Source organism: Danio aesculapii, chromosome 12 (genome assembly GCF_903798145.1).
Source record: "Danio aesculapii chromosome 12, fDanAes4.1, whole genome shotgun sequence".
Lineage (NCBI taxonomy): Eukaryota > Metazoa > Chordata > Actinopteri > Cypriniformes > Danionidae > Danio > Danio aesculapii.
Window position 1 is genome coordinate 33,588,142 of NC_079446.1, and position 117,171 is coordinate 33,705,312.

Consider the following 117,171-nt stretch of genomic DNA (forward strand, 5'->3'; position numbering starts at 1 on the left):
TATATATATAATAAAATATGTATATTATTATATAAATTAAAAATAAATCATTAAAATATTAAATATATATAGTTATATATTAAGTAATATTGATATTTTAAAAATTTTACACACACACACACACACACACACACACACTCAGGTGCCATATGCCCAGATGCCTTCCAACCACAATTATGACTTTCATTATGAACTTTGACTAAAAATGCCACATTACATAATGCTTTAAAGATCGCTCTCTCTACACACCACACACAGAGAACATTATAATTGACAAACAAAATAGATTTTAAAATTAATATGACATTATAGTGTCTCAAAGAATTGAAATAAAATACCCCAAAAAGTTCTCATATTAAGATTAAACGAGCAATTTCATAACACAACTTTATTAATATTAATTAAATTTCATATCTTCAGGATGTCATTTAGTATGATTTGGTTGCTAGATCTTTGTCTCTTTACCTTAATATCACTTTTCTCATTTTGTAACTTGTTGGACTTGATTAGATACGATCTAAACTGAAGCAACATGTCTGAGCATGATTTTGTTGGGCTACAGTGTTCAATGAAGCACCACTTAGTACTTTATTTAAACTGCTACAGCTGTATGATATCAAAAAGCACATACTAATCTTGTCCAGTTAGATTAACTAAAAATAAATATAAACATCACAAAGCATTTGTTCATTTGTAAATGCCTTGCTTGTCATGCCTTTCAATAGTGTGTGCAGATGCTGCCCTCTAGTGTTACTCCAGAGTAAGCCAAACAAGTCGCACTTGACTAACTTGAAAGTAATTTGCAGCATCTACAGTACAGTTGTTAGATGGTTGATACTAAAATGCTGTTTTATATCTTATGGTGTATAAATATAACCAATATGTTATAGTTTAAACCACAAAATTCACAGGCATGATCAGTGGCTTCATAATGGCCTTCATTATGCTTCCATTTTGGTACAATCATTTAAAGACATTGAAGTGACATGTGACAATGTAAGCAATAATCATTTCCAAATGTGTTACATAATACACTTTCGTAAAATAAATTGTAATCAAAAGTCTGTGAAAAAATTTATAATTAACTATACCCTGGGAGGGGTAAATGTTGTCCCTCTTTGGCTTCAAAAAAGGTATAAGAGAGTATAATAGTATCAACTCGCGCCATCCGGGGGTCTTCATCAAACTCTGGGTCGATGTAGAAGAACACAGGCATGTCCACCTCCTCATGTGGGTTTAACCTCTGTTCCTCAAAACAAAAACACTGAAAGAGAAAAGATGCTGTGTATTAGAATTTAATACTATTTAATGAGCTCAGATGGTAGCACGTGGAAAACATTTGTAATCATTATAGAAATGTCAGTATGGATTTATTTAAATGCACCACATGTACCTGTATCTTATTAAAATATTGTCCAGCCTCAAAAGGTACAACATTGTATGTAGAAATGCCTATCACTGGCTTGTCGGTGGGATTCCGTGCTTTATAAAAAGCAAGAGCCGTCTCTCCTGGTACAACCTGAAAACATGTTCAAACAAAGTAAGCATGATGCTTATGTAAAGCTGAATAGAAGTACATTTTGACACCACACAGTCAATGTTTTACATGATAAATTTATATTATTAAAGTATTTAGTATTGGCAGAAAAATAATGTATACTGTATAGCTTTATTGAAATGTAATATTTGCAGATCTTTGTGTTAATAATAATAATAATAATAATAATAATAACAATAATACATTATTTTATAAGGCGCCTTTAAAACTAAATTCTCAAGGTGCTTTACACAAAAAAGGTACAGATTTAAAAACAGTTTGCAGTAACAGTAAAATTGAAACATTCAAAATAAAACATTCAAATATGTAACCATAAAACAAAACAACAATACACATCTCACAAATAGGCGAGTGTAAAGTAGTGTGTTTTCAAGGATGATTTAAACAATCTAAAAGATTCAGCGTGTCTAATAATATAGGGGAGAGAGTTCCAAAACCTCAGAGCTAGGTTAAGAGAAAGCCCGGTGTCCCATCGAGCACAGACAAGTGGAGGGGACTGTGAAAAGGACATTTCTTAGTTCCTTTTTAAGATCCTTTAATAGGTATCCAGTATACATATTATTAATAAATGCATGTGTTTTTTAACCCATATAAATGTGTATTTAATAAATAATGTTTATAAAATTGTTTACAAAAATAGTGACAGATATAGAATGGCTGAGGAGAGGTGTACTCACTAAGAGTTTGGCTATGATATCAATTTGGCATGTTCAATTTACTTCGATTGGGTGTTTTTGGACTGTTGGAAGAAACCGGAGAACCCGGGGAAAACCCACATGAGCACAGAGAGAATGAGTAAACTCCACACAGAAATGTCAACTGGTTTTTATTGGGACTTAAACCGGAGACATTCTTGCTGTGAGGTAACAGTGCTAACCACTTTTGCCACCGTGTTGCCCGTCTGGAAAGGAGAGGGAGTAGAGGTGGATGGGGGGATTCTTCAAGACGAAGATATTGAGATAAGAAAACTCTGGTTATTTATAGCAAGTTAGGAACCATCTAATTAGAGAATCAATTGTGAGCTGATGTGGAACCAGCTGAGAACAATCATAAGCACTTGAACCTCTCGAAATTAGTTTATAAATAAACTTCACTTTAAGAGATGAACATGAATTTGAGCAAGAAAAGGTTTTGCTATTTGAACACACTATTTTGAGAAATGCACTTGCTGTTTTGCAAATTTAAATTCTGATCTGAGAAATGTACCAAAGCGACAGAGAAAAACTGTAAACAAACTTTTTTCCATATTTCAGATGTAATGGAAATATAACTTAATTGTAATTTATTTACACTGAATCAAGATCCCACACAAATGGATCACAAAAGAATAGCTATAATCTTACATAAATCTCTGACTGCTGTGGACGAAAGTTCCATTGTATGCTGGCGTGCGTGTCTGCGTTGAATGTCACTTTAATGATACGATCCCTGACAGGCTTCATAGTTGCCACTTGCTCAGTGTCGTGTCCTGCTACTGCTGCGCCGCCCAACCCTGTAGCCTGAAGAGAGAACCATATTATTGTAATACTACGATTCCACCACAAAAAAAATGTCCTTGAGATTGCCGGTGTCATACCGACCTGACAGTACAGTCTGTAGAGTGGAACAGCAGCATATGACATGCCAATCATTCCCACTCCAGCAGCTGCGATATATGTAAGGATGGTCTTGTTTTTTTTCTTCCAGTCATCTTCCTGGCTCTGATGTTTCCTCTTATGAGTTTTGGCTCCTCGTGACTGGTTGAGGAATCGCTGTGTGGTCCTCCTGAGAAACTGCTGGCTGCTGGACGTGGCTAGTCTTCTGATGGTGCAACAATCAATGCACAATCGAGTGCTAGAAAGTGCTTGTATATAGTGCTTTGCAGTGCACCCACGGAGGAGCGGTGACAGCATAATCCTAGAGAGCAAGTGAAATCCTCTTCAAAACAGGTGCGTTTCACCTAAAGCCAACAATATAAATTATATTACACAGACTGTGTGATCAGTTCATAACCAGAGTGAAGAAGGTCTAGTAAATGATATATGATAAAAATAAGAAGTTGTAAAATTGCAGAATGTCCAAATAAAGATAAATAAATCTCCAAATAATTTAGAAGACGGGATTTAATGCATTAATTGACAAGATTTTTTTAAAAGAGCAGAACAAATAAGCAATAAACATAGCAGTAGCAATTAACAAAAACTGAAGCTACGGTCACACTGGGCTTTGTGTGTGCGAAATTCTGTCGTGTGGCACTGCGAAAAGGGGCGGGATTAAATAAAATGATTATACATTTAAAAAAGCGAGCGATTACTCCATGTTTTAAATTTCTGCCCAGAGAGGTCATGTTTTGATCCCCGATTGGTCTCACGCAGTCAAGTTATGCGATTTTGCAGGTCAGTTCACCAAGCTTGAACTTTGCACTGCAGCAACTTGCGAAACTTGACGCATGACCCTGCGTTTCCGGTCTGACGCATACGCGTGCGTATGAATGGAAGTCTATAAGAGGAAAGGCCCAGTGTGACCGCAGCTTTAGGCATGGGATGATAACTGTTTAAGGTTTACCATAGTTTGGAAAAGTCAAGGTTTTAAAACACCCAAACTTGTTATACCACTCCTACAGTATATGCAAGTTATTTTTTTATTTACATGATTTTTACGACTATTTTATTTCGTTTTCAATAGTATCTCTGAAAAGGACCCTCAACATCAAAAGCTACTGTTCCAAAATATTTGAGATGTTTCTTAAAATAAAATATAGTGTTTAATGGGGAAAAATGTTGATGTTTTTTTTACCCAGCCATTTAAAAACAACGTATTTTAGAGCAGTAATTACAATACCATGACATTTTTATCCAAGGTTATCATACCGTCAGAATCTTATACCAGTCTATGCATGTAGATAGATAGATAGATAGATAGATAGATAGATAGATAGATAGATAGATAGATAGATAGATAGATAGATAGATAGATAGATAGATAGATAGATAGATAGATAGATAGATAGATAGATAGATGCATGGACTGGTATAAGATTCTGATGATACAATAACATTGGATAAAAACATATATATTAGGGCTGCACAATATTGGAAAAATCCAATTTTGGATTCTGATAATGCAATTGTTACAACCGGCTCAAAATTGTAACATTAAAGAGACAATACAAACCAAAAATAAAAATTAACAAAAGTATTTAAAGCAATCAAAGTCAGGATACTGTAAATGTAAATCAGTAGTGAAAAGCATGTGCATGAAAGTAAACTGAGCTCATGATTCAAAACAAACTAAAATAAAGCCAAAACACCAGGCTGGGCGGTCTGGCTAACAGAGTTCTCTTCTCGTTTTAAATGTTGGACTCTTTATAGGCACCACATAATGGGTCTCAAGTGAGATGACCCACCCATAAATCAGCAATCATGCAGTCTCTGCAAATCACAAATAAGAACCACAACAAACAGATTCCACACGCGACCTAAAGGCAATATTTTACTTTCTTGCAATAAATATTGCTTAATAATTACAGTTTCACATGACAGTTTAAATAGCTCTATTTGATGGTTTTCTGGAGAGTCTAACAGCATTCAGGTACAGAAATTGAATAATCACAATGCAAAAAATGTGCTTGTTTCTTGTCTAAATATCTAAACATTTTTGTAGGTCAAGAACAAATATTATTTTGCCAGTGGGGCAAGTGAAATATTTTTGCCTTGAAATGTAGATATTTGGACAATTTTTCTCTTTTGTTGCATAAATAATATGAATTATTAAAAACAATTAATCTTTGGTACACCTCCAAACATACTTTTTTTCCTACATAAACTCTCTTGAAATGCTCAGTCAAAGGCCTTAAAAACACATGCAAATGACTTTAATTCTATTAACTTAGCAGTGTCAAAAATAAATAAGATGTTTTCTGTTGCTCAGCTATAAATCAGACTAAACATTGCATATCTTGCGATGTGACTATTGCCGATGCGCACATTGCAGTATCAATGTGGAAACGATAAATTGTGCAGCCCTGATATACACACACACTTATATATATATATATATATATATATATATATATATATATATATATATATATATATATATTCATATATATATATATATATATATATATATATATATATATATATATATATATATATATATATATATATATATATATATTCATATATATATATATATATATATATATATATATATATATTCATATATATATATATATATACACACACACACACATGCCTAGATATATATATTTCATGTTATATCTACATATGAATATATAACTGTTAACATAGCTCTGCCTTAGAAATGGTGAATAAAGTTCGATTTTTTAAATAGCTTTTTTTATCTATAATTCAAATGCAGAGGAAATATAAAACACTCAACTGTAAATTTAAGATATTTTTGCAACGCCTTAGTATTACATGGAGTAAAATAAAGAATGAATAAAGAATAATTTTCAGATGTTTCTGAAGGTTCAGAAAAGATTAAACACTGCAGGAATGGCCAATTCAGCTTTGCATTTTGTACTCAAAAAAAACTTTACTTCCTTATTTTCAATCAAATAAATACAGACTTGACGAAAAACTGACCCCAAACTTTTTAATTGTAGTATGTAAAGATAAACTTACAGCATTATAAAGCAAGATGCAAAAATTTACAGCATAATATTACTTTATTTGTTACTACGTTAATCGACAAACATAAAGCTGTATTTAATTATTTAAATAAGCAAATAAATAAACATGAAAGAGTTACAGTACAGCTTTAATCAATGACAAAAAATGAAAATGCTAATAGGCTCATTCATTCTGTTAACAAGTCATCGACATTGCTTAGTATTTTTACGGTGAGCTAGTCAAACTTCAATTAATATGACTTCCCAAACAGATGATGTAGACTTACCTGACTCAAAGTATGCGATTATGTCCATATACTGTCACCCTTCAACAGCATGTTACAAAACATCAACGCTAACCTTTTGGTGCAACAGACTTGTCTTCCCCGGATACAAAAAGCCACTACTGCTACAGTTCCGGCTGGTTCTGCATGAACGGGCCTAGTTTGAGGTACAGTACGTGCTCGTTGATGAGTGAAAATATGATTATCACAAAACATATAATATGCATTTAATATTATTAATCTGTCTTAAGGTCTTACTTGAGTTATTAATTATGACGTTCAAGAAGCGGCTTAATCGATATTTAAATCCAAAACTTTCCTCAATATTCTCACAGCAAAATAGACATGTAGGTTACAGGACTGATTTCAAAAGTTAGATTATACAATTATATATTTATAATAGGTATATAATACGAATGTGCGGGTGTACATGTATTTTTTTTTTTTTTTTTTTTTTTTTTTTTGCGGGTGTACATGTATTTTTTTTTTTTATTAAAGAACAGCAAATATACGATTCAAACATGACATCCAAAATTACAAACGTAACCAACAACACGCGGGTGTACATGTATTTTTTAGGTCTGCGCAGACTCGTGACGTAGTTCCGCCTTGAAGTAATAGGGCCCGCTTAGTTCCTTTTTGTCGGCCATTGTTGTGAAGTTGGGAGAAAATGTTCAGAAAAAAGTGTGTTTATAAAAGATTTCAGAGACAGTTAGTAACTGGCGCTGTGCCAGTGCGTTTGCCTGGAATGATTATGCAGTTAAAGCATCGCGGTCCAGTGTGTGGGAGAGGAGAGAGAGGCCTGCTGAAGTGGTTTCCGTCGAACCCACACCCATGGATGTTACGATGGATCATGATTACTGTAGCATTCCGCAGCATGTGCTAAAATAGAAGAACTTTCTAATGAAGTGGATGAGCTGAAAAAACAGCTACAAGAATTACACGTTCAGTGTGATTTTGGATTGGAACGGTTTGCTGGCTCAGATGAGGACATCAGGATTTACACATGGTAAGTCTAAAGATTGGAAGAATTTTAGGATTAGATGTGATTATATATACAAATTTTTAGATACACGTGCCTGCATTACTAGCACGGAAACATGTAAACAATTTGTAAATGTAGTAACACTTCTGCTTATAGGTTCCCCACCTCCCGTCACCTGATGTCATTCTGGTGGCTAATCGAGCCATCCATTCACAAAATCATTCGTGTGTCCAGGGCTAAATCTGCTGCTAGAAAGCATGAAGACGTCATGGATATACTGCCACCATCAGAGGTAGGTTATGTGCACACAGTAAGCATGACTGTACACACACATACATGCATACACACGCACACACACACACACACACACACACATATATATATATATATATATATATATATATATATATATACACACATACACACACATCTATATGTACACGTTTATATACGCATATAAAGCTGATTTTGACTTCAATATGTTCTTATACAAACTTACCTTTCACGCATGTTTTACCTCTCCAGAGTCAGCTGCTGCAGCCAATTGATAAGTTTTTTCTTTTCCTTGTCTACCTGTCTGTTGGATTAAAGGAGAGAGACCTGGCACACCGTTTCCACATGCATCCTTCCACAGTGAGCAGAATAATTGCGATATTTTATTTTATTTATTTATTTATTTATTTTTTCAGCTTGCTGTATTATTGATAACAGGAAAACAATTATTAATGATCGAGCACCAATATCATAATTAGAATTAACTTTCTAAAGGATATTTGTGATAGCAGTAAAATTGAAAATTTCATTCCATTTCTAAAACTTCAACAGCATGTTGAGTTTGTTTATGACCAGTAAAATCAATTAAAATGTATTATTTTAATTAATTAAGGTAAATATATAAGTATTGTTTCATCTGGTTATGAATTTAAATGACTGAGGTCAATCAGTAAAGGTAAAAATTCAAAACTTTCAGCTAAATATATAAAAATAAAAATAGTATTGATAAAACAATTATCCCCTATCTAGCAGTAATCATAATCAATAATCTATATTAATACAATATATATCAGAGTGGTCTCAAATGTGATTAAGACAAAGCACCTCCTCCTGGTCACTATAGCTAAACACCACTATTTAAGCTCACTTGCGCTTTGGTGGCATTCGAGGAGGATTAAGGTTCCAAAAGGGTTAAAAGATTATATTATTTAAAAAAAAAAGAAAAAGATTTATTTCAACTGTAGCTTATGTGTAATTGCTGCTTGTAGTCATTATGTTCTTAAAGGCACAGTTTCCCCCAAAAAAGAAATTGTACTCACTATTTAATCCTCCTCAAGTGTTTTATACCTTTTATATTCATAAATGCATAAATACTCGTATTGAATTTGTCTAAAATATGAGCTAAATATAAAGTTTTAAAGGGACAGTTTATTAAAAAATTATGATTATTTCTTTCTCAGAACTGTTTACTCACACTTCATTGTTCCTAAACAGTTTGAGTTGAACACAACATAAGATATTTTGATGAAAGCTGAAAACTATTGACATTCATAGTAGAAAAAACAAATACTATAGAAGTGAATGGTTACAGGTTTCCTGCTTTAGTCAAAATATTTTCCCTTGTGTTCAACAGAAAAAAGAAACTCAAATAGTTTAGGAATGTGAGTAAATGATCATGACAATTTTTTTTTTTTTTAAATAAACTATCCCTTTAAAACTTTCTATTTAGCTAAAATTTAGACAAGGTCTTCTTTACGAGTCTTGTATTTATGCATACAAAGCTAACACATGCTTTAAATTCAGTTTTAAATATACTTTTCTTGATCAAAAGTGAGCAAAAATGGCAAAAGTACTCATGTTTAAATCGACTCTTTTAAAAGTTAAAGTACTGACTACACTTTTGTACTCAAGTGTACACTGGTTATTTGATTTTGTTTTTTTTCCATACAATTTTATAGACATTTTATTTCACTGGAAAAGTCTCTAGAGCTGTTAATATATTTATTCTATTAAAAAAATATCCCTTTAAAACTTTCTATTTAGCTCATATTTTTGATATAAGTCTTGCATTTCGGCATACCAAGCTAACGCATGCTTCTTTATTCTCTTATCCCTTTAAATAGATTTGACCCTGACAAGATTCAGCATCCCTACATCAAAATCATGCCGTCAGACTCGCGTCCCCTTGTTCCACATCACGCCGCGGTGTCAAGTTTTGAGCTTTCCTGCCTCCGGAGAGACAGAATCCTCATCAGCTGTGACAGCGCAGAGAGAGGTGAGGCAAACCATGTGACTGCGGGGTATCAGGAGAGATTAGTGAATAGGTAGGAGTGTGTCTGTTACTGTCTGGCTAGATTGCTGTCTCTCGGTCATCGAGACTGACCTGATTTGAACCACTGTTTTTTCCCCACCCAACCTAGTGATATCGTCGACTTCACTGTAGCTCATCAGTCGCTTGCGAACCTGCGATGGCACTGCTTCCACAATCCGTGGAGGCAGAACACTTTGACGGTCTTTCACTCCTCTACTGGTAGGAAATGCCATTTATCTGCTTGTTTTCTGTGACTGTAGATTAAGCAAATGCTAATGCTCACTTGTATCCTTATTTATGTTTCTGCTTGTACAGCTTACATTTCAGCACATGCTAATATTCTGTTTACATATAATACATGCATGTGTACAGTATGTCCATATAAGATTGCTTTCAGTGAGCTGCTCATTAACATCACCGCCATGTATTTTACATTCTTTAAGAACTTGTCGTTTTTGAGTTCATTATCATCGTTGTGTGTCAGGATGTGGAAACTTAGAGCAAGGCAAATAGGATGCACCCTAGAGAGGATGGTTTGGCTGCAGTCACTTGAGTGCATATCCTTACATGGCTTGAGCAAGGTAAGACAGATTAGGTAGAATTAAGTGATCAGTTTAATGCTGGATCTTTTGTAACACAATCTCACACGCTCTATCTGAGGGTGACTCGTTAACAGCACAAATCCTTTCGTGCTTCATAATTGCATGTATAAGCAGAAAAAGGCACGCATGGGTGTTTTGAGATGTAAATAAACATGCCAGATCTGCCTGCTGCAGCAAAGGGGAAGATTATTGTTATCCTCAATCTAGTTCTTATTCTTCTTGTTGTTTTTAATGTGGCAGAGATTAAAGGGCATTGTTTACAGTCTAGGAGAGGACATAACAAAGAACACTAATTGCCGAGATGGGAATCAGGTTAAATACATCGCTAGTTAGAAGTGTAAGCATTTGTCCTTTTCATCCTGTTCGGCTCACGCTGACCGCCACATGAACTCAACCAAACGAAAACAGCACTTTGGTTTTGAGATTAGAAATCCTGAAGGTGAAACACCATCTGTTTCAGGAGCACAGTTATGTATTTGGCTAATGTTTGCTGTTTATGACTTTGGCACGTTTTAACAACTTTAGCATAAGCATTGCGCTGGAAAGAGGAATATTTATGAATAAAATATGGGCTTTTTTTGCAGAAAATGGAAGAACATAGCAAACATTTTCATTTGTTTTGGTTGAAAGAATATTGATTTCTGAGGTTGGTATTGTGCTCTAAAATGTATCTAAACATCTGAAAACGAGACAACTTTTTTACCAACTGTTATTTTGTGCACTAAATGACAACTTTTAGATTTTCAATTTAGAATAACACAGAATAAAGCATTTCTTTTACTCAAACCCATGCTAATTAATTGGAAATCCAGAGAAACTATAATCATTTTCAAATGGTCTCCTAATTGTCTTTAATATTATTAATTTCTCCCTCTTTAAAAATATTTAAAATGTTTTAAATTTGGAAGAATACAGAATAAAGTATACTCAATCCCATGCTTATAAATCGTAAATTAAAAAAACTGATCTTTTTTCAAATGGTCTCTTAATTATGCTTAATATTATTCATTTGTTGCTCTTTAAAATACCTTTGTTATGCTACAATCTGATTGGAAAACATAAACCTACATTTTAACCATTCCTTTTATTACTGATTTTTATTTTCTGATTTATTGATTATATTTATCAATGTAATAGTACGTTATCTTATGTTTAGGGCCTCAGTGACTACCATATGAATAAATGCAATACATTTTCTCATGTTTAGATTCTTAAAATGTTATAACGCACGCTCATTTCAGCTGTATTCTGTGATTTGTTTTGTTTTATTTTTGTGCAGTGTGTTTTTGCAGGGGTCAGACTGTCTTCTGAATAGCAATTGCCTTTTCAATAAATCTTAAGTGAAAAAATATTTGTCAGATTTGAAACCTCTAATTAAAAAATGTAGAATAAATATTAGTGCGAATGAATAAAAGAATGAATAGTTCTAAAGCATTTATTAATCATAATGTTAATTTTAACATTTACTAATATATTACTAACATAAAAAGTTGTATCAGTTAATATTTAATACATCAGAACAATTATTTAAACTAACATTAAAATGATTTTGTTAATACTAGTAAATCCGTTAACTGATGCTAACCAATGGAGCTTTATTGAAAAGAGTTACCACCGTTTTTACACATAGTGATGCACAAAAAAGAAAATGATACTTAATAATATTTGAATGAAAAGACAACATAAATACAATGAAAATATTGAATGATGTTTGTCTCATAAATAGGAACAATTTCATAGTTTTATTAGCATCTCACTTGATGTCCTAGTTTCAAGTAAAGCATCGTATTTGTTTGCTTTGGTCTGTTATGGGGATTAAATACAATGGAGATTAGACTGCATATATGCCCTCTTTATATAAAGGAATTATCATTAGGTGCTTTAGTTGTTTACCTACGGTTTATTTACCTACATTTTGTGATTTTTAATATACAAGCATAGTAACCTACTTTCTGAATAAGCTTTTTCTCTTCTCTATTTTGCATTATGATAAATCATTGATTCAACTACTATTGTTTACCGTAATTTCTTTTACATTTTTAAAGCCAATATTGGATTCACTCACTCTCTTTTCTTTGGCTTAGTCCCTGTTTTATCAGGGGTTGCCACAGGGGAATGAGCCGCCAATTACTCTGCCATATGTTTTGCGGCGAATGCCCTTCCAGCCGCATTGAATTCATACATTCATGTTTCTATATTCTATAAGTGGTTTGACCTACTGAATGATTATAGTAAATACCTTTTACATCAATTTAAAACACCGAGGTGCAATTTTACATGCAAATTTATTATTATTTTTTAGAATTCTTTACTTTATTCCTCCTAAATAAATGTCTTTTTGGTTCTGCAGCACTTACCATTATCCTCTGTTGTAATAAATCTCTCAATATGCATCCATTTTGGAGGAACAAAAAAGATGAGCAATGATTATATTCTTTCCTCTGGGATTTAATAATTCATGCATCAGAGGGTCAACCGCATTATTACTATCCATTCGATAATCTGTGTTTTTAAAAAAACAGTCTGGAACATTCGTTTGAAAATCTTGTTTCCATTTATGATAATATCTTGTACCGATACGTAAAAGAATTTCTTTTCTTTTTTTTCAGGACAATAATGGGACCCCATGGCATCAACCGTGCTGTGGAAAGACTAGAGTTTACAGACTGTAAAAAAGGACTTGGTGAGTTTATAATAATATTTTCTAGAATATCCATTGCTTTGAGGCATTTCGGTGCACAGTTTGTCCTGTCATACCCATTAATCCAAAAAACCTTGTTCTCAATTTGATAGGCGTGAAGATTATTGGGGGCTACAGGGGACAGAGCGGTGAAGAGTTCGGCATTTTCATTAAACGGGTTTTGCCAGGTGGCGTCGCGGCACAGGACGGTATGTTCTTTCTCCCAAAATCTCTAGTGAATATGTCTATTCAGATTCTGGGGTTGATGGATGGTGTCCCTTTCTGTCTTTCAGGGCGTATCAGACCAGGGGACCTCATTTTAGATGTCAACAACATGAATTTACGGGGTGTTACGAATGAAAAGTAATGTATTTTGGATTGTTTACTATGAGCATAAATTACAACATGCCTGAAGTATATTAAAATAACTGAATTGAACTGAGAAATACAGTTGAAGTCAAGAATTATAAGCCCTCCTAAATTTTTAGCACCCCAACCCCCCCCCCCCCCCCCCCCCCCCCCTGTGAATGTTTCCCCTATTTCTGTTTAATGGAAAGAACTTTAAAAAAACATTTTTTAAACATAATAGCTTTAGTAACTAATTTCTCATAATTGATTTCTTTAATCTTTGCCATGATGACAGTACATAATATTTTTTATTATAGATATTTTTCAAGATATGCTTAATGCTTAAAGTGCTGTTTAAAGGCTTAACTAGGTTAATTCGGTTAATTCATCAAATTAGTGTAATTAGGCAAAACATTGTATAACTGTGGTATGTTTTGTAGACAATTGAAAACGATATTGCTTAAAAGAGATAATAATATTGACCTAAAAATGGTTTAAAAAAATTTAATTGCTTTTATTTTAGCCGAAATAAAATTAATAAGACTTTCTCCAGAAGAAAAATAGGAAATACTGTGAAAAGTTCCTTGCTCTGAAATATTTAACTTCAACTGTATATGTGATGTTTTACTAGGGCAGTGGAGGTTCTTCGAATGGCATCTTCTACAAATCACATGTCTTTACTGATAGTACGTGACGACGCTTCCAGGTAAGATGATTAATAAAAATTGTGATATTTTATCCTAATTATGTATGACTTTGGACCCCAAAACCCGACTTAAAGGAATACTCTTCTTTTTTGGAAATTGGCTCATTTTAGTTAGTGATTAAGTCAGTTAAGTTTTACCATTTTTAAATCCATTCAGCAAAGCAGTTTTTAGCTTAGCATAGCATAGATCATTGAATCGGACTAGACCATTAGCATCTTTCTCAAACATGTCAAAAAAGTAGTTTGATAATTTTCCTATTTTAAGCCTGACTCTTCTGTGGTTACATCATAAAACATCACTGATGGGAAATAAAAAGTTGCTATTTTCCAGGTCAGTATAGATAGAAACTCATTATGGCATTATAATCAATAACAATGAAAGCTATGAAATTATGAGCCAATTTCCAAAAAAAAGTGGAATGTTCCTTCAAGTTGCTCAGGTATATTTTAATATAATTAATTTTATTTCAATATAGTTAATTATAATAGATTGTATGGTTTGAAATGATCTTTTTTTAATGCCAAAAATCATTGGGATATCAAATAGAGATCATGTTCCATGTATCAAAACAACATTTTTGTTTAGTAACTAAGCGCTTAATTTGGACAACTTTAAAGGAAAGTTTCTCAATATTTACTTTTTAAAAAATATTAAAATGGTTGTATCGCAAACAAATATTGTTCTACTCTAACAAAGTATACAATCTCAGTTTTAAAACTTTTACACTTATGACTGGTTTTGTGGTCCAGGGTCATGAATGGAGAAAAGAAATAACACTTGCCAAGTACAGAATGTGCTCTGCTGGACATCATATACGTAATCCTGTAAATGGATGAGTACACACGACACACGAGCGTCTTGATTTTTTTTACATCTAAGAATAGTCTTAATGCACTTAAGAACATTATAGTCTTTAGCACTTCATTAAGAATTTTGGCACTTGTTAAATGAGAACTGTGTTTCCCAGCATGGTGCTGGGTTGCGGCTGGAAGGGCCTCCACTGCATGAAACATATGCCAGAGTAGTTAGTGGTTCATTCCACTGTAAAGGATATAACAAGAAAATACTATTTAGATGTTTGCATCTGGTACTGTAGGTTTGGACCTGAAGAATCTTTATAAAACTTTTATAAAACAAAAAAAAAAATTTATTGAATGAAAAGAGAAAAAGAAATTGTGTTTTATCATATTTGTTACTGGATTTACTCATTTTTGATTGATCAAAAACATGACAGTTAATCACACCAAAACTGGATCAATTTTTAAAGAAATGAAACTTTTATAAGATATTAAGTTTGTACTGCTCAATTCCCCTTACTGTAAAACACATTTTACCTGACTTTGCTTTTTGCTTTATTTATAGAGCATATTTAAAAACAACAGATGTTGACCAAAGTGCTTTACAAAACAACTAGCATACAATACTTGTGTGCGTGTGTGGGTGTGTGTGTTTGTGTGTGTGTGTGTATATGTATATATATACACACACACACACACACACACACACACACACACACACACACACACGCACACACACACACACACACACACACACACACACACACACACACACACATTTGAAGTCAGAATTATTAGACACTGTTTATTTTTTCCCCAATTTCTATTTAATGGAGAGAAGATTTTTTTCAACAATCTTTGCCATGATGACAGTAAAAAATATTTTACTAGATATTTTTAAAAACACTTCTATACAGCTTAAAGTGACATTTAAAGGCTTAACTAGGTTAATTAGGTTAAATAGGCAGGTTACGGGTAATTAGGCAAGTTAATGCAAGTAATGGTTTGTTCTGTAGACAATCGAAAAAAAAATTAGCTTAAAGGGCTAATAATTGTGTCCTGAAAATGGTGTTTAAAAAATTAAAAACTGCTTTTATTCCAGCCGAAATGAAAAAAAATAAGACTTTCTCCAGAAGAAAAAATATTATCAGACATGCTGTGAAAATTTCCTTGTCCTGTCAAACATAATATGGGAAATATACAAAAAAGGAAAAAAAAATCAAAGGGGGACTAATAATTCTGACTTTAACTATATGTGTATGTATATGTGTGTGTGTGTGTGTATATATATACAGACAAGACATGTAAAACAAATTAAAATGAATTATTTACAATTAAAACAAGAGGTGATTTTTTTTTTTTTTATTGTATTTTTTTTAAAATGAGACTTAAAAGCACCAAAGGAAGAGCATGACCTGATATGTAAAGGAAGACCAATCCACAGACGAGGGGCTGTGACAGAAAAAGCCCAATCTCCTTTTGAAATTGATTGACTGTCCTGCTTTTAATGATTCCAGAAGGCTTTTTTATGAAATTAATTCTCTTGAGGACATTTTTGACGAAGTGACACCTGGGAAAATTGTAGAATTTTTATCCTGTATTGACACTAAAAATCTTTTTTAATTAATGTATTCATTTGTTTGTTGTTTTTAATTGTATATTTATTATTGAAATGTTCTTACCGTGAAAATAGCCTTGGTTGTAGGCAATAAATAAAAATCCATTACATTATAAGCAGCATATATTAAAACACATTACATTATAATTAACGTAAACAAATAAATTAAAATTTGTAAGAATTTTAATTTAGATTTATAGCTGCTCAAAAACTGTATGACCTACATATTTCAAACAAACACCAGAGCCTAATAAATATTACTCTACTATTAATTAATTTTACTTACATATACATTCACTTTCAAATGAAAAAGCTGATCAATGTTTCATGATGCAGTGGTTTTTCAAAAGATGTACAAATTATGTTTATCAAAAAACAATAACAAAACAACAACAACCAAAGAATGTGAGATATCATAAAAAGACTATATTTTATAAAACAAATTTGACATCAATATATTTTCCAAAATTCCAGAACATGAAAGATGAATTTAGCTGCTTGCTTTGTTTTTTCAATTGTTCTTTTCTTAATGTCTTTGTTTTCTTTATCTGTTTTAGTTGAAGTCATTTTAAGAGAATTGAGCTATAGCCAATGCTCAATGCTAAATCATTTTTGGAGGTCACATGCTGAGATTGTTTTGTTTGGTCACTGTCTGCTTAGCCACAGGTCTCGGATTTGGGCAGTTGTCAAGTTCTTTCTGTCTGTCTCTGTTTAAATAGAGCTGGCATTTTGCTAGTCTCAGTGACTTCCTGATGAGCACTTTTGTACTCCGGCTGAACAGCTGTTGACGTATTTGGGCCGCATGTCTGTCATACGCGCCCTGAGCTGAACCAGCTGAGGTCAGGATTTAAGCTGTAACGGTGTAAAAGGATTACACTCGTAATTAATGGGCAATCAATCACCTCAAACTGCGTCGGGATTCTGAGAATATGATGTCAAAAATGTCCACTGCTTAGATCACATTTCTAATTTGGAAAGGCTCCAGCTCTTAACTTTGATTCCAATTTATCGCTGATTACTTCAGTAATCTAATTAAGGGCTTCTAAGCTTCTTTGAGGACTAATGAGGAAGTTGCATTTAATGGGAGTCGCCAGGTTAACTAACTAGGGACTGTCTTGGAAATTTAGTAAATCATGTAAATCAAGCATGATTTAGCGGAGAAAATTTCTCCAGTTTTGAATATTTGGAAAATGACGGTTTCAGGAAAGATGAATTTAAATAAGACTGATTTCGTGTGTGTCTGTGTTTGTTTATTAGGAGGGAATTTACTGAATTAATGGAGAAGTATGGCTCCAGCAGTAGTACCAGTTCTGGATCAGACACCTCTGTTTCCACAGGTATTTTCCATTACATGTGTCACTACACTGCATTTTAGGAGTGAATGACTTTTGTCTGGTTTTGAGAGCTTGCAGGAACTGATCAAAATGTTGAAATGGATAGAAATGTCAGTATATCACTTTATTTTGATGGTTCCTTTAACGCATTTTGTTGAATTTAAGTTACTTTGCATCTACATGCCATCTGATTCTCATTAGATTATAAGTACATTGTTAGGTTGGGGTTAGGGTTGGGGTTAGTGTAAGTTGACATGTACTTGCAAAGTTTCTTATAGTCAGTTAAATGTCTGTTGAAGGAGCAGTATCAACAGATATTAAGCAGACAGTCTACTAATACTCAAATGGGAATTAATTGGCATATAGTTTCAATGCAACTTTTAGTCAACAAAATGTACTATAGGGACCATTAAAATAAAGTCTTACCGAAATGTCCTATGGAGAATGCATCATTGTATTCTGGAGACAATAGGTTTATCAAAATTTGCAAAACAAAAAGTAGTTTAATGAATAGTTTGAGATCAGCAGTTTTTTTATTTATTCATTGGGAAAACAAGACAAAAAATCATTTACCAAGTATTTAGCAAGTATGCAATAAATCGATCGAAGTTGATGTTGAAGACCAATAAAAGCATGTCTTAAACCTTTTTTTTGCTGTTGTTTTAAAATTACACACACCTTATCATCACACAAAGAATTAAAACGCAAATATCTTGTCTTTAGGAAAGATGACAGACACGGCGTCCTCCTCCTCATCATCCAGATCAACCAGTCCTCTGCTTCTGAGTCCTAAAGAACCAAGCCCAGCGTACACCACTGCCTGCATCAACTCGCCATCTCCACAAGTCTGCACGTAAGAACTACAATTACACACTGGAGATTTGTGGGCTAAATGAGGTCAGAAACCTTCTTAATACACTAGTGGCCACTAAGTGAACTGCAGTCAGCAACTTATTGCATGTGCAAGCACTTTTGCACATACTGTAAATGTCACATCCTTTTGAAATTCCTAGCAAATTTACCTTGAGGCATTTGCTTAAAAATCTACAGGCTTTCAAAGGCAACTTAGGAAGCTGGGAAGGGTCTCAATTTTTTTGTTCAATTACAGGGCACACACATATTGACATACAGAAGTATCCCCTTTAAAAAAAATTTACTGTTGAAACATATGAAAGAATCCATCAGCTTTCTCACACTATTGCAGTTAACAGTGGCCTGATTGAGGAGCTTGAGCCTGAAAACACCTGGCTTAGCCTGAGTAAGAGCGAAATCCCACTAAAAGATTAATTATGATTATTGGGAAAAATTTAATCACTCAAATCTAATTGTTTCTGCTGTTCATCTAAGCACTTATGTTTGGCTCTCTTTCCACAGAGACTGCATGATTCAACTGATATGTGTTGCCAAAGGGACGGGGTTAGGCCTGGTCATCAGGGGCGGAGCTAACCGTGCAGAGGGGCCAATGGTGTTCGTGCAAGAAATAATTCAAGGAGGCGACTGCCAAAAAGTATTTGTACATTATTATTATTATTATTATTATTATTATTATTATTATTATTACTACTATTATTATTATTTATATTATTGTTATTATTATTATTACTGTTTTTATAATCGTTGTTGTTGTTGTTGTTGTTGTTGTTGTTGTTGTTATTGTTATTATTATTATTATTATTTATATATTATTGATGTCATTATTACTATTATTATTATTATTATTCATAAATTATTGTTGTTATTATTATATATTATTGTTGTTATTATTGCTTTTTATTATTCTTATTTGTTGTTGTTGTTGTTGTTGTTGTTGTAGTTGTTGTCATGTTTTGAGTTTAGGAAGAAAACTGGTTAATGACAAAAAGCTACGTGGATTTTTTTTTGTTGCTGTTTGGAATTCATTTCCCTATAGTAGTGAATGTGAAGAGTGAATGAAATGAAGAATGTTAAAGTGTAGTAAATTAATGTAAAGTGAAGTTAGATAACTATGAATAGTTTACCTAAAAGTGTAAATTAGCTGTTAATTTAGCCAATTTCAAGCCATTTCAGCTTAGAGTGGCCTTTTTTATTCAGTGGGACTGAAAGGAGAATTTTAAAAGAGATTTTTAGATAAAATTGTGCTCCTTGGCTGTTCGTTAAGCCAACGACTAAACAAAATTCAGGCTAAATAAAATGAATACTCATGGGTGATACAAGTTTTATTAAGTGAAACATTGCAACTTTGCATAAAACAAAATTATTTACAACATTATTACCTTTAATTAACCAGTTTGTGTTTTCACAAGCAAATTTAACTAAAATTTTAAGGTTGTTTCATTTTATTTTCATTGGACTAGCTTTTTTGTTCAGTTGTTTTCATTAGCAGATCCATGTGACAGTAAAAAAATGTGAAATATTATTCAGTGTTATCTGTTTTACATTTTATTTCAAATAAATGCTACTATTTTAAGCTTTCTGTTCTTAAAGAGAAGAATTCATAGGTTTACACAAAAAATTTGTAGCACATTAATTAACACTGCTAATAATAAGAATTGTTTGACCACCAATTAGAATAGTTTTTTGGAAGGATCCTGTAACACTGAAGAATAGAGTTTTATTAGTCATTACTCTATTCTAATTATTAATAAATAATAAATTAATAAATCATTTAAAATAAGGTATTAACATTTATTAGGAAAGAGCTTATGAAACTTCTGTCAAAAACAAAACTTTTGAACACCAGTAAAAGATTAAGAGGACTAGACTGAATTTCAATGAAGTAAAAATAAAATGTTTTTCCCTGTGTGACTCTAGGACGGGAGGCTAAAGACGGGGGACCAGCTCATATCCATCAACAAGGAGTCACTTGTTGGAGTAACACATGAAGAAGCCAAAAGCATACTCACTCGAACCAAACTCAGGTTAAGATATTTTCATATGAACACACCCTTTCCACAATGACAACGTAATTCAAATATGCTTGAAATATTATAACAGTTTGTTTCCATCCAAAACAAATGCATCTGAATAATGAGTCTACGATAATGTTTACAAGTATAACTGTAAATGTGACTTGACCCCACAGACCAGACCCTACAGTAGAAATAGCATTTATCAGACGGAGATCTTCATCAGGCTCCAGCAGTGGACCACACAGCCCTATCTCCCTTCAACCCTCCTGCAGTACAAATCCTCCAGCTCCCCAAACCAAGCCCTCTGGACTGAGTGGAGCAGCTTTACCTGGAGGCCTCGTTCCCAAAATAGCCAACACTCCCAATTCTGGAAGTGAGACGTTGCCTTCTGTTGAACTTACTAAGGTACAGATAAGACTGAGTGTGCTTCTCAGTTCTCAATTTGTGCATTCTCGCTTCCTATCCGCTGTGTAAAAAACATATGCTGGAATACTTGGCGGTTCATTCTGCTGTGGCAAACCCTGATGAATCAGGGACTAAGTTGAAGGAAAATTAATGCAAAATGCTCACAAGGAACAGCTCTTGTGCATTCAGCTGAGTCATGTATTTTGACTTTTATGCCGCAAGATTAATGTAATCACCGCTCACTATGAACACTCTTAGAATTTGCTTAAACTTTTTCTAACTTCATTAATGATTATTTTAGGTTCAAGTGGTATTAATAAGGAAGTGGATGCAAGCAGGGTACGGCTGCTTGTAAATCATACAGCGCCATCTGCTGCTCAGAATCTATTATAGAGAGAATATCGGTGCATTTTGAAAATCTCATAATCAATTTCTCACCAGTTTTTGCCCACAGCTCTATCATTCAGTCTGTCATGATGATTTCAAAGACTGTGAGGGATAGAAATTCACTTCCATGTCAGTCTTCTTGCTGTCGAAACCGACAAAAATATATTATCTCACAAATTTATCAGGGTGAAGAACTTTGGAAAATAGTGACTGTTAAGATTAGATAAGGCATAGTACCTAATTTTCAGTTTGTCTATGTAAAATATTTCTGAATATTAGCCTGTAAGATAAGTGCTGATTATAACTTTAAATCATGTTTACATTTTTAAAGCATGTTTTTTGAACATTGACATACTGTAGAACTACAGTTGGGCAAACTAATTGTAAACATGTTCAATTTAAATAGATTACAAGATTTTCACTAACAGGATCAGTAAAATAAAATGAGATTCGGTCCCATCAGTGTTTGCTTGAATTCGACAACTTTCGACAAACAATTTTAAGTCTCTGAACATTTTTAACCCATTTGCTTAGTTAATTTAGGCATCTAGTCTCTCGGGATGTTTGGAGTCTCCCCTAACTGTAAAATGTGCTACATGTTTGTAGCATAGCATTTTGTGTTCTAATCATCTGGCATTGACAAACATCAAAGCATTTACTCACATTTTTCTTGACGACAGTGAAAAGACCACCGACATTCAGTCATAGACATCTATCTGACTACTTCTATCTGTCTCAACCTTGTTTCGGACTCATCATAGCAGGAGACTGAATAAGGTCTACTAGCAATGCTTCAGAGACGTTGATTAATGTTTCCCTTAATTTGTGTCATTCCTACAGGTACGAGCAGCTACAGGAAAGCCTGTTCTTGCCCCCGTGACCTCACCTGAGAGTGCCTGCACCACAGTGGCCAACTCTGGTACTGCAACCCTGTATTTATTTCCTGTAGACTTGAACTCCAATGAGATTCAATTGACCCTTTGCTAAGCCACACCCGAAAACCACCACACACCAATCATGGCTTAGCCACCTTAGCTACGCGCAGGCGGTCTGTCAAGCTTTCGAGCGAGGGAAACAAGCCAAAGCGTTGTGCATATGGATTGTGCAAATCTGATACCCGGTATCCTAAAAGTTTGGAGAGGGTGGTGGAACTTTTTCCCTTTTCAAAACTTAAAACCCAAGGGGAGAAATGCCAGCATGGATCAAGCTGTGTGAGGGGCGCTAAAAGAGCAGGGTTAAGTTGGTTTTGTTTTCGATATTCCTGACACATTCAGTGATAGACAGCAATAACTCACACACCTCTTACCCTAAACAGATCTAAACTGTTTCCTGCAAGAATACAAAGTAGGTTATGTTTCCCCACTGTCTTTTTCTTTTTTTCGCTCGATATTATGAGCACTGCTCTGTTTAAGCCCTCGCCATAGTAGTCAAACTAATAGCAGTCATATTTCCATCTGTTTTAAGCTACGAATATTTGAAATTACATATCAACAGAACAAAACCGAGATGTGATCACAATCTGAGCACTTGCGATAAATATACTTCACCCACAGATGTATTTCAGTAATATATAACCCTCATGCCCATGTCAGAGCTACAATTCACTGATGTTTTCGTCTGTATTTTGGAGTTTTAGGTGACTGCATTATAGCGGGTTAGTGTCTGCTTTAATATTTGCTGGTAGGAAATTCTATTTGTTCACTTCTGCTATTTATATTTTGATTTGCATTTCAACTTATTTAATTTTTTCACTGCATATCAGAATAGAAACTGTATAAAAAGCACACAAAACAACTGACAGTTATAGATACTGTACTTTATGGGTCAATGATGCTAATATTCAACACAAAATCCATCATTTCTGGATATTCTTTCTGTGAATGAATTGTTTAGAAGCACTGTCCATGTGCGGTTCCTCATCAGTTAGTAGCACTATATTTCATTGCACAACAATAGTCTATCAGTTTTTTTGGCTAAAAAGAGAAATCATGGTTTAATTTGTTATTATTAGATTATTTTAAAATTTTACCTATCCAGCTGTGCATAAACTAAGCTGTTAAATACCCCTGTAATGCATACTACAGTCCTTTTTTGTCTAGCTTTCTCGGATATCTCACCTGTTCAACAAAAATGACTAATTATATCCCTGGCATTGTCTGACACCGGCGTGTACATATTGTAATATACGTGCCAGGCACAAAAGCTTGACAGGCGTAGCAACAGTAACTAAGGAGGGCGGGGCTTAGTGAAGGGTCAGTTCTATTTGTGGTGTTCGAGTCTTAATGTACTTTACCACAGACAATTATCCAAAAGGACAAATATTCTGGTATAAACAACAATAACAAACAAAAACTGCAGAATTTATAATGGAATTGTGTTAAACTATTAATTTCAAAAATGAAAACATCTAAAATTGGTAACACTTTCACTAAGGTTGTATTAGTTAATGTTAGTTAATGCATTAGTTAAAATAGATTAACAATGACAATACATTAATTACTAAAACAAATGCATATGATAATTTGCCTTCCTACAGTGTCATCTCAAACAATTATTTAATCTTTTACTAAGAGGTTGATGCCAGTTGACACATTCAATGAACTCTGTTAAACTAGAATTACTAAAAACTGAAACCAAAAATAAAAATACTAAATCGAAATATTCACAAAATAAATACTAAAGATAATTAAAAACATGAAAGAAACAAGCTAAAACTAAAATGAAATGTGCAGCAAATTTAAAAATAGTATCTAAATAAAAAACTAATTTTAAAAAGCAAAACTACAATAACCTTGGTTACATTTGATTACAAAAATATTACAAATCTTTTACAATTGGTTATATGCACACACACTTTTAATTTTCAGCCAGCCAGCCCCAGGGCTTCTGGTGAATTGTCTTTCCATTATAAAATCACCACGTTTAAGGTTTGATTTCTTTAAAAATCTGTGAAGTTCACTTCCTGATTGATATACGATATAAAGTGGGACTCATACCGGACAAGAAGCACTGCATTAAATTCCATTTTCCCCTGCCATGTCTTTAAAATATGACAATTTATTTTACCCCTGTATTTTCAATGGAGTTTCTGTGCTCGCCTTCTGGTACTGACGGCGTTAGCGGTTACACAGGCTTTCATCTCGTTTCACGCTTAACTAAATGAATGCTTAACTCTATTTACGTGAATGTATTTTAATGACATTACAACATCGATGCCATAAAAGGAACCTTATGAAATTGAAAATAGTCACAATAAGCTTTCACCAGAATATAGCCCAATACCATTTGTAAAACGTTTACATGATACATATAATAGACTTTTTTCCACTTTACTCCTTCTAGAATTGTTTTCCCAATATTAACATGACACTAATGCGTCATTTTCCCAATATTAAAGACACTAAAGCGTTGCAGTCTTAAATAGTCTTGTTCTTCCTAATGTTTCAGTTTTTGTAATGAACCCAGAACATTCCTTTAAACTAACCTTACAGCACTGGTCTCTGCAGCCTTTCGCATTCTGATGCATTGTAAATCTGAAACTCACAGATAAGAACCATTCAGGCACAACTGGGATTAGACTACCTGTTCTGCAGACATTTAGACAGCCGTGTGCTGATGAGACGTGGCGTTTGTAACCCAAGATAATCCAGCTGGCATGAATCTAAAAATGGATATTACCATCAAAATGACACATAACTCCAGGTGAAATCCAGGATACTGAACTCGATTCGGGACAAGGTTTCATTTCATCGACAAGCACCTTTGATAAAGCAGATTTAACCACCAGCTGTACTGAATGATGGACATGGAATATGAAATGAAAAACATTACAGTTTCCCAATGTTTTGTTATGTTTAGACTAAACTCTGACCTCAGGACTTTATTTGTTGTTTTGCATAAAGAACTGCATGTGCATATTCACAGAGCTAGATATTGAAAACAAATCACTTCACATAAAATCCTCGTTGAGATTTATTGCTAAATCTGTCAAGGCAATGGATATTATTCTAAATATTGGCTTTGAAATTCCAAGAAATCATTGTCAGGAAATAAATCCCCTTCCCAAACGGATAAACAAATATGCGGATAATGAAGGAGTGAACGATAAATGATGAGATGGTGAGCTCATAGTGAGAGTACATACCTGTGAGCTCAGTTACACTGTGCTGTTATTCAGCGTAAGAGGATTTGACAGGGTTGGCACTATTTTGAGCAAAGCATTGTGCTTTCAGTTCACTGTTCATCTAGATGGGGAGGGTTTATCGAGGAAAAACACGGCCTGCACAAACAATATTAATTCCTGCTTGTACACAAAAGCATTTATCTAAGCCATCACGAAGGATCAAATATAATGGAGTAATATTTGAATGAGTTAAAACTGCTGTCCTGAATTGGTCCTGGTGTTTTACGAACACTTAAGTAACTCTTTGCTCAATAATGTAAAAATGTTTTGATGTTTTTGTATCTGCATGTTGCGTTTTGTAGCTGAATTTGAGTGATCAATAATACAGTAAAAACAATAAAATGTTTTTTTACAGTCTTTTTTAAAGTATATTTTAAGGGAGACATTAAAAATGTTTAATATATTTTAAATAAATAAAATATATTAATATATATATTTATTTTAAAATAGTACAAACAAAAAATAAATAAAATAAATAAATAATATAAATAAAATAAATATAATATTTTTATAGAATGAATATTTTTAATTTTTATTTTATTATTGTGTATAATATTTTGTTTATTTACAAATGATTAATTATAACCGTGTCCTTCCAATGTGCGACAACCAAAAAGAGTACAACTGCACAAGATTTTCACAAAACATTTGTTATATAATGCAGAGACATGCGTGCATATTTAAGTGTGGCTTAAATACCCAAATACTCTTTTCTTTCATGCCACTACTGCTACAAATCTACTCAACAAATGATACCCTCATGGACTTATGTAACCGTCTTAAAAAATGTGATGTGCTTTACCAAAAGCACAAACAGCTGTTTTTGCAAAAGAGATTTTTTGGAGATTATGTGCGTGCAGTTTAACTCATTTTCTGTCTCTTTGCACAGATGCATCCGCTGCCTGTAACCCCAGCAGACCCTCCAAACCTCTGTGTTCCGTCCAAAGCTTCGAACTCAAGCCCGAAAAAATCGACCAGGTCTCTAAAATCTCATCCTATCAATTTGAGAACATTAGCTACGCTGTAAAACATATTCTGTTAAAATACGGTAAAAAACTGTCAGCTGTAATTGCTAGAATCTTACAGTTAAAATTAAAAACACATTATTTAATCAACATTAGATACAACATAACTGATGATGAAAAAAATATCCTTACAGAACCACAATAATGTAAAAAAAATAAATAAAAAATTTTAGTGTCATTAAAGGAATTCTGGTAAAGTACATTTTACTGTTATTCACCATATATAGTAAGGAACATTTTTACAATGAACATTTCTATCCAAAGTTGTAAATTTACTTAATAAATTTTTTTTTTATAAATGTCATATAAAGCATTTGCTAATAAAACTGTTTCATCTCAAAGTTTTCAAAACCTTAACTCGATATATGAGTAATATCAGAGAGCAGCAGTATATAGATGCTATGACAAGTCTTGTAGTTTAGACATTATATTTTTTATAAATACAAATACTCCGCTGTCTGGAGGACACTCAGAATTGCGCAGAAATGTTGTCGTGGAAAATATTGAAGATGTAATAATATTTCTGGGGGCCCCCAAAATGCGTGGGTCCTTAGAATCTTCCTACCCTTCATTGCCCTTCATTACCCTTCCTACCCTTCATTACCCTTCATGACAACTGTAAGGGGGGTGATTTTTTTTTTTTATAACTCATCCGTTTCGTTTATATTAAGTTATATTAAGTCTGCATAATTAAGGGCGCGGCCACATGAGTGACAGCACAAGCACAAGTGGTCAGAACACAAACGAGTTGCAGGTAATAAAGTATTAATCCTTTCTCCCAAAGAAAAGCCCATCTAAGCAAAATGCTAGCAGGCAGCTGTAGCTTCGCTCACGCTTCGCTCACTTTTTTGGTAACCCTCGGTAGGCACGATGACCTGCAAACAAAATGGCGACGATTGGCCACGCCTACTTGAAGCTTCATTTGCGCTCTTCAAAAACCTATGGGTGACATCACAGATGCTACGTCCTTATCGTTTAGTCCATGATTAAAAATGGTGAAAGAAACAACCTGCTCAGCAGCAGTTTTAACATGAAGTGACACGACATCTGATGTTTTCATTGTCATGTGTCACTCGGTAGTGGCATGTGTAGTGACCTGTGTCACTCAGTGTCGCGCTGCATGTCACTGCAGTGACATCGACACCCGGCGAAGCTTAATGACACTAATCAACACGTGCAAAACCATATTTAATCATGCATCGCATTTATTTTAGGTATTCGTAGTTATACTTCCGTTATTTATTGCTACTATACGTAATATTTAGTCATTTGACAGTACATGTCAGTGGATATCAAACTTATTGTGGCATGCTTATCTGTTGTGCCATATATTTTTGCATCACGGTGGTTCCTTTGTTGACTACAATATGGACTTCTATATGTTTGGTAATTCATTAATTTATTTTATTATTTAATTAAATTATTTTCATTTTAAGGTATTTTAAATACTATGCTTTATAAACTTAATGTAAAATGCATGTTGTAAATACATAACATAAATGCAGATAATAGGTGTCATTTGCCTAATAATTTTTAAATATTAAAGCAAAGAGAAACTTATAACATTAATGTGCTTATAACGTGCTTATACTGACACCTACTGGCACATTTGACAAGATTACTGACATTAGTGGCATGTGTCACTGACATTAGTAGCATTTAGGTCTACTGATATTAGTGGCATGTGTCACTGACATTAGTAGCATTTAGGTCTACTGATATTAGTGGCATGTGTCACTGACATTAGTGGCATTTAGGCCTACTGACATTAGTGGCATGTGTCACTGACATTAGTGGCATTTAGGCCTACTGACATTAGTGGCATGTGTCACTGACATTAGTGGCATTTAGGCCTACTGACATTAGTGGCATGTGTCATTCACTGACATTAGTAGCATTTAAGCCCATAGTGTGAAACACACTAAGAATTGCACTGCCTTTTTCCGAACAAAATGGACTGTTGAAAAGAAAGTGTCTAGTGCATATGGAGAGGAGAAAGCATATCACCAACAAGGTGGTTTGTCAAGCCCATTCTCCTGCATGAAGCACACTATTGTAAGAATTGCACAAAATTTTCCAGAAAAAAAACGGTGTTGAAAAGAAAGTGTCTGGTGCATATGAAGAGGAAAAGAGAGTTTCACCTACAGGTGGTTCTCAAGCCCTCTCACCGATGTAGATCACATTCAGAATTGCACAATATTTTTCCTAGAAGATAAAATGTTTATCAGTTGTGGGCATAAGCTTTTCATGCATATTTGTTTTTCATGCAGATCTTGGGTTATGGTTTTCCATCCATTTTCCATCCATATTTCCTCCAAAAACCATCTTCCCTCAGGCAATCCATCTCATGAACACTTGATGATAATAATTGTGGAACCAACATCACTACTTGCTATACACTTTTATACACATATACACTTATTTAACAACACACTTTACATGCCAATTTGCACATAATAGCTGCACATATAACGTTGTATATAGTAATATACCTGTACATACACTTGTCAATTTGTATATTTGCATTCACTACTTACTTCTATTTTTTTAAATGTATTTATTATCTGTTTTTTTGTCCTGTCTCTCTAATCCTGTTGCACTGTAGAAGCTCTGTCACGAAAACAAATTCCTCGTATGTGTGAACATACCTGGCAATAAAGCTCTTTCTGATTCTAATTCTTGTATCTGTCCAACTACAGAAGTACAGAAACATCTAGCGTTTATGGCAAGGTCATACACTGGTTGTCCTTCTAGTAGGCCTTAACGATTGGTTACCCAACAGTCTCAGTACTGGATTGATCCTTTATGGTTTTACTATTGTGTTCAGGGGGATTTATTCCCTGTTGGACAATGTGTGCAGTTAGCATGCTCTCCTGTATCCACTCCTACTGTGGTGTGATGGTAAAATCAATAGAGACTGTGCTACAGCTTCAGTGGGTTCATTTATGCTGGTCTACAGCACAGTCTGTAGATCTGTTGTGCTGGACAAACAATGTAGAGAATAGACATTTTAATAACACTAACTCCAGCAGCTTATTTCACAGTAAAATGTACTATATTTCTCAATAAATATAAAATGTTTTATGTGTAATATTTTATTACTGAAATGATTTATTCAAATATAATTAAATTGAAATGACATGAAATATATTATTGTATTTATTAATTATAGTTTGTGCACAGACATTGAAGTGTGAGTGTGTGCAAACATGTCCTAAAAGGGTTGTTGTTCTGTTTACAGACTTTGGAGGTGCTTGGATTGAAGCCGGCTGATTCTCAGGTCCTGACGCTGAGAGAAAGACTGCGTTTGAATGCAGGAGGGACAGTGGCTTATGGAGGTGAGAAACTTTTCTGTTAGTTTTCATTATGTTGTATTTTATGTTTCATATTCAGGGCATTATTATGGGTTTATACTTTTGATAAAACAAATTCATCTGATAAAGCATTGTTATTCATTCACTATGACTGAATGTCTTTTCCTATCATTGTTTTTTCTGGTAGATTTTGAAACAGTGACAAAGGAACTTTTTAAACAACCGTCTAAGTCGGATTCAGAACAGGAAGTAGTGAGATTGACATCAGATGATCTCATTGAGTCTCCATCAAACCCTACGGTAATCAAAAATGGGTTTTGCATCCAAACAACTATACTAAAAGCAGAGACAAATGATAGAAGTAATAGTGAGTATTAGTGATATATAATAGCTTCTTTAAAAGAATCCTTTTAAATTTTAGCATTTTTAATATAAACCTAATTGCTGTAATGGCAAAACTGAACATTTTTTAAAGGAATTGTAATATTTTAGTTGGTAAAGAAACATAAAAGAAAAGACATGTTAAAGAAACATTTCTTCTCGTTTTAATATTCAAATAAATATGTTTTGCTTAAATGAAAATTAAGTTAATAGAAAGTACATTGAAAGTACAGAAATGTTAAATATTTTAAAATTGAAAGAATTGTGTGATATTTTATGGAAAACTATGAACAATATAATATATCATTTGTATTTGGCAGATGTAAGTTACATAGACTCATTCTGAAAACATAGCCCTATATACGTTTCTGGAGATCGCGAATTATGTAGCCAAAAATACCAGTTAGCTCGGCATGTATGTGGGTGGACTTGAGAATCAGAAAGGACCCAACCACAACGACGGGGTTCGAGTCCAGTGAAGAACGATCCCAGAATGGGGGTAAGATAAAAACAAAAGCCAAAAAATAAAATAAACAAGTAAATAACAGGGTGAGAATATGGTAAAATCTGAAAATGTGGTAAAAACCAGGCAAGGGCTTTTCTTTTTCTGGATTGCTTTTTAAGGGTTTAGGGAAGTGGGTGGATGGGTCAAGCAGTGCTTTTGAAAACATTATTGGTTGGGTTTTGGGAAGGAGGAGGGTGGGAGAAGGAGGTCAGTTGATTTGGTCGGTCAATCATTCAGTCAGTTTAACAGTCAGTCAATAGGGGCCTCTGGTGGATTTACACGAGAACAGCAGGCGCGAATGAAATTTGCGAGAGAATCGCGAGAGAAATTTGAGAACTCAAAAAGCATACACAGCATCCTCTGGTGCATTTGCGAAAACAAAAACTGCAAAAGAAACTTGGCTCCTGGGACGTATTTGGCGCTCTCCAGAAATGTATATGGAGGTACGTTTTCTGAATGAGCCAGGGTGTTTTAGCATAAATTATATTTTATTTATATCATATGGATGTGCAATACAAAATTACATTGAATTACATAAATTGTATAGAAAATAGCTATTTTTAAATAAAATTATATTTCACAGTACTGCTCTTTTTAGTGTTTTTTTATTGAAATAAATTCAACCTTTTTGAGCAGAAGCACTTCTTTTATAAACTTTAATTATTTATTTTATTACAAATTATATAATACATATAATGTTTTATTTGTAAATATTTCATGCACTATACACTGTTTAACTATGTAATATTTTGTCTTATTTAAGCCGTCATTATCAGACTCTGATGATCTAGATGAGATGGAGAGGCTAAGGAAAGAGCACATCGATGCCTTGAGGGAGCTCAAGGGACTGCAGGTACATGTACCACCATCACACCCCTTTTAAACACACTGTCACATGCTGGAATGTGTGACATTCATTCATGTGTTATTGAGCGAGGCTCTCATTAATCCTATTTGTGCGAATGAGTGAGCTAACGCTAATGCTGACTCATGCGAAGATCTCTTTTCTGACAGGATAAGCTGGCAGAATCCGAGAGCCTTAATCATAAGATGCTGCAGGAACTGACAAAAGTTAAACAGGTACGCAACTCATTCTTAGCAGCCCATTTTAACTTGTGTGTGCAGCACAGCTCAGCAAAAACAAGTAGAGTTGCTGGTAGAATTTCAATGCATCTGTAACATGAGCAATTCCAAGCGAATGTCAGATACTTAAAAATGTCTTTGGTAATGTTTTCAAACAATTATATTTGATTTACCAAAGTCACACAAGTGCCAATTTCACATCAGTTACATTCACAACAAAGCTTTATCCTAATAGATGCTAAAATATCAAATGAAATCAATCATGTTTGTTCTATAGAGAGCCAACTCTTATCTTGTGCGGTTTAATTCACAGAATTTCTACAAAGTATGTTGTATACTGTAAACACGCAAAGTTTTATGGTCACGTCCATAACGCATGTTTATTTTCCTCATTTACAATATGTTTAGAGACTGAAATTTTTCTAATCCCAAACATATGTGATTTAGTGGTGTAGTTTTATTGGAAAATGTTAACAGATGTTTCAATATAATGTTAACACATACTTTCTATGTGACTTTATGCTTTGAGTTTTTACTGCAAATGTGACATCCATAACGCTGGAATGGCTCAAATGCTTTAGTAAAACATAAAATAGATTGGCTCACCTACTCTTTGAAAAAAACATTTGGCCACGTTTTAAGCATGTTCTGTTTAAAGATACAGTAAAAAAATTTATTATAAATAACAACCTAAAATAAATGCCTTGAGATAAATTTTAACTATTTATTACTAATTTGTTACTAATTACTAATTATCACGTTAAACAAGAAAATAATCACAAAGAATTACATAAAGTAGCTTTATGGTATACTGTAAAAAACAGAATTACACACAAACATAGGATACAATCAATAAACAAGTCAATACAAGTACTGTAGATAATTTGTGAAACATGTCTTTTTTTAAATATACAGTGTGAACTGTATAATATATACACTCTCAGAAATATAGGCTTAGAAGCTGTCACAGGGGTAGTTCCTTGCTAAAATGGAAGTAGTTGCCAATAGATGTCCTAATGAGAAAATGACAGATTTATTAGTTTGATTCATTCAAATGGCAGATTCATTCAGGAGTAAATAAACCATTAAATATTTTGTTTGCATGATTTGTTTCATACACATTCCTTTAGCAAAAAAAAAAAAAAAAAACAGCTGATTGAAACTAATTTAATTCAACTGTTTAATTAAATGAAGGTGTTAAATTGACAGGCTATACACAATATGGAAGATATTAAGAGATCATTTGAAAATTCTGTTTCTCTGTATTTATTAGGTATGGGTTTTATTAAAGGTCAATACATTTTACTAAAAGTAATATTTAGTTAATTATATTGGACTGATAACATTTCTTTAATTTCAAATACTATATTGTCATTTTGGAGCTTTTTTCAGCAAATTACAATTGGTCAGAAAAACCAATGTTTTCTTTCATTGTGAACTAAAAATAAGGGTTCTTCCATCAAATGTTCATTTCTTAAAGCTTCCGAAAAAAAAAAAAAAAGTATCGCTTGTCTAAAAATTAAATACACATGTCTGAAAACATGACACCGCAATATACAGTTATGTGCTTGAATAAAATAATTTTTTAACCTATGTTGTCATTTAGAGCATGAAATGACAGCTGATCAAAAACATTTTTACCATGTTTTTAGACATTCATTCATTCATTTTCCTTCAGCTTAGTCCCTTTATTCATCAGGGATCTCCACAGCGGAATGAACCACCAACTTATCCAGCATATGTTTTACACAGTGGATGCCCTTCCAGCTGCAACTCAGCACTGGGAAACACCCATACACTGGGAAACCCACACGAACACGGGGAGAACATGCAAACACCACACAGAAACACCAACTAACCCAGCCGGGGCTTGAACCAGCGACCTTCTTGCTGTGAGGCGACAGTGCTAACCACTGAGCCACCATGCTGACCGTTTTCAGACATGTTTATATTAATTTTCACAATACCAATGTTTTAACTTTAAAAGAGCTGAGCATAAACATTTTACTCATATAGTAAATCCAGAGAGTTTTCAATAGGTCTTTCAATTGTTTTCCGAGCTGTATTTCAGAAATGAAAAGGCAAATTCATACATATAGTATGTTTAAAAGCGACAAACACAACAAATTTACCAACACTTTTAACTAAAATAACAATGAAAACTTTATATATAAAAACAAACTAAATTCAAAATATCAATAAAACTACAATTGTCATATAATATTTAGAAACAGAAATCACAAATACAAAAATGTTGACAATTTAAACAGTTTAAAGTTACAGTTTTGGCTTGGATTTTGCATTTATTGCATGCCCCAAGCTTTCAGACATTTATTTTTTTCCATTTATTAATTTGGTAACACTTTAATTTAATGTGTCGTAGTTACACATGTTCCATGCATTTCCTATAGTAATTATTACGAATTGTACTATAATTACAGTACCTAACCTTAAACCTAACCCAATTTCTAGCTCCAACAATATATTGTGAAGTACATGTAATTATTTAATATTACTCAGTAGTTAAATGAATAATTACAATGCAACTACTTCACCTTAAAATAAAGCAAAACCTTTAATTCACTCATTTATTTGTGCAATATTTTTTGACATTTCACATTTTAATCAATTCTGCTGTCACAGTAAAGTGTTATAAATGCCACAAGGGGGAGCTCTGAGCACATGTGCCTTTACAGATGAGCTTCAGGTGCTCTTCAGAGTTATACGCTAAAGCCGCATCCTTGTCTCTGCAAAACTCAAACAGGCAAAAAAAGAGAGAAGAGATTCTATGAGCAATATCCAAAAATCTATTTTGGGTGCATTGTGCGCACTTCAAGAAGCTTGAAACACCCACATCAGGACATCGTGTGGGAGATGAAGTATGTGGGACATTGAGGGATGGCGATCCCTGTTTGGAAATAGATCTTTATGAGTTATAAAGGAAAAATCTCCCACAAGCCCTTTGGGTTCTGTGTCAGAGGCTCTGAAGTGCCGGTTACGTAAACTCAAGTCCAAAGAGTTTCAGAATTCTGTGTGAGATTAATTGAATTTAATGTTTTTATAGGCTACTACTAAAGCATCCTGATTATTATCCTGCATAACAATTTAGCAGTGGCCGCTTACTTTTGATTATATTTAAGGTGGTTCACTTGAACAAACCACTAATATGAAGTATTAAACATGAATGATACTAAAGTGTGATTTTATTTTATTTTATTTTTTTATTTATTTCCCCATCAACCCCTACTCCTCCCCTTCTTATCTAAATTAATCCAGGACAGGGCGATATTGCGGCTCAGTGGTTAGCACTGTTGCCTCACAGCAAGAAGGTTGCTGGTTCAAGTCCCAGCTGGGCCTGTTGCCGTTTCTGTGTGGTGTTTACATGTTCTCCCCATGGGTACATTTCCCCTGGGTATTACGGTTTGTTTCCACAGTCCAAAGACTTGCACTATACGTGAATTGAATAAACCAAATTGGCAAAGAACATGAGTATTTTAGTACTATAGGCATTCACTGCACAAACATATGGTAGTACAGTTGGTCCATTCCGCCATAGCAACCCCTATAAACAAGGAACGGGTTGAACGAATGAATTCAGAGGAGCACTAGAGACCTACCTAAGCTCAAACTCTGCTCTCTCCCGATGAAACGGAAGGGAGCCCCGGGCTCAAGGAACTCCTGGGCTCAGGGCTCTCTCCAGGGACAGCATGCCAAACACGCTTGTTTTCAATCATTAGCTAAGTGTGAACTCTTGAATTCATATTTTAGAGACAGGATATTATATAAATGTTTTAGTAGATAGTTTTTTCCATGCTTACAAAAAACCCAGAGGGCACCTTCATGTCAAAACGATATCACATTGACATTATGAATGGCATTGAAAAACACCTAAATAACGACACAAAAAGTATTAGATTATTAAAAAAGTTGTATTAATCTGAAAGGTTTTATTACAAATGTACTCTAGATTTTGTTTCCCTAAAATCCATGTAAACTATGATGCCAAAATGATTTCAAATTGACATCTAACATTGGTATAAAATACTCCTGCTAGACTCCTGCATTTAATTTAGTTTATAAACGTTTTTAACCACAATATTTGATGTTCATTAGATTTTTTGACTTCAAGGTAGTCAATTGACATCAAATCAATTAGCATTTTTTTAAAAATATATATATATATATATATATATATATAATTGTTTTTTCAGGGGTTTTTACCTTTATTGGATAGGACAATTGAGAGTATTGACAGGAAAGCATGGGGAGCAGAGAGAGGGGAAGGATCTGCATAGGACCACGAGGCGGAATCGAACTAGGGTCACCGTGAATACCGGAGTGCATGTGTCGACGCACTAACCACTGCACCACTGGCGCTGATTGCGTTTGACGTTTTGATGCCAATGTTAGATGTCAATTTGGTGTTATTTCGATCTCCAGGTAGTCAGTTGGCATCAAATCAATTAGCATTTTTTGATGTTTTTTTTACGCCAATGTTAGATGACATCTAAAATTGATGTAAAAAAAAAAAACATCAAAAATGATAATTGATTTCATGCCAGTTAACTACTTTTACATCAAAACAATATAAAATTGACAAGGTAGTCAATTGACATCAAATCAATTAGTATTTTTGACGTTTTTTTATGCCAATGTCAATTTGATGTTGTTTTGACATCAAGGTAGTCAATTGACATCAAATCAACTTGCATTTTTGATGTCATTTTGTCAGTGCACACTGGAAAGCAAACACAAAAATGAACACCTTAGAATTCAGCCAACAGCTAAACACCTTTACATCATGACAGTAAGTTTTGTGTATTTTCTTCGAGATTGAGAACTACTTTTTAAATGTACAGTATAAGCTGTTCAGTGAACTATTACTGCCCTCGTATCGACTCAACTGCCAGCGGTATTATTCCTCTCACAAAACCGTTCAATTGCAATTCCGCTTGCGTTTGACCTTAAGAGATGATCTAAATAAAGAGGAAGATGCAGTTTTGCTTCATCAAAGCAATGCAGTGAATGTTTGGTCAGCTGTCTGAGGCCCTGTGGTGCTTCAATTGGCATCAGGGTCAATGCAAGTTCTGTCTCCTCTTCCCAGAGTGCTTTTCTCCAGCCTCCCGAAGCACTACAGAGCGCTCAGTTCGCATCCAGTTCATCACATCGGAGCGCTAATAGATGTGCTGCACTGCCTGTGGTGTGAAACCAAGGCTTTTTTTTCCCTTTACAGCTCCGTTCTCTGTTGCTGAATCCTTTCTGCTCTTTCACCCTCGCCCACACTTTACCTTCTATATCTGCCATTAGAGCAACAGGTAGGCAGATGGGCTTTTCAGTGTGGAAGCAGTGGGTTTTTAAGCCTCCTCTGTTGTGAGAAATGTGCAGGCTTCCTCCCCATCCACGCAGCACACGCACTTCGTCTACATTACAGAGAAACGTGTGCAGGGGAAGCCATGACCTGTGCAAGGTGTGACTTGTCCATGTGGCTCTTCATTTGAGTCTTATCTATGCATCGTGCTCTGGTGTGATGGATACAATGGAGAGTTTGTTTTGGTGTTTGACCAAGCTGTGCACTGCAAAAAAACAAAAACAAAAAAAGACAACAAAAAGAAAGTATACATAAAGTATTTTTAAAAAGGCATTTTAAAACATGCACACAAATCAGATGTATATTTATTTTAATATATATATATATATATATATATATATATATATATATATATATATATATATATATATATATATATATATATTTATTTTAATATATATATATATATATATATATATATATATATATATATATATATATATATATATATATATATATATATGTATATATGTATATATATATATATATATATGTGTATATATATATATATATATATATATATATATATATATATATATATATATATATATATATATGTATATATGTATATATATGAATTAATTTATTTATTTTATTGTGCCTTTTGTTTGCTATACATTATGTATTTATATTTTGTGCATACATTTTTATTCTATTTTTATAGATTAAAAATTATTAAAATAATTAAAAGTAAACTACATATACACACATTTGTGACATTTATTTTTTTATCATTTTTGTATATTTGTAATCAATTTATTTATTTGTTATATTTATTTGTTTTTTGTATTTTTTTATAATTTCTATATATTTTTAATGTTTGCGCATTTGTATTTATTTATTTTTTATATTTTTTATTTTTATTTCTAATATTTAATTATTTATGTATAATATTTATTTAGAATTTGTATGTATTTTAATGTTTGTTTATTTATTATAATATTTATGTATTTATAATGTTTATATATTTGTAATTAATTTATTTATTTGTAATTATTTAACTGATTTATTTATTTGTAATATTTATTTATTTGTAATATTAATTTGTCATATTTAATTATTTTATTTGTAATACATGTATGTATGTATTTATTTATAATTTTTATACATTTGTAATATTTATCTATTTATTTATTTATTTATTTTAAACATTTATTTATTTCTAATATTTTTATTTGTTTGTTGTATTTTATTTATTTATTTATTATGCAATTCAGCATGGAAACATTGAATCGATCACTAAATATTTATTATTAATTTTAAACTTTCTAAGCACCACAGATAAATTTTTTATGTTATGTTTAACTTTTATGTATTAGATCCAATGCACTGGAATATGGATTATTCCAATGCATTCGAATTATTAATGCAAGTTATGTGATATGAAATAACACATAATTTTCACCATTGCAGTAATCAATTTTCTATTAAAATACCTTAATTATAACATCTTACAAAACATAAACTTACCAACAACCGTGTATATGTATATACAGTAGTCTGCTGTATAAATGAAAGTATTCTGCACTAGTACAAATACATTTCTTGAGACTTAAAGTATTCATTTTATCTTCCATTGTTCCCTGAGTTCTTGAATTATTTCTCAGTATTTCTGGAACAGAGTTATATACGCCTTTGAATCTCCCATTCTTTTAAAATTACAAGAACTGTAACCAATGCACGATCCATGTAATAAACTGCACATATTCCCTTATTATATGTGGACATTAAATGGATGTACAGTAAGTGTTAATTTATATGCCTCTCTGGTCAATGGAAGAGCCACCACGTCTATTTAATAAGTAAAATTCTTCTTTCAGTGGGCAGTTAGCTCTACTGTTTTCAATAGTCATTTCCGCTGTTTATAACAAATGACAGCTATTAAAATTCACCATGTGCAAAACGTGATTTCAATTCTGACTCTTAATACATTAGAAGTTTGTAAACTACACATCCATTTTAATCTCAATTTGTTTTATCGTGAAGCATTCGTTTTTCGATCCTCACAGTGGGATTTTTCACACTTTTCATGTCACCTGTCCATTAAAAGCAGTATCATTTCCCACAGCTTCATAATTGCAATGGCCTGGTTACCTTTCCTTTGTATCATGCCTGTTGAGTGATGCCATGCTGACTTTGTATCCGATGCTGCTGTGGTTTTTATTGATGTCAAAACTTTTTTCAATACCTGTATTATGTAACAGCCGGTTTTACTGGTTTTTGCTTACAGATACCTGCCCTGTATCTTCTCTCCACAGCTGATTTATGGATGTGAAACTTGTTTGCATTAATGTTTTCATCAGCCTTTTTAAACATTAAGAGAAACTTAAAGGGACAGTTCACCCAAAAATGACCCAGCCAAGGCTCGAACCAATGACGCATCGCTATATTGTAATTTAAGGGTGTAAAAATAAAGGTTTCAAATTGTAATATTCTGTAATGTCCATAGAAACTCCTTAAAAATAGAGGTTCTTTATTGACATTTGGCATTGACTTTTTTTGTGATAAAATTTTTTATTGAACAGTTGGAAATAATATAGCTTACATTGTTATAGACAAGGATGGCAATCAACTGCATTTTCTATTAATACCCCACCGCACCCAACCCTGGCGAAAATAATAAACATTTAAACAACAAAAGGAAACAAATCAGAGCCAAAAACAAGAAGAGAGAGGAAATAATAATAATTATTACAATACAAGCAAATAAATAAATTTACTTCTGCATTTAACTTCTTACAAGAACACTTTTAACAAAGGCAGACATTGAACTTTTACGCAAAGGTTAAATAAAATGCAAAGAAAAAATGACAATAGCATATCTTTTATCTTAGTTATTGCACATATCCATGAAGTAGTTTTTGTAAAAGCACCATGCATCCTTGCAACAGACAGTTCCATATTTGCAATGTCCAAAAACATACATCCAGTGTTTCTGGTCCAGGGAGTGTGGAGGCTGCCAACGTAAAGATAACATTTTTTTAGCTGCTGCTAGAGCAAAAAATAATATTTTATTCTGAAATAAAGAAAAGTCAAAGGAGGAATGATAATTTTTTTTAAAAGGCTTAGGACAGCATGGTTTGTCTGATTCCAAATATCCTTTAATGTCAGTGACACATTTTCCCAAAATTTATTTACCTCAGGACAGTCCTAAAACATGTGTTTGTATGTACCTATGACAACCTCTGAGCAGAAATTACAATTAGGAGATGATTTCATTAGTTGACGTTTCCTAGGAGTGCAGTAAATTCTATGAATCGTTTTCTAATCAATTAGCTGATGATTAGGGTTTTTTGAGGTGATAAAAAAATAAATATACAGCTAAAGTCAGAATTATGAGCCCCCCTTTGAATTTTTTTTTTTCAAAATATTTCCCAAATAATGTTTAACAGAGCAAGGAAGTTTTATATGTCTGATAATATTTTTTCTCCTGGAGAAAGTCTTATTTGTTTTATTTTGGCTACAATAAAAGCAGTTAAAACATAAAAAAAAAAAAAAACATTTTAAGGTCAAAATTATTAGCCCCTTTGTTATATTTTTTTCGATAGTCTACAGAACAAACCATTTTTACACAATAACCTGCCTAATTACCCTAACCTGCCTAGTTAACCTAATTAACCTAGTTAAGCCTTTAAATGTCACTTTAAACTGTATAGAAGTGCCTTGTACAGAAATATCTAGTCAAATATTATTTACTGTCATCATGGCAAAGATAAAATAAATCAGTTATTAGAAATGAGTCATTAAAACTATTATGTTTAGAAATGTGTCAAAAATTTCTCCGTTAAACAGAAATTGGGGAAAAAATAAACAAGGGGCTAATAATTCTGACTTCTGATATATATATTTCACTTAAGAGGCAGCGAACAGAACTTATTCATCACTATAAAAGTACGACATTTAGAAGTTTTTGCATCAAAACTCTTCATATATGATAATGTATTTTGTGTTATGCTCTTTTTAATTTTAGATGTGAATTTTTAACATTGTCAAGGGTTTACAGATGAAGAAAAAGACATTCTTGACTAATTTCAGCAGATTTTACAGTACTGTTTATTAATGTGTATTGCCCCTGTAAACAAATAAATTCAATTAAAAACTTAATGAACAGAAATATATTTGAATAATCTAAAGAAACTTTATTTCACTATAAAGACTAAAATGCTCCACGGATGTTAAAGGTTTTTCAAACTTTATTTTTAAGGCTGTAAAAGAAGCAGTGCTGTGCTTTATCATGCTGTGAGTCTGGAGGCGATTGGAGGAAGGAGGGGGGAATGTGACTGTACAGGCATTTCTGTTCAAGTGCAAAGACTTTGCAATGTTGGGGGGAGAGAAGAGCCCCTGAGCATTGTAGCGTCCTACTGTACATGCACTCTCAGCACTGCCGCTCTAAGTGTAGCTCCGCTCTTTGCAGGACGCAAAATCTGCAGTGGAGGAGAGTCGATCCCTGCGGACCCGGATCCATCTGGCAGAGGCTGCACAGAAACAGGCCCGGGGAATGGAGATGGACTACGAAGAGGTCATCCACCTCCTGGAGGCTGAGATAGCTGAGATGAAGTCTCTAAAAGCTGAACAACCTGGTCAGGAAAAGGTACTCCACTTTCAGAGTTTTACAACGGCATTATGCTGTCAATGTCAATCCGCATCCCCCTGCTCAATCCCCTCCGGGTTTTTCCTCTCTCCTGTTCTACCAAAAGTAGGTCACTGTTTGCTTTGTATTATTCAGTGACTGGGCTGATGTGCTGCGAAGGCTTTAACATGATCTTGCAGGGTGACGTGGGCTGAGGAGGTTATTTTTGAAATCTCTGGCTAGCAACCCTGCATGTCTCTAGGATAAACTTGTATTTTCACACCAAATTGTTTTTCTTTAATACACACAGAAAAAAAATTAATTGGATTTTTAAGGTAAGTGGTTGCTAACAATTTATATGGGCTGTATTTAAACAAAACTAATTATGTTGAAAATTACTCAATTTAATTTGTTTAAATCCAGCACATATAAATAGTTTGCAACCACTTACCTTAAAAAATGTGGTAAGTCCAATAAATAATTATTTTCAGTGGATATCTTCAAGCAATAACCGAAATCAAACTGCACTGACAATGCCGTTTCCAAAGTTTTAATTTTCCTTACAGTATTATTCATTCATTTTCTTTTCGGCTTAGTCCCTTTATTAATCTGGGGTCGCCACCGTGGAATGAACCGCCAACCTATCCAGCATAAGTTTTACGCAGCGGATGCCCTTCCAGCTATAACGCATCTCTGGGAATCATTCACACACATACACTACGGACAATTTAGCCTACCTAGCCTACTGAAATTTTTTTCCTTTGCTGAATCATTGTTTAATATGACCACTTTATCATCCACACAGGAGGATCTACAAGATCTGAAAAAAAGGATATCTGTTCTCGAATGCCAGTTACGGAAGAGTGAAGTAGCAAAGAAGGGTTTTCAAGTCTCCACGGGTAAACTTCTGCAGTTTGTAGAGGTGATTTATCTTCATTTTTCACTATTTAACCTAGTTCATGTTAAATTATCACATACTAAAATAAGGTTCCACCTGGAAATTGTGATCATTCTGGATAAATTATGTTCTCTAATATTATGATTTGTCAAACAGCATTCTCACTCTTGCACAAATTTATTTGCATTTTTAGCAGACCAGAAAAGCTAAGCCAAAGTGTGTCTGGAATGCTCTTCTTATTTTCACTAGTTCAGGCTTTTACAAAGTGAGAAAATCTAGTAACACAAGCATGGCGTATCTAATTTACTGTATCATTCCATGCATTCTTACATATTTTAAGCTAATAATAAATATGGTTTATGTAGAATGTGTTGTGCTGTAACTCTTAGTTAGACATCTGTGAAAAAAATTAAATAACATGATGCATCTGTTTTTCTGTAATTCAGTTAGCAATATATTGAATTTCGTAAATCATACATTTTTAAAGGTTTAAAGGAAATCAAGGAGTAATATCACTTAGTGTTAAACAGTTTACCTTTTTTTGAATCCATACAGCCAATCTCTGTTAGATCATAGCATAGATCATTGAATCAGATTAGACCATTAGCATCTCAGTCAAACATGACCAAAGATTTTCGATAATTTTCCAATTTAAAGCTGGACTAGTTGTGCTGATCACATTAGAAAATTATCTAGCTGGAAATTATTTTAAGGCCCGTAATATCATTGCACCTGCTACAGCCATGGTAGTGCAGCAAAGTTGCTTTATTATTGTACCGGAATGAGAGTATAGTTCCTAAACAAACTTCATTTTCTGTCAGTCTCAGTATACAATATAACTACAGAAGAGTAGCTAAGTAGAGGAATCTTATAAAGTGTAAAACAGTTAAATAGAATATATTATTACTATTATTGAAAAATAAAAAGTACAGTTTTAAATGTTCATTATAAAATACTACTGCTAATAATTAAATATTTTACATTCATAATAATAATAAACTAATATCATATTGTTGTTGTAGTAATAATAATAATAATAATAATAATAATAATTATTATTATTATTATATTAGTATTACTATTGAAAAATATTAAGTGCAGTTTTTAATGTTCATTACTAATATAATCATGCTAGAATTAAATATTTTATTTAATTTTATTTAATTATTTCATAATGATAATAAATTAATAATATGTTGTTATTATTATTATTATTATTATAGTATTACTATTATTGAAAGAAATATAAGTGCACTTTTAAATGTTCATTACTAATATAATCATAATGCTAATAATTAAATATTTTACATTAATAATTATAATAAACTAAAATATAATAATAATAATATTAATAATAAAAATAAAAATAATTAATATAATAATAATAATTATTATTAATAATAATAATAAGTATTATTTTTATTGTGGTTTTTGTATATTTAAAATATTTCCTAAGCTAGTAGCAATAGCAACAGCGATAATAAAAATATTTATTATTATAATTATTTTATTTTTTAATATATTTTTATTGGAAAAAACTAGCCTGTTAGACTGAAGAGTAAATGATAGAAACACTAAACAAACAAATAAAAATAATATACACCAAAGTGTTCAAGACAATACATGTATAATGTAGTAATTTTAGGGTTAAATGATCCAAACCAAAAATAAAGATCTTTAAAATACATGTAAAAGCTGTTCTAATCACCCACTTTTTTTACAACTCCATAGGCTGTCCAAGGCTTCTTGTCTGAAAACCCAAGCGCTCCAAGAGTCCATAGGTAAGAGAATTACTTTACCACTTTTACCAGTTTTTCCATAAAGCCCAACTAATGATTGGTGTAAATCCTAATCTAAAATAAACTTTGTACCACAGCAGTACTGCACTTTGCTAGCAACAGGTGTGTAAAAAAGAGACCTTTGCCCAGTCATTAGGGTTTGCCTTTGATATTCTAGGAGGCTGTGTATTCAAGGTGTGTAAATGGTAACTTTTGTCTCGACCGAGTCTTCTTTTCTATTATAAGAGCGACAAAAGGCAAGGATAGTTAATGACTGGATTTCTGTACAACACCTTCCTGTGGCAGTGATGTTGATTAGGCCCAATCAAACATGGCCTCCTGCTGCCCGTCGCCTCTTGCTCTGCTAGAAAGCATGTCTGGAGGGCCCTTTTTCCCACTAATGATCATCCCCACCGGCTGTAGAGGCCACTGTTCCTTTGTCTATCAGGGCTAGAAAATATTACACATGTCCTCATAAATCACAGTAAAGGCTGTCGGCAATTTGCAGCTCAGTGTGTATACAGATTTTCTATTCCAGAGATGTTAAATGAGCTGAATGAGGGATAGTTATTAACCTGGTTAATATTAACAATGACTGTTTACCTTTTTTGTGTTGTTATTTTACTGTTCAATATTATTATTATCATTATTATTATTATTATTATTATTATTATTAATAATAATAATAATTATAATAATTATAATAATTCAATGCAAGTCAAAATCAAGTCAAAGTTTATTTATAAAGCACCTTCTTAGGAATACCAGGTGTTCACTAAAGTGCTGTAGCGGTAAAGCCATGGTCACACTGGACTTTTTTCCCATAGACTTCCATTCATATGCAATCGAATGCAGCAGATCAGAAACGTACGCTTGTGCGACAAGTTTTGATATTCATTGCATTGGAAAGTTCAAGCCTGGTGAATTCTGATCTGCGATATTGCATCATGTAATTGCGTAAGACCAATCGAAGATCAAAACATGACCTCTCTAGACAGAAATTTAAAATATTGACCAATCGCTCGCTTTTTTTTTATGTCTAATCCTCATGTTCAATTTCGCCCCTTCTCGCAATTTCTCATGCTCAAACTCTAGTGTGACCGCGGCTTTAGAGTAATAATCGAAATGGTAAAAAAAATAATAAAACATTCTGAAATAAAATGCAGTATAAACAAAAATGTAAAATCTGTAAATTAATTTTGATTGCCAGTAAGACTGTACATGTACAGGAGCACTGTAAATCAATAATTACAATTGTAATGTAAGCATTTATTTACAGTGTGCTTGTATATTTGCAACCAAAATTGCCAGTAAGTTACTGTAAATTGTACAGTAAATTGAAATTGTTAATTTACAATGCGTTTGTAAATTGAGTCTTATTGGCAACCTTAATTAACGATAAATTTATGGCCAATAAGTTATAGTAAGTAATACAGTTTTTACACTGTATTATATTTCATAATACATTTTATTTAACATTTTTTGTATTATGGTATGATAAAATTATATTCCCAAAATCCCCTTAAACAGATGCAACTCAAATGTGACTTAAATGTGAGTCAACAATTTAATAATTTCAATAAATGAAAGCAATTAGCAATTGCTAATGTAGTCTATCAACCAACTGGAAAAGTTCAGCAAGTTACTGTAAATTTTACAGTAAATTTTTTACATTGTATAAAGGAATAAAAGCAGTGAGTGAAATTAAATGAGAGAAAATAATAGATTTCACATTGTGTTAAACGCTAGACTATAAATATAAGTTTTTAAGATGTTTAGACTGAAAAACAGAAAGTGTTTGGGCCTTTCTAACATATAGAGGCAAACTCTTCTGAAGTCTAGTGCCCGCCAAATGCATGATCATCCCTGATCTTCAGCTTTACATGAGGGACAAATAATAGGGACTGGTCAGAGGAAAAAAAAACCTCTTGATGGAGCATACTGATTTGCTTTTTATGCAGCTTTGCAGCTTTTAAAAGTTTTGGGTCAGTGATGTTTATTTGTTTGTTTTTAATAGATAAATCACCAGGGACATACAGTACTACATTGAAGTTGCAATAAATTACAAAACTTTATATTTCAAATGAATTCTGTTTGTTTAAAGCTTCTAGTTACCAAAGAAACATCTTTTATGAATTTCTTTCTTCTGCTTAACACAAGAAGATATTCTGAAGAATGTTTGGGAAAAGCAGCCATTGACATCCATCATAGGAGCAAAAAATACAATGGAAGTCGATGGCATTTTTTTCCAACACTCTTCGGTATTGACCTTATTCTTAAATGCGGAAGTGCGCTCATTTTTGCGATTGTTTTAGAACTTCCGATTCAGCTGTCTATGGGAGAAATGACTAGGAATAATAAACGGCAGAAAACAGTCACACTACTTGCGCTACAAACAAGTGTTTGCATGACAATACAGACAAAGTAGAATAATATAATATTAAAATATCAGGTTGCAACATCGAGCAGCAAAACGAGCTGTTTTTAACGTCTAAAAATGAATGGAAGTGAATGAGACTGGAAGTCTCGAGCCAAAATGATTCAAATGGCTGCGCCCACTCGTACGCGGAGAATAAGGTGAATAGCTTAAAAAAAGAAACTCAAATTGGTTTGGAGCGGTGGATGAATAAATAACGGCAAAATGTTAATTTTTGGTGGAAATATCTCTTTAATATTAAACAATCTGTTTAAATCTACTATATAACTGAAATAACTACATTAGTTGTTTTAAATCAGATTGTAGCAAATGTAAATTACGTTTCCGACACATACAACAATTCAATCAGTCTGAACTTGTTTCTTTTTTATACTAATGACCTGAAAGTGTGGTAGTTTCATAATATGTTTTCATAACACTGGTCCATCCATGTCAGTAGGTCTGAATCCCCTTCCCCAAAAATTCTTCTTATTAGGAGTCATGCTGCGCTCTTCTTTTATGCCACTCTGCCCAGCATGCATTGTTCATTTCAGGTCGAAGGGAGTGCACTTTTTTACAGCTTTTGTAACAAGTTTGCTGAGAATCATACAAGACTGACACCGTTTATGACCCGAGATTGTAAAAATCAAATAAATATATTTGTATGTTCATTAAATAAAAGCTTTAGATGGATAAATATTTTGAAAATGCTCAAACAACATCTTTAAGGTAAAACATTGCAGGTGAATAGGGCAAATAAAGGAAAAAATGTATTATTTATGCTTATCCAGTTGATTTTTCAGTAGCTTATTGTTCACTTTTGAGTTCAATTTTTGGGGGGTATTTAGGGAATATCATTTCATCATGCCATAATACAAAAAATATAGTGAACAACAAGAAAAATATAATAATTTTTCCTAATTTTGCTGAATAAAATGTTGTATGTTGTCAGAAAAATTATATATGACTGTATCACTGTGAATAAATGAAAAAAAAAAAATATATATATATATATATATATATATATATATATATATATATATATATATATATATATATATATATATATATATATATATATATATATATATATATATATATATATATATATATTCCCACGTGCCTGTCAGCATGCCTCAGTCTCCGCCCTTGGCTGTCTCAGACAAAAGAAAGACATAAAGGAAGCAGATCTCACGTAACGTTTGTGAGAAATACTACAGTAAGAACTTTACCAATGAGTATTTGATGGATTTGTTGTGGAGTTGCATTGATGAGTCACACAATGTCGTTACAAAGTTCACGCACACACACAGATACAAACACACACACAGCGCGGACACACACATGCAGACAGTGCGCATGTTTAGCTTTGCACTCTTTTTGCATGCAAATGTGACAGGATGCAGGTTAATATCCACTGCTGTATGGATATCTGTTATGTTAATGTACAAAATAAACCATCCTTTTTTATAATTGCTCTGACACGCGGCTCTGGTGATGAAGTAAATCTGAAATAAATCGCAGTAATTTCATACAAACATGCACTGTTTAAAACATTTTAAACTTGTAAAACTCACTCTTAAACACATTTGATGATGATTGATGATCCTAGCAAACTGAACAGACCTTTTATTCACGGTTGCTTTGCTTACGTCTGGTCTTGTTAATATGATTATACGCATTACTACGGAGACATGTTAATACGCAGCTGTCAATCAATTCGGTGGGCAGGGAAACTGCACTCCTACGTCAAGTTGCATTCGGTCTCAAAACCACTCCAATTGGTCCACCGTTTTTATGTTGTAAAATTAAAAAAAAAAAAGGACTGGGTGTGTTTATATCACCAGAATATGACGGCCTATACGTTAAACCTACACATATCTGTCCAAAAGTAGATTTTTCACCATAGGTGCCCTTTAACATTTGCCTGCCGTAATTTGATGACATTTTAGTTAACTTAAGCTCTTCATAATGATTAAAACTTTATAGTCCCTTAATAGTAAATATATATACACCAAACATCTTCTAGAATAGAATGATAATACATTTAAATTCAAACAAATTATTGCAAACTAAACAAATACAAACTGTCAGCCTTCTCTCTTGCTTTGTTGCAAGTCGTAGTCTTTGATTATTATGTTTGAACTCAAAAATCAAATGCTGTTCACGCGCTGTGAACATAGCCAAAGTCCCCTAAGGCAAGTAATTTCACCTGGTGGCCATCTTCTGAAGGTCATCAAATTCTCCAAAACTGCTTTCCAAGCTTCCGATTGAATTTCATATTAGGAATCGCCAATAAAATTAAACAACAACCGTCTCTTTGGTTTCTTTTCTGAATGTCAGAATCTCACAAAATCTGCAGAAACACACGTCGAGTCCGAGCCTCTCCTCTGGAGTATCGTCAGTCTATAGCAATTGATGATTGGCTCCTGTACTAGAGGGCGGGCTTTATTTGCCATATAGCGATCACTGATTGGCTTCTGTACTAGAAGGCAGGCTTTATTCTAGAGCTCTGAATCTACACTGGTCTCATGGTTCGGTTATGATTATCATGCCATCGATTCAATTCGATATCTCTATGCAGTGCATATAGCTGTTGTTAAAGTTCTCTCCTGGATCAGAGCGAGTTTTTGTGCTACCAAAATACAGCTCTGCATGCAATAAACTCATGCTCAGTCAGCTGAAGTAAAGGTCTCATTGCTGTCAATCAAATTATTTAAGCTCTAGCCACTAATAAAACAATAGACTTATTAGTTTAAAATTTTAGATGACGGCTAAGTAATTATACATGGTTAATTATAGTCATGGCAATGAACGGTTTGGCACGTTAGTGGAAAAGCGGCTTTTCCTTGTCTCAATTGCAGTAAAATAGGGGCTTCTGCTGTTCAGTGTCAGTGAAAGACTGTCCAGAAAACACACACGCAGTGAAATTGTGCACAGTTTCTGTGTTTTTAAGTAGTTTGGGCGTTGTAAATACTCGCGCTCGCCTCTGTCGTTATAGTAAGCTACGGCGACATAGCGCATTTGAAAAGAATGACGTCACCATATAATAACCAGTTAGGATTATTACTGAACCAATACCGGATTGCCCGCGTCTGCATCGCGGTGCACCGAAGAAACAATTAATTTTGACACCCCTACTTTATTTGCCATATAGACTCCTTTACTAGAAGGCGGGCTTTATTTGCCATATAGTGGTCCCTTGTTGGCTCCTGTTCTAGAAGGCGGGCTTTATTCTCCATATTGACTGTTACACTTTTCCCCATTCAAACGGTGTTGCCAGATGAATGGCGTGCCCCCCATAGCCCCACCCCACCCCATCGGCCTTCACTTATTACCTGCTTTTGATCACCTCTACAGAACCAAATTAACCCAACCAGATTTCTGGGTGGTTGTTTTTGCATTTCGGTGGGTTTTAATAGTTTTTGGGAATAAGTCAGCAACATCTGGCAACACAGCATTCAAAACAATTCGAGTGACTAGTCTTGTGTATTCTATAGTCTTTGACATAGCTCTATCTCATTTTAGAGCTCTTTCTTTCATCGTAGTTGCCACGGTAGCACACAACATAATCAATGGACCTATGCTCGATCTTCAGGGTCTTATGACAGTAACGTGCACAAGCAGTTATCTAGATTATTTAAACTGAAGTCAGATTCGTTAGATCAAATGATCTTTAACTGTTATGGAACCAATTTAAGCGTGGACGTTTAGTGCGGCTCATTGAAGTCAGGTTTTTGACTTTAATCCCTGCTTTTCTAAACGACTTTTAGGAAACAGGCCCCAGGTGTTTAATTAGGGTTAAAACTAAACTGTGCAGAGCTGTGGTTTTCCAGGAACTGGATTTGACACCTTTAATTTAGTAACACCCTTAAAAATATGTATTGTTATTGAATTGTACAGACACAAATTGTGACAAAGTGAACATGTAAAATTGCATTATGCTTCTAAAAACACTTTATGAAAAGGCAAAAATCTGAAGTCTGACAAGTGCAGGATAAACATGTTTTGCCTGGAGAGTCTTTTGTTAATAAAGGTCTTTGTGTTTCAGTTCTCACTATGATGTGAAGTCGGGCACATTGTCTCGCGGTGTGAAGAAAACACCCTGCACAGCTTCTTCTCTCGCCGTAGAAGCTAAAGAACTGACTCACACTATCAGAAGCATTTTAGAGCTGGACTGTAAGTATACATGCATCTTTTCTGCTTTTTTTTATATATATATAAGAAAGCATCATTGCACCAATCATCAATTTTATGTGATCTTCATGCTGTTTCTCAACCATTGAAAAAGTGTGTCTGAACTCATCTGTTCTGGATTATCCAGTACTGTATGTTCCTTCATCATTGAAAGTGGAATGCATATCATGACACATTTTATAATTTAAATATAACTGTGATATACTCGACAGAGGCTGAGAGGGCTAAAAATCTTGCTTCAGTTTAAGAAAATAGATGCAAATAGAGAAATACTAACAAACTGAGAAACATATCCATCAGTTTGACAACACACGCAAATTCTCACAGCACATGCAAATACAGAAACGTGCTGCAAATAGCACCGATCACAAAAAAAATTGTCTTCCCTGGGTGCTTCCTATTTAGAGTTTAGAGTCCCGTTTATTAACGTTTAAGCTCTCTCTGTACTCTTGTTTACCTCTTGGCCACCGTACACTAGTTTAATCAGAGGCAGGTGTAGTGGTTTTGAGAAATGTTAGAGAGCATACAACTGAATTCATCTTTATTTCTATAGCTGTTTTACATTGTTCCATAGCAGCTTAACGTAGATGAAGAAAAGAGAATATAGGGTTATAACAGTATTTGAGATTGTGGAACATTCCAGCGTATCAGGTAGACAGGGGAGTAGTGGTAGTTTTAGTTTCTTTAAAACTGATTTAGTTCAGTTTAATATAAATGTCATTGGTGAAGTTCAGGTTAGTTCCATTCAGTTTAATAAAAATGTCACTGCTGAAGGCTGATCCACTGAAGTACCATCCAAGAAAGCCAGAGATGATGAAAGCAAGAACATTGTTTGGCTAGAATGACCACTCAGGCAATCTGTTTCAAGAATATTATCCATAGCATTGCTGTATTATACATGTTAATAAATTAATATTAGGATATTATGTTATCCATTATATGTAAATCATTATATTTCCAGTAATTTTGTTTCTATAATAAATGTAACATTTTATATAGTTTTATACATTTCTGTTTTATTTATATAATGTACATTCTATTATATTGTTTAATATTTATATTATATTGTTATATATTATTTTATTTTTATTTTATTTATTTATTTATTTTTATTTTATTTAATTTATATGAGGGCGACGCAGTGGGGCAGTAGGTAGAAGGTCGCTGGTGTAAAGTTTGTATGTTCTCCCTGCGTTTGCGTGGGTTTCCTCTGGGTGCTCCGGTTTCCCCCACAGTCCAAAGACATGTGGTACAGGTGAATTGGGTGAGCTAAACTGTCCGTAGTGGATGAGTGTGAACGAGTGTGTTTGGATGTTTCCCAGAGATGGGTTGCAGCTGGAAGGGCATCCGCTGTGTAAAACTTGTGATGAATAAGTTGGCGGTTCATTCCGCTGTGGCGACCCCAGATTAATAAAGGGACTAAGCCAAAAAGAAAATGAATGAATGAATAATTTATATGAAATATTTACAAAAAAACACTTAGGATAGTATAATAAATTATAATAAATCAGAAATAAATTTAACAAATAATATTTCAATGTTAAAATATTTGAATGTTGCATATGTTTCTATTTTATTTTATTATTTTATATTTATATTACATTTTTATAATTTTTTTATTTTTGCTGATATTTGACTTAATATTTACAAAATAAAATGGACATATTCAAATATAATAAATGTTAATAATAAATTAGAATAAATCTTGAATAAATGTATTATGTTTTACTGTAATTGTTCATTATTGAAAGGGGTAAAATAAGCTTTTTTAAAATATAAAGTTTAACTAATAATATTTCAATGTTAAAATGTTTGAATGTTGTATATGTTTCTATCTTATTATATTATTTTATAATTATATTGCATTTTTATTATTTTACTGATATTGTAATTATTAAGAAATATTTACAAAATGAAACGCATATCAGATAGTATAATAAATTATAATACATTAAAATAAATCTTAAGTAATTGTATTATATTTTACTGTTATTTTTCATTACTGAAAGGGATAAAATAAGCTTTTTTTAAAATATAAAGTTTAACTAATAATATTTCAATGTTAAAATATTTGATTGTCTTATATATTTCTATTTTATTATATTTATATAGAACATACAATAGATAGTATAATAAATGATAATAATAAATTTGAATAAATCTTAATAACTGTTCTGTTTTTACTGTTATTGTTCATTATAGAAATGGGTAAAATAAGCTTTTTAAAATATTAAGTTGAACTAATGATATTTGTATGTTAAAATATTAGAATTTTGTATATATTTCTATTTTATTACATTTTTTATTTATGTTTATATTAAATAGTTTTTTTTTTTAATTTCTTACTGATATTTTAACCCTTTAACAGGCATCCTAACCACCTGGTTGACCTATTATCCTCATTATTATTATTTTAATTACCTATTACTATTTATCAGAGTTGCCAATATACTATTCAATGCAAGACGTGGGCAAAAAAATGCAGTTCACCTTAAAGGGTTAATTAATATTAAATCCATTCATACATTCATTCATTTTCTTTTCGGCTTAATCCCTTAATTAATCCGGGGTCGCCACAGCGGAATGAACCGCCAACTTATCCAGCAGCGGATGCCCTTCCAGCCGCAACCCATCTCTGGGAAACATCCATAAACACTCACTCACACTCATACACTACTAACAATTTAGCTTACCCAATTCACCTCTACCGCACGTACTTTGAACCTGCGACCTTCTTGCTGTGAGGCAACAGCACTACCTACTGCGCCACTGCATCGCCCCATATGACATACAGTATTTACACAATATAACAAGCATCAGATAGTATGATAAATAATAATAAAGTAGAATAAATCTTAAATAACTGTATTATAATTTACTGTTAATGTTGAAAGGGGTAAAATAAGCATTTTTTATATAAAATGTTTTAAATGTTTATATTAATTTGATAAATGTAATTTTGATATGAATTATAATGTCAAATCTAATTTAATATATTTACATATTTACTTTTAAATAACTTAAACTTTTATAAGTAAACAGACCTATTGCCAGTTTCACTCCTAACATGACTTTCTGACACGATTTACCCTGTAAGCCACATTTAGTCTGCACATTTAGCCACTGCATGAACTCCTGACCCCATTTATCCTTGTAATTTTCTGGAAAATATGTAGCTTCCCTTCCAGCAATGTTTGACCTTACAAAACAGCATCTAATGACCCATAGAGGTCAAAGCATTGGCGGTCTTTTCATGAATCCATTTCATTAAACCAGACACATTATTGTGCCATTATGACCAAGATAATGCTTATTGCTCCAGCCTATAGAACCCATTTCTCCATTTTAGCCTTTAAGTAGATTTCATATTATTATTCTTTGTTCCATTTTTCATATCCTGTCCTGTTCGATTGCTCATGATGTAAACGTTTTCCCTCTTATATATTATAGTAAATGAGGCAAACCACCTTAATCGTGAAATCTAATCCATTTAGATGTGTTTAGTGAAAACAAATTAGGTCAGTCCCATAAAGAAACCCAATACAAGGTGCATTTGCTGTTCATACAAGCCTTTTAGATGAGATTCACCTCAACACTGCTGTCGTTGCCTGGAAACGAAGCTGCTGGTAATCGAACGGCCACTTCTTTGTCGCAATTCTATATCATGTCACAGACTATAAAGAAATATGTGTGTATAGACATATGTTTAGAAATAGGATTAGTACTGAATTTTAATACTTCTAATTTTTTTCCATCACCGTTGAATGGTTTTTCTATGTCAATTTTGTATGATTTGACTAAAAATGATTGAATGAACGAATACTATCTAGTTGGCCTAGTTAAATTGATCCACCTTTTCAAAACATCACTGATAGCAGTTTGTCCAAAGCACAGTTCTGGAACAAACATAACAGGAGATTGTATTTTCTCTGACCCTCGGAAAGCACACAAATCTGAACATTACATACAATGGTAAAAATAGGGTAAAAGGATTTTACACATGGGATTTTTGGTATCTTATTTATCACTCCTTTATTCAAGGGAATGCTGCAAACAGCCAGAAAAAAATATATAAAGGTTACGATTTATTGTAGAATGAATTGTTATAGATAAATTTATTATCTAGGTATATATAGGGCAAATTATGAACCAATTTATCCCTGCAAAAAACCTTCAAAATATACAGTTGAAGTCAAAATTATTAGCCTCCCTGAATTATTAGCCCTCCCCCCATCCCCTGTTTATTTTTTTCCACAATTTCTGTTTAACGGAGAGAAGATAATAGTTTTAATAACTCATCTCTAATAACTTATTTATTTTATCTTTGTCATGATGACAGTAAATAATATTTTACTAGATATTTCTCAAGACACTTCTATACAGCTTAAAGTGACATTTAAAGGCTTTACTAGGTTAATTAGGTTAACTAGGCAGGTTAGGGTAATTAGGCAAGTTATTGTTTAATGATGTTTTTTTCTGTAGACTATTGAGAAAAAAATATAGCTTAAAGGGGCTGATAATGTTGACCTTAAAATGGATTTTAAAAAAAATGAAAACTGCTTTTATTCTAGCCTAAATAAAACAAATAAGACTTTTTGCATAAGAAAAAATATTAATCAAACATACTGTGAAAATTTCCTTGCTCTGTTAAACATCGTTTGGGAAATATTTAAAAAAGAAAAATGGGGTCATCAAATGGGGGCTAATAATTCTGACTTCAACTGTAGATATAAATAAAACTGTGAAGTTTTCTGACATTAAAGCCCAATCCCAGTTTTATTTTTGTACCCCTACTGCTTCAAAATTTACCCCTAAGGAATGGGTCAGCACCACAGCACCTGCACACGTCATCATATTTCATCGCGAACTCATACATCATATGAGATCAGATGATCGCGACTGCTGTAGTTATTCCAGTTGCGCTATTTTTTGGTATTTATCTTCAGTAAATCACTGTTATCATGTTATCGTAACGATATAATGCGGCAATAAGATCATAACTGTACTGTGCATTTACACCGTGTTCATATTCATCTTCGTAAATACAAAAACAGCATTAACATTATACCAGATACTGTACAAAGCTAATTCCCAGCCACTAGACTTTTCTGAAAGGGTGATTGTGTGTCATTGAGTGTCAGATGTAAAAGTGTGTTGTGGGACTGCTTTATAGGAGTTATTATTAGGGATTATAGATAGTGAAGTTTAGCGTTTTTTATTTTAGCATTTTTAAAAAAAGCATGACGGTAAACCACGAATGCAGTTATGAATATATTTAAAAATATGGTTGTTTGTTGTAAAAATTTGTAATAATGACAAAAAAATACAAATTTGTGCATCTTCTGACTTCCATGTGCAACTGTTGTAGCTGGTGTATTCTGGGAAATTTTCGTACCTCTTGGTTTCGAGTGTGGTCCTGAAAAATCTCTGTTTCAAAGGCTATCTAGCCCTTCCCCTTACCCCTTTGCCTTTGAGCTAAAGAGAATTGGGACACCCCTTCACCTTAACATGAACGCGCAAAACGAGGGGGAAGGGCTAAAGCAGAGTTCAGACTGCACGATTTTAGCTCCGATTTTGACTCGGCGACAGATTTTGAGAAAACGCCAACAAATGCCTGAAATCACAGGTAAATCAGTACTCATTCACATGAGTACCAAGTACACAGTATAAACTATCAAAGACATGATCTGAGAGAATCGCCGATGAATCTTCCCGTGTAAAGTGTGTTCTGATTAAAAATAACATCGGTGATCACCTACAGCCAATGAGTATCGTCTTCTACTGTGGTCACCTGCAGGCCAGCAAGAGTTTGGGGGAGAAGTTAAAAGCACTCGTTTTCAGTTTATTTGCACCCAAGAAATGGAGGAAAAACTAGTGTAAATTTGGCAGCAGCATTTGTGTCTGTTTGATGTGTTGATGAGAAAAAAGTTTGAGAGAAATAGCTAATTCTCTTTAAAGCCAGTTGAGCAAAATAAGTACATGTATTATGTAGTTAATATCAAAAGATATACTACGTGACCTCCGGTTGTTTTCTATGTTATTTCTCACATGTGTTTGGACAAAGTTGTCGTCGATTCTTCCTATTGTAAAGTCATACAGTGTGAAACCCCCTGTCACCGACTCCTCCTACAGTGTAAACACAGCACAGATGGAAAGCTACCCCAGATAGTCATGCAGTGTGAAAACATTCATGACACGACTACTTTGAAAATCATGCAGTCTGAACTCGGCATAAGGGGTATTGTAGAATTGGGATTGGGCCTAAGTGTTGCTGAAGTAGAGATTTATGAATCTGTGCAGAAGAAAAAAATAATAATTTTGGGAAAACTGTCTTTAAAAATTTTTTGCAATTGAAATCTGTAAACAGGAGTTGGACATAAGTATCACTTAAAAGTGTATTTTGGATGCCTTCTTTACATTGGACTGAAAAAAATAAAAAGCCAAAAACTATACAGTCTCAAAAATCAGACATGCATGGGGGAAAAAGTGTTTTAGTCTTTAGAGTTTCTCCTTAAAAGACTGGAGTTATTAATAAATATACTCAGTAATGAATTGCTCAGTTCTTTTGTGTCAGAAGAAAGCTCGTTGGTTGTATTTCTGCTTTCAGATTTTTCTTTGTGTTAAAGGAAAGAGACAGTTCAGGGACACGGCGAGTCTCAGACAAAAGAGCATCTCTGGCCTCCTCTTCTGCTCTCAATACATGGTCTCAGCCTAAACACTGAGGTTAATCAATGCTGGACTTGTTTTTCAATGGGTCATCATGGGTTTTCGAATGAACATTCTATGCAGTGAATATTGGAATAGTGAATTTGATTAAATGGCATAATATACCTGAGAATACTTCAGACTACATTTTGAGAATTGAAACGACCAAATGTATATTCAAAAGAAATAACATCATAGTTATATCTGAGTTATATCATCATAGGTATATCTTAATTTTAGTTCAAAATGTATTCTCTTTAAAGAGGTCGTGAAAAATGAAAATTCTATAATCATTTAGGTATTAATAGGATTTGGGAAATTACCTGTTTCTTTTTCTCCAATATATTAAAAGTCTGTGGGTCCAATCTAACTCTGGACATTTTTGTTTTTAAATGTGCATCAAAAAAATAACAGCATGTTTTTATTTAAAACGAAAAATTGAAAAATGCATAAATAATCTCATAAAATGACAAATACAGTGGTCCCTGGTTTTTCCCAGGAATTACGTTCTAAAAATAACCCGCAATAGTTGAAAACAGCAAAGTAGTGCGCTTTATTTTTTACAATTTTTATATTTGTTTTAAGGCTGTTAACCCCTCACTACACACTTTATACACTTTTGTCAGACAGGTATTAACATTTTCACACTTTTCTCTCTTGTTTAAACACTCTCAAAGTTCAAAGTTTCATAGAAAAATGAGTCCAGTATTATAGAATGAAACCAAAGATCAAAACTTCTTATGAGACGCAAACATTCATCGCTGTCAGCAAAAGGTTCATATAGCTTCTTAGCTTTTGTGCGGATAATATTGGCATCTGGCGTAATGTTATTATTCCTGCAGTCACTGATCCACAAGCAGACTCCGTCCTTAAGGAGATCGCACAGCGGATGCGCCATGCACATGACAGTTGGAAGTAACACACACTGGACGCACTCATTTGCATGTTATTTAAAATGAAACTATTCCGATTCAGAAATATGAACTGAGTCATACACTGTAAAAACAAAATTCAAGGATGACTCCTTGGATTTAAATTATTTTAAGGTAAGTGGTTGTAAACAATTTATTTGGGCTGAATTTAAACAAACAAATTAAGTTGGAAATTACTAAATTTAATTTGTTTGTTTAAATTCAACACATATAAGTTGTTTGCAACAATTTTGTAGACATCATTTTTTTCAGCATAGCTGGGCACTGCAGGCAGCTGCCGACTTGTGGCGCCAGTGTGATATAAACCTATGTTTACAATTCTAAAATGCATGGCGCGGTGCATCCATTGTGCGACCCTCTTTACGATGGTCTTGCTGCCGACAGTTACAACTCTTTTTGCATCCTTGTTGAAACTGTTAACGATTGAAGATTTATGTTAATTTGGAAAGCTGAACGCATTCTGTACTGTACAGGAGACAGGAGGAGATTGATTGACAATGGTCTACAGCCAGTCAGGACGCAGAACACAATGTGATGTAAAAAAAAAAAAAAGCATGTCAAATTGCACAAAAAAAAATCTGCGAAACTGTATATAATTATATTGGAATTATTTTGACTCTCTAAAAAAATGTATATTGCATAAATAATTGTTTCTATCTCAAAATGACAAATTTATAATTATATTGTAATTATTTAAACTGTATGAAAAAATGTATATTGCATAAATAATTAGCAAAACTGCACAGTCTATAAAAGAGCTTTGCTCTGCGTAGTTATAGGAACTCGGTTATAGGAACTCGGTTATAGGAAGATTTTTGGTTGGATTCTTTCACTGTTGTTTATGGCTATACTATAATACTAGTCAATACTTGACGAAATTTTGTTTGCTATATAAAATATATCAAGCAATAGGGTATATGCAGAGCTAGTGTTTCTTCCCATACTGATAAACTTCCGCTGAATGGTTAATGTGACTTTTTTTTTTCTGTTTTATACAGTTCCTTTTACAGCATCAATGTTGTTATGTAATTATTCAGTGGTTCAGTGGGTAGCACTGTCACCTCAAAGCAAGAAGGTCTCTGGTTTGAGTCCCAGCTGGGCCAGTTGGCATTTCTGTGTGAAGTTTGCATGTTCTCCCCTTGTTGGCGTGGGATTCCTCTGGGTGACTCGCACTGGGAGAAGAGCAGCGCATGCAAGAAGCGCGCAGGTTCTCTGCGCACACGCGGAGATGCGTCAGTTTGCTTTTTGATTAAACGGCATTGCTTTCATCAGCGTTGGTTCGGGTGCACATAGAGAATAACGTCTTTATTTCGGAATTATCATTCTTATTAAATGCACTTGCATATAAAGTAAATCATATCTCAAAGCATTTACTGGAGCACTGGCGATTATTACTGAGGCACGTGCCCCAGTAAATTGGGTCTAGTGACGCCCCTGGTCAAGCCAACAAATATATGTTGCTTTATGTTATTTTAAAAAGTTAATCAGGTTCCAACTAAATGTTTTAAGTTATACAAAGTTTAACTTCATATTTTAGTCAGTTTGATTGATGTAAGTTGAGAGGACAAGAAAAGATAATTAGATTTAACAAAAACACTTGAGGCGGCAAGAATTTTTTACAGTGTACCGTCTTCTGTGTTTCACATGTATAAAGCTACATTAAGCTACATTTTCTTCTTGCTTAGTTTAGCTGTAAGGTGTATAACAAAACGGACAATTTAAGAACTGTTTGTCAATGTAAAGGCACATTTCAAAGATTCAGATTCAATTAAAATTAAGAGATGGAAAGAAGGGATGGATTAGAGGAAGACAGAAGACTCTTAGGGTCGATGGATCAGTGAAGCTGAGGGAGGGAAGAAAGAGACAAAGTGATAGCTTAAGGAAGAGGGAAACGTGTCCCACACACCTGACAGCATGTGAGCTCTCAGCGATACTCACGTTTTGTCTGAATGCTTTGAGTTGCACATGGAGGGCCACCCTCATCTCACTGATTGAACCCTCAGCCCTGCACACAGACAGACAGCCGGTGCTTTCCACGTGATTGATGTGCTTTCAGCCATGTGCACCGCTCTGTCTCATCAATGAAGACCGAGATTGAGACATGCTTTGGAATAAGCACAGATGATTTATTAAAACTGGCTAAAGTGCATGACGTATTTCATCATTTAAAGGGACAGTTTGCCCCAACTGAAAATTCTGCCATCAACTGAAGTCCTGTTATGATTTCCATATAGAAGTCTGATGTATGGAAGTATCGGCAAGGTACATTCGGATTTTACATGATTAAAATATATTTCATATCTGCAACATATATTTCAAAATGTTATATAATGGTAATATTCCTCCGAGATTTTGGTCCATCTTGACATGATAGCATCACGCAGTTGCTGAAGATTTCTTGGCTGCACATCCATGATGTGAATCTCCTGTTCCATCACATCCCAAGGGTGCTCTATTGGATTGAGATCTGGTGACTGTGGAAGTCATTTAAGTACAGTGAACTCATTGTCATGTTCAAGAAACCAGTCTTAGATGATTCGCGCTTTATGACATGGCACATTATCCTGCTAGAAGTAGCCATAGGAAGATGGATACACTGTGGTCATAAGAGGATGGACAATACTCAGGTAGGCTATGGCATTGACATGATGCTCAATTGGTTTTAATGAGCCCAAAGTGTGCCAAGAAAATATCTCCATGTCAATACACCACCACCACCAGCCTGAACCGTTGGTTCAAGGCAGGATGGATTCATGCTTTCATGTTGTTGATGCCAAATTCTGACCCTACCATCCAAATGACGCAGCAGAAATTGAGGCAACTTATATCTAATCTTCTATTGTTCAGTTTTGGTGAGCCTTTCCTGTTCTTAGCTGACAGGAGTGGCAACTGGTGTGGTCTTCTGCTGCTGTAGCTCATCCGCCTCAAGGTTGGACATGTTGTGCATTCAGAGATGCTCTTCTGCATACCTCGGTTATAGCAAGTGGTTATTTGAGTTACTGTTGCCTTACTATCAGCTGAAACCAGTCTGCCAATTCTCCTCTTAGCACTGGCATCAACAAGGCATTTGTGTCCGACAGATCTGCCGCTCACTGGATATTTTTGTTTTCAGACCATTCTCTGTAAACCCTAGAGATGGTTGTGCGGGAAAATCCCAGTAGATTTTGAAATACTCAGAACAGCCCGTCTGACACCAACAACCATGACATGCTCAAAGTCACTTAAATCACCATTCTGATGCTCTGTTTGAACTGCAGCAGATCATCTTGACCATGTCTACATGCCTAAATGCATTTAGTTGCTGCCATGTGATTGGCTGATTAGAAATTTGCATTACCGAACAGTTGGACAGGTGTATCTAATAAAGTGGCTGATGAGTGTACGGTATATGGCCATATCTGAGCACATATATGCCACAAAACTGTCTTTTTTGCGATACTTAAATATTGATATGACAAATTGATACATTTATACAGTTTGTGAAATCCAGTTATGAGTTTATATGTATTTTGCATGTATTGCCATATATCAGAATTCTATGCAACTTTGCACACTTCGTTTATTGCGTGAAAAATATGGAAAATATCAGCAAATATACAAATTCAACTATGATAGCATTTTAGCAATGCAAATGTCTATAGCGAAACCCTTTCAAAGTTTTTGTGTGTGTAGGCTTGTATTTTACAGTACTGTCAGTGTTTTCAAGCAATTATATTTGATTTACCATGGTCCTTATCCATAACTGAGAGGTTTTAAATCCATAATGAATCTTTTTCTTCATGAATCCAAAATTGTCAAATAAAATAAAATCAACAATTTTTGTTCTATAGAGCAACAACTCTTATCTTTTTGATTAGCATTATTGCTTTTGGCTTGTGCAGTTTAAGTCACAGAATTTCTACAAATTAGGTTGTTTACAGTAAACTCACAAACTTTTTTGGTCACATCCAAAACATATGTTTCTTTTCCTCATTTAAAATATAAAAAGATTGAAACAGATTTTTCTGATCCCATAACTCTGTGGTTAGTTGTTTTGGAAAATATAAACTGATGTTTCAATATAATGTTTACATATAATTTATATGTGAACTTATGTTTTGAGATTTTACTGCAAATATCACATTCATAACGCTGGAATTGCTCATTTTTTTTTCTGTCTGTATTTCTTCTGGGAACATGCATGTCATAATATCCCAAATTAAATTAACCCTTGCTCAAGGGGATGAGGCCCGGTTGAGTTGTGATAAGTTTGTTGTCATTACGTCCATGTTTCATTATATACCGCAAAACATGTAATTTCTTCCAGTGACATGACCAACAATTTGCAAACTTGTGTACTTTTAGCAAAAAAACACACATTGCATTGGGAGTTTAAACTGATCAGACTTTATAACACATGCAGTTGTTTTGATTGATATTGCAAGTGTATCAGAGGCACAAGCAGTGACCTTACCTCTTATGTAAAGCAACTCATTTGCATTTAAAGTGACAGATGTAAAACGTATTTTTGCTTCTGCATCATTTATAATAATAAAAAATAAAAAATTGTAAAAATTAGCTGTCACTTATTTTCAAGCTGAATCTTCACAGACATATTCTAGGGAAACCGGAGGCTTGCATTAGATTATGTAAAAATGTAAGGGCATAATATATTAAAAAAAGTTTAACATTAAAAGAATAGCAGAGTCCATACTACATAGATGTAATCAAAACTTTTTTTTCCAGAGGATTAACAATAAAAACACTGACAGCCTATAAGAATCCATTCTTTACTGAACTTTTGTATTGGTTTAATGATAATATTGATAGTGATAGTGTGTTTATTGTTCTTGGTATGAATTTTTTATTCATCCAATTGTTGTTCCAAACCCGTATTTACTTTATTTTCTTTGCAGAACATAAGGCATTTTGTAATGTTGGAGATTTTACTGAATGGGCAATCTTTAGAAGAACTTGACAGTGTAGTTGACAAATCTTTCATTTTGTGCTTTCAAGAGAGAAAAGCAGCAAATCAGTTTTTGGAGGGTTTTCTCTACACTACCTGACAAAAGTCTTGTCATCGATCCAAGTTGTAAGAGCAACAAATAATCACTTGATTTCTAGTTGATCATTTGGAATAGTGGCAGAAGGTAGATTATTCATCTGTTGAACTGCAACAGATCATCACAAATACTGCAAAAGACCTATTGGAACCAAATTTTTTCACGGAAATCAATCAAGTAAGGTGAAGGAAAAGTCATGGTTTGGGGTTATGTTTAGTATAGGGGCATGCAAGAGATCTGCAGAGTGGATGGAAACATCAACAGCCTGATCTATCAAGACATTTGTGCTGCCCATTACATTACAAATCACTGGAGAGGGCAAATTCTTCAGCAGGATAGGGTTCTTTCTCATACTTCAGACTCCACATCAAAGTTCCTGAAAACAAAGAAGCTCAAGGTGCTCCAAGATTGGCCAGCCCAGTCACCAGGCATGTACATTGAGCATGTCTCGGGTAAGATGATGGAGGAGGCATTGAAGATGAATCCAAAGAATCTTGATGAACTCTGGGGGTCCTGTAAGAATGCTTTTTTTACCATTCTAGATGACTTTATTAATAAGTTATTTAAGTTGTTGCAGAGATGTATGGATGTAGTCGTCTAAGCTCATGGGAGTCATACACAATATTAATTCTTTTTACACTGCAGCAGTCTATACTGTACATTATTTCTGTTAAGTGACAAGACTTTTGTCCAGGCAAAGTCAGACCTTACTGTCCTAATTAAATTATTAAAAACCAAGGCCCGATCATATTTTATTTTGGTAAAATAATAATAATCTTAGAGGTCTTTGCCTTTCATATAAGCCAATTCTTCTGATACCAAATGATCAACTAGAAGTCTAATTATTATTTGTTGTTCCTAAAACCTGGATAGATGACAAGACTTTTGTTAGGCAGTGTATAGTTAATCCCAATTATATCTGATTTAACAAGGTGTAATTTGAGGCAGCTAAAGTTGTCTGTTCAATATTATAGTACCGATCTAGTGAAATCATTCACTCTTGGTTGTTTCAGAAAACAAAGGCTTGATTGAATTAAAGAAGCATGTGATGAGCTCTACTCTGTTACTTTGTCCCAAGGCTTAGGCAGTAATGGTCTGAGATCACTTCAGACACGTCACAAACCTCAACACACACTCACACACTGAATCCCACAAAAATCATAAGCTGCAGAAGTTCAACACTCAATTAAATCGATGGTCATTTTTAATTTGAGATAACCTTGGAATCTTAAGAAAACATTGTGCTGTTTTTATTCTGAGAAACTATTGTGAAATAAGCATTGAAATCGCTTAGTTTTCTCAAGGATGCTGACAGCCAATATTTGGTTATGATAAACCAAATCTCAAGTGCATTTCATTATGATAACCCAGTTATTTCCATTTCTATGGATGTACAGTGCTCTATGCTATGTGTCCATGCAAATTTATTAACAACAATGTCCCTGATATGTTTGTTGTGATAAATTGTTTTACAAAAGACTGAAGATTTTGTTGAATATAATTGTTTATTTAAAATATAAATTCAGTAGCATACACAAATCATCACGCATCTTAACGTGACAAGAAACAGTGCTTAGATGTATAACTCCTATTGAGGTATAATTTGTTCCTTGCATCTTTTCTGAACTGTTTTAAGAACTGTTTTATTCTTACTGCGAAGAACAGTATTCTTATTTCAGTTTTCCCCCCAAATTTAAAGAACCATTTGTTGAATGCATGGGTTCTTAAGATGATATAAGTTCTGGTAAGACTTAAGCTTATGTAACAATGCACACTGTCTACTACTGGCTTAAGATATTAACTCTTTATTAGCACTTAAAGTATGATCTTATTTTACATCCCTGATCCTACCCAATACCTAAACCCAACTACTAGCAAAGCAAGTTTATTTTTTATAGCACATTTCATACACAATGTGTTTTAATTCTTGCTTTGAATGTGCCTAATGTTGGAGCACATCTGATCATTTCTGGAATCTGGTCGCTAAAAGAAGAATCACCCAATTAACTATTAATAAGCAGCTAATTAGTAGTTTATTTAGCTAAAACTCTTGGTTAATGGTTTGTTAATGTTCCATTAATAGCAATAATTGTACATTAAAAGTGTGGCCAAAGTTCTTAACAAAACCATCAATGCCAATAAAAACACATTATTTTTTGACAAACTCCATTTTAAGGTGCATGATTTGCTATTATTAAACCATTAAATAATACTTTTAGCAAAATAAACGATAATTTGCTGCTTAATAATAGATAATATTTGAGTTTAGGTATTTATTCCCTTGAATTCATTTCAATCATGTAACAAATGTAATCATTAAATCACCTGATTGCAACACCCCATAAGCACTGTAGTATATCTAGTATATTTGTTTGTAGAAATCAGAGACTGCATGACTTATTCTTTGGCCTTTCCTGTCAAAAATGTTGCTTTTGCATGAAATCTAGACAACAGAATAATCTCCGTATTTGTTTCCTTTAAAAATAAGATCATGTTTCTGATGAGAAGCTGCTTTTGAAGTCACGTCAGGACTGTGTGTTTGCCAGCAGACTTACTGTGAATAGTGTTTCCTGCGTGTATACTGTATACTGAGGGAGTGTCCAGATCAAATTCAGTCAGGGATTTGTTACCCGGGATGAAGACAGGTATTAATGTAACTGCTCTCATATTCGGCCATCAATAGTGTCTGCTTTCATTTTTAAGTCCAAGAATTTTTTTAAAGCTGTGCATAAAAGTGAGACACTGCAGGCATAAAATAAATAAATGTATGCACCTATCAATTTTGACATTTTGGGTTTAAAAGTATTTTTTAAAAGTATTGAATTACACTTTATCAATGTGCGTGTGTAGATTTCAATTACAATGCATGCACTAAAAAAAGTTGGGTTTCACAAAATTTCTTCATGTTGTCCCAACACAAATCTATTAAGTTAACCTAATTTTTTTCTACAAATTTAAGTGGATTGAACATAAAACAATTAAGTTGTCCACAAAAAACTTAAGAATGATGTTGATTCAGCTCATTTTAAATAAAGAGTTGGAACAAGCTGAAAATGTCTTTTTTGAGCACATTTGTGAAGTAATTTCTATATACTACCTCACAAAAGTCTTGTCGCCGATCCCAGCAACGAATAATAACTTGACTTTGTTGATCATTTGGAAAAGTGCCAGAAAGTAGATTTTTCTGATGAATCATCTGTTGAACTGCATACTATTCATCACAAATACTGCAGAAGACCTATTGGAACCCACATGGACCCAAGATTCTCACAGAAATCAGTCAAGTTTGGTGAAGGAAAATCCTGGTTAGGGGTTACATTCAGTATGGCAGCGTGTGAGAGATCTGCAGAGTGAATGCAACATCAACAGCCTGAGGTATCAAGACATTTGTACTGCCCACTACATTACAAACCACAGGAGAGCTCAAATTCTTCAGCAGGATAGCACTCCTTATCATACTTCAGACTCCACATCAAAGTTCCTGAAAGCAAAGAAGGTCAAGGTGCTCCAAGATTGGCCAGCCCAGTCACCAGACATGAACATTATTGAGCATATCTGAGGTAAGATGAAGGAGAAAGCATTGAAGATGAATCCAAAGAATCTTGATGAACTCTGGGAGTCCTGCAAAAATGCTTCTTTGCCATTTCAGATAACTATTAATAAGTTATTTGAGACATTGCAGAGATGTATAGATCCATTGAGTCATACACAATATTAATTCTTTTTCCACTGCACCATGACTTTATATTCTATACTGTACATTATGTCTGTTAAGTGACAAGACTTTTGTCTAAGCAAAGTCAGACCTTACTGTCCTAATTAAATAATTGAAATTCAAGGCCTGATCATTTTATTTTGGTAAAATAAGCATAATCTAGAGGCCTTTGCCTTTTCATATAAGCCACTTCTTATACCAAATGATCAACTAGAAGTCACGTAATTTTTTGTTGTTCCTAAAACCTGGATAGGTGACAAGACTTTTGTCAGGTAGTGTAGTTTTAATTTTAGTCATATCTATGTTGTGAAGATTTTCACAGATGATATGTTCATGCATAATGTGCTGTTTATTTATTTATTTATTTTTTTACAAATAATTGTGATTTTGTTTGTCTGTTTGCAGTATTTTCTAAATTAAGGAGTGATAAAATAAGCCAAAATTACATCTGTAAACTTTCACTTGATCATCTTAAGAAAAGAAATGAAAATTTTAAACCTGATTTCCTTTCATGCAGATTTATGTGCTAGGGATTTATGCATGTTAGCACATATGTAAGAAAACAATGCCTTATTTGCATATGTATACATTTAATTTTTTTTAAACTAAAAAAACTGCAATTCTTAAAGTAATCAATGAACTGGAAAAGTATGTTGACAACTATTAGTTATTTATTTGCCCTATTTCAACTGCAGTGTTTTGCCTTAAAAGAGAATTTGGGGAAATGTATTTTAAACCAAAATTCCGAATCCAGGGAGGCAGATTTGTTTGATGCTTGTCACACTTTCACTGCATGCGTTCCCTATTTTCTTGTGTAATAGCTTTTCATATTATACAGATATCCTGGGACATTTTGCATATTCATATTTAACCCAATTTTATGCAGTTGCCAGCAAAATCTCACAATCGCTGTCGTTTCGGTATCAAGAGGATCAGCGGAAAATGTTGCAAGGAATGCTATTTTTTATTTTGATTTCCAGTCTCTTGTTTGTTGTTCTCATATAGCTGTACATATCTGATCTTCTGTCATTTTTATTCTTTCTCAGGTTTACCTTTTGGCTGGGATGAGGCATACACTTCAGATGGAGTGAAATACTACATAAAGTAAGACTTCAAACAGATTTACAAAGACTTTACCCTTTTTTTTTAAGAAAAGTAAAAATGTAAAAGTAAAGTGTGCATGTTTTTAAAAGCACAATGAGAAGTTTTCATACTCACACACTAATAACTGAGATCTAAGGGGAATTTAAAAAAATCTATTCTATTTTTTAATTATATATTTAGAAGAACAAATATTCTATGTAAACAGAACATCCGTCTAGCTAAATCAGTTTTTATCTTCTTTTGAGCTACATTTTACTAGAATCAACTGACAGATATTAAAGGTGCAGTAGGTGATCTGCCTAAATGCTAACTGGTTAGCATAATATGTTTGAAACACAACCCCTTTCTGCTGTCCAAAGCCACGCCTCCTGAAATCATGAAAGATGACAGAGACCCACTACATCATGTCATTCGCCAGTTAGAAAACTTCATAGAATAAAACTACAATTCCGAACAGAAAACTGTATTATATTTAGCACGTTTTCATTTGTGTAGTAGGCAAAACTTGTCACAATGTGCATTATTTCATGCATGCAAGGATCACTGTTTTCACTCTCTCACACACTTTGTCCTAAAGCCACTACTGTATGCTTAGTGGTTGGCCGGCGGCGTGCAGGAATTACACCTATTACTAAGCCATACTTACATGCTATTTCAGAGCGAATATTCAGAGTAGCGGTGAACAATATAGGGAGCGCGTCACAGACTGTCACTGTTAAAAAAATGAACTAATGGGAATATAAAACCAACTTCACCTCAGTAAAGCAGGCTAGGCGGAATAGCGCTATTTAGTGATGTTTTGTTGTTAAACTAAATACAAATCTACATTATCGATGCTGTAAAAGGGCCCTTATGAAAATGAAAATAGTATTCAAGCTTTTGGCTGAAGATTTTTTTTTACTTCTGTGCATATATCCGATTTGTAACAACACAATCTACATAAGCTTTGCGTGACTTTTGCTACTTTTAAAACTGAACATTACCTGTCTAAAAGAAATACCTCAGCCATGGTGTCGTCCTTCCTCCAGTGTGCAAAAGTAACTCCAATATTAATTCAGGATTTTAAAAAGTGTTGATTCCGCATTTGTTTTTACCACTGTCATTCTCACCATAATAATTACGTTATTGTGAAAACTCTAAAAATATATATATTTAAGGGTTAACCAGGTGTCTGCGGGGTCTTAAAAAGTCTTAAATTTACGGAAATATTGTGTTGTAGGTCTTAAATCTTTTTTTTAAACAGGTCTTAATTTTCCTTTTTTTTTTTCCCTTGTATTGCTACCCAATCTGGCCAACACCCATACAGTCACCAGCCATTTATCTCAATAAAACTTTAAACTTTTTATTTAAAAAGGAAATTTTTACCTCTGTTACAATAATGGTTTAATTATGTTACTTAAAATAACATTCGTTTAAAAGTGCTCTATGTCATGTATTTACTGCCAAGGACACCGACCTGGACAGATTGTTAATTCTAAACGTTTTAAACAATTGTTCATTTTTTCAATTATTTTAAAGAATGTTTATGTTGAGAAAATAAAGTGCATGAATACAAGTAGAGCTTGCTTGTTTTTACACAATATTTAAATATTTTGCTAAAAAGTTTTGCCATTTGAAAAATTCCTTAGCGTTTAACCTTTTATGAGTCTAAAATTTCATTTATAATGGTCTTAAAAATGTCTCAAAGTCTTAAATTTAACTTGATGAAACTTGCAGAAACCCTGGGTTAAGCATTCTAGTTTTAATACAATCTTCTAAGAAATAATGTATTATATGTGCTCATAAAAATAAGCAATTTGATCTACCAACAGATCAATCTTTTTAATAAATATATTTGTTTACTAAAATGACAATATGCTATGTTTAAAACTAAGAAAAGAAACAATAGTTTTAAGCATTTCATTTTAACGTGTCACAATATTTATAAGGAACTTATTCCATTCTTACCCCTTTTTTTTTTTGCTTCAACTAAATCTTAGAGTTTTATCTTGTTTCAAGAACAGTTTTTCTGTTTAATTCGCACATTAAACTAAACCAAGCTTCTACAATCAACAAAAACCAATTCACTCTATGGCAGATATTGCTGTAGTGTAAATATAGTGCTTCAAAACCAGTTGAGGCTTTGTATTGTTCCTGACATGTACTGTATGTAACCCCTTCATCTCTATAGAGAGCACACAAATCTTTCTGTCCCATGAGCTTGCTCTTTGATTTGCATAACTTTCAAAACAGCTCAGTTTAAATCACAGACATCCATCACTCTTTTGCGAGTTCGTGAAGTGGCACGCAACACCACACCCAGGAGACCAGCATTCTCTATTACACCCACATTTCAACACCACAAATGGCCCGTGCATGCTTATAGATGTACTTTATTCACTGTACAACCATTTGAGCTCAGGAAGGTTGTGCTTTAAACAAATGTGCTCTGTTATTCCACAAGAATGCGTTTATTTGAAGAATATCATTTTAAAATTGTTGCAAAAAACAATTAATGCTGATCTTTTAAGCTTATTCATTAAAGAATCCTGGGAAAACATCATAAAATGTTAATATTTTATATGTATTTACACAATTTTTTAGACTATTTTTTTATCTGCCTAATATAACCAAACATCAGCGATCGAATAAGTATTGGAAAATCTTCTCTCATTTACCCGTTTCATTGTGTGTGCACTACCACGCTCTGCAGACCCACAGATACGCTCCTTTTTTGGCATTTAAAAAATTTGTCTGGCCAGGGTTTCTACTGTAAATCTCCCAAAAAGTCTGGAATTTGGCTTTTGCTTCTTTAAGCTGTGGTTAATTATATGCAGTTTTGCAATACCTTTATATTTAAACCTACTTTTGCTTGGCTTCGCAGCTGACAGTGCACACGCAGTCATGAGAGTGAGTGAAACATTCAATAATTAATTATTGAATCTAAACGACTCAGAAAACTTTACTATATACGCGGAGAGCATGAAAATGACTGGTCTAAACTGACTACAAAATAGCCTATATGTACACCATTAGTATAGGTTAATCAGTGCATTTGCCTTATTTAAATAATCTACACATTTTATCTTGTAATTATTATCATTTTTAGAGATATTGTTTGTCTTTATTCCTTTTTCTCTCATTTATTTCTAATTTGCTGTATATTTTATTGATATTATTTTGTTATTAGACTATATTACATAGGCTATTTTATATACAGTTGAAGTCAGAATTATAAGCCCCTTTGAATTATTAGCCCCCCTGTTTATTTTTTTACCCAATTTCTGTTTAACAGAGATTTTTTTCAACACATTTTTTAAACATAATAGTTTTAATAACTCCTCCCTAATGACTGATTTATTTTATCTTTGCCTTGATGACAGTAAATAATATTTGACTAGATATTTTTCAAGACACTTCTATACAGCTTAAAGTGACATTTAAAGGCTAAACTAATTAGGTTAACTAGGCAGGTTAGGGTAATTAGGCAAGTTATTGTATAATGATGGTTTGTTCTGTAGACTATTGAAAAAAAATAGCTTAAAGGGGCTAATGATTTTGACATTAAAACGGTTTTAAAAAAAATTAAACACTGCTTTTATTCTAGCCAAAATAAAACAAATAAGATTTTCTCAAAATATTATCAGACATGCTGTGAAAATTTCCTTTCTCTGTTAAACATCATTTGGGAAATATTTAAAAAAGAAAAAAAAATTCAAAGGGGGGCTAATAATTCTGATTTCAACTGTGCATATCTAAAATGCTTTGGCATTCAGGTTTGTTTTGAACTTGAAAGAGAGAGAAGCAGAGTTTACCTGTGAGTGGGTGCTCATGGCTCCTCAATAGTATAAAAGCGAAATAATGGATTTCTTTGACATTTCAACAGTCTTTTTTATTTTAACCCATTACAAAGAAACGGTGTATAACATTGTCATAATAAATACAATTATTATTATTATTATTAATTAATTTATTTATTTTTGTCTTTTCTTCATTTTCTTTTCGGCTTAGTCCCTTTATTAAGCTGCGGTCGCCACGGTGGAATGAACCGCCTATTTATTGTTGTAATATAATTTAAATTAAACAACGTCAAATAATAGAAGTTGTTATCATTAATATTTTTATAGAAATTTTACATAATTTTCATGATTTTCATGAAGTCAGCATTTCAGATTGGTTTCTGAAGATAAGATTGAACTATGATGCTGAAAGTTCAGCTTTGAATCAAATGACTAAATTAGATGTTAAAATAGAAAGTGTTATTTTGTAATAATATATATCTATTTTACAACATAATGGTTTGTACTGTATCAAAGCAATGCGATCCTGGTGACCATAAGGGGCTTTCAGAAACCTACAAGATTATAAGCACTGGTCTAATTTGTGTTGTATGTGGTAAAGAAAATTATATTGATAAAGGGACATTGAATTTTTCTAAAACATAAATGGACTTTGTGCTTTACTTTGCTAATAAATCAATGGACCATGGTCTGCTTTTTAACTTATACTATGGTTATTATGGTACTATAGCCCTGTAGTATAAGATTGAAGTAGTAGTAAAGGATAATATTATTTTATTGATCATTTTGACTGAACATATCATTATTTTGTGTATTCAATCTTTTCATACATGTTATTTTGGGAAGGAGTCATTCATATCAAAGTCATATAAAATAATATGAACTTGCATAAAGTACCCAAAGAAGTTACATTTCAAAGTGTTATTTTAATTAGCATATATAATATTTCACAGTATTACTGTTTTGGTTTGTTTTTGCATAAAATGAGGGTGCTTTTAATGAGCATAAGAGTCTTTATTTCAATAATATACACTATCAAGAACTATTAATTTATTATAATTATTAATTTTCTGTTTTCTCCTCCAGCCATGTGACTCAAACAACATCATGGACGCACCCAGTGACAAGATCTTTGGGTTTGTCAGATCCAGGAACTAGCGATCATCCAACCTTGGACTCTCCAGAATTCACCGCCTAAACTGAATCCCCAAAACAACAACAACAACCCAAACAAAGCAGCAAAGAAAACCCAAACTGCATGTGCATCGTAGAAAAAGCCTCCACATTCATTGTCAATGGTTTTCAACATTCAATACAGGAGATATTGAAATAGGCATCAATATAAATCCATTCCAAGGACTCTCAAAAAGCTCGTTGATGGCTTGAGAATTCACATTGGAGTCTCGAGTTTTCAATGTTTTCATGTCTGTGCGCTGTTTTTCTGACATTTTAGGAGTTTCCCATCATACGTTGATCTCTTTTTATTCTGCACCTTGATGAAAACAATGGACAGACTTGATCTGTCTTCCGACTTTTCAGAAGTTTAACAGAACTGCACTTGTTTGAAGTAAAAAAAAAAACGTGGCCTCTTGGGTGAAGCAGGAACTTTTGGAGGAATGCGGTGAGTTGGTCAGGATGGACGCTTTCTGTGATGTTCATTCAATTCAGCTTGTGTTTGCTGCGCTCGCTGAAAACATTTGTTCGTAGATTTGTTGAAACAGGAATTTGTTTACTTTTTCAGACTTCCTCGAAGCAGCTAAGCTCTGGGAATCGTTGCACGTAATTGTTCTCCATTTACAGTTCTCTCCACTAACATTGGCACCCTTGGTAAATATGAGCAAAGATTTGTTCAAAATATTAACAAAAAAAAAACTGAAGATGCTTGACTTGTTTTAGAGGCCTTTTCTTGAAACACTTTCAAAGTATTTGTGGTGATTGCGTTTTAACTTTGGAGATTTTTCGACCCCATAACCAAACTAGCATCTATATAGTTTAACTAACTATTTGGTTCTGGGAACTATTTTTCAGTGGAACCATCATGTTGACAATAGTGATGGGAGAAACTAAGATTTTCAAAGCTTTTTAATCATAGAACCAGTTGTTTTGAAAAATGTTTCCCTGATTCAAAGCATCCAAAATGACACATGCTAGTAACATCTGCTGGTCATAACCAACAAAAAATAGGAATGGATGTTATTAGGTATTAGAATACATTATTTTAATAAATATTATAATTTTGTAAGACTTTATAAGATCTTAGATGAGATCACTGACTTCAAATACACAAGCAAATAAAATAACCACAATTTAATAAACGGTAAAGGAGTCGGAAACGTTATTTTAATAGTGTATTCATGACAGCAGCAGGGATAATTACTACGTAGAAATGTCTGTAATTTGAGCAGACTTTGGTTTTGTGGTGAGCATGTGTGATTTCCTGCATTGATAAGTTTACAGAATCATGAATCGTGAAGAATATTGAGCTGTTTTGAACTATGACCATTATGCACATGCTTCGCATGTCTTGTGCTTTGGTCGAACTGGCATTTGCATGACGAATTGAAAGGAATGGGCTTCATAGCATAGCGATTTCTTCATCCAGTGTAAAAAAGCAGCTTCACTTTGTGCAATGATTATGGTTGGGGAAAGTGTAATCAGCGCACTGAACATTACTGGGTAGTGTGGTGCAGCATATCCATTTTTGACAATTTTCAGCAGACGAAAATTGTTTTATTCCTAGTATAAATGCAACAAAAATGCAAACAAAACATGGATAAAAACTGACATTTTAAAACACTACAAATGTAAAATTGAAACTAACCTATCAAATGCTGTTGGCTTATCATATAATGTCATTTAATATGTGTCTAATTATCAAATTTGTTTTGCTTAAACAGTTTTTTCCATTGTGGGCTCTGCTAAACAGGACAAGACACCATCAACTAGTATCATTCCTTTTCATTTTACAAATCATCTAATTAAACATCTACAAACTCATAAAACAGATCTGGGGTCAGGTAAATACTACAAAACCTGTTCAGTGATTCGCCAATGTGATTTTAGTAAATCTGCATGATTCATGTGGATTTTATAGCATTACACATACCACCCCTCCTCCCCCAATGGAGAGCCATTGAATTTTCGAAATGACAGAAAGAAGCCCTGTTTACTATAAGCATGTGACCTTGATTCAAAACAAAAGATTCGTAAAGATTCAAAGCTTCATGAAGCAATGCTTTGAAAGCGGCCATTTGTTATTTTCTTAAAGCCATTTCCAAGTTTTTAAAGCTCAAACTTTCAAGCTTTCTTGCCTTTACACGTTCCCAGCATGCACACAATGTCATAAGACGTTAATATTAGGTTAGATTTAGGTTGTGATGTGCGGTGACCAAAAATCAATGTTGTGTTGGAAAGTGACCAAAATCCAACGTCGTGCCAACATCTTAAACCATATTGGCGTCAAATACTGACATTTATTCAACCAAAATCCAACATCTGCTAGACATCATAGCGGTAACGTCCATACAACATCAAGCTGTAACATCATTAAACGTTGATATTTGGTTGTTTTTAGGTTACATTGGAAAGTGACCAAGATCCAACGTCTGTCCGATGTTGGGATAGTGACGTCAGCCTGACGTTGAGTTCTGACATCAACACAATTTTCATTTCCCCCCTAAATGCCATTACATTGGGGTACAGTGTCATTATGAAGTCATGCTGACGTCTTGGGTTGTGATGAATAATGTCTGGTTTCCGGTCAACCCAATTGTACTAAATAAATAAATAAATAAAAACTTATGAGAAGATATTTCAAAAATATTTGCTCATAAATTCATAAATATTTGCTCATAAAATATATGTTAATATTGTGACAGGCATATTTAACAAAGATACTTCTAATTTTGTTCTTAATGAGAGGGTTTTTGTTAATATATTGAGCAAAAGTTCAAACGGTATCAGTCAAAGACCTTTTTGTCAAAGCCTTCTTTACTCATAAATACCAAGGGTTCCAATATTAGTGTAGAGCACAGTAAATATGCATTTATATCATTTCTGCTGTTCTCCTTAGTGGACTCTATCTCGGTGTTATGCATAACTGTGAAAGTGTCTTCTCTTGCATGTGCAACTAGTTCTGCGCTTCCATTAGAAATGTGAGTTTGACGTACCCTAAGCCTTATGTGTATAATTTATTGAAGAAAAACAACACGACATGGCATTTGCTTTGTTGTGGATTCACTTTGCCTAACAGCGTAAAGTTAGACTCTTTACGGTAGATTATGAAGATCTATGTTTCTCCTTTAATGTGTGAATACTTCTGTGGTTCTATTAAAGATCAGATGAAAAAATCAATCTGCATTGTGGCCTTTTGAAAGGATATTGGTTAAATCTGTCTATTTCTGGCTGAGTGTGCACTTCACACAAACTTCACACCCTCGGCAAGAAAAATAGATTTTTTTTCCTCTCCATAGCAGGTACTGTGTGAATATAAATCAAATATACTTTTATTTATTTATATTTATATATTCTTCCAGGAAATTTCAAATCCCATTAATGTTCATATGTTTGCCAACCTTGCATCTGATAGAATAACAGCCCTTTGATTAAGGAAATGATATTTGCAGTAAAATTATAAATGTGAACTGTCGTACTGATATTTCATAGAAAAGTAAAGCAAACAATTCTCAGTATTCTGCAGTATGACCCATCAGCATTAATACTATAATATAAAATCAAGAAGGTCGCTGGTTTAAGCCCCGGCTGGGTCAGTTGGCATTTCTGTATGGAGTTTGCATGTTCTCCCCGTGTTTGCTTGGGTTTCCTCTGGGTGCTCCGGTTTCCCCCACATTCCAAAGACATGTGGTATAGTTGAATTGGGTGAGTTAAATTGGCCGTAGTGTATGAGTGTGGGTGTTTCCCAGTGTTGGGTTGTGGCTGGAAGGGCATCAGCTGGATAAAACATTGTGTTGGAAAAGTTGGTGGCTCATTCCGCTGTGGCGACCCCTGATTATTAAAGGCACTAAGCCGAAAAGAAAATGAATGAATGAAAATAAATCAATTTAATATGACAATATAACATATAAATAATACAATAAAGTCCTGTTCAATTAAACCAAAGTGGTTTTGACATTGTTCATTTTTTTTCCGGTCATATTTTTTATGTCTATAGTATTTGATATTTACAGTATGTCCTAAAAAATAATCACTTTTTTCTTCCTTATATTTGAGAGTAATGTAATAAGAACAAGTATTACATTTTCTGAGTTTAAACAAAACAAATATGAATTATTAACTTAAATACTGTAGCCTGATTGCTAAACTAATAATGTACTCTCTGGTGAAAAGAGAGAGAGAGAGAGAAAAGATATTGAGTTTGAAACTTTCAAGCAAAGTCTATTCTTGCTGTTAATATCTGTGTAAAAATGTATATAAATATTCTCTTATTGTACTGTGCTCAGCATAATTGAGTACAACCCGTTTTGAAAACTAATATTTTTATCTATTTCTCAGTGAATATATAGGCAATGTATTTTCGTGCATTAAAAGAAAACAGATTTGTTAAACAGATATTTATAAAAAAATATAATTTTATTCACCAAACATATTTCAAAATTAAACGATAATGCAGTTAAATTCAAGCTAAATATTGCTAAAAATGTACAACCTATAAAATTTCAACTAAATTTTTCCATTTTTTTGGCTTCTCTTGATTTTTCCTCTTTTTTCAAATGTGTATTTATTATTTTTCTAGAACATATATATTTGGGTGTACTAGTTTTTAGACCGTTATCGTAAGTTATTTTGTTAGGTACAGCAAGCTCCAGATTTGGCTTCACTACTGACTGATCTAATGTATATGCTCAAATATAATATTGTATAGCTTCCTATATGAAAATATGAATTTAAAAGATAGAATTGTGAGGGGTGGACTTATATATGCTGAGCACTGTACATGCCTTTATTACTTAGACAACAAAAATACAATAGATTTTTAATGGCATAAGCATACGTCTAATTAATGGTTTTAGCATCATGCTTATAAATACTTGCATTTTATAATATTTTATTTAAGGGTTATTTTAGTTTTTAAAATATTAGTCAAAGTCAAAAGTCAAAGTCAGCTTTATTGTCAATTCAGCCACATGTACAAGACATATAGAGAATCGAAATTGCGTTACTCTCAGACCCAAGGTGCTTAACATTAATATAAAAAAATATATAAAAAATAGTAAAAAATTATTGTTATATTACTGTTTTCCTTTTAAAAACATCTTACAGTTCCCAAACTAAATACACATTGTTTATTTGCAGATCTGTTTTATTAATAATATTTAATATTAAAATTTTCATATATTTTTATTTAATTAAATTTCACAAAAAATCTATTTTTATATTATATTATAAAAAGCATCATAATTTGTAATGTTTTGTTTTTATCATAATAATAATAATAACACACAATTAAAAACTAGAATTGTTTTCTATGCTGAAACAGGCCATATTTGGCGCAATTCACAAATAAAAATAGCAGTGCTATGCTTAAGATTCAGCAATATGTCACTATAAGTCAGGGATTTCCTTTCGAAATTCAATCAAGTACTCAAACTTGGCACTCCTGAAGCAACAATGGGAGAAATAACAATTGCAAATTTGCAAAAGATGAAGGTCATGTGACTGAAACATCATAAATAATAAAATATTCATACAGCAAGTACACTGTAAAGCAATGGTCTCAAACTCAGTTCCTGGAGGGCCGCAGCTCTGCACAGTTTAGCTCCAACCTCCTCCAACTCACACCTGCTTTATGGTCTCTAGTAGTCTTGAAAACCTTGACTATTTCAGATGGATTCAGTCTGAAATGTGTGAATGAGTGAGCGAGTGAGTTGGGGTGGTGTGTATGGGGATGATTTCTGTCTGATGGATGAATAGGGTCTGGATACCCATTCATTTCCTATGGCGGTCACTTTTGACCGGGAACACCACAGGTGTAACGAGGTTGATTAAAACTCTCAAAATTCAATGAAAGAGGTGATCATTGCTTTTATATGTTCAAGTGCATAGTGTGGAGGATATCATAAGGCCTTGAGGCAATCAGATGTAAAACACAATATTTATGAGTGTTTTAAGTTGTAAATCGGTCAGATTTGACCCGAACACGACAGGAAAATTAAATAAGTAGTTTGAACACACAGCTAACTTTTTAAGTGTATTGATAGTGTGCAGGATTGTTTGTTTATAGACATCCCTGTATAAAATCCTGGGTTCCACATAATTCCTTCATGTTGTTTTAACACAAATCGATAAAGTTAACTTAATAGCTTTTACATATTTAAGTGGATTGAACATAAACAATTAAGTTTGCACAAGCAGCAAAAGTCATTGTTTGAATGATCTTTATTGACTGAGTATGACATGTCCTTTCAGAAATATTAGGAAGATGAGATTACTGGCAATGAATGAATTAGTTACCACTTTCTGCCTGCGTTTTAACTAGTTGTGGTGTGTTTACAGTTTGTGCTCCACATGTACCAGCATGTGGTTTAGTTGTTCCACATTAGAGGAGGAGCGGTTCATCGTGGCCTACTTTCCTGAAGAGCGACGTCACGTCTGACTGCTTTAGCAACCAGTTCCCAAGGTAACAAAAAGAAGAAAGACTAGTTCTATAGAATATCCATTCGCCTTTTCACGCTTGTAAATCACTCGCTTTACTGTCCACTTCCTCTCCTCAGACTGTGTTTTTACAGTATAGATAACATACAGCAGATTACGCTTCTGGTTTTTCTTTTAGATTTTATGTTTCCTTTATGATATTTTGCATGGAAGTCATTGTTCTCATCAATATGTCCTTGGAAATAATTATACAAATAATACTTTTAACTTCCATTACATTAGGCTGGCTTAAAATGACTTGACTTACAAAAATAAAGTTGAAACATGGCTTACTTATTTAGAATAAACGTATTATTTTGTCATGATTATTTATATATTACAGTGTCGTAGTTTTTAGAGGAACATGTGAAATCTACTTTAATCCAGACAACAGTTCTTCGAGGAAGAGAGAGAGAAAAAAGTTAAATACTGAAAAGGGAACTTAAGTCTAAACGTAATTGAAAGCTGTATGTAGGGGTTGTCAAAATTGAGACCCCATCTTCACATACTCTTATTCTCTGGCAACTTGTTTACATTTTGATTAGATTTTTGGGGGTGTTGTGTACATCTTGGGTTCTCTTTATAACACGAAAGGTTAAGGCTCTTTAAAACAAAGGGTTCTATCTATAAAATTGAACTCTAATTTGGTTCCACCATTTTAAAAGCACACAAGTGGACCAGTCAGGTCCATTTCAGATTGTAGATGAGGGGTATTAAGTCCATTTCTAAAATCATAGCACTAGCAAATAAAAACTATTATACTATTGTGTTGAAAATTCATTTTCACATAGGAAGGTAAACCCAAAAACTAGCACTTATTCATAAATTCAAAGCTAATAAAGTCCTAGTTATGGAAGAACGTTTTAGAGCCATTTTAAGTTGTTAAAGAGTTGGTGCATGGTTTAAATAATTTAAATGTTTCAAATCTGAAATGTAATCAGGAGCATGTCTTAAATTACAATAGCTAGTGGTAAATTACAGTAGGGAACATTCTACCAGAAACATACATTTTCACTTATAAAAATTGTGACTTAAGCTTGTCTTCCTCGCATACTTGATTACTGTCAGCTTCTTCTCCATCAAATCTTGTCACTTCTAACTCATAGCCTTAAATGTGTATTGCATGCATTTTATGTTAAATTTTTTGCAAATGTGACTGGACTGACAGAAACATGGGGGCCATTGTAAAATTACTTGTACTATATATTTGTTGTATATATATATATATATATATATATATATATATATATATATATATATATATATATATATATATATATATATAATTTTTTTTTGTAGAATTTATTTATAATGTCACATTTTTAATCAATTGATGTGAATGATAACAACTTAAACTTGCTATTTCTGAGGCATAACAAAACTATTAAAGCTGTAGGTTCAATTGGACTGAGGAAAAGGACAATGACAGGGTTTGTACATCTGTAAAGTGTTTTTAATAAAGAACAAAAATCTGAGAATCAAATGAATGACATATTCCTTTACACACAATTCCACAGAAATCAACCATCGGGCCATTTTAGAAACTTTTGGGATGAAATACTTTTTATTTGTACTTATGTTTTTGTTTCAGGGACAGATAATGTTCGTTTCTGGTAGAATGTCCCGTAAACTAATGGTTTTTTCGCAAAAATGGGTTTAAATACCATATCATATTCCTCACTAAAATGAACCTCTGCTTTGGACAAAATATTTCCTACTGACTTTTATTCTTGAACTATGAAAACTATTTGTCTTAATATATGAAATAAATCAGCATTAAATATAACTTGTTAACACATTAAATATACAATAAATAAATATATAAAATATGTATTCAAATATACATAAGTCATACAATTTTTACAGTATGACTAATGTTTAAAACCGTTTAACTGTGTTTCTTGTTTCAATTAATGTTTTGCAAGATAGAACCATTTATTTATTATTATTATTTTTATTTATTTATTTATTTTTATCAGAAGTTGACTCCAAAATCCCCATTTACAAATTTGAGAGGATTTTGATTGGGCCCCTGTCTTTTTCACGTATGAAAATTTGTTCTGCGTATTTATTTAGTTTTCTGCTTTACTTTATCTAAAATTTTCAATTTCATTGTGCCAAAACAGCTCATAATACAGATAGAACGACCACAATTTACAGTACTTTATTTCTTTATTTAATATTAGTTCATGTATTTACTAACATGACATAATGAACAATACTCGTACAGCATTTACTAACCATAGTTCAACATTACTACAGCATTATTACTAATGCATTATTAAAAACCAAATGCATGTTAAAAATCGTTAATGCACCGTGAGTTAAAATGAACTAACAATGAACAACTTATTTCTGTTAACAAAGATAAATAAACACTGTAATAAATGTATTATTCATTGTTTGTTTATAGTAAACTACATCCTTATTATAAAGCATTACCAATAGAACTAATTAAAGTCAAGGGTGCTAAATGTAATTTGTTAGAGTTTACAGGTTAGGTGGCTTCATAAAAGGTGGATTAGCATACGCTATGAGAACAGTATAAGCATACCTGAAGTTAAAGTCATTTTTGGTAGGGTGTTTAAGCTTGTTTTTGTGATTACACCCGTCTGTTCAGTTGTGATGCATTGTTCTTACCACCTATATAATGACAAAGAAATATATGCAAGTACATATGAAATTATGCTGTTGCTTCAATAATACATATACTCTTGACTTAAAAATTATTCTAAAACGTTTTTTTAAACACACATACCATCTTTTCATATTTATTTTTGGCTTACAAATGCTGACTGACTGCCTATACATTTTCAATATAACTGATGAAAAAAAATAAAGTAATAATAATAAAAAAATGGGTATATATATATATATATATATATATATATATATATATATATATATATATATATATTAAAAGGGTAAAATGACATTTTATTGGGTCAAATGGTTATAAAAATGAAGTGGCTAATATCACATGATCATGGGATCATGAGTGGGCTTGACAAACCACCTGTAGAAACATTCTTCTGTCTATAAAAAATAAACAAAAAATAAACACTTCCCTTTCCTAACTCTACCTAATTCCTTTGTATAATTAGCACTTTTTTATGTTGCCCCTTCTTGTTAATTCGCTGAATGCCTCCTCAACTGTAAGTTTCTTTGAACAAAAGTATCTGCTAAATAACTAAAAATAAATATGTAATGTTACAGTTTGTTTTTGGTTTGTAACATTTTTATGGTAACCTGCTGTAGTGCAAACCATTAGAGTGTCTTTGAATGTCTATGTCTATGTCTTTTTTTTCTGCAGGAATATAATCTGCAAATCCATCTTAACCTGAAGAAAATCAAGGTATGAATTAATCACATAACTAAATAATTGAACAACAGCAGTTTTGTACTTAATGCAGCAAGTGGTTTCTCAATTAGAAAGTGAAATATTAGAGTTTATCAAATATGTGGCTTGTGGCTTGTGTCCGAACAAATTGGACACTTTTTTTGTCTGTGCATAGGTTAGTTAGATTTTCTACAGAGAGGAGGTTAGTAATACCGTACATTTAGCCTCTGAAAAAAAAAGACACATGAGAAAATAGCTCCAAAGCTGATGCAGACAGATTTATACCACTTTAATGTGTGTTTAATACACTTTAATTACGTTTGTTAAGCACTTATTACAAAACAAAATGTGTTTGCCAACTTTCCGTGTTAATGTAAGGCAGATAAATATGTCACATGCACTTTTTTTAATCAATGAAACTTACTGCAAAAGTATATGTTTGCTAACTTGGTATGTTAATGCAAAGCCAGATAATTTGAGAACATCATAATATGTGAATAATACTGCAGCAGGCTTACATCTGCTTAATGCTGATGAGAATATCTCAGAAGCATTTAGACTAAATTCTATCAATAAGATGTGTAAATAATACTGTGAATAAAACTGACAATCACAACTAGCCTTTGTCCAGTGCTAAGACATATAGACACATTTTTATTGATAAAATGTGACATTATTATGAAGGAAATAATGTGTTCATTAACTTTATGAACTCATATCAAGCAGACAGAAATGAAAATATATCAAAGTCTTAATCACATGCATATTTATATCAATAAACTGTGTGTATAATACTCCCTAATACCTCTGTTTTTGCTTAGCCTACTCATAGTTTCAGAAGCAGAGAAGCAGTGCAGTTCAAACTAAACCACGCCTCTTTATCTGACTGTGAGCATTTGATTTTTCCACCGCATGTGTGTACATGTGAGGGAAACTTCCCTTTCGGTGCCAAATATTGGGATTTGGGCTTCAGAATCTTGTACCCTGGTAAACCTGGAACCAGATATTTAATTGATATTCATATTTCAAAGTCCACTCACAAAACGCAAAACAGCCACTCTGTTGTGTTGCCAGATCTCTCAATAAACATAAGCAAGTTAGTCAAACTCAAACACTTAACATTTAAAAAAAATGTTTAAACAGTAGTTTAATAACTTGTAACTAGCCTTGTATTGCACGCCTGTGTGTACAAAATGAACTTCATTTCAGAAATAACTGCGTTACAACTAGTAAAATTCATTTGTAAGATTTTTAAGATTTTTGTAAGATTTTCGTAAGATTTGCATTCGTAAGATTTGCTTGCTAGGTAAACACATTCACCTTTTTCAGCACTCTGTCTATATATTAGTTGTTGTCCTATAATGTATCCCCTTACTAATCATGGATGACAGCTAGTAAACAGAGTCTAAGGGTATGTTTGCACGTAAAAAAAAAGCTTAAAGATGACTCTCATGTGTAGAATGAAGTCACATGCATTGCTCAGGTCTGATTTTTTTTTCACAGCCTTCAACATTGTAAAAATCTTGATGGTTCTGTGGAATTTGTCTATCCAAACTGATTTTTATTTAGTGTCTTCTATTGGATTCAAGTCAGGTGATTGGTTGGGCCATTCTACGGCTTTATTTTCTTTCTCTGAAAGCATTTGAAAGTTTCCTTGGCTGTGTTTTGAATCATTGTCTTGCTGAAATGTCCACTCTGGTTTCATCTTCATCATCCTGATAATGGATATGTCAGACTGAAGCAGCTAATATTAATTTACAATGACAAAGAACATTGTAACTGAATAACTTATAATGCCCCATTTCTACTGAGCGGTACGGTACAGTTTGCACTGTCAAAAGGTTCCAAAAAGCGAACTGTACCATACCACTTTTTGGGTACCCTTTCCAAAGACAAACATCACTACAGACAAACGTCACTAGTGCATGCACAAGCCAGGCGAATGTAGCGCCATTTTTAAATACACAGCCAAGACATTACATCGCAACAATATATACATATAATAATGAGCCATGGTCGACCTGAGCTCACTCAAACCTTGTTGTCGTCTTGATGAACAGCCACAAAGCCAAGAAGAACAAAATCTGTTTGTGTTCATATATGTTGCATTTATTTATTTATTTTACATAATTGCAGATGTTACAGTTGGCCATTAGGCTATTAGATCATTGATCTGCAGTTATAATCAAATCATGTTCATAGAAAGGTTAGTAATGAACCTTTATACACAAGTATTTATGTGTATAAAGCATCTGTTTTGTGAGAAGTGCTTCACATATGATATGTGAACGACTGGTACAGCTTTACTTTGACATTTTCTTGAGTGAGAATGACGTCGACTGAAACTTTTTGTTTTGCCGAACCGTACCACTCAGTGGAAACGGGCTATAAGAGAGTTCAGCTGCTGTCTGGGCTTTCCCTGCCTTTTTACACCTCCCTTTCTTCATGTATTCAATACTTTTTTCCTGTCATTTCCTTTTATTACACATAACTTTGTAAACTAATTAGATTTGTTTTCTTTTCATATATGTATTTCTTTGATTGTTACAAGAACCTTTAGAAATATGTTTTATATGTTTTCTGAGAAAAATGGTGACATGTTGAATACTTCCCCACTATAATATATATATATATATATATATATATATATATATATATATATATATATATATATATATATATATATATATATATATATATATATATATATGAAGAGTTCAGATGCAAAAACCTCTAAATGCTATCTGAAATGTTCTTCTAAAATTAGCATTATTATCAGGCTCCTATGTGTAGGTTGAGTAACTTCTAATGACTTTAAAGTAAAATAAATCAACATATATATATATAATATATGTTTTATATATATATATATATATATATATATATATATATATATATATATATATATATATATATATATATATATATATATATATATATATATATATAAATATTTTGCTTTGCTGAAGAAAATTGCTCTCCCATATCTTCGATGGCCTAAATTATGTATGAACTATGCTATACTTTTTTGTTGACAATAAGATACTACAAAAACTACAAAATAAGTAATATAAAAAAAATCTAAAGCATATTGCAATACGAGGATATGGCAACACACTCTCTAAACTGCCAGCCAGCAAGTGGAGCGAAAGTGTGTCCATTTAGCCCCGCCTCCAATAGTTTGACGTCACATGCCTCAGTCTTGACACATGGTGATAATCATCGCATTTCTTATACACACACACATACACACGCGCGCGCACTCCACCTACTTCAAGCCACTTATGCCGGTGCTGTAGAGCAGGATCTCTCAGTTGTCGTTATTAGTCGAATGATCGCTTTTCACCTGTTATAGCTTTTCATTTCAGTTCAGCTATTCAAAGTATTTTTTACGGAATAAGAGAGATTATGTCCAGACAGCTCACCATGAATCCAGCTTTCCTACCTCCGCAAACTAACGGCGTTTTGAAGGCGCTCCTGGAAAAACCTCTGAAACTGCCTTTGCACCAAGATGAAGGTGAATAAAACTTTCTCTTTGTTACATTGGAGATTAAAATGTTGGTTAGTTTTACTGTTAATGCTTGTCATTTAGCTTTAGATGTGATATTCAGTATTAAAGTGCTTGTTTGTTCTCTCTTGGATTCGTCTGATTATTTGTATGCCTGATGTCTGCCGTTAAAGTGTCTCTTCCATTAGTTTGTAAACCAAGCGTATGAGGCAAAACATAGCTGAGATTACATTTATTAATAATCGTAATAATGACAGATTGGATGTTTTTTGTTTATAATATGCATATATTAGTTTTCTATATAAAAGCAAATCAATAAATAATAAATTGTAACGGATTTCAAATTTTGAAGAATTCGGCTATGTGTTTGAGGAAATTACGAGCTTGAAGAAATTTGTTGAAACGGAAACCTTAAAATAAGAAAAACGACAAAGATCTTATCCTTTTATCTAATCTGTCAATTGTTTTTTTTTTACTGTACATTGCTGAGATTGTAGCTAGGAACTGCAACACCAAAGTAGAACCACTTTAAAGCATGCAAAATGTTATAAAGCATTTTAAATGCATTTTAGCTATTCTAACATTATGAATAAATTAATTTTGTAAGAGGAAATAAAATCCTAATAAAAATTATTATTTTGTGCATTCTCAAGATTGCAGCTAAACACAAACATTCAAAATTAAAAGCACATTTATGAAAAAATTAATAAAGTACATTTAAACTCCTTTCAACTGTTGTAAAATTATAAAAATGAAACTGTAAAATGAAAAGAAGAGAATCAAAAATCCTTATTAAATTTTAAAAGTTGCTTTTTTACTGTGCAATACTGAAACGGCAAATAAAATAAGAAACAAATATTAATATTATTATTTTAGATATCTTTTTTTACAGCGGAATGTTTCAATTGCTACTATAAACTGTAACAAAAGTATAAGCACTTTAATTATCATGAAAACCGTAATAAATAATTTTTAAAGTCCATCTTAGCTGTCCTAAATTGTAGTAATGTCTCTGCTAAATAATTGCAAACAGTGTACACTTTTTCTTATTTATCTTTAGTGTGCATTGCAGCTAAAATCACCTTAAATATGTACATTATTAAATTCCTTTTAACTATTCTTGATGTAAAAGATTTGACATACAACTATTTTTTCAGGCTATGGAAAGGAGAGAGACAAGGTTAAAAAGCTGGACGAAGAGGGAAACCCTCCGCAGTCTGCTTTCTTAGGGCCAACGCTTTGGGATAAAACATTGTCTTACGATGGAGACAGCTTTCAGTTGGAGTATATGGACCTTGAAGAGTTTCTCTCTGAAAATGGCATCCCCTCCAGTCCTGCCCAACATGACCAAACCCTCCATCAACATCACCACCAGCAGCAGCAGCACCAACAACAACAGCAACAGCAGCAGCAACAGGCTTCAATGCCCCAGGGGCCCATCTCAGTCATGGACCTCAGCAGTCGCTCCATCCACACAGCCATGCCTCCTCAAAACTGCCTCCACAGCCCAGGCAGATCAGGTATAATGTCACTTCTAGACCCTGCTTTTGCCCATTCTGCTCAAAAGATTTAAAGGCCATGTTCAGCCAAGCCAGATGTCACTAAATATGACCATGTGTGGGTGGAAAATGGGTGACGGAGAATACATTTTAGTCTGAAAGTGTGTTTGTTTTTGGACTGTACAGATTGGTATATTCAAAACAAGTTGTTTGTAAGCCAGTATGAGAATATCAAGAGGCAGAAATGAATTAGATAGGATAAAAATCATAAAAATATACACTGTTAAATCCTGTTGACAAGCAAGACTTTATGATGGTAAAAAAGAAAAGGTCAATGCAGCACAACAAAAACAGGCTTTCTTGGGTAATTTTTTTCACCTGAGATGCAAAAAAATGGCAATAACTTCTATTCTAGTATGAGGATTTATGCATTTAATGGGGAAATTATTTAAACTATGCTGTTTTGTAAGTTTGGGTTTAGTATGAGGACGACCTTGTTTAGTTAAATCTTGAAAATATGCATTTAGAAAAATGTATACATATTTTATTTTAGGAAGTAATTACCATTGTAATATGATGCATATTATAATCATATATGTTTAACAATTTAACATAATAAATACCTAAATTAAATATATCAATGCTGAAAGTAATTGAAATGTAAAAAAAAAACCTTAATTAAAACTTTAATATATTGATTAATTCTGCTAAAATGGACACAGGTTGAATTTAACATTTTATTTTGACCAATAGCACATTAAATGTTTGTATAATGCTACATACACACATAGATATATACATATATAGATACATACATGTATATAAGAGGAAAATATGAACACTTTGAGATATTATGGAGATTTTCTGCTGAAAAATTGTTTACACATTTAACTTCTAAAGTTACAAAAGTAAAGTTAAAAAGTACTTCAAAGACAAATAAAATAAATAAAATATTTGCACAAAAATACATTAACTAAAGTGATTAATTTAAATTATTAATTTTAAATAATAATTTTTTGTCAGCTAAAATAGATAAAAAAATATCAAATGCATTCAGAAAACATATTTTCTTAGCAATAAAACAGTAAAATGCATGCACAGAAATATAAATGATTGAGAATGTTTTTTATTTCCACTTCGTTTAAATGAATGTCTGCTGCGCCCCCTAGTGGATTGAAATGCTCCCAACATCCTTTAACATGCAAGATCTGCATGGAGTCAACAATGAATAATTTCTTTTCTCCTGACAGTTTTGCCTGCATCCCGTAACACGCCGAGTCCAGTAGATCCGGAGGCTCTTCAGATCCCGGTGAGCTACGAGCCCGACCCGGCGGATCTCGCTCTCTCCAGCGTCCCTGGACAGGAGGTTTTCGATCCACGGAAGCGCAAGTTCTCCGAAGAAGAGCTGAAACCTCAGCCTATGATCAAAAAAGCACGCAAAATCTTCATTCCTGATGATTTGAAGGTAACTATTCAGCCCATAAAAGTGTATGTATGGTGACCCTTTTCACCCCTCGCCATTGACCAGCTGGCCAGCAGTTTAAGAAGCTTATGCCCGTTCATTCATCCTCCGCTCCGGCCGCCATAACCACGTGATCGCCCCCTATTTTTCCTGGTAGCGCTGCAGTTCTGCCGGGTTTAGGATTAAAGGATTTGTCTTTTTTAATTTGTTCGAATAAAAGTGGATCCCTCTTGAGCTTTGCGGAATAGTAAATTGCTCCAAGCTGATTGCACGCCAGCGAATGCGTGAGAAAACTTGTCACGATAAAGATCAGTTTTCTCTCGTGCTTGCCTGTCAGTCATAAATAGCATAAGTGTGGAGTACTTTGTCATAATTATCGGTTCTTTTAAATGATTGAATTGTAGGCTACTGTATTAACTCTGTAAATCCTAACAAATTAAATTATTAGAATGAATGAATGCAAAGAAAGGAATCATGCATTTGACGAAATATTAAATAGGATTTCCTTTATTGTGATTGAAATAGATTTCTCACCTCTTTGGTAAACACGGGAATTATGTTGTCTAATGAATATTAACATACCAGGGCTATAGCCAGCTTGGTGAAAGGGGTGGTTCTATTTTCTCAAAAAGTGGACCTTTTTACAGTTATTTGCCTCATTTCCTATTTAACTATGACATATTTATAGTTTCAATAGTTATACTACACTTTAGTGACTTTTTCTAAATGGAGTTAACTTGTTAACAAAGGTTCAGTGGCTGAACCACACCTCACTTTGTCTCTTTAACCAATCACCTACTTCCTTAAACTTATTTAAGGCAGACCAACCCTCTAGCACTGTTCTTCTTGTTCTTTCGAACCCACCTTACTTCCCTCTATTTCCTTGCTTCCCATTCACGATCCTATAACCCTCTCTTCACTCCTAGGTTGAATTGGGGGACCCAATCACTACAAAAATTTTACAGTACCCGCACTCTGAGTCTCTGGGTATCATCGTAGGATGCCCAATCAACCTACCTACCTATTCATTGTTTATCCTCTTACTTTCCCTTCATCCCACTGTTCTCTTATATACCTGCTGGTGAAGCACTATTTTTTGGATTAGCTTGTTGGGTGGTCATAACCACACTTTTTGATCTACCAAAGCATTTTCTAAAGATTTAGAATAAAGGAATATGAAAAAAAAAAACGTATCTTATCAAATATTAGGGAAAAAAGGAATCTGTTAAAGTTTAAATTAAAAACTGCCTGATAAGGCTAAGTATTGTCATTTATTAAACAAATAATAAACTGGCCAGCACATTCAACTTTCCTCAGTCAGAATTTGGCCACTTGAATAATAAAAAAATATGCATGATGATAATAATATTAATAATAATAATAATAATAATAATAATTATCATGGATGCAACAATAGCCTAATTGGTATTAAAATGAACTTTTGTATGCTTTTATGTTTTTCTCCAAGGTCCACGATTTAGAGAAAACATTTTACAAGTAGCTTTTTTTTCTATTTAAAAAAAATACATTAGGTCAGTGAAAGATGACTTCACTCATGTCACATTTTTCTCAATCTTAAAGCTGTTACTTTCACAATTTATGTTAAAATAGCAGTCAAAATAAGACAAATGAGCTCATGTAGGGACAAATTCTGGGGCATTTTCAGATTAATTCAGTAAGTAAAGATTTCAGTATTCAACATACAAGGAAACACAGATAAAATCGCTAAACATAAAAATTGCCTTTATATGAGTAAGAAAATACCCCTACACTGTAAAAAAAAAAAAAATCCTGGTTGCCTTAAATTTTTAAGATGAATCAAATTAGCCTTATAAGTCCATTGAATTTATATTACGTCAAACCGACTTAAAACAGATTGCATAATTTATAAAATTAAGTTAGAACATGATTAACTTATAAGTTACAATGAACTTAAAACATATGCTGTCATGACTATATGATCATATAATTTTTTACAGTGTAGAAATGAATTCAGCATCAAATCAACTTGACAGTTCAGCAGAACATTTATTTCAAGTTTGTATAAACTATGATTCATTAATAGTTATAGGGTTAACATATCCATAAAAAAAACAGTAAATGATTCTAATCTCACAATAATGTAACTGGGCGCTCCCATCTCTTCCCCACCCTTTTTATTCTGCATACTTTGAGCAGGATGAAAAATACTGGGCACGGCGCAGAAAGAACAATGTGGCTGCCAAGAGATCACGAGATGCTCGGCGTCTAAAGGAAAATCAGATTGCCATCCGGGCTGGTTTCCTGGAGAAAGAGAACATGGCCCTCCGGCAGGAAGTCTCTGACCTACGGAAAGAGCTGGGGCGGTGCAAAAACATCTTAACCAAGTATGAAGCTCAGCACGGGCCCCTGTGAGGCCTTCATGGTGCTCTGAAGTTCCCCTTACCCAGTGCCCTTCCAATTTGAAGGACAATATTCTTGGGTTGCAAGTCCGCTGGGCCAGTTTTTCAGCCAGCCCTCACCTCAGTCTGTTCTTGGCACCTTAGAAGGCAGAAACGTCTCATTGTGTGGTTATTTTATACATCTTATAGAGATCTACCCATTTTCTTTCTCTGTTAGCGCAAACAAAGCCATCATTGTTTGCCGATCATGTTACCTATTGTTTTAGTGTTGTAGCATTTGTCCACAAACGTTTGCCTTGATTTTGTTGTACTTTAGCAGTCAGATCTGAGCTCTACAGACTCACACTCATTGTGCTGTGTAAGAGAGAGGTACATGTGCATAGATTCTTCAGGCGTTTTAGGTTTTGTGTCTTCATGAAGACATCATTCTCACAGACAGAACAGAATGTAGCAAGAATGAGAGTTTATAAAATAACTCAATTATACTTAATATATGTATTTGTTTAAGGAAACCGATAATGAAGTTGGTAATATTGAGTGCATCTGGTTCTGGAAGTAAAAACCCAGTTAATTTTTTTCAATGGGAAATTGATTTAAAAAACAGACCTCTTATGACTGGTGAGGTTGTTAATTTATATGCTTTAGTTGTATCCATTGGTTTACATTCAATCCTTTAGTAAAACGATTGTGCTTGATGCAATTCATGCAGATTCATTCACTCATTCATTTTCATCCACTTTTCTGGGGCTGGGTTGCGGGGGCAGCTGTCTTACGAGAGAACCCCAGACTTTCCTCTCCCCAGACACTTCCTCCAGCTTCTCCGGGGGGATCCCGAGGTGTTCCCAGGCCAGCCGGGTGACATAGTCCCTCCAGCGTGTCCTGGGTCTTCCCCGAGGCCTCCTCCCAGTGGGACATGCATTGAACACCTCCCTAGGTAGGTGTCCAGGAGGCATCCGAAACAGATGCCCGAGTCACCTCAGCTGACCACTCCTGATATGGAAGAGCAGTGGCTCTACTCCAAGCTCCACCTGAGCTCCTCACCCTATCTAAAAGGGTGCGCCCTGCCACCCTGCGAAAGAAACTCATTTCAACCACTTGAATCCGAGATCTTGGCCTTTCGGTCATGACCCAAAGCTCATGACCAGGGGTGTCCAAACTCAGTCCTGAAGGGGTGGTATCCTGCATAGTTTTAGCATAGTTGAACTTCCTTCAACACACCTCCCTGAAGTTTCTGGTATACCTAAAAGAGCTTGATTAGCTAATTCAGGTGTGTTTAATTGGGGTTGGATCTAAAACATGCAGGACACCCCTGCTCATGACCATAGGTGAGAGTAGGAATGTAGATTGACCGGTAAATCGAGACCTTTGCCTTTCGGCTCAGCTCTTTCTTTACAACGGACCGGTACATCAACTGCGTTACTGCTGCCACTGCACCAATCCGCCTGTTAGTCTCATGTTCCATCCTTTCCTCACTCGTGTACAAAACCCCAAGATACCTGAAATCCTCCACCAGGGGTAAGGACTTCACTCCAACCTGGAGATAGCAAACCACCTTTTTCCGGTGGAGCACCATGGCCTTGGACTTGGAGGAATTACATTATTACCCATGATGTTGTACAAACATCATACTGTACCAATCAGAGATTCATAATGACCAACACAGTTGTCTGGTCTGAGTAATATAACTCACCTACAGTAATTCCTATTCAATTCTAAACTAAAAGTAGCCATCGTTGGTTGGTCCACCTTGGTTGACAACATTTGAGGGATATTAAATTGCATTTTTGTGGTCCCCTTCGGCTGAAATCAAACTCATTTTTGATTCAGTTGAACCCACACTCATAAAAAAATCCCTTGTGAAATACAGATAGCAAAGCTGATAAATCAAACTTGTTGAACGATATCTTTAGCTCCGCTCACATGTATGAGTCACCAAAAATTGTGCAATAGTCAGTGTCTATATCAGGGGTGTACAAACTCGGTCCTGGAGGGCCGTTGTCCTGCATAGTTTAGCTCTAACTTTCTTCATCACACCTCCCTGGAAGTTTCCAGTATACCTAGAAAGCTTGATTAGGTGGTTCAGGTGTTTTCAGTTGAGGCTGGAATTAAATATGCCGGACACTGGACCAAATTTGGACACCCCTGCTCTATACACTCTTAAAAACAATGAAATATTCATAGAGATAAATACACATTTGGCAATAAATGTAATGTAAATGTAAAATGTAAACTGTAAATAGATAGTGTGAAAAGTTTTTTTTTATGTATTTTCAGTAAAATGTCTAATTGTTATGATATCATTTGTATTAAAATGTACGATTTTTAAAAGGTGTGCCCCAAACCATAGCTCTAACTCTACCCATCATTGGGGGATGAGCAAATCTTAATAAAATGTACAAAAAAGATACAAATTAGCCACTAAATCAAAAAGTTACAAAATTCTGTAAGATTGCGTTTGTGCGTCATGCAGACTCATGAACGAGGAGTGGTGACAATGAATGAAGATAAAGGACTAGGCCTTAGAGGTTTATTCTGAAGTTTTATTTATGTTTGTGCAGCAGATATCCACAAGGGGATACTACTTTATTTTTATTTAGTGGATTGTTAATTTATCATATAAAGCTTACAGTACCCACCTTCCCAATCCCTGAACAAATATTCAATATTTCTTCATTGTCTTTGATTGCAATTCGCTATGCCTTATGGCAGGGGTGTCCAACTCAGTTCCTGGAGAGCACAGTTTAGTTCCAACACACTTACTTTTAGGTTCCAAACAAGCCTAAAGGATTCAATTAGTTTGATCAGATGTGTTTAATTAGGATTGGAACTAAACTGTGCAGAGCTGCGGCCCTCCAGGAAGTTTGACACCTGTGCCTTATGGGATTGCAGTACCTCAAAGGTGATTTGCTTGGTGCCTGACTTTCATATGCTTTAACAAAGCTTTAACCATTAATGTGAAAAAAAAAAAAAGCCTTATGGGAAAAATACTTCCAGAACCAGTGCTGAAAAAGGTGGATGGGAACTAATGCACTCTTCCAAAGCATATTAAATTAAGTATGCCAGTCTGTGTTAATCTGTGCCACACGTAGGCTTTTCACACTGGAAATAGTTAAACCATCATTCTAAACCTTGGGTGAACAGAATTCTGGTTTATTTTGATCTATGTTTTAGACAAATCAATTAATTAATCAGCCAATCAATAATTTAAGAGATTAACGAATCCTGGAATGTTTTCACATGGTAAATTGCTAGGTAAGCGCCCTCATTTGCATATTGACGGCGTCTCTGTCATTGATTGTATGAAGGCAGCACATGACTGCTAGTGATGTAGGCTAATGCCATATATTGTCAATAGCTAACAAGTTTATTCTGAACAAACTTTTCGGACTGTAAAGGTAGGAAAGAATCAATCTTCGTTTGTTGTCTGTTACCTCAAATGCTTAAACGGTTTATGGTTATAACGTGCGGTGTTTACGTGACTGTCAAGAGCGCGCTAATATGATGCGAAATTTCCATTTTACACTGAGTAAGTTAGTTTCACACTGCAGGTTTGGCACCGAGATACCAATAAACTCCCCAAATCAGTGCAAGATATACTGCGTTGTAAGTTTTGTAACCTCTGGTTAAAGCGGTGCACAATCCGGTTATAAGTGTGAAATATTTATTCGGGGTTAAAAGTGGGTTTAGAACGACGTAAACCAGGTTTAGCGCCGTGTGAAAAGCCCAAACTGAAGTTGGTAGCCTATTACTTTCTATAAAGTTAAACTGACTTACATTTAACAGAATATGAAAGGTGAATTATTTGATTAAAATACCCTTCTTGCCCCTTTTAATGTAAACGTGTGAGAAGCTAAAATTATAACTGGCTGCTACAATAATTTTCCGTCATCACAAATAACGTCATTGGTTGTGCATAACAACATACTCTATGAGTTCAAACTGTGATCGAAGTAAAGCTCGCTGAACAAGGTCTCAATGCCCTTAATTGCAAACCTGCTATATACAGTAGAGTATATTGAAGCTGATATGTTGCCTTTTGGTGGTCATTTATGAAATGAATGTAGATGTATGATGTATTTTATGTCTATCACTCTTGAATACAGACCAAATGATATGAGATACAATAAGGTTATATTAAATGTTTTTACAAAGTTATTCTCGTTTTTGTACAGTATTTTCTTATGAATTTCTGAATATATAAATGTAATTAGATGTGTACTGTATTGCATCAAACTATATGAACATGTTCTAAATTCTATACGGGCATTAATAAATTGCATTTAGTACCACAATCATAGTTTCTTTACCTTTTACAGCTGTCTATTAATCAGGCATCAGTATCTTTTTTATATATATATCGAATGACACTTGCATTACTTTTCATATACTGGTTGTGATTTACAATCATGAAGTGTGGTATTATTGTGTGTTTGCCAAAAATGGTAAAAGAATGTGACTCTTGGCCACATACAGAATGTTTTCAGTCATTGTCAAAAAATATTTTATATTAAATATATGAAGTTACAGCATGTTTAAATTTGAACATTCTTCAGATGATTTTTCGACTTAAATATTTGCATAAATATTTGTTGTTTGTTGTGGTCCTTTTTGGTTCCTTCTTGCTGTTCATTTATCTTAATGAAAATAATAAAAAAAATCATTTGAAAAGACGTTTGGTCAACTTAATGAGTGAAATTTAAATGTCATTTTAAACTAAAACATGCAAAAATAGTTAGAAATAACTGCAATAATAATAATTCCTCCTACTGTGTTTTAAATACTCTTATTATAAAACATAGTTAAAACTACAATATGGTTGCATTAGTCAATGTTAGAAAATGCATTCATTAACATGGATTGATGAACAACAACACATCTGTTAAGCATTACTTAATCTTTGTTAATATTAACTGATCATATATTGTGTTAGTTAGTTCATTTGTCATCATCAGATGGTGAATAATGACTTTGTTGTTAATATTAACTTATGTTCTAATGCATTTCTTCACATAAAATGTAATTAATGTTCATTTAGACATGCACTTATGTATTTGATAATGGATTTGATAATAAGACCTTACAATGAACGTCACATTTATTTAGCAGTATTAAATCTTTGTTAATCTAAATTTACAAATATAGTAATGTGTTAGTTAATGTAGATGTTTCAAAGAACAAATAATGAATAATGCCTCTACAAAAACAATAATCTAGAAAACTAGAAAAAAATAAGTTTCAGTAACTATAAAAAATAAGTTGGGGTATCGAGAAATATTAAGTTGGGCTAACTAAAAATATTAAGTTAGAGCAACTAGAAACAACAGGTTTACCTAACTTGAAATATTAAATTGGGGTAATTAAAAATATTAATTTGAGCTAACTGGAAATATTACATTTGGCAAATTAGCAATTTTAAGTTGAGCTAACTAAAAGTATATATTTGAGCTAACTAGAAATACGTGGGTAATTATCAATTTTAAGTTGAGCTATCTCAAAAAATTAAGAAAAAGTAAGTTGAAGCAAATAGAAATAAAAATTTTGTGAACTATAAATATTAAGTTGGGTTAACTAGAAATATTTACTTGGATTAATTTAAGTTAGGGTAACAAATATTAAGTTGTGTGAACTAGAATAAATAATTTGGGCTAACTAGAAATATTAAGCTAGGCTGACTACATGAAAATTGGGGCAACTAGAAAAATGTAATTCAGGTAACTAGAAAAATTAAGTTGTAATAACTAGAAAATTTAAGCTGTGGTAACTTGAAATGTTATGGGAAATGGAAAAATTCAGTTGCACTAACAAAAAAATAAGAACAAAATCTAATTAGAACAAGACTTTATAACAAATTAAATAATGTAAGAAAAGTGTGTACTTTATAATAAGGTTCCTTATTCTCTTAACAAACGTTTTTTTGTTTTTTTAGAGATTGATCATGTGAATAAAGAGCCAACAAAGGTGAACATGAAGTTATATTTTACAACTTAATTAAAAAAAATGTTCAATCCACTTAAATTCGTAACTTTTTTTTTAGTTTTGTTTTGGGACAACATGAATTATTTGATAACATTTACTCATGCATTATTGGTTCTAATGAATTAACAGATTACTATATTTGTAAGTTTACATTAATAACGATTTAGTATTGCTGAATAAAAGTTGTTCATTGTTAGGTCATGTCATCTAATCCATTAACAAATACTTTAGTCTATGTGTAGGTAAACATTAATCAAACTCTTTATGTAAAAAGTTGCATTAAAAACAAAAGTTAATATTAACAAAGATTATGTATGTAATGCTTAACAAAGTCAATGTTCATGTTAACTAGTGCATCAACAACTAACACATATAGATGCTTAGTTAATATTAACAAAGATTAGGTAATGCTTAACAGATAGTACAACCCTAATTCATGTTAATGCATTACCTAACGTTAATTGATACAACCTTATTGTGAAGTGTTGTCAAAACATTGACAAACTCTAGATGTTGTTCTCAAAAGTACCAGCAGAGAGCAGTGTCTATTCAGTAACCCATGATTATGACTAAAGAGATGTTGTCAAAGCTACGTCAGTGGCGAGTGTTATGAAATATTATTATTTATACATATTTTCATCATCACTGTCGTCATCAGTGTCATCATCAACAGCAAACGTATCAGTACTGGAGAGATATATATATATAGTTGAAGTCAGAATTATTAGCCCCCCTGATTACACTTTTCCCCAATTTTTGTTTAACAGAGAGAAGATTATTTAAATACATTTCTAAGCATATTAATTTTAATAACTCATCTCTAATAACTGATTTATTTTATCTTTGCCTTGATGATAGTAAATTATATTTTACTAGATATTTTTCGAGACACTTCTATACAGCTTAAAGTGACATTTGAAGGCTTAACTAGGTTAATTAGGTTAACTAGGCAGGTCAGGGTAATTAGACAAGTTATTCTATAACAATGGTTTGTGCTTACAGTCGAATAAATTAGATTTATTCGCTCTGCTAAACATCATTTGGGAAATATGTTTATAAATTGTTTGAAATAATTGTTTGAAATAAAAATTCAAAGGGGGGCTAATAATTCTGACTTCAACTGTGTGTATATATATATATATATATATATATATATATATATATATATATATATATATATATATGTATTTGAAAGTTGTTTCACATTAGCCAAATAGTCGATTGAAATTACTTTAATGGCATACATAATGAAAAATGTATAAAACACTAGTGCTAATATTATATAGCTACTGTATATATTTAATATATGCATTATTAATACATGCAATTTGTATTAATATTTTTAACATAAATGCAATTTGAACAATAAAGAAAAATTCTAGTCATTTTTAACAAAATGTTTAAAAATATTTAATATTATAAAAATATCAAATATTTTTCATTAATTCATTTTCAAAGTCCCTTCTGTTAATCTGGGGTCGCCACAGCGGAATGATTTATCCAGGGGATTGTGCTACCCACTGCGCCTCCATATACTGCCGCTATAAAATATTATACATTTAATAAAATACTTACTATACTGCAACAAATAATAATTTACTAACCTTACACAAGTGTTAGTAGTACACTACGTTGCTTATTTATTAGTTATTGTAATGATGATGTAACCAATCGACCATTCAAAACTATCTTTTGTGTGTGAATGTAATATTTAATAAAAAATATAATCTTAGTGGCACGGTGACTCAGTGGTTAGCACTGTCCCCTCAAAGCAAGAAGGTCGCTGATTTGAGTCCCGGTTGGACCAGTTGGCATTTCTGTGTGGAGTTAGCATGTTCTCCCTGTGTTCGTGTGGGATTCCTCCGGGTGCTCCGGTTTCCCCCAAGCACTACAGGTGAATTGAATAAACCGGCCGCAGTGTATGAGTGTGTGTTTGAATGAGTGTATATGGATGTTTTCCAGAACTGGGTTGAGGCTGCAAGGGCATCCGCTGTGTAAAACATATGCTGAAGTTGTTGACGGTTCATTGATATATGTATATACAGTGCTCAGCATAATTGAGACACCCCATTTTGAAAACTATTTTGAACTATTTCTCAGTGAATGTAATGTATTTTGGTTAATTTAAACAAAACAGATTTATCAAACAGATATATTTGTTAAAATGATATTTTAGTCACCAAACATATTTAGAAATTAAACAATAATACAGGTTAATTCAAGCAAAATATTGCAAAAAATGTACAACCTACAAAATTTCTACTAAATTTGTCAATTCTTTTGCTTCTCTTGATTTTTTAAATTTGAATTTAATATTTATCCATAACAAACACATTTATGTGTACTCGTTTTCGACCGATATCATGAGTTATATTGTTAGATGAGCTCCAGATTTGGCTTCAGTACTGACTAATCTAATGTATATGCACAAATATAATATTGCATAGCTTCCTATTAAAAAATATGAATTTAAAAGATAGATTTGTGAGGGGTGTACAAATGTATGCTGAGCAATGTATATTATAAGTATGTATGTATATATATATATATATATATATATATATATATATATATATATATATATATATATATATATATATATATATATATATTGATAATTATGTGTAATCATGTCAAGTATATCAACTAGTAATTATTCAATTAATTTCTAATTTCACAAAAGTATCAATATTGTAAATTTAAATGATACAATCATGATATATTACTCTTATGCCATCTATATATAACTATTAAAGTTCTTATTTATTAAAAAGTACAAAATACTGATGTTATATGTTTATATAATTAAATGACTGATGTATTTTTTGAAAGTCTCTTATACAAGATACTGTCTAAAATGACAATTCAGAATGAAACGATTGAAATCCATAAACATAATTAACATGATAAATATAGATCTCTTCAACAAACATGCAAGCATTCATAATTTCTCTCTCTCTCTCTGTCTCGTAAAATGATTTTGTTTTACTCTACACAGCCTCTGACGTATACAAACACACACAATCTCTGTCTGTCTCTCAGTCTCAAACACACACACACACACACGCACACACACACACACACACACACACACACTTGTATACATGGTCTATGAGGACTCTCCATAGGCGTAATGTATTTTATACAGTAAAAATGTTTTATTATATGGCTTTACCCTACCTTTACCTCAACCCTACCTTCACAGCAAACCTGTTGCAAATTTTAAATGTCAAAAAACCCTAAGTATGATTTTAAGCATATTTAATTATGAGACGACAAACCAGAACAACTCATAGTTTTTCCCGTACGCATGTCATTATACAATTTAGTCTCCTCATAAACCACATAAACAAGTCCACACACAAACACGCACGCAAGACTTCCTGTGGGATTATGGGGCATTTATCAAATAGACGAGGAGTTATATAAAGCCATTTGTAAATGCAGAGGGAGCAGATTGGGATGTAACATTAATCCGGGTCTGCATGCAGGCTGACAGAGAACAGGAATTACAGACCCTCACACTGGTCACATCCTCCATCCCATCCCCTCGCCTGGCCTTTAAAACCCTCGGCCAACAGCTCAAAACTGACCCTGATCAATCAATGAAGAGCCCGCATCACTAATAGACTCATGACCATGATGTGGAGACCTGCTTTATACAGACGTTCTGTTTAGAGTCATGCAAATGATGAAACATTTTCTCATATTCTGTATGTTTTTATCATTATTAATATTAATAATTTTTAATATCAATAATTATAATAATGAATGATATATAAGTCTTACCATTTCACAAATTACTAATACTAATTACTAATACAATGGCAATTTATAGTAAAATGTAGTGTTTTTCAACCATAAGCAATTATGTTTCTAGTCTCACCATCCCACATGAAAAGAATACTATAGTAATTCATAGTAAAATCTAATGTTTTTAAACCCCTACTAAGTAGTAAAGACATACTGCTGCCTTACTATGCCACATGAAAAAATACTATAGTAGTTTATAGTAAAACTATAGCATTTTTAAACCATACTATAGTTATGACATATATTAAGTCTTACTATTCCACATGGGAAAAATACTATAGTAATTTATAGTAAAACTATAGTATTTTTGAACCACACTATAGTAATGATGTATTTTATTTAGGTCTTACCATCCCACATGAAAAAAAATACTATAGTAATTTATAGTAAAACTATAGTATTTTTGAACCACACTCGAGTTATGACATATATTATTTGTCTTACCATCCCACATGGAAAAATACTATAGTATTTTATTGTAAAACTATAGTATTTTTGAACCATACTATGGTTATGATGTATATTATTTAGGTCTATAGTATTTTGAACTGTATTATGACATACGTTAAGTCTTACCATCCCACATGAAAAATAATACTATAGTAATTTATTGGAAAATCTGTTTTTTGCACCATACTATAGTAAAGATATATTATTTAGGTCTTAAATATTTATATTATTTAATTCTTAACATCCCACATGAAAATACTGTAGTAATTTATGGTAAAAATATATAGTTTTTAACTATAGTATTGTAAAGAATTATTTAGGTCTTACCCTCCCACATGAAAAAAATACTGTAGTAAATTATAGTAAAATCTATAGGGTTTTTAAACCTTACTATAAAGACTTATCTTATTTTAGTCTCACCATCCTACATGAAAAAGAAAACTACTGAAGTAATTTTGAAGCTTACTATAGTAAAGACTTATGTTATCTAAGTCTTACTATCCCACATGAAAATTACTATAGTAATTTATGGCAAAAACTATAGTGTTTTTGAACCACATTAGTAAAAGCATATTTTAAGTCTCACCATCCCACATGAAAAAAGTCATTTTTTGTAAAGATACAATGATCTCACATGAAAAAAATACTATAGTAATTATAGTAGTATAGTGTTTTGAGACCATTCTAACGTGTAAAGTGTGTTATATACAGTATAAATTATAGTATTTCTAACTCTTTGGTAATGAATGTTACAAAATACTGTACTATTAACAACTGATAAACTGTGATGGATACTGTAGTGAACTACAGTTACCATCTCACATGCAAAATACTGTAGTAGTTTATAGTAAATACTGGTTTATTCAAATCATACTATAGTAGAGTGTACTAAACTGTATATACTATAACTCTTTGTTAATGGATGCTACAAAATACTGTACTATTAACAACTGATGAACTGCATTAAATACTATAGTATACTTTACTACAGCAAACTGATGTAGAAGAAATATATTATTGGGTCATTACATCTAAATTTACAATATTACATTGTCATCATGTTTCCATAGCAACCATAGAATTACCACAATAGAATAATTCAAGTACTTTACTATAGTATAGGTCAAAGCATTATTTATATACTGTAAAGTGTAAAAAATAAAATATGTTGTCTTATTTTTTTTTAAATCAAATCTAGTTTAGCTGTTTACATGATTACTGACTAAACTCTTTAATGTCCACCCTGAGAAATATTTTGAAACTATTTATTTAATTAGTGTTGCTGATAACATTCTAAGTGATTTATTTAATTTGCTTAATAATAACTTATGGACAAATGGTCTACACAGTTGCAATAGCAGCTCACATGACTACGTTGAAACACGTTAACTTGTTTTAATAAGTTGATAAACATTAAAACATATGCTATGTTGACTTATTAAATGTATTATGTTTTACAGTGATGTTGGCACAAGTAATGTATAGATAGACAGATTGAAATGCATAAGTCTGATTGGTTAAAATGTGCCTTTATTCACCAATGTGCTGTTTAGAATACATTTTTTTCGGAATGGTATTTTAGTGAAAATATTGGTAAACTGAACTCATTTGTTCAATTAGTAATCAAAATAAAGTATTTCTATAATAATAACAATATAAAAATATATAGTAATAATATTTACAACAAATTTACTATTACTATTAGTATTATTATTTTAAAAAGATTTTTACTTTTATAAAGTAACATAAATAATAATATAAGATTTTAAAAAATAATAGTGCTACTACACTGTAAAAAATCCTGCTTGCCTCAAATTTTTAAGCTGAATCAAGGTAACCTTATGAGTCCATTGAACTTACATTACGTTAAACTGACTTAAAACAGCTTGTGTAACTTATAAAAAAGTTAGAACTTGATTAACTTAGTTTAATAAGTTACAATGAACTAAAACATATGCTGTCATGACTATTTGATCATATAAATGTTTTATAGTGTACTGTAATAGTAACAATGATATATAATAATTATATAATAATAATAATTGTTGTTTTGTTTATTTTTATTTCACTTACATTTGAATTCAAATTTATTAACCGCCCTTTGAATTTTTTTTATTCTGTTTTAAATATTTCCCAAATGATGTTTAACAGATCAAGAAATTTTTTACCGTATGTCTGATATTTTTTATTTGTTTTATTTAGACTAGAATAAAAGCAGTTTTAAATTTTTTTAAAACCATTTTAAGGTCAAAATTATTAGCCCCTTTAAGCTATATATTTTTCGATAGTCTACAGAAGTACAGATCGTTATACAATAACTTGCCTATTTACCCTAACTTGTCTAGTTAATGTAATAAACCTAGTTAAGCCTTTAAATGTCATTTTAAGCTGTATAGAAGTGTCTTGAAAAATATCTAGTAAAATATTATTTACTGTAATCATGGCAAAGATAAAATAAATCAGTTATTAGAAATGAGTTATTAAAACTATTATATTTAGAAATGTGTTGCAAAAACTTCTCTTCGTTAAACAGAAATGGGGGAAAAAATAAACAGGGGGCTAATAATTCTGACTTCAACTGTATTAAATGGTTTTATAATAATGCAGTATACAACAGCAATAATAATTCTAATTGTTATCCTCATTATCATCATCATCATCATCAATATCATTATTATTATTATTTTTATTATTTTTATTGGTAGTAGTAGTAGTAGTAGTAGTAGTAGTAGTAGTAGTAGTAGTAGTAGTAGGAGGAGTAGTAGTAGATGGTTTATATATTGTTATTTATATTATATAGCCTATAAAATGGCTATAATAATAATATTAATACATTTGTATAGTTGTAATTATTGCCATTACTATATTTTATACATACATTGCCTTTTGAGTACAGTTTGTGAGGGATCAAATATAGCTTACCATCAAAATAGATATATATTGAATGCAAAATATGGTTAAAAAAACATGCCAAATGCAGAAATTTACTCCACAGTTTTTTTTTTATCAATTAAAATGTCCTGTATAGAGAAAAAGATCCAATAGTTTTAACGAGGCAACATTTTTTTTTCCAAATGATTGTACATGTATGCTTTATAATATACCTATATATTTACACAATTACAAACACACACACTTTTGAGTTTTACAACAGACACATTCAAAAGAAGTAACTTTTGTTTTATGAGCTACATTTTTTTTTGCCTGAATCCGCAGAATCACACGTGGTTTGGAATGCAGATATCATTGTGAGTGTACACGTGTCCAGACATTAGCCTCTATCCAGTGTCCAGAGGATAAAACAACTCCATTTCCATGATGAAATGGTCCACAATAAACTAATGAATGGCGGCGGATGCTCTGAAACAGAAGAGAAGAGCACATTAGTCTGCTTTATTGACTGCGCCTCCACTGGTTAAAAGAGTAAATGAAAGTCAGAGACTCCAGTTATGTAATTCTGATGGTAAAAACGCTGTTTAAGTGCTTTATGGAGAACCACTGGATAGAAAACGTATATGTGGAGGTTAAAGAAAGGTCATTTGAGGAGCATTTGATCTGGTTGAAAAAATTAAAATGCTCTATTTTGGATTTTACATGTGTTTTCAGGAGGATATGGCAATTTACTATATTTAAATTTTTGAAGTTTTATAATAGATTTAATAGAGGAAGTACATTTATTTTTTATTGTTATGTCAGCAAAAATTGTTATGCGCAAATGAATGAGTAATTTAATGAATGAGTACTTATTAATAATGGTTATTTTTTAATTTATTATCAATTTAATAAAATTTATTATCGCATAAACAGCTTAGAATGTCCAAGATGTGTTAAAAGCACATAAAAGTCTGTAAACAAAGTACATAAGTCAGAAAAAAAAACATTCTTATTTTCTTCAATTACAACATGAACTTTGAAGTGTTAAATGATTATTAAGAACTAATGTTAGTATTGGTAAATATTATTTAATGTGAATGAGATGATGAACCAATGAATAGATGTTTTTTTGTTAATGAACATTAATGATAAATAATAATAATAATTACTTTCTTGCTATTAATCAAATGTTCAAATTGTACAATGAAAGTTTCGGCTAAGGTATTAAATGGGTTTTCATAAATAAATAAATTTTCATAAATAAATAAATAGATAATAGATAAATAGACATATTTTAATTCATTTATTTTATTAAAACGTGAACTTTTATTTTAAATGATTATTGGGTATTAGTGTTAGTATTGGTAAATATTATTTAATGTGAATGAGACGATCAAGTAATGAATGGATGTTTTTTTGTTTATGAATATTAATGATAAATAATAATAATATTTACTTTCTTGCTATTAATCATCTGTGCAAATTGTAAAACATGGTAATTTCGGCTAAATTATTGTTACCAATTTTCAAATGTTTTATCTTTAATTTCCTAAATAAATAAATAAATAAAGGAAGGAATGAGTGAACGAGTGAATGGTTGAATGAATGAATGAATGAATGAAAGAAAGGAAGAATGAATAAAATAAATAAATTAATAAACTGTCAATTTTTGTTTATTATATATATATATATATATATATATATATATATATATATATATATATATATAGATATAGATATAGATATATATATATATATATATATATAGATATAGATATATAGATATCAAACAAACAAACATCCCAGATAATATAACTTTGTTTTTAATAATCAATCAATCAATCAATCAATCAATAAATTGTCATGATACATATAGGTATGATGGTCTGTATGTGTTTATGTTTGTATCTATTAATTTTTGTATTCATTTATTCATGAATTCATTAATTAACCGGAATCTATTTAGCTTTTTATCATTATAAATATCTGTCTAAGCTGTGATTTGTTTGCCTTTATAAGTGATCTGTTTGTGCAATCTGTTACACAAAATAGTAAATAGTGTGAGTTTGGTACATTTTAGTACAGTTTAGAAGAATCACACCACGAACTAAAGCTGAAGCAGCGAAAGACGAACATGCAAAATGCATCCATAACAAAATCGTCCTTATATTTCACCATTTAAGTAACTTCAGCTCAACTGTACACAATTTCATATTTACATAAGCATCTTATCTGGATAAAAAAAAAAGTAGTGCATAAAACAATGCAGTTGCTCCAGCCATTTTGGGTTGTATGTTGACTTGGATGATGATGATGGTGATGATGATGATGATGACGCAATAGTACAGACACTTGATGTTGCTGAAGTTAATCCCTGAACCGCCAAATGCCTTCTTCTTGTTAATGGACATAAATTCTGAAGAATTCATCATGCTCGTTTTTTCCAGACACTGGGAAAAGAAATTTTTCTGTACAAATACGGAGAGTGTTTTAAATCCTTATTAATGAAATGCTTAAAAGCATCTGGTGTCTCTGAAACATTTTAAATCTGTTATTCAAGAATTGAAGGATTAATAAATGAGTTGTAAATTCTGTGCGTTGCATGACGGTTTTAACAGTATTTGATTTTGCCTGCCTGCATTGCTGAAAACAATAGTTTATATGTAGAAATAATTTAGATCCAGAATTTGCTACAGAATTTTACAAATAGTAAATAATAATAATAATAATAATAATAATAATAATAATAATAATAACACTCTGAATAAATAAAAAAGTTAAAAAAAACCTGAAATGTTTCATATTTGTTTTATTACAATTACTTAGGATATTCAAATAAAAAGAGATTATCTGGTTATAATAATAATAATAATAAGAAGAAGAAGAAGAAGAAGAAGAATGATAACAACAACATTATTCTTATTATTAATTATAATAAAATGCAACCAGGTAATTACATTTAAATATTTAGAAGTAAAAGCCTAAAATTTCATATTTGCCTAATTCATAGTCCCCCCCCCCTTTTTTTTTCAAATTTGTGAATAAATAATGTTGTTTTTACAGTTTTTTTTTTTTTTTACATATTCTTATAAAAAGAATATATGGTTAATAATAATGATAATATTAATAAGCAATGATGGTGAGGGTGATGATGATGATGATGATGATGATGATGGTAAATTCCAGTTCTTAATTACCTAGTAAATACGAATTCTCTTTTTAACATAAAGGATATTTTAAAGCATTCATTCATTTTCATATATTTTTAATAATAAATGAATCCATTTTTAGATTCAGCAAACTTTTAATCTAAATAATGTATTAGCAAATATTAATTTAGTGTGAATTAGATAATGAACTAATGAACGGCTTTATGCTTTATTAATTAACATTAACAACAACAACAACTATTATTATTATATTGTTATTATTATGATTATGATTATTATTATTAATAATAATAATAATAATAATAATAATAATAGCAACATAGTGTCTCGTTATTAATAGTGTGGAAATTGTACATGGTACTGTTTCAGTTGACTTGTACACGACAATTTTGCCTAAAGTATTAAATGGGTCAAATATTGAGGGCCAGGATTTGTGTAACCTGTCTTACCTGTTTCAGCTCCAATTAGATTCAAATTTCAGCTTCATCAACTTGTAGAAACCTGAATAAGTGTCCAAAAGTTAATAGTTGAAAGTCTTTCATCAGTATGTGTGTGTGTATGTTTGTCAGACCAGAGTGCTTCTCTTCTCGCGCATGTCCGGCGTGAGCGGCGCGAAGTTGGACGCGGTGTTGTTCTGTTCGTTGAACCTGGAAGAAGCGGGCGAGTTTTGCATCACCACCAGCCGGATAGGCGACTGCTGCTGCGGGGCTGGAGGCTCAGAAACATCCTCTTTCGTCGGGTCTTTACCTCGGCAGTCGTACAGGATGCACGAAATGAGAAAGACTAGAAGTAAAATCACGTAGCTGGCTATGAGAATGATGAGGTTTAGTGTGACTGGATCAATCTCCGAGTAAAACTCCATGAGACCCATGGTGACGCCGCATCCCTGAATCCGCGCTCCGGCCGAAATCTGGGCACCATCGGCGAAGGGCCCTGTCCGGGGATCAGAGATGTGGAGATGTGATGTGGATCTGCCGTTCAAAGACTTTAATCCCTCCCCTTGCAACCTTGGATTCCTGCGGCCAATGATTAAAAGCTGCTCACTTTAATAGCTTAAGCTGCCATTTTAATTTTGCCAGCTGCACATTGCGGGATGGATGGACGGATTTTGTTAAATTATAGAAGTGGTGAAAGGGTGGAGTACATATTTTGGCATGGCCCTCGTCGTGTGCTTTTATTGCACGTCAGTGAGGGATTTCACTAAGTATTGTGTAATGAACGACTTTTAGTTATGTCATTATACCTAAATGGACCGTGACATAACAGGCAAGCCAAAAAGCTGATTTGTGAGAGGTATTTTGGGAACATATTTTTTTCATTCACCTTTTTGTGGATAACATTAGTTTAATACATTTTACATAATAATAATAATAAAAATAATAATAATAATAATAATAATAAATAAAAATCATAATTACTGTTTTATTCCGAGTACTGGGTTGCAGCTGGAAGGTCATCTGCTGTGTAAAACATATATGTTGGATAAATTGGCAGTTCATTCCACTGTGGCGACCCCAGATTAATAAAGGGACAAGCCGAAAAGAAAATGAATGAATTAATGAATAAATAATATAAATAAATAAATAAAAATCATAATTACTGTTCATTCCGAGTACTGGGTTGCAGCTGGAAGGGCATCTGCTGTGTAAAACATGCTGGACAAGTTGGCGGTTCATTCCACTGTGGTGATCCCGGATTAATAAAGGGACAAGCCGATAAGAAAATGAATGAATAATGAAGAAATAATAATAATAATAATAGATAAATAAAAATCATAATTACTGTTCATTCCCAGTACTGGGTTGCAGCTGGAAGAGCATCTGCTGTGTTAAACATATGCTGGATAAATTGGCGATTCATTCCACTGTGGCGACCCCAGATTAATAAAGGGACTAAGCCGAAAAGAAAATGAATGAAGGAATGAATGAATAATAATAATAATAATAATAATAATAATAATAATAATAATAATAATAATAATAATAATAAATAAATAAAAATCATCATTACTGTTCAGTCCCAGTTCTGGGTTGCAGCTGGAAGGACATACCCTGTGTTAAACATGCTGGATAAGTTGGTGGTTCATCCCACTGTGGCAACCCCTAATGAATACTAAGCCGAGGGACTAGGGGCCAAGCTGAAGGAAAATTAATTAATTACTTTTGATTATAATCTGTAAAACCTAATGTTTTGAAGTGTAGTATAAAGATTTAAAATGACTGTATTTTGGGACTGTTGAAACGTCTTTATTTTAGGCTCAGAAAAATAAATAAAATATACATGAACAACAGTCAGATACATGTAAAACATTTTCATAGCTCATCTTTGACCTGCATATGCATGTTATAGGTAATTTTGGGACAAGTGCAGTATATAAAACACAAAAAGAGTATATAAAATGCGTGCACACACACACAAAATAGTGCATATCTTTATAATCATAATAACTGTAAGATGTAATTATTAATTAATGGAACTAAGCTAACATGAATTAGCAATGAAAAGTGTGTTTACCTGGGAGACACGATGGCTTAGTTTTTAGCACTGTTTCCTCACAGCAAGAAGGTCACTGGTTTGTGTCCCGGCTAGTTCAGTTGGCATTTCTGTGTGGAGTTTGCATGTTCTCCCCGTGTTTGGGTGGGTTTCCTCAGGGTGCTTCGGTTTCCCCCACAGTCCAAAGACATGTGCTATATGTGAATTGAATAAACTAAATTGGCCGTAGTGTATGTGTGTGGATCAGTGTGTGTGGGTGTTTCTTAGTACTGCATTGCAGCTGGAAGGGCATCCGCTGTGTAAAACATATGCTGGATAAGTTGGTGGTTCATTCTGCTGTGACGACTCCTGATGAATAAAGGGACTAAGCCGAAGGAAAATTAGTTAATGAATGAATGTTTACCAAATGTTAAGTAATTTTAATAATAAATGTTACAAATGTCTTAATGCACTAATTGATACATTTCATAGAGTTTAATAGGGGAATATAATTTAAAATTTACATTAATAATCATATAAAATAACTGAATATCACCCTAATTAAAGTCATACAAAAAATCTTATGCTATGTCATATATGGACTGCATAAAACAGAAGCCAAATATGTTATACAATTTAGATTTTAAAGTTATTTTGGAAATGTAAATATATAAATGTGTTTCAAATACCTTCCGAAAAAATAAAATATTTTTCTATCATCATTTAGTGTAACAGAAATATTCACGAAAAACAATAATCAGCATACCTATTTGGGCATGTACATATTAAAATACCAAAAAAGTGGTCAAACATATTATTTTTTTGTATTTTAGATAATAAAATGTGTCATTCTGGCAAATGGGTGATTCTGAATTGTTTGCTTTAATATGTTAAAATATTACTAAATGATTCTTGCATGCTCTAAAATAGCCTGACCAGTTTTTAAAAATAAGCATTTTTGGTATAAAAACTATTATTCGTCTGTCAATTATGGTAAACATATTGTAGAGTCAATAAATAAAGGAATTAATTAATTAATGTCTTTTTGGATAAAAATAAAAAGGGAATTTTGGATTAAAAAAAATCACACACTAGGGTACATCATCGTCTGACATTCATGTTAATGGAAGAGAAGAACAGTACTTTTCTACTTTTAATCTCAGTCCATCAGCATCTATTACACTTACACACACACCACCTGGCTAAAATGTTACAGTTTGACCAGGATTACAGTGTGAAGGAACCAGATGAACTAAAAATAATGACAGAAGTTTGGTCATTTAGTCCATACACAACACACCACAAATCTGTCTCAAATCTCAATCTGTAATGTTCTGTTCTGGCCTTTAGGCATTTGATCTGGAGTCACCAATATTTCAATTTAAAGGCAGATGTTTGTAAAGCTCACATGTCAGGTGAATATTATGAAACTGAAACTAAAACTGGTAATCTGCGCTCAGTGGGATTCTGGATCTAATCTGGTTCATTAATTGGGAAATGAAAAGGTATTTTTAATGAGCATAATGCATTTAAAATATGGTTACAATTTGGAAGTCATGACTTTTAATATCTTCAAACCAAAATCATATTGCATATGATCTGCAACTTTGCATTCAGTGAATGTGGGAATAATATCAATTGTTAAATGATGAATTGCACATAATTATTTATTTTGTCGTTTTATTAAAGGGCACATAGGTTACCCCTTTTTTCATATTTAATATAAGTCTTTTGTGTCCCCAGAATGTGTCTGTAAAGTTTCAGCTCAAAACACCCATCAGATTATTTATTATAGCTGTTTGAAGTGTCTATACTTTAGCTGAAAAAAAGTTGTTGCTATTTTTTTGTACTGGGCCTTTAAGGCTAGTCCTCCCCGCCCACCGTTCCCACGTGCCTGTCACCAATCGCCGCCCTCAGCTGCCTCAGGAAGCAGATCTCACGTAACGTTTGTGAGAAATACTACAGTAAGAACTTTAACTATCAGTATTTGATGCATTTTTTTGTGGAGTTGCAACAATGAGTCACACACAATGTCATTACAAAGTTCACGCACACACACAGCAAGGACACACACACATAGCGCAGACACATACACACACACACACACACACACACACACACACACAGCGTAGACACACACACATACACACATAGCGCAGACATACACACACACATAGCGCAGACACACACACACACAGAGAGAGAGAGAGACAGCGCGTTGAGCTTTGCACTCGTTTTGCACGCATATGTGACATGATACTGGTAATATCCACTGCTGTATGAATATCTGTTATGTTAATGTACAAAATAAACCTGATTTAACATTCACAAACCGGGATTGAAGCATCTTCTTTTATAATTGTTCCGACACGCGGCTGTGCTGATGAAGTGAATCTGAAGTGAATCGCTATAATTCATTACACACATGCTCTGTTTTAAAACATTTTAAACTTGTAAAACTCACTCTTGATCACGTTTGATGATGATTGATGATCCTAGCGAACTGAACACACCTTTTATTCCCAGTTGCTTTGCGCTAGTCCTGTCTTGTTGATATGATTATACACGTGACTACTGGGACATGTTAATGCGTGCAGCTGCCAATCAATATTGGTAGGCGGGGGACCACACTCCTACGTAAAGTTGCGGTCGATCTGAAAACCGTTCCAATTGGTCCACCGTTTTTATGTTGTTAAATTTGAAAAAAAAAAAAAAAAATCGGGTGTGTTTATTTTACCCCAATATGACAGTTTATACACTATACTTACACACATTTCTGTCCAAACAGCTTGAAAAGTACATTTTTCACCATAGGTGCCCTTTAAAGTATGTCAGTTCCTTTGACAATACTGATATGAAATTAATATATTCTTCTGGTAATTATTAATATAATGTTAGTCAAAATGCATGAAACATAAATAGTAATTTCTAACAATTCTTCAATTGTTTTTTAATGATAAAATTTTCTATTATTATAAATTATACTATTTTATTATTATTATTATTATTATTATGTTGTTGTTGTTGTTGTTGTTGTTGTTTGAAGTGATTATAGGTCCTAAAAATATCTTGGAGAAAAAAATGTATGTTTATTTTTTCTATTCATTTCTGAATAAACATAGTATATATTTTTTGTTGCATTTTAACAAACCAGATTTATTAAACAGATATATTTATTAAAATTATTTTATTCACAGAACATCTTTAGAAATAGAAAGATAATACATTTAATGTCATCAAATATTGCAAAAACAAATTATAAACTACAAAATTTCAACAAAGTTATACATATACACAGTATTTTTTGTTTCTTCTGATTTTTGTTCTTTTAAAAATTCTTATTTAATATTTTTTCCTAACATATCAATTTTGGCTAATACTTTTTGCTCGTAACCTTGTCCTAAGTTATTTTGTTAGATTAGCTCCAGGTTTGGCTTCAGTACTGACTAATTTAATTATGCAAAAATATTATATATAATATATAATAAAGTATGCGATAGAAAATATTAATTTAAACTAGAGTTTGTGAGGGGTGTACTTATGTTGAGCACTGTAATAGTATTTTTGCTAATTATTTTAGTCAGACTCCTTCAAAAACATTTTTATTTGATTTTACTAAATGACAAATGAATTCAAATAAACACAAAGTCAATTGCAAAACATTTCAACCAAAGCTGTTTCTCCAGCTCTCCACCAGATCAGTCTGACTCTCCCATGATCTGTCCATTTCTCTCCTCTTTCTGCATGTTCTGCAGGCTGCACTGAAGGCCAGAAGCAGAAGTCCACCGCTGAGCAGCAGCAGCCCCAGAATGGAGATTGTGGAGCCATGGCTGTTGAAACTGTAAGCCACGGCAGTGACTGTGACACCGATGATCAGCAGAACCACAGCGAAGGGAAGAGTACAGCGAGAACAGGAGTCCTCCGCTCCTCCAGTGGCTGTGCTCAGATCTGTGGCATTATCCTTCAGTGTAGGAGGATCAGAGCTCATCGTTCAGTCTAGTTCACTGCTGCTCTTTATTGATGATGCTGCTGATGATGAAGAGACTGTTGGTGATCATAGCAGCATTTATGTGATACAAAATACACAGAATTAATTTATGTAGGAGAATTATGCTTTACATTCTTTTTTGTAATATTTGGTTAGTCATTCATTCATTCATTTTCCTTTGGCTTCCACAGTGGAATGAACCGCCAACTTATCCAGCATATGTTTTGCACAGCGGAAGCCCTTCCATGCTGCAACCCAGTACTGGGAACCATCCAAATACACACACTCATCCATACACACCATATATACACATTGTTTGTACACACATACACTACGGCCAATTTAGTTTATTCAATTCATCTGTCCCGCATGTCTTTGGACTGTGGGGGTAACCGGAGCACCCCGGAGGAAACCCACGCAAACACATGGAGAACATGCAAACTCCACACAGAAATGCCAACTAACCCAGCCAGGGCTCGAACCAGCGACCTTCTGGCTGTAAGATGATTTTGCTATCCATTGCAGCACCATGTCACCCATTTGGTAAGTATTTGTTTTTATTTTTCTAATCAATCAATTAAATTAGTCAGTAAGTATAATTTATTGTTACTAATAATTCAATATTTATTATAGGCTACATTTTGTTTCTTTTTTTGTTGTCTCTCTTCAATAATATATTAATACATAGTTATAAATAAGGGAATTAGAACAAGCAATTATGAAAGCATAATACATCAGACAGTCTTTATTATTTGTTTATTAAAAATATTCTAACATAAAGTCTCTTATTTAAAAAAAGCTTTTAAAAAATCATTTTAACAGTAAATTACATCGCTTAAGTCAATAAAGAGCTTTTTGAGCTGTATTTGAAACTTTTTTTAGTAAATGAGCCCTGACCAAATGCATGACTCCACAATAAAATAAAAATAAATAACAGTAAGCAGCACAACTGCTTTCAATATATTCATCCATTCATTTTCTTTTGAGCTTAGTTCCTTTATTAATCAGGGGTCGCCACAGCACAATGAACCGCCAACTTATCCAGCATATGTTTTACACAGCAGATGCCCTTCCATGCTGCAACCCATTACTGGGAAATACCCATACACTCTCATTCACACACATACACTATGGACAATTTAGCTTGCTTTCAATATATTAGTAATAATAATAAAACATTCTACTCGAGCACCAAATCAGCCTATTAGAATAAAGTACACTGTAAAAATAAATTCGTAAAATTTATGGTAAAAAACGGCAACTGTGGTTACCAGTATTTCACCATTAAAAATATGGTAAAACCCTAAACGTAATTTCTCATTTTTACAGTAAACTTTCATTAATTTATAGAGGTAATATGTCAGTAGTTTGAACTACTATCATTTACACATCTTTTATTACACAGATAGACACGTTAACACAGCCATATGCAGGAGGTGATGAGAAAGTTACATAATGAACCAATCCTCATCACAAATAACTTTTCCCACAAGCAGAAAAGTGTATCAGTGTATAGAAGGTGCACAGTGTCATTCACACAGCTACTAAACACCAGTATGGTAACACACATGAAATTAAAGACATGAAATAAACATTGTTTATTAACATTAGATGTAACGTAAATCTCTAATGTACATAACTGATGGGGAAACAACTATAAAGATCTATAGTAATGTCAACAAAAAGCATAAAAAGTGATGTGCCATGCAGGGAATTCTGGGAAAGTCAATTTACGGTTATTTGCCGTATATAATAAGGAAACATACTGTTAACCAGGTTACGGATTTTTACTGTAGCATTTTTACAGTTTTTTACCGTTGAAATCATGGCCATTTTTTACAGTGTAACATTACGCAAATAAATTACATTTTATATTTAATATACACTATTACTGTATATATTAAGCTGTTTTAAAGTGAATGCCTCATATGAATATAAATAAGTATAAAAACAGATTTTACCAGTGATGAGTTGCAGCTGGAAGGACATCCGCTGCATAAAACATGCGGTTCATTCCGCTGTGACGACCCCAGATTAATAAAGGGACTAAGTCGAAAAGGAAATGAATGAATGAATGAAT

General features: G+C 32.9%; 5 protein-coding genes across 11 annotated transcripts in view; 2 read left to right on the top strand and 3 right to left on the bottom strand.

Annotated features, from left to right (window-relative positions):
• Nucleotides 1-917: 917 nt before the first annotated feature.
• Nucleotides 918-6,548, bottom strand: LOC130238447 (cytochrome c oxidase assembly protein COX11, mitochondrial). 2 transcript variants are annotated; one of them, XM_056469472.1, is made up of 5 exons: nucleotides 6,461-6,548; nucleotides 3,139-3,454; nucleotides 2,902-3,057; nucleotides 1,394-1,519; nucleotides 918-1,264 (listed from the first exon to the last, which is right to left on the bottom strand). In XM_056469472.1, exons 2-5 carry the CDS (start codon nucleotides 3,448-3,450, stop codon nucleotides 1,082-1,084), a joined length of 777 nt encoding a protein of 258 aa, XP_056325447.1. In that variant the 5' UTR covers nucleotides 3,451-3,454; nucleotides 6,461-6,548; the 3' UTR covers nucleotides 918-1,081. The 2 variants fall into 2 exon arrangements, with proteins under 2 accessions (XP_056325447.1, XP_056325446.1); XM_056469471.1 differs by having other exon boundaries at nucleotides 3,139-3,497.
• A 3,320-nt stretch (nucleotides 6,549-9,868) lies between these two features.
• stxbp4 (syntaxin binding protein 4) lies at nucleotides 9,869-76,852 on the top strand. Its single transcript, XM_056470129.1, has 22 exons — nucleotides 9,869-9,966; nucleotides 12,959-13,032; nucleotides 13,143-13,238; nucleotides 13,323-13,392; nucleotides 14,009-14,083; nucleotides 17,757-17,836; nucleotides 18,557-18,686; nucleotides 19,208-19,340; nucleotides 20,624-20,730; nucleotides 20,895-21,126; nucleotides 22,354-22,432; nucleotides 26,586-26,674; nucleotides 29,963-30,059; nucleotides 30,223-30,335; nucleotides 31,685-31,774; nucleotides 31,936-32,001; nucleotides 41,787-41,963; nucleotides 42,748-42,864; nucleotides 44,572-44,621; nucleotides 51,086-51,213; nucleotides 68,672-68,729; nucleotides 73,595-76,852. The coding sequence occupies exons 1-22, from the start codon at nucleotides 9,905-9,907 to the stop codon at nucleotides 73,704-73,706; spliced, it is 2,235 nt and encodes a 744-aa protein (XP_056326104.1). The 5' UTR covers nucleotides 9,869-9,904; the 3' UTR covers nucleotides 73,707-76,852.
• Nucleotides 76,853-86,741: 9,889 nt separating this feature from the next.
• On the top strand, nucleotides 86,742-96,640 carry hlfb (HLF transcription factor, PAR bZIP family member b). Of its 2 annotated transcripts, none has more exons than XM_056469269.1 (4): nucleotides 86,742-87,015; nucleotides 88,164-88,526; nucleotides 89,756-89,970; nucleotides 92,143-96,640. In XM_056469269.1, exons 1-4 carry the CDS (start codon nucleotides 86,907-86,909, stop codon nucleotides 92,359-92,361), a joined length of 906 nt encoding a protein of 301 aa, XP_056325244.1. In that variant the 5' UTR covers nucleotides 86,742-86,906; the 3' UTR covers nucleotides 92,362-96,640. The 2 variants fall into 2 exon arrangements, with proteins under 2 accessions (XP_056325244.1, XP_056325245.1); XM_056469270.1 differs by having other exon boundaries at nucleotides 92,146-96,640.
• Nucleotides 96,641-105,644: 9,004 nt separating this feature from the next.
• On the bottom strand, nucleotides 105,645-109,701 carry si:ch73-256g18.2 (small integral membrane protein 36). Of its 2 annotated transcripts, XM_056469917.1 has the most exons (3): nucleotides 109,203-109,701; nucleotides 109,081-109,132; nucleotides 105,645-105,947 (listed from the first exon to the last, which is right to left on the bottom strand). In XM_056469917.1, exons 1-2 carry the CDS (start codon nucleotides 109,500-109,502, stop codon nucleotides 109,118-109,120), a joined length of 315 nt encoding a protein of 104 aa, XP_056325892.1. In that variant the 5' UTR covers nucleotides 109,503-109,701; the 3' UTR covers nucleotides 105,645-105,947; nucleotides 109,081-109,117. The 2 variants fall into 2 exon arrangements, with proteins under 2 accessions (XP_056325892.1, XP_056325893.1); XM_056469918.1 differs by having other exon boundaries at nucleotides 109,081-109,700.
• Nucleotides 109,702-114,639: 4,938 nt separating this feature from the next.
• The window catches only part of LOC130238786 (transmembrane protein 100-like), a 3,464-nt gene continuing 932 nt past the window's right edge, over nucleotides 114,640-117,171 (bottom strand). The window contains exons 2-3 of one of the 4 annotated variants that reach the window (XR_008838651.1): nucleotides 117,053-117,137; nucleotides 115,116-115,129 (exon numbers count right to left, since the gene is read on the bottom strand). Coding sequence is in view for 3 of the 4 variants with exons in the window: in XM_056469897.1 (XP_056325872.1) it covers nucleotides 114,768-115,091 (324 nt within the window). In the remaining variant the exon portion in view is untranslated. Of the gene's footprint in view, nucleotides 115,148-117,052; nucleotides 117,138-117,171 lie in introns of all 4 variants that reach the window. The other 3 variants (XM_056469897.1, XM_056469896.1, XM_056469895.1) reach the window with 3 other exon arrangements.

Bases quoted from the DNA above. Each gene is read 5' to 3' on its own strand.
- stxbp4 (XM_056470129.1), top strand. From the start codon at position 9,905: ATGGCACTGCTTCCACAATCCGTGGAGGCAGAACACTTTGACGGTCTT. The intron at 13,239-13,322 runs GTATGTTCTTTC...TCTGTCTTTCAG, and splicing joins TGGCGTCGCGGCACAGGACG to GGCGTATCAGACCAGGGGAC. The intron at 13,393-14,008 runs GTAATGTATTTT...ATGTTTTACTAG, and splicing joins CGGGGTGTTACGAATGAAAA to GGCAGTGGAGGTTCTTCGAA.
- si:ch73-256g18.2 (XM_056469917.1), bottom strand. From the start codon at position 109,502: ATGGGTCTCATGGAGTTTTACTCGGAGATTGATCCAGTCACACTAAAC.
- hlfb (XM_056469269.1), top strand. From the start codon at position 86,907: ATGTCCAGACAGCTCACCATGAATCCAGCTTTCCTACCTCCGCAAACT. The intron at 87,016-88,163 runs GTGAATAAAACT...CTATTTTTTCAG, and splicing joins GCCTTTGCACCAAGATGAAG to GCTATGGAAAGGAGAGAGAC. The intron at 89,971-92,142 runs GTAACTATTCAG...GCATACTTTGAG, and splicing joins TCATTCCTGATGATTTGAAG to CAGGATGAAAAATACTGGGC.
- LOC130238447 (XM_056469472.1), bottom strand. From the start codon at position 3,450: ATGCTGTCACCGCTCCTCCGTGGGTGCACTGCAAAGCACTATATACAA. The intron at 3,058-3,138 runs GTCGGTATGACA...TTCTCTCTTCAG, and splicing joins TCTACAGACTGTACTGTCAG to GCTACAGGGTTGGGCGGCGC. The intron at 1,265-1,393 runs GTACATGTGGTG...TTTCTCTTTCAG, and splicing joins AATATTTTAATAAGATACAG to TGTTTTTGTTTTGAGGAACA.